The sequence below is a fragment of the Chroicocephalus ridibundus genome, chromosome 2 (assembly GCF_963924245.1).
Source record: "Chroicocephalus ridibundus chromosome 2, bChrRid1.1, whole genome shotgun sequence".
Taxonomy (NCBI): Eukaryota; Metazoa; Chordata; class Aves; order Charadriiformes; family Laridae; genus Chroicocephalus; species Chroicocephalus ridibundus.
In genome coordinates this window covers 46585864-46727988 of record NC_086285.1, presented here as the reverse complement: position 1 = coordinate 46727988, position 142125 = coordinate 46585864, and the positions used below count along the sequence as shown (strand labels likewise).

At 46.6% G+C, this 142125-nt stretch overlaps 4 protein-coding genes across 13 annotated transcripts; 3 read left to right on the top strand and 1 right to left on the bottom strand.

Annotated features, from left to right (window-relative positions):
- The first annotated feature begins 2780 nt into the window (after window positions 1-2780).
- ENTPD3 (ectonucleoside triphosphate diphosphohydrolase 3) lies at window positions 2781-27450 on the top strand. Of its 4 annotated transcripts, none has more exons than XM_063325273.1 (11): window positions 2781-3350; window positions 3867-3917; window positions 6803-6923; window positions 10897-11014; window positions 14612-14762; window positions 15536-15695; window positions 17601-17831; window positions 18247-18519; window positions 18617-18727; window positions 20348-20485; window positions 23472-27450. In XM_063325273.1, the coding sequence occupies exons 3-11, from the start codon at window positions 6804-6806 to the stop codon at window positions 23703-23705; spliced, it is 1536 nt and encodes a 511-aa protein (XP_063181343.1). In that variant the 5' UTR covers window positions 2781-3350; window positions 3867-3917; window position 6803; the 3' UTR covers window positions 23706-27450. The 4 variants fall into 4 exon arrangements, with proteins under 4 accessions (XP_063181343.1, XP_063181345.1, XP_063181346.1 ...); XM_063325275.1 differs by lacking the exon at window positions 2781-3350 and adding an exon at window positions 3374-3468; XM_063325276.1 differs by lacking the exon at window positions 2781-3350 and adding an exon at window positions 3443-3463.
- Window positions 27451-29957: 2507 nt separating this feature from the next.
- RPL14 (ribosomal protein L14) lies at window positions 29958-33392 on the top strand. Its single transcript, XM_063325278.1, has 6 exons — window positions 29958-30057; window positions 30546-30647; window positions 31291-31385; window positions 32082-32181; window positions 32554-32607; window positions 33211-33392. The coding sequence occupies exons 1-6, from the start codon at window positions 30055-30057 to the stop codon at window positions 33367-33369; spliced, it is 513 nt and encodes a 170-aa protein (XP_063181348.1). The 5' UTR covers window positions 29958-30054; the 3' UTR covers window positions 33370-33392.
- Window positions 33393-44546: 11154 nt separating this feature from the next.
- Window positions 44547-65628, top strand: GASK1A (golgi associated kinase 1A). Its single transcript, XM_063324066.1, has 6 exons — window positions 44547-44560; window positions 52499-52577; window positions 57598-58413; window positions 62004-62126; window positions 62391-62494; window positions 63064-65628. The coding sequence occupies exons 1-6, from the start codon at window positions 44547-44549 to the stop codon at window positions 63272-63274; spliced, it is 1347 nt and encodes a 448-aa protein (XP_063180136.1). The 3' UTR covers window positions 63275-65628.
- Window positions 65629-90199: 24571 nt separating this feature from the next.
- Window positions 90200-125573, bottom strand: POMGNT2 (protein O-linked mannose N-acetylglucosaminyltransferase 2 (beta 1,4-)). Of its 7 annotated transcripts, XM_063325267.1 has the most exons (5): window positions 125330-125573; window positions 122882-123011; window positions 121153-121177; window positions 99005-99192; window positions 90200-92515 (listed from the first exon to the last, which is right to left on the bottom strand). In XM_063325267.1, exon 5 carries the CDS (start codon window positions 92421-92423, stop codon window positions 90687-90689), a length of 1737 nt encoding a protein of 578 aa, XP_063181337.1. In that variant the 5' UTR covers window positions 92424-92515; window positions 99005-99192; window positions 121153-121177; window positions 122882-123011; window positions 125330-125573; the 3' UTR covers window positions 90200-90686. The 7 variants fall into 7 exon arrangements, 6 of the variants coding, with proteins under 6 accessions (XP_063181337.1, XP_063181340.1, XP_063181336.1 ...); XM_063325270.1 differs by lacking the exon at window positions 99005-99192; XM_063325266.1 differs by lacking the exon at window positions 121153-121177.
- Between the last annotated feature and the right edge of the window lie 16552 nt (window positions 125574-142125).

The window sequence follows — 142125 nt, the reverse complement described above, 5'->3', positions numbered from 1 at the left end:
TGAGGGAGACAGGATCTCGGCTGGTCCAGACATCAGCTGCCTTTAATAAGTCTGGCTTTGCTGTGCATGTACAACTAATCCTATGGTTGACTGGGCCTGTTGCTTAAGTCTGACATAAAAGACTCCAGCTGCAGGCAGGATCTCTGTCACTTAGATTTGATATTGTCTTTGGCACTCATACTTCCACCCAGGACTGACTCAAGGCACAAACCTGCCTGACTTAAGCCGTAGGGTTCGTAAAGCCATCAGCCAATGCTGAAACAGTGTGTGCGATATGCTCTTTGCAGGTCATAAATATTCAGGGCACCAAAATGGAGATAAAAGGAAAAATCACAGATGTACCAAAACTGGATGCATTTTTCACATCAGGTGTATTAGTTACCATTACTATCATGAACTGGAGAGATGGTACTGTTCTTATGACTGAAAAGGTGACTGACGATAATGAAACACAGTCAAGACTGCAGGAACATCCCAACCAACACGCACCTCACCCTCCACCAGACCCAGCTTTGCCCTCCAGTTAGCAAGAAGTTCTCTTCCCCCATACTGGATAAGAAAAACATTTTCAATCTGTCAGAATCAAAACTGTGATTTTAGTAAGTCTCTCTCTATATTTATTCAGTTGGTAAGGAAACAAGCTCTTTAGTGCAGGCTGTTTTCAAGCAGGAACTACATAAGGGTGAGTCTGCAAATTAGAAATGGTTACGATCGCTATTGCAGGCATCATTCTGCTCCTTCGTGTGCCAGTTGTTTTTCTCCCACAGGCTTCTTGTTCTGTACAACTGACTTTAATGGCTATAATTGCATTTCTGAGCCTATGAACGATCCTAAACAATTGCAGTTTAATGTTAGTGCACAGAAAGTGACAAAAAGAACTTGTTACGTTGACTCGGTGAAGCAAAGCAACAGTGAATAACAATACTGGCAGGTGGACTTGGAAAGAGTTGTAATAGAACATTGTTCATCCACAGATCTTGTACTCAAGGAGATAACCTGACCTGCATGGAATTGCAATGGAAAGGGTTTTACCTGGGAATTTGAGAGTTACTCAGCCAATTTGGTCCATTCCTAGAAGAGCACAAAAAGGTGATAGAAATGTTGCTACAAGGACTACTTCATCCTTTTTTGAAAACACAGGGGATGAATCTCTTCTCCTGAACTAGCAATTTGTCTGCAATTACTTCTGAACAAAGAAAAGTGAAACATTATTCATTTAGAGTTGTCAGCCTCACAGAAATATTCCATGTTGAGCAGTTTTTCACATAGTGATTTTTAAAGGATTAAGTCCCAAGGAGTAGTTTCTGGAATTTATCCCCATTCACTGGAGATGGTGTATTTCTTTGAGAACAACAGTAGATTTCTTGTAAGAGTATGGTAAATCTGATACTTTATCACATTGCTGTGGTCAGTCTCATGACAATGGAATATATATGTCAGGACATAACATACGTTTGCAGGCATGGCTAAAAAAAATTGAGTGAGTTTGCTGTAAAGCTCTGTGAGCTTGGCGTGCACCTTGAGAGCAGGGAGCAAGAAGGATGGGAGCAGTCACTTGTGCTCCTGCAGAGCTCCTTCCAGCAGCATAGCATGGCTGTCCCACACCCTCTCCTGCTGCAGCAGCGTGTTTGGCTTTCTAAAACTCAGACATAGCAAAACAGACAAAAGGGCTGTGTTTTTCTGCTGTCCCAGCAATCTGCTGCCCTAATTACGTGATTATTTTGCCCGTGCCTACAACTTGTCCTGGCTCATAACTATGTGATCAAGGCTGTTCCTGATTTTTTTTAATTGATTAAAGCAGCTCTTGATTCTTTGGACAAGAGATACAAGGTATAAAGCTTTAACTCTAAGGCAGGGGAATAAATAGATTAGAAAGTATTTTGTTTCAGCTTCAGAATTAAATTCTTATTTGTTTCAAGACCTCACAAGAAGATGTGGACCAGAAAGCTGTTATTATTGGATGGGAGAAGAAAAAGATGCCACAGAAACATAAAAGTCAGAAGAAGAAAGGAGTTACATGCCAGAGACAGGGAATCAGGAGGGGTGGGAGGCTTTGTCTTCATGTGCTATAAATAGCTGAAGTGATCCACCAAGATCATCGTTAAACCAGCCTTAATAATGTGTTGTCATCAAAAAGAGGAATTACCTGCAGACACAAAATGAGTAGACTATGGAAGGATGCTTACAGATGGCTCACAAGGCTGCAGCTGATTTCTTACTCTCCTGTCTTTATTCAAAAAACAGTTACTGTAATTCATCAAGATCATTATGTGAAAAGGAATCAGAGGTGCGTTTATTTTTTTACATTATGTAAATCTGAATCCTAGAACAATAAGCAAATGGTGGCAAAGTGGCTGAAGTGTTTCACTGTGATTCCAGAGCTCGTGTCTCTGGCAAACCTACCCTGCAGGCTGTAGGATGGTCCTTGGCTGCAGCTGATCTCACAGGTCAGACAGGTGATGGGAGGAGGATCTCGGTGACATTGCTTTTACCAATTTTTCTGAGTATTTGCTAGCTCCACTGAGCAGTCTAGGTTTGGCAAGAACTCCAGCAAAACTACAAAACAAGCGGTGCCAGTATGCTTGAACTTGAATGGAAACGTAGCCCTGAGACTGGAGGGCTACTAATTTCTAAGGGCTGAGAAAAGCCCTCCTGAGAAGGCACTTGTTCCTCTTAGAAGTGGCAGTGATATACCATTCTTTCACTCGCAGCGTTACCTCTTGACAGAACCCTCTTTCTGTCTTTGCTTTGGAAGGGAACGGAGGAACATAGTTTAGGGACAGCCAGCAACATCCTGCTGTACCAGCTGCAGGCAAAGCCAGATCTGCGTTTCCGGAAAGAGGAGAGCGGCTGGTGGAGGGGGAGAGGAGGCAGACACCGCCGTGTTGCGGGAATTTTTGCAGGCGGATGGTTGGTCCCAGCACCACCTGCCCCCCTCCCACCGCGCCTCCCCCGCTGGAGCCTGTCCGGCAGCGGCAGTGCAGGAGCCGGGCTGACAGGGAGGGACTGCACCGCGGGTCCCCCCTTCCCGGGCCCTCCTCCCTCCCCCGGCGGCACCCCTCGCTCGGCACAGCCTCACCCCGCACCCTCCCCTCCCCTCCACATCTCTGGGTGCGGTAACGCTTCGGATGCGCCGACTCGCCCCACTCGAATCAGTTCCTCCGGATTTTTTACCTGCAAGTTGTTTATCTATTTGGAAATACGGGGGAGCGGAGGGCGAGCAACCACCCAGTGATTCTCCGCAAACCCGCTCCGGCACCAGAGGCGCTCGCCAACCGCCACCTTCCCCGCTCCGAGGGTGCCCCCTTTCCCTTTTCTCCTCAGCCCGGGACGGAGCCGGGCTGAGGGAGGTAGGTTGGGATGCAGGGGTGCGGCGGAAGGGCCGGCGGAGCGGAGGGCCGGAGGGAGCCGGGCTGAGGCGCGGTTTTCCCGCCCAACGGCCGCCCCGCTGAGGCGACCGTTGGTGAGGTGTGCGCGCGCCGCCGCGGCCGCTGTGGGGTGGGCGGCGGGGGCGTCTCCCCGCAGTGTTTTTTCGTTTTTTTGTGGGGGGAAAACTTGGTGCTTTCTCGCAAATCACAACCGTTGTGCGAAGCTTTCTCACCCGGGGCGGTGGTGGGCTGAGGGAAAGCGGTGAGGTTCGGCCGCTAATTTTGGGTCCATGTGCTTTAGTTTTTACTGAATTCCTCCTCCGGGGGGGAAGGCCTGTGAAGCCTGCTCACGGGTTTTCATTGCGGGTTTTAAAATGCTGTGGGTGTTGCCTTTTATCGTGGCTTTTTTTTCTTTTTTTTCCCCAGCACTTGAAAAACATTCACCTGCAGACCACTTCTAAAATAAATGCTAATGTGTTTGTATCTCTTCGGTTACAGCATGAAGAAAGGTCTTTATGGTGCTCGTCCATCCACCCCGTGAACAAACAGGTTAGTACCAAAAATAAGTGGGTTTGATGTTTCAGGTAACTTGGGAAAAGGAGTTTCAACACATAATATGCACTGACATTCGTACCGCTGTGTATTTAACCTAGTTAAACTCAAAATGCTGGTGGCATGAAGAAGTTTAGTCCATTTTCCGTTGCAGGCAGGTATTCTTTTTGCTTGAAGTAAGGTGTAGAAAATGATCCTTCCAGTATACTCCTTTGTGGCCCGGTGTACTTAATTGGGTGTGGAAAATACATATTTATGCTCTTTCTTGCTTCGGATTAATGTTGTTTTAATAACAGAATGCAACTGCTTTTAGATACTTCATTGAAATTTTCTTTTATTTGTTTTGTTTTGTCCGCAAGTGCACAATGTTAGCTAGAGTTACTTATATTACAACACTGTTCATGGAGTCAGTGAACTCCTGTCTGGTATCTCTACAGATTTCAGTGAATGGGGAAGTATGACAGTATTGCCTGGTATGTGTGTGACTTAGATAAGTGTACCTAAAAGTTAATATAGCCCTGTGCTTCTGATCCAGTTATGTGAAGTCTTGCACAATTCAGATAGCAAAGATGTCAGCTGTGTGACGACTTCAAGCGGTCATGGAGTATGAGATGTCCTTTTGACACAGAGGCTATTGCTTAAATCAGGATTTACAGGTTACTCTCTGATTAAATTGTCTGATTGAAATTGGTAAAGATTGTATGAGGAATGTTTTACGAGATGCTTCCTTACCTAATATGCTCCCTGTCAAAAATGATTTTGAAAAGATAAATCATCTCTGATGAAGACAAATCCCAATACCAGGGAAGCACATGAGAAATTCAACAAACCAAGATTTTAATTTCCCCTTTACGAATGGATGCCGCAGAAAATATTTCAGCAGTCATCATGGGTGTTGTTGAGTGTTAATAGTATAATAGTGGTTATTGTTTTGCTCTTTAGTAATCCTTTAGTTTTTCAGAGTCACTTGCCCTGAGTGTTTTTTTCTTTGATAATGGCGTATTTTTTTCCAGCGCTGAACATCAGTGCTTTGATTCAGGAGTGACTGGTATGTATTAGGTTGCAAGCAAATAGGTCTCTTTCAGTCACTTCACAATCATAGATAGCTCCGTGTACAGTTGAAAGCTAAAGAAAAAGATTTTATCTACCCTTAAAGACAAGTGGTTTATCCAGATGGTTATTTGTTAATGTATAGTTAAAATCTGCCGTCTCTTTTCAAAAATTAATTTGTATAAATGCTTCTAGTTAGTATGCCCTGACATCATCCACAGGTTACAGTGAGAATTCATCTATGTTAACACCTGTGAACATATTTTCCAGTAGTAAAAATAAGATTTCATTCTATCACTTTTGCATTGTGTACATGATGTTTGAATGCCTCAGCATGGTAAAGCAATGGACAGCAGTAAGTAAATTATCAACGTGGCTGGTTGATTAAGATTATAAAGCTATTACCAAGCCAAGAAAAGAAAATACTGGAAGAGTAGATTGGTAGTAAACAAGGAGACCATATGGATTTAGAAAAGGGGGTTGGGGTTAATGAGTGTTAAAAACCATGATGTTCTGGAAGTGAGATGTATCAGTCTGAAATTAAGAGTTCCCAAAAGCCAATCTGGGTTAGATTTCACAACAGAAATCAGAAGACAAGGAAAGCATTAGGACTGGACAAAGCTTGGAGTGAAGCTAGTCCCAGAACAAAACAAATAACTGGTTTCTCTTTTGAATGTGAAGATAGACATTGAATGCGAACATGGGTGACTATACAGGCTGAAGAACCCTTGGGGTTTAGCATATGGGAACTGTGTGAAGAAGCATTTGTTCTGCTTTCTGCCTCAGCCCTCTGGCTTTGGTTAGAGCTAAGATGACGACCATGTGTTTCAGGTACAACAGGGCTGACCCAGTGTGCTGTGGCCATGGACTGTAGACTGCCTTTTAGCTCCTGTCCTCAGCACAGATTGGCACTGGCAGTTGCTGAAACAGTAGGGCAGCCCTGAACACAGGTACTGGTATACTCCACCGTAAGTGTGGAAGAATTAGGAGCTGGAAGTCAGTATAGATAGATCAGTGCCAAAATAACTGGTTTCTGAAAATGAGAAAGGCAGGGAAAGGTCTCCTTTTTGTGTTCCTCTGACACTTCTACACTTGCCATCTCCCACCAGCCACCTCTTTCCTCCTCAACCCTTGTAGAGCATAAGAATTTTTGGTATGGGGATTGTCAGTACTTGAAGGTACTGAAAGGCCTTTTAGGGTGAAGAGATGTCTGGCCAGGGAGAAGCAAAAATAAAAAATAAACAACTTGCAAGAAACGTAAAACACATCTGAATTCTAGAAAACCTTTATAGAGGTCACCTTTGGGTTTGTCTAACATAATAACACTTTAAATTTACATAGATTTAGTAACTTCTTGTGGCAGGATCTGTGAGTTAAACTTGTGTCTCTGGCAGAAACACCCAACTGTACTCAGCAGCTGCGAGCATTGTGTATACATGGTTGTGGCTGTTTCTATGCTGTAGGCAAAAATGGGATAGTTGAGTGTGCGCTAGCCTCAGCCTGCCCATTGCTCTGATTTCCTAAGACAATGGGAGATAGTGAGCATGCATCTACATGTAGGCACTGTTGGAAATGAGCAGACTGTCACCTGAGGGTGAAATCTAGCTTTCATTAGCATGACAATATAGACACACCCCTTCTAGACAATAAAAAGTTAGTGGTAGCAAAACACCAGGCAGTTCTTGAGGAGATCACAGAATCTTCGTGTAGTGTAATCTAGTTGACGAAGTGAGATTTATGAGGAGTGTCAACTGGTTTAGGGCTTCAGGCCTTAAGATAGAATCACTGAATCCTTTCACATTCCTTAAGCGTTACCCTTTTTCTTGTTTCAGGATGCTCACCAGAACCCCAGGTGTTGTTGCCCAAGTGTTCCTTCTTCTAAGCATAGTTCTTGTTATTGCTATTGCAGTGATTCAGATAAATCAGCAACAGATCCTCTCCCCAGGGCTTAAGGTAAGTCTTAATATATGTAAGGAAGGAGAACAATGTTTTGAATTGATATTTAAGAATGTTCCTTTCTCAACTAATTTTTATGGGGTGATTCAAATGAGCTTATAGCCATAAAGAAATGTTTAATCACGTCTTCGTCATGGGAAGACTGAAGCTGAGAGAAAAAGAGAATTAGTCAAGATCACAGAGTCAGTGGTAAAGCAGGAAAAGCGTTCCTTGATTCCCTGTCTGTGATGCCTATCATACAATGTCTTCTCCAAGACTGAAAGGATAAACAAGGAGAATATGTCACTGCTTTTTTTATTTTTGCCAGAGACTGGAAGTAATTTTAACATAATTTTGAAGTGGGAAATACCTGGAGTTTAAATTCTGCCCCCAAGCACAGCTAGGAAGTTTATGCTGAAATCTTTGCAAACTGCTCCCATGTATCAAAAGCATTTGGGTTGCAAGTGTGCGCTTTATGATTTACCATGTGTTGGGACTTGCTGGATATTAACAGAAGCAAAGTAGCTTCATGAGGAGGGGCAGAGCAAACTGGAAAAGACAAACTGAAATACTCTGGATTCAGGCTTTGCCTTGTGCTGCTAGAGTATGTGCGCACATTCTTCAATGAGAGATGTACGCAACTGAGGACAAAACTGTAGAAATTAGCCTTCTAGGGAAGCTGTGCAGTCTGGCATTTTGAGTTCCCTATTTTTTCCCACAATAGCTACAAACGTATAAACCTTGTCAGATCCTTCTTTGAAGTCCTTTCTACCTTTCCCTCTGCGTAGGTATTTAACTGGATAGTTCACATAGCGATAGGCTAATACCTCGTTACGCTTCATGGGATTATAAACACCTTTGTTTTTTTCTGAATCATTTGGTGGTGTATGATTCAGACAATGTGATAAAACTGTATTTTGATATCAATTTAATGTGTTTATGTGGTGTGATAGGGTGTGTGTGCTGGGATCTTGCATGGGGGGACAGTGCCTCTCTGCTTGCAGCAGCCTTAGATCCAGCTGATTTTCATGCAAGGCAAGACTGGACTGACATGCAGGCTGAGGCCACTATCTAAAAGACAACCTACACATCACTTGTGTTTGTCATTAATTCCGTTTCATGTTCAGAATGATAAAATTGTCTACCTTACTCTTTGAGCAAACACTGGACCCACCTTGACCATCTGGAGCTGGTTTACGTGGGGAGGTCTGCTTCCTGAATCACAATGGGTTCATGGCTGGTTCTGGAGGAAGACTGGCATCTCCTCTGGTTGGTGCTTTGGCTTTGAATTTTTTGGGGGGCTGTAAGCCTGCCAATTCAGAAAATCGCAGTTGATATGGAGGACCGTATGTTTGATTCCCAAGTAGTCCTCTGTGAATGACAACTACTCGCAAGAAGTAATTCTTCAGGAGCAGAGGGAGGACCTTGGTCTGCCAGTGTAAAACCCTCAAGTACTTAGTTGGTATTATGGAGCCTGGAAATGACAGTGTCCTGAAGTTAGCATTTGATTAAAATTAAATACAGCAATAACATTACAAAAACAGACTTACTCTTTGTAAATGGCCTTGTTCTTCTTCCGGCTCTTCTTCATGAAACCAAGACAGGTACTGAAGGATAACTAGAGTTTGTGTTGTCTGTGGCATAATAACTCTTTCCCAGGATGCATGTTGAGAGTGTCCAGGTTCATTCCTTTGTGGCACAAGAGATAATTTATCTGCTACGCCATTGATGTTTTAAAGTGTTGGAGGTAGACTGGCAACAGTAAACCCAAAATTAACCATTTTCCGTTAAGTAACTTTTTTCTCCTCCTTCCCTCCCTCCTTTCCTCCCTCTCTCCTTTCCCAGTGGGAAAGTTGGAGTAGAGAGGAGAGGACGGAGAAAAAGTTATTCTTTTCTTTAATAGCCCAGGATAAGGGTTTGCCTGTGCTGTGCAGTCCCACGCAGTGCATTTCAAAGCAGGAAGGCACTGCTCATCCTTAAAGGGCAGCCAAAGTTGATCTGACTTGCAACTTGGACAGAAATGTAATGTCACCAGAGAATTTTAATTCAACCAGTTTGTCTTAGGCAGCAGGCTGAGACAAGGCATGTAGAATTCTCTGACCCTCTTAAAATGCCACATCCTCTATTATTTCTGATTTTTTTAATGAAAGATTAATCTTAGTCCTAACATCTAGCATACTTCTCACTGATCACCACTTTATGAGACTGCATAGGCCAGTTCACACAGGGTGAACTCTCACAAGTTCTGAGGACCTTCAAGAGTCATCCTGAAATGGGCCCAAGTGTCCTTTTCAAAAATGGGCATCTATTTTAAAGGAAACAAGAAGCTGTATAGGAACAATAGGACGAGGAACAAAATAAAATTACCAGTCACACATTGGTTTGGAAAAGTGTACCGCTACTCTTTGAGATGGAAATCTGTTACTTTCAGGAAGGAGACTGGGAAATGCAGGGGAGGATGGATGCAGGTCAAAAAGCCCTACAGTTAGATGAGGTAAAAATACTTCCATTATCTTCCACCTCTACTTGGGCATGATAGTTAGCTCTAAAAGTAGCTAAGTTAAAAGCTTACAGTTGGCACTTCAAGCTGACCGAGACTAGATTTAATTAATAGCCCTTGAGCAGATTGACCGTTGCTGTGTTGTGTGTCTCCAGAGTGCTCATCTCTCTTTCAAGGGGGGAGAACTCACTCAAAGTATCTTTGCTGAAGTAGTTACTTGAATGAACCTGATGGTGTGGTGGTTTAGTATTATCTGTGGAGCCTTTCATCTTTTAGTTGATCACGGTAAATATCATCTTGATAAATATAAATGAAATTTTCATTATCTAGGAAACAAACTAGAACTGGTATTGCTGGTAGTGCTTCGGGGGCCAGGAGTTTGTAGGATTACAGTGGAAGCTGGGAATTAATGAGGTGTGGAAGCTGAATGGTTTGCCACATGAAGCAGTGATCTTTCTTGGTCAGCCTTGAGGCTCCCCAGGGAAGCAGTGGGATGAAATTTATCGGCCTGCTGCAGGGCCTCTTACTGCTTTGCTCTTATTTTTCAGTGTTGTCAGGCTCCTGGGTATCTTTTTTTTTTTTAAAAAAAAAAAAAAAGTTGACAGAAATTAACCCTAGACTGTGTGATTTCTACCAATTAGATGACTTTGGAAGAGGGGGGCAGCTGCACATACTTTCAGGGATCATAAAAAGGATAAGCAAAATAGCAGTTTTCTTCCCTTCATGCAGTTTTCCTTCCCAGTTGCTACAGTTTTCTACCATAAAAGACAGGAAAGGGGGCAAGACTGGTCTGGTGAGCAGTGGGATGGGATAGAGAAACTGGTCCAAGTGGCCTGGGGCAAGTGACTTAAATATTTTTCATTTATTTCATAAATAAACATGGCGTAATATTGATTTCTTTTTCCCTCTTTGTTGTCTCACACTCTGGCACAGCCTGTTTTCAGTGGCAAACTCTCAGGTGGACTGCCTAAACCACTCAAAGGGAGAAGTTTATGGGGCAATTAGAAAAGAACCAGGCTCGTTACATCATTCCCACTGTGGACTATTATGTACTTTACCTCTTTGCTTGTAGCTTTATGGATCCCTTGTGCATCCTTGAATCTAAAGCCTGTGCTTAGGTATCAAACCATTCAGTGTCCAGGCAGTGTAGCTGGGATAATGGGAACTGAACTTGCTGCAAAATCAGATCCTAACACGGTGTTATCTATGTGTTAGTGTGGATTTTGAATGTGATGTTGAAATGAGATGAGCATTCTCCATCCCCACTGAATTCATTATTGAAGATATGTAGTATGTTCTTTGTTTTGCAGCCAGATTCATTCTGTGCTTGGCTGCTGGATTCGTGCCTAAGTGCCTAACGCTAGAATTAATTTCTTGTAAATATACTGTGCGTACATTTTCTAAAGCGTTTGATGGTGCAAAGAGGTACAGATGCATATGGGCCTTTAACTGTCGCTGTTTGTATCTTGTGTATTATTTTTTTCTCCCCAGTATGGAATAGTTTTTGATGCTGGATCCTCTCGGACTACAGTCTATGTCTACGAATGGCCAGCAGAAAAAGAAAATGACACAGGAGTAGTAAGCCAAACTTTCAAGTGCAATGTCAAAGGTAAGCTCAAATGGAAGTTCCTTATTTCTTTCTAGCCTCTGAGAAGAGGTTATCCTGAAGCCTATACAGTTTTTTTTTCCACTGCGTTCCCTTTTCAGTGCTAGGGAGCAAAAATTGTTAAGACTATGTCTATATCTGTCAGCATCAGTCCTTCTCCTGCTGATACAGCAGAGTGCTCTAATCTGCAACGCAGAGAGGAAATTGTAGCTAAATTTGATTTACTCCTTTACAGTGCATGATTGGTGCAGACAGAGTTTGATCTACAGAGAATCAGACTGTATGGCTTAGTCCTTGTGCCCTGAAATAATTTCTTTTAAAAGGAAAGTATAAAATATATTTTAAAATAGCTTGGAATAAAACATTTTTCAGAAGAATGGGGATCTAGCCCTTGTTAGATGTTAGCCATTAATTTTGATGGAGGCAAAAATGGGTGTCAGCTATGCTACAGGAGTTGGACAAATTAGTTTTTGTTTTCCAGAAGTCTTAGTGGTGTTTGAAAAAAATAATCTCTGCTGTTTGAGTTAGTTAGGTTTCCTAGAGAAACAAGACTTATGCAGTTCATCTGGAATTGTTCTGTAATTACTTGGAAAGAGGCAACTGAGGGGAAATAATGAAAGGCATGCAGAAGGTGAACAGAAAGAGCTTCTCCATACTACACAACTAGGAAGTATCTAATAAAGTTATCAAGTAAAATATCTAAATTGCAGAACTGTTTCTGACAGGATGTCGTAGTTGTATCAAATATGCAGGCCTGGCCTTTGGCTCAGGAAGACCTGTAGTTGTGCACTGCTAGAAGGTGTCCCACAAGTATCACTGGCTACCTGCCTTGTCTTTTGTCTGAGGTTTTGCATTGATTCCTCTTGGAGGATGCTACTAGACTAGACTGACTTTTGCTCACACTCCAGTATGGTTAAGTATATTTTCTAGTAGCTTGTTGTGGATTACTTCATAACAGCTTTTGAATCTTTTAGCCAACTTCAGTGACATTTGACTAAGCTTTCAAAGATACCAAAATTCCACACATTTTATGAAGACAGGTGGCCAGGCAGGGGAGAGAAATCCACATTATTAAACAGTAGCTAATCCGTAAGGGATTTCTGCAGGAAGCCAAACTTCGTAAATTCTGCTACTTGGAGTTGAATGAGCTTTAGATTGTCCTCTAAGATACTGACTTCTTCAGTATTGCTTTGTTTAGTGTAGCAGTTTGGGTTTGCAATTTAGGTAAGAGGAGGAGGTGGGGCAACTCAGGAAGTCTCAGTGTAGATTTTGTTGATCTCTGATAATAATTGTGGAGTTCAAGGATAATTTTTCCCTTTCCTTCTCTCTCAGTCATGATCGTGCAAAATCCTGCATTCCTCTTTGTGTCTGGAGATGTAGCCATAGAGGTTCATGAGTATCTAGGAGATAAGTAGAAGGCAATGGTTTCTTAACAGCACCAACATTTCTGTCTTCAGTGTTAAATATATGTATGGACATTCTTAGCAATTTTAGAACAAGGAAAGGAAAGCAAGCGTAACGTGCACAGAAGTAGTGCACTGTCATGTGCCTGATGGTATGTCCTTAAGACTGCAGGAGTGGTGGCTAACCTGTTGAAGTGTGGGGGGGGTGCACTCTGCTAGCTCATGTCTTGACTCATTAGGAATGTTGCCTTTAGGATTCTGGTGTGAGAAAAATGCACAGAGAAACCATGTTATTATTCTCCTCAAAAAAATGACTGAGTACTACTTTGTGAATTTGTTTTAATGGTTTTAGATTTTGTTTTACCCGCGGGGAATACAAAAAATTGAAAAACTGAGTCCAAATTGCCCTGAATTGTTCAGGTCCAGACGGGCCTTAACAATGGTCAACCAAAGTACTCCTCATCCTCCACTGTACAAAATCACCAGGGTTCCCTGCTCCGGTCTTGGGTGACTCTGCACTGGAGGAAACAGGGCTCATGGGAGAGGTCCCCAACTAAGCTGTGGGGGACAGTGGTGAGCACATCTGTCAGTGTTTCTTTACTGACCCTCTAACCATAGCCTCAAGCACTTAAATTGGGGGATGGTTCTGGGCATACTGAGAGGCAGACTTTGACACACCTACTGAAACTGAAAGTCAAATGATGAACTACTTTGTAGGTTCCATGGTGGTTTTAATATTTAATTTCTGCCTTTATTAGGTATCTCTGCCCCTGTGTGTAGGAGCCAGCCCCAAATCAAAACCCTTTCTATACAGTGCAACTAATCTGTCCTGGTCAGGCTCTAAGCATCGGCAAAGCAGACAGTTGTCCAGAACAAAATGGTCACTGCCTTGTGACGTGCTCTGTCTGAACTCTGTGAGATGGAGGTTGCTGCCACCAAGGGAGTGTGAGGCAACAGCAGCTGCTGAGGATGTAAACCAGCAGCTGCTGCTCTGTTTTCCTCTGGTAACAGCTTTTCTTCCAGCTTCAGACCTGCCTGTGCTAGACTTACTTTTAGAAAGTCTTACTCCAAACCAGGGCTGTGAACATCTAATGATGACATGGTCATGTGTATGTTTAAGTTCAAGTTCATACAGTGGAAAAGGAAGTGGTGGAGTGTGGAGTCACTCTTTTTTTTACATATTTTTTTCTTCTGTTTTTATCAATGCAGTGTGTCTGAACATAAATGGTTTCTCATTTTAACTCTGTAAGAGCTACCTTTGGCTTATCTTGGGATCAGGTTGTGAGAGAGATAGCTGTTACAGGAGAGCTAGATGGAGTTCTGGCAGAGTTGTTCTCTGTGGGGCAATGGCTTCATGAGAATGCCTGGATTTCTCCCTGTGCAACTTCCTCACCTGGGGAATTTTAGCAAGGAATGTTTTTATTCACACCCAAGTTGAGCCTGAACAAGTTGAGGTTCTGCTGGTCCTTAAAGTGTTGAGCAAGGGAGGAAAGACTTTGATGTTAATTGTTCAAATGGTTATGCCTTATGCAGTATGATGTAACTCATTCCTGTTTTTTGAAGACTTTGGAAATTTGGAAAGCTGCTAAATACTTAGTAGCTCATGCACCAGCCTAGACTTGTGCCTCTATGACTTCAAGAGCCATTTGTGTGCATCTTGAAATTTCACCAGCAATTCTCTGCAGAAGCTTCTTTATTTTCTTTTCAGTTGAGAGCAGTGAGCTGTAGAGGTGCCATGGTGTCCACAACAGTTGTGGCAAACCAAATTAGGAAATCTTTGTCTTAGGTTGTGGAAGAAGGGATTTTCTGTACTTTAGAAGATCAGAGAAATTTTATATCTGTTGGACATGCTATTTCTATGGCATCTGCCGTGAGTTAAGCTATTTTCCTCATTAATATAGCACTGCTGTCATTGTGCTGTTATATGGTTATACTGTATGTCTTGCTCTAGGTGTGGTACTATAGGTGTATATGTATACACACAAATATAAGTGAACAGTCTGCAAATATCTTCTCTGTCTCACACAGCTGAGACAGTCACTACATTGTTTATTTTTTATGCACTCAGTTTTCAACCATCCTATCCTTATTTGCAATTACAGGAGGGAAGGGGGAAATCTCTTAACACCTGTTTGCTAATTTGGCTAATTCATAGTTGGCAAAGCAGAATGAAATCAATATACTTATTCTCTTTTAGGCCCTGGTATATCCAGCTATGAGAGTAACCCTGGAGCTCTTGCCAAACCCTTTGATGACTGTCTGAATAAAGTCAAGGAGAGAATACCAGTTCATCTGCATAAAACCACTTCCATTTATCTGGGGGCTACAGCTGGTATGAGACTACTGAGGTATGGCAGAAACTTGAACTCCTCTGCATGCATACTAGCATAGCAGTCTGTGAAAACAGAATGTGAAAAATGTACTGGACGCATATTTATCCATTGGAAATTGTCCACCTCAAAAGGAAATGGAGCCCAGCCAATTTAATTCAATTAACTTTTTTCATAGGGAAAGCGGGGCTGTATAAAAATCCTCTGTTATGCCATATTGAAAAGAAATGCTTGCTTTATTCTGGAGAAGGCAAGAGTTTAATTTTCTCTTCCATATCTATATTAAAATTCAGTGTTATGTAAAAAGATAATGTTTGTCTGTGTCCATGGGCTGCACAGGCAGACTAAAGCTAGACTCTGCAGAGTTTCCTGAATGTGAATGTGGTGCAATGTGGCTTTTGGGGTCTGTCTGTGGCTTTAGCCCTGGCACAAATTGGCTTTTTATGTTTGTTCTGTGGCTAAACAGAGTAGGAAGAGAGGCTCCAGGACTGTGTTAACCAGCAGCTGTCATATAAGCACTCAGTTGACTAAAAAGAAAAGTATATATAAGAAACAAAACACCCGTGAACTTCTGTGATAAAAGAGTGAAGTTTGTACATAGTGGGGGAGTTGCTTGCTGAAACGATGGCTGAGTACTTGACCATTCCTTATCATAAGCTTCCCTTTAGGGAAACAATGTCTAGTTTTTATTAGGTGCTTGTAGGAATTTTCTTGAATTGCTAGTCAGTGAACAATAAACATGAAATTGCCTTTCCAGATGCTCAGTGTCTCATGTTTTGTGAATTGCTTAGGTTGCAAAATGAAACAGCAGCTATTGAAGTCCTTGCAAGCATTCAAAACTACTTCAGAGCACAACCTTTTGAATTTAGGGGTGCGCAAATCATAACTGGGCCAGAGGAAGGGGTGTATGGATGGATAACAGCCAACTATTTAATGGGCAATTTCTTAGAGGTGTGTGGAAAAAACTGCATGCTTTTCTTTTCACTTTTTCTTTCTTATAAATAAGAAGTTTGAGAGGACATGCCTATTAAAACATCATACTATAACTTCCATTTTGCACTGAAATATATAACAGGGTCTTTTGGTGTCAGTAATAGAACAAAGCAAACATAAATCAAAGAATGTGATGTTACAGGAATGTGATATGGCAAAGGTAAAATTGTTGACTCCCAAAACAGGGCTCTTCCATAAATGACATTGGATGCCTTACCTAGAAACAGAAGTTGCATTGCTCTTAAATGCACCAGTATGTTACGTGTTGACCGGTGTTGATTGTCTTGACAGTGGTGCCAACTAAAGATATTTTCTCCTGCTTTTCTGTGGCTTCCTCAGATGATTGCTGTCCCTGCAGCTCTACTGCTGAAGGACCTGCACAGCTTAGGGGCCTCCAAATTGTTTGGCAGTGTTGGCTCACTTGTCTTAAGCAGTCCTTACACTGTCCTTGAACTCAGAATAGAGTGAGACAGGACCCTCATAGAAGAGAGGGAGTCAAATGTGTTGGAAGATCCCTTTTTATATATAGATATTCAGTATGATTTCATTCCCAGTAAAAGCTGTACCATGATCAGCAACTGCTCATCTGCATTTATGGCATCTGTGTGCTGCCCTTAGCATTAACTACACTTTTTTCAGATACTCCGCTAGGCTGAAAGAAGTTTCAGCCAAACCCCTGAGTATTGTTAGCTGTCCTGGTTGAACAGTTCCTGTTAGATCATAGCAATTAATAAGCAGGAATTAGTTGTTGGTGATCTGAGTGATAGCTCATGGTAAACATGATGTTGACTCTTGCAAAGTTAAGAAAAATGGTATTGGAATCCTATGTTCTGGAAGAGTTTTCCTCATTGTTTGCATTTCATGCAATGAAAATGATGTAATGAACTTCAGGGTGGTGTTGGTCTTCTACCATATGAATTTTAATAATCCAAATATCAAATTCCATATAGCAGATTCATAAGGACTACTGAAGGCACTGCAAGTTGCTGTGAAGCTGGTTTAGCATAGAGTTGTGTGAAGAACTACGTGTGGAATATCACTAGTAGGAGAGAGAAACTTTTCACCATTCTTGTGACAATGGGCTAAGAGTCAAATTCTGCTAGGGGCTGTAAATGGGAATCTTTCACTGTAGAATTTTGTTGTGAGTATATTTGCTAGCTCATTAAGTTTATTTTCTTGCGTATATGTTGATATCATCATGCTCAGTAAATAATACTACAGTACATATTGAGATATATAATCATACAAAATCCATATTCTGCACTGTTACTGGGTAGATCAGATAGAGAATTTGGCAGATGTTTTAGGTAATAGGGAAAAATGTCAGTGGAATGGATCAGATTTATTGCCACTGCAGTTTCAATGAAGGAAATGTGCAGATTAGGGATCCTGGGTTTTTTTACTTTGATGGAGCTTACATGTGACTTTTCTCTGTTTTTTTCACTTTCACTCTCTTTTTCTGTGGGATGTCATAATATTCTATTCCTTTAATAATTTTTCTTGCCTTGAAACAAACAAAGCTTTATACTGTTTCCATCCAGATTTGTTTAATGTCTCATGGGTACCTGAACTTCAATTCCCTGCCTTCTAGTACAGATATTGATCTGCTTTGATCATTGTGCTCTCCTCTGAGTTGAAAGCTGCGCTGCTTTCCTTTTTCCATCTTTCAAGATCATTTCACTCTGTGAAAGTACATCCCTCTTATGTAAAAAAAAATGTCTTCCTTAGAGCTAAGATTTTTTGGAAGGGTGCAGGACAAAGAGGGGGGACAATCTCAAAAAGCTAAGTAAAGAGTAGAAAAACTTGAAGCGAGAACAAGCAGATGATATTTCTATTTAGCCTTGTTTTTATTTTTACGTGTAGAGAAACCTTTGGAGGACATGGATCCATCCTTACAGAAAAGAGACTATGGGTGCACTGGATCTTGGAGGAGCTTCCACTCAAATTTCATTTATCCCAGAGGACTCTCAGGAGAACTTCAATAGCACCTTGCAAGTGAAGTTGTATGGTTACAGCTACAATGTCTACACTCACAGCTTCCAGTGCTACGGGAGAGATGAAGCTGAGAAAAGGCTTTTAGCGTTGCTGCTCCAGGTCTGTTTAAGACCCTTTGCTATGTCGCTTTTGCAGGTGTTCAGTAATTGTCTGAGCAGGTTCTTAGGCTTGTGTTTGGTTCCCTTTGGTGGAGTTTGTGCTTTGTTGTGGACAAATGCACTTCGGTTTCACACAAAGATCTTCATATTTGTTAAAAATTTGAGAGTTTTGTACCATTTGACAAAAAGGTCCAGTTAGTCTTGTGTTTTGGTGATCTTGCCGATGATGATTATTTCTGTTTTTTTTGAGAAAGGAGCTTCTATGATTACAATGACCAGCAATGTTGATCAGCCATGACAGAGAAAAGAACAAAAATACATACATATGTGATTTAAAAAGATTCCTGTAGTTAATGTCAAATTAGGTCTTTCTTGCTTTTGAGTAGCCTATATTATTTGGGGTTCTTGTTTTCCAGAAATCAAACACGAGTTCCAATGTGGATAATCCATGTTACCCTCAGAATTATAATACTACATTAACAATGAAATACTTCTCTGGAAGCCTTTGTACACAGTCTCTGAGACCAGCAAATTACTACCCAAACCAGCTTGTGAACTTCCATGGAACAGGAGACCCAGGTCTGTGCCGGGAGATGGTTTCTTTATTGTTTAACTTCACTGCTTGCAGAGGCAGAGAAGACTGCCCATTTAATGGAATCCATCAGGCAAAAGTTAAAGGGAATTTTGTGGTAGGTTTGCAAACACAGTGTGTGTTTTTGAACTTGCTTGCTTTAGATTTCTGTAGTTGAGAAAGTAACAAGCATGTCATCTACTCTTTTTCTATAGGCTTTCTCAGGATTCTACTATACAATTAATGCTTTGAATTTATCTGGGCACTTCTCTCTAGCTGACTTCAATTCAAGTATGTGGTTTTTCTGTTCCCAGAGCTGGGCACAGGTAAGTGGGTTGTTTGGGTTTGGTTTGGTTTTTTTTCCCTTTTGTTTCTGTAAAAGGGAGATATGAAAAGAATACGGACTGGACAAGTATTCAGAACTTTTCAGAAGGTGTGCATCAGCCTCAACATTTGTTCTCCCACAGTACTTCAATCCATGTAGTATTTCTAGCATGCTTAAAACTTGGACTACGTTTGGAAATTTCATTCCTCATGATTATAAGCTGAGTTTCTGGCCTGTATTGAAATGTGGCCAAGCAGTGCATGCATTTTCCTCTTTTTATCTTAGAGATTTGTACAGCTGAGGTGTCACAAAGATAGTAAGGGGTGTTGCAAATGAGTATATGTGGGTGCAAATTTATGCTTTTCAGAGGATTGGAGATTGTCTTCATGGAAGTTTTTAGAAGGCTGATAAAACAGTTTAAATTTTAACACAAAACTCTGCTAGAGTGACATTCATTAACAACACACTTCAATCACATGCATTATCAGCATTATCACTATATGTTCAAAGCAGTTAGCATTTATCAGTTGTATTGTACATTATCAGTGAGTTCACAGTTGCACAGAGCTGATGAGGTGGAATTAGCACGGTAGCCTGAAAAGTTTTTACTGGTGGAAGCACTGTTGCCTGAAAAATTTTTACTGGTGGAAGGCAAATTACTTTTTTTACTTTATTTATGTCCTTACAGAGCTCATCTGAGGGAAAGGTATAGTCTCATATTTTTTGCCATTACTTATACTAAGAAAAGCAAGTAAAGCATATTGTCCCTAACCGGCAATCCATGACCAAACAATTGTCACACAGCAGTTCTTGATTTTTCCAGCTTGCTTGATCTGTCTCTGTGTGTGTGGTGTGATACTCAGGTCCTGATCTTCTTGTAACCACTGGGACTCACAAGGGCACTTTTGGATCAGACTGGGAGATCAAAACACTTTGCTTGGGTCTGTGAATTCAGCTGATATTCATGATCCAAATGAGCACCCCAGGTCACAACTGACATCCAAAGAGCAGTCTTGTGGTATAACACATTCTGTGTAACTTGCAGGCATCTTTATTTAATGGAGGTTTAAGGCTGTATTTTTCTAGTCCTGTAATATTCCATATGCCCTGTTCTGATCTCAGCTCTGTTACTGTGAAGCTAGAATAAATTGACAGACCTATTTTAAATTTGCAGGAAGGTACCTCAGATCACCAAACTGGCTCCCTGTTTGCATTCACTTTGTTGCTAGCATTTCCTATTCAACTTACCATCATCATTTGACAGCTGACTGCCACGTGCAAGGCTGACTCTGTATGTGATCCTCCTGAAGAGATTTGTGGCTGTGGTTTACTACCACAGTTTTAACCACACTGTAAAGATGATGTGGAAAATTTAGGAACCATAGCATTCACAATCTTTTATGTGCAGTTTTGTGTTTATTTTCATTTTTAACCATGTAAGCTGTATCACTGTTGGAATTGTTCTTTTTCTAAATCTCCAAATCTAATTGTCCACAACTCTACTTGATGTTTCTGAAAAATGCTAATAAATTCTAATTAGAATCCAAAGTATTCTGTAGTTATAAAAAACAAAAGCATTTCGTTTTCATAATTGACATTTTTTTTAAACTTTTGCTTTCAGCTCCAGCTTATGCTGCCTAAATTTGAAGAATTATATGCTAGATCCTACTGTTTTTCAGCCAATTTCATTTATTACTTGCTTGTACATGGTTACAACTTTGATGCAGAAACTTGGCCACAGATACGTTTTCAAAAGGAGGTGAGCAATAATAACTTCCTCTTACTGTTATTTGAATCCGAAGAAGTTTAGAAGACCCCAAAGATGCAGCAGCCTGCAGAAATGTAATGATTGTAAACAGCCTTTTAAATGACTGTCAAATGTTTGGCGTAAGACAAAGCCATTTTTCAAGCCTCAGTAGCAATTTCAGCCTGGTTCCAGGGATTGCAGCATTACTTGGAGATGTTGCCTAGATTCTTTTAAAGAACTTTAAGAAAGGATAAAACAATTGTGTTTAAACCTTGACGGAGTTCGTTGAAGGTAGTGGCTTTCACTGCCTGAAACACCTCGCCAGTCAAGGTCAGTTTGAGCTAACCCTGCTGAGTTGGACAGGAGGACTCCTGCTTTTCTCTCTGCTGGCAGAGCCTTGGGGGAAGCAGCAGAGCTGGCTTGTAGGCGTGAGTGGTGATGAAGGAACCGGGGCAGTTTTCATCCTCAGCTGGCACATCCATCTGTGCCGTAATCTGTTTTTCTGGAATAAGAGTGTATATTGATGGTGTAGTGGCTTTCAGTTGGCAGAGGGAGGCATCTTACAATGTTTGTGTAATAATTGCATTTCTGTCTTTTCTGACCTCCATTTTTCTCCTAAAAAACTTGGAATGAACTTGTGTATATCTATTCTAAAGCTACTGCTAAGAAATCTCTGCTTCCAAATCAGAAGGCATGGCACTATCTAAGCTTTGGCTGTTATATCAGGAAGCATGGTCCCCACAGTGCTTTGAGACTCTATCCTTTCCTCTCTGCTACTGTACAGAGCCTTATTCTAAAACCTTGTCCCAGACTGTCTTTTAATCTCTGTACAGTTTGGAAATGCTTCAGCACTTCCATGCAAAACCAACAAAAGAACAGGTTGTAGATCTTCATGCAGTATTTTTAAATGCAGGGTATGCTGGCAAGCTGTGAATGAGAAACAATAAGCAATTTTTTTCTGAACAGTCATACTCTTATTACTGGTGTACTAAGGAATCAAGTAGGATTTTCTTGCCTTATTTTGTCCTCTGGTGGACAGCCATTAGCAGCTCTGGAGGAGTGTGCAGAATTTAGTCCTTCTACTGGGAAATCAGTGTAGAGCTTACTTTGGGATCTTAATCTGGATGTGGTGAGGGGTGAATTTGTCTTGATATTTACATATATTGTATTGTCCCCAACAGATAGGAGCAGCCAAATGCAGTAACATTTTTCTGTATTTAGCCAAGAATATTAAAAATACTGAGCAAAATGAACACCCAAAAGTTTATTTGAAATTAACACCTTTGTTACGTAGATCTTGCACTAAGGTAACTATGAAACTTCAAAAAGAAAGACTACATTCTCGTAATTAAATCTGCCCCTCAAAGAACTAAAAATAATAAGATCTAATGTAACTGACCAGGTAAGCTACCCCAGAGATAACAGCACAGTTGTCTCCAACAGTGGAAGGTGGGGTTTTTGGCTTATGCTAGAAGCATATTTTCTTTTAATTAGTGAACACAACCAGTGAAAAGAACCTTATACCAGTGCTAAGATCGGGGCGAAATCTAGAGCTAGATAATTTGTAGAAGTTCCTGTTGCTTTCTTTTTATCAGTTAAACAAAAGGTATTAGGATATACACAACTACAAAAAGGACTAAATATTTTAGGGCCTTATGGTCTTCTACAACCAGTGTCTGACTGCTTAAAACTGTTTGTTAAAGACATTAAATCATTTATTAAAGCTCATCCCTCAACTTCATCCAAGAATAACCAAAGAGGTTATTAACAAAGAGGTTCCTAAATTTAAGCAAACTACTTAAAGGGACAGTGATTCAGGCAAACTCTGTAGTAGCATAGTGGGATGACCTGTAATAAAGATGGAAGGCCAAATGAGTTTGGGAGAGCTGGTTGGTTGTAGAAGGCAGCAACTTCAGCTTTATTGTCCTGTGGTATACCCTAGAACTACCTGGAGTGATTTGAAAGTGGTGCAGACCCTTTGAAAAAAAAAAAAAGCAACCTCTGTTAGATTGTAAACCACATACATGTCTTGCAGGTGGCCCTCTGGGCTAGCCCTTGTTTAATGAGTTATACTGATTTATCTTGAAATGTTCCCCCTTATTTTTTCACTCTGTTTAACAACAGATTATTTTTTTAAGTTGTTTGATTTTTAGGAGGCAGTGATGTGTATTTATAAGTTTTATATAAATAGGCAAACCATTATTGGAGCCTGGGAATGTGAAAGGAGGACAAGGGACACTCTATGTTCTCTCTTTGATCCTGTGCTTATCAAGTGGCAGGACGATGATTTAATGAAAAAGGCAGGGGAAAATTGGTAAACTCTGCTCAAATTAGAAGTTGTGAAAGACAGCAAAACATGAGGACCATGGAGCAAATACAAACGTACCCACTTTGCTTTTATTTTACCTCTTCCTAAGTAATTTTCCACTTATGTTTATTTTTTAAATGGAAAAGCCTAGTGATGGTTCATTTGCAGGCACAAAATCAACCATGTAAAAAAAGGTGATAGAGTTCCTGCTTTGGGGACTTGACCCTGGCTTCCTCTTTGTACATGTCAGTGGGACTCTTTGTGGGGTTTTATATTTGCTTGAACTAAGTAACATCCTAGGATTTGGCTAAGGTGACAGTCTAATTCTTGGAATTAGCACAGTAGCGCTGCTGCTGATTATTATTATTTTTTTAAACTGCGTTTCTTGCACTCAAAATCCCATAACTGGCTGTCTGCATATACACCACACGTCCTTGTGGCCATCCATCTAATACCTGTGTCTCACTTCTCTAGCCCAGTGACCAATTTTATTAGCATCCTCTGGAACTACAAAAAAAATAAGAAAGGGTAATTTAAAATGGTTCTGTATCTTCTTTGTGTACTCACTAAAGTTTTCTTCTTGCTAACTTAAACGGCAGTTGCCAGCATCAGCAGTTGAGCTTTTGGAACCTCTTTTCTTTGACCGAAAAGTCCATGGGAATAGGACTGAGTCTTCTGTCTTTATTTCAGGTTGGAAACAGCAGTATAGCATGGTCACTCGGTTACATGCTAAGCCTCACAAACATGATTCCAGCAGAAGGCAAGCTGATCCAATTACCTCTGAAACCTTCTCTGTTTGCTGGGCTCCTCATCTTCCTCACAGCTACGGCATTGTTGTGTCTTCTCTTCCTTGTTTACTTGTGTATTGTATCACGTAATCAGAAGAACATCAATCATGTTGAACATGTATTTATTCCAGAATGAGTGAACTTTACTGAAGACAAAACAAAAGTTTTATAGTGCTACTAAGTTAAGTAGGACTCTATTTTTGAAAAATGGAGGGTGAAATAAAGATGGGCAAAAAGAACAGAAGCATAAATCCAGCAGAGACACAAAGCAATCTGTGATATGGTGAACTGGAGTGCTTTTGAAATATTTTGGCAGTTGTTTCTGTAAAACTACTTTGTCCAGTGTGCAGCAGAGAAAACGTGGTCAGATATGTCACTTTGCTTGGTAAGGGATTAATAGCCTTTTCATGCCAGGTACGTATTATTTTTTTGTTCACTAACTCTGTGCTAACTGGTGAATTCAAGTGGTGATGGATTTGATCATGGCGGCAGTTAAGATAAAATTAAAGAAGTCAGTAGGAATTGTGGGAGGCAGGAACACGGTAGCTGGTTTTGTGTGCAGTGCTGACACTAAGAGCCCCCAAATAATCTAATTTCTGAAACTGGAACAAGCAGTGGGTAATGACAGGAACTGAAGGGAACAGCTGGGATAGAATTGTTTTTATTGCTGTTCAAAATTGATTGATCCCCACCACATAAAGGTGTAATAAACTGCCAGCACCTCTGAGGACTTTCAAGCCTGTATTAAACCTGAGCTCTATCTTTGGGTACTATGGACGTTTCAGAAAGTCTTTGCTGTAGTACAAAAGATCTGCTTTGAAGGTGGAACAAAATGCTTTCACACTTTAGTAACTGAACCTAAATCTCAGTGTCTCGTAGTTACCTCCACAAGCCACTAGAGTTTTCAGTGTCCTTTTCTTAAACAGAAATACTTTTTGTAGGTTCTCCTACTGAAATGCTGACCTGCATTCCCCACATTTTGTTGATCTCAGACAGTTGCAGTCAGTACTGATTTGTCGTGTACATATTATTTCAGCCGTCTGAATAGAGTTTCAGACCTGGGATTGTCTGAAGCATTAACATGTTAGGCCCTTTATTTGGGGCCAAGTGGAATTGGAGCCAGTCTGCAGGCCGGCAGAACACCTTTTTTGTAGTGGGTTCGGGAACATACTGCTGGAGCTGCAGTCATGGCAGTAGTGCCTTGTTCAGTCTTTCCACCATCCTGGCCTCAGCGTTGCTTCAGCAGCACTGGGATCTACCAAGCGGATGCTTCTGTCAAACGTATTAACTCCAGAGCTTTCCTGAAGTGCTGCTGCAGAGAGCTGACTTCCTTGAAAGCCTGGGCATTCTTCAACAAACCTCTCATTCCCTTAAATCGTAAGACTACAATGTTACCCACTGCTTCGTGGTCAGTGCCCCTTTTACAGGCCTGTCTTTTGTATTGCTTTGGTTTTCTTCAGCTGCCTTCTGAAATAACCCTTGAAAAAGCCTCCTGCCGCATCATCTCCATCTCTTCCCTTTGGCCACTGTTTTGGTCAATTCCTCTTAATATTGCCTTAACATGATCTGCGAAGATACAAGGGGAATACCTCTGAATGGCCTTAGAGTTAGCAGAAAGAAGGAACCTGCAAGAGGGGAAAAGAGCATCTCAGCTTCACTCTCCTCCACTCCCTTCTACCACCTCCTTTCACCCAGATTTAGTACCTACAGGGAGCTCTGTATTTCCCCAGATGTCCTGCAAATAGCTGCTGACAATCACTTTAATACCTTCCTCCTGCTCCGTCTTCTCAGGATCGTTGCCCTCTGTGTGTAGTTTCCCTTGTTTGCATCTTTCCTCTCTGAAGGAGTGTTTACTTTTTTCATGCGGAGTTTTTCAGTGTGAGAAAGTAAAAACTAAAAGGAAGATTACCATATTTGACAAATATTGCTAATAAGCTAAAGCTGTGAGGCCACCTGAGTAGTGGTTTCCCCACAGGTGTCTTGCATATAAGAGATTTACTGGTTGATGCATACACCCAAAAGTCAAGTTAACATTGGACTATGAATTCCACTGGCACATAATGTGTTTTGTGTCCCAACTTCATGTATTCCCCGTATTGATTAGGTTGTGAGATAGAACAGTGGCCAGTATTTTTACTCATGAATAATATTTTTAATTTATGTCTTTTGTTTCTGTATCACCTTCTTACTTTCAGGTTTGGTTGTGGGGTTGGGTTTTTGTTTTCTTTTGGTTTTCACAGGCTGAGAGATGATTTGAAAGGAACTAAGCATGTTTCTAAATGCAAAAAAGGAAGAAAAAATTTAGTGATTTTCAAGAGGATCAGCAGTGAGGGCTTTGTCCCTTCTCTGTTGGTATACTACTGTGTCCTGTCAGTCTCACTGGAGTAGCAGTACTTAAAATAAGGCAGAAGGATTCACAAGATGATGAAGTGCTCTGCAGCACCGAAGTTACATCTGATAACACATAAAGTTTACTTAAGAATGCATGGACATTACAGAGTCTGGCATGAGATTTGTGTGATGGACCTGGAACTGCAGTTAAGGGTAAAAAAAAAAAAAAAAAAGGCAGTTGAATGAGAGCATTAAAATGTTTTCTTCAGTTGCCAAATTTTGTGGAAAATGGTATTCTGGAATATTTAGTTGCCTACAAAACCTTTGCTTTGCTTTGTGAATGGGAGGGCCATTGAGATGTTGTTTTGCACAAACGGAATGTGCTTGGAAGTCAGTCTCCTTAGAGTTGGCAGCTAAAGAACAAGTACATTTGTTCAAAAATCATTTGGACTTCCAGACATACTTGGATAGAGCCAGTATCTGATCAAATAATGCCTTCCTTCCGTGAATCACCTGTTTTCCCTTTTCAGTAGTTCCCTCTTCTCCCTATGTATATAATCTCCCTCCTGTATCACCAGGATACCCATCTACTCAGTCTTTTGTCTCCTGTCAGTTTCAGCTGTCAAAGCTGGAAGTATTGAACTTCCAGCCAGGCACCTGCTTCTTCCAAGCCCGCACCATGGCTGCAGTTCATTGTTACAGTAAAAAACCACAGCTCGGACAGGCAGCCAGCGTGGCTCCCCTTGTTTGGGAGCAGAGGTGATTGCTTGGGTAACCCGAGCTACATCCTCCCCCAGGTGTGAGGCAGAACCTGGTCCACGGGTGTAACATTGTCCTGTCACCTAGAACTGAACAGGCCTCTGGAAGAGCCAGTGAAGTCAACAGCATTTGGGAATGTGTACAAACTATAGGTTATTTATCTGTTTATACTTTTTACTGCCTGCTTATGAAGATTAATAAAATTAATTGGTGAAAAGCTAAGCCAAGTGATCTTATTTTTTATTTTTTTCCCAATACCACTATTTTCATCTTGGTAGACAAGGTGTTCTTATCAGAGGGATAGGAAATCTCTGAAATGCTTTTCTGGGGGATGAAAATTTGCATGCTCTGAAACTGATCCTGCAAGATTTTGGATCAGATAGTGCTCATTATCTCAAGAATCCATATTCTTAGCAAGGAAACCCTGGTGGTTAAAACCAAGCCTCTCCCCTGACTTTTTTTTCCAAATATATATACACAACACACAAACACCTGTAAACAATTTCTACATGTAAACACTGCTAACATTTCACCTGGGGACACCAGCCCTTTTCTAGCACTTCTTTCAGGTTTACCGCCATAATGTTCTGAAAGTTTATGTCCCAGAGAAGCGGCAATTCCCAGTTATCCCAGTCGATGGATACAGATTGGTTAGAAAAAGAACTGTCAGGCATTGGGAATAGCGACAGGATTGTGTAATATGAAAAACTTGTACTGTATGGCCTAATTCAGCATTGGTAAGATCAGTGAAGAGCACAGAAAAATAAACATGATTATGATAGTCAATCAGAGCCCAAACTGGGGAGTTTTTATTCCATTTTTAAATTCAGTTATTATTTCAAGAACAATGCATGTTTGCTTGGATGGCAATGGAGACTTTATTACAGAAAGTGCTCACCTATACTGAATTTATGAGTGTTTTTCTGTGTTGGAAGAGGAAGGTGGTATCCAGCTACTTGCTCAGCAGCATATGTGCAGGCCTAGAGTATGTTTTTAAAAGCGTATTCATGGGAGAAAATGTTTTTAATCTTTTAAGTCCTGAATTGTTTTCAGTGTTTGATATGAACGCACAGACCAAGTTTGGTGTTTTTGATGCCTCTTCCAGTCGTTTATGAACTTAACACATGCAGAAATGCATGCACGCAAGTTACAGTTACGTAGAACAGATGCAACCTCACATCCTCACTGAGTCATTAATGCAGTCATGAGTAACATTTTAATATCTCGTGTAAAACATGCATATGTCCTTAAAAAGGCCCAGATTTTAGGTAACCTCCCTTCCTTCCTCTTAAGTAGTACAAGTAGTACTGGAGAGTAATGTTAGGTCAAATGAAGAAAATGAAAAACACTATTTTTCCAAATCACTGCAAAATGGAAGAATCCAAAAGTCATTGCCTTCTACTCCCTTGGCCTAGAACAGGTTTAAAAATAACTGATTTAATACACGTATTAATATGTTACTATTGTAAAGCACATTGTAAAATAATATTGCTCTAATGGTATTCTGGATGGGACGTCCAGAAATACCTGATGGAGTTAAGTGCTCATTAACATTTTAATGATCCATTCCCTGGGCAGTTGCATAAAACATCTGCACTGTTTAAAATGGCTTAAGTGTATTTTTTACTTCCTCTCTTTCATTATCAAAGCAAAACTGTACAAACAATAAACACTATGCTTTAGAGAGCTAAATTGGGATGTTTCATTCCGCTGCTGAAGGTCAGACCTATTTCCCAGCACTGCTCTGCAGTATATTTTGCTTACACTTCGCTGCTCTCAAAGCTCTTCTTCTCATACCAAACGTTTTGGCTGATGTTTATGCAAGTGAAAATCCTACAAAACATGATCCGCACGCATGTCAGTATCTCAACGCGTGTCCCTCAAAGCCGTCCCAGTAAGCCGACACTTGCCCGTGCAGCTGTTCTGCCGTGCCCTGGTGTTCCGCAGGGCCCCTCGCTGCCTGCTTCTCCTTCCCTCGGCGGCACAGCTGCAAGAAGGGGAGCTCCACGTAGAGTACTGGGCTGGGCTCCTGCAGCGCTGGGAGGATGCTCTTTGGCTGGTCGTCCCATGCGACGTCTCTTCCATAGGATGTCTCTCCAGCCAGCACGCTGTCTCTGCCACTCTGCTCCAGGCTGGAAAGGTCCCCGCGCTGTGCCCTCGCTCTCTAGGAAATGCCATTCGTGTGGCAACAGGCACCCAGCAATGAAACCAGAGCTGCCCTGCACGTGCCTCTGGAGATGGGAGAGAACGCGGTCATCTGGCAGCGTGCCTGCGCTTCCGTGGTGGCAGCACTGGTGGAAGTCAAGGCCAGGCACCTGACTTCTGCCTATGGCGCGTTGCTCCCCCACTGCGGAGACAATTCATGTTTCTCTTCCTTAGATTAGATATCAGGAAGAAATTTTTTCCTGTTGAGGGTGGTGAGGCACTGGAACAGGTTGCCCAGGGAAGCTGTGGACGCCCCATCCCTGGAGGTGTTCAAGGCCAGGCTGGATGGGGCTTTGAGCAGCCTGGTCTAGTGGGAGGTGTCCCTGCCCATGGCAGGGGGTTGGAGCTAGGTGATCTTTAACGTCCCTTCCAACCGAACCATTCTATGATTGTTTGTTTTCAAACCACAAGCTTTTCACCATCAGGTGGCATCACCTAATAAACTGAATTATAATGCTGGGTTTACGCTCTTTAGGAGTTTGTTCTGAACGTGTGCCACTCCTGCCTCCTTCACAAGCCCATTTTGCTTGCTCCGTTGTACCCACAGCCTGTCGCCACACTGCTTTCAACTCCGGGGCCAGTTCTGCCCTGTGATGTGAAAAAACGCGCGGTCTTGGGGTGTTTTTTCACTCATCCCCTCATCAAAACGTTCTGCCTTTCGAACAGCAGAGCAATCTTAGCACATTGCCTCGCAGCGCGCCGGTCGAGAGCTTTCTCCTGCGCTCACGCATGACCAGCCCGCCACCCTTCCCTCGGCACGGACGCGGCCTGCGCACCCGCCCTCCTCTCCGCCACCCGGGTCCCTCCCTCGCGGCGGCTGCAACCCAAACCGCTGCCTTGCCCGCCTCAGGAGCACCGAGACTGTCCTTAGCCCCCCAACTCCCCGAGCTCGGGGAGGAACGGCAGCTCCCGGACCGCAGCGAGCGGCGCAGCACCGCCTGCCCTCACCCACCGCCCACCCGCCACTGCGCATGCGCGTACAAACGCCCGTCCGCCGCCTCCACGCGCGTCCCCCCCCCCCCCGCGGAGCGCGTGCGTACCGGCGGCGCCCTGCGCATGCGCACCCCCGCCCGGCGTCAGGCGCGCCCCGCCTCCGCGCATGCGCAGTGACGGCGCGGGGCGGGGGGGGGGAAGCCGGTTTCCGGGCGCCGGCGGGGCCGCCCTTCCCTTTCTGCTCGCGGGCGGCCATCATGGTACGTGCGGGCTGCGGGGTCTCCCCGCCACGGCGGTCTCCCCCCGCCTCCGGCCCGGCTCTGGCGGTGGGGGGGGGAGCCGGGAGGCAGGGAGGGGGCGGCGGGGGCGGGCGTGGGGGGGAAAGGCCGCGGCCGCCTCAGGCGCGCTGGGCCTGGAGCGGGCCCCTCATGCGGCCTTTGGGCGGGCCCGGGTAGGGCCGGAGCCGGCGTGGCCGCTCCTGGCTCTTTGCGGCCCGCGGGGCTCGGAGCTTCTTCCTGACGTGTGACCGCGGCCTTCACGCGGGGACGGGGAAAAGTAGTTGTGGGCCTCCCCGTGGGCCCGGCCTCCCCGTGGGCCCGGCCTCCCCCTTGGCCCTTTGCTCAAGCCGCGGGGATTCCGTGCAGTCGGTAAGCTTGGTAACCCGCTTCAAAGGCATCGAGAGCCTTGAAGCTAGCAACGGCCTCGGGTGTATTTTCGCCTAATTCCTGTCGACTCTGTCCGCTCCCAGGTGTTCAAGCGCTTCGTCGAGATTGGCAGAGTTGCCTTCATTTCTTTCGGGCCGCATGCTGGCAAGCTGGTGGCCATCGTGGATGTTATCGACCAAAACAGGGTAAGCGAAGAGCGCTGTGCTCTTTGTTTTCATTCCGTCTTTGTAGAAGCTTGTACGCTAAGTGTGTAGATTTTAAAGGAGACTTACTGTGAAAAGATTTTTCAATGAAATAAGCGATTGACAAAAATGATATTTAACAGCTGTTGTGTTTGAACCTTGCAGTAGCAAGCTTTTTTCACTGACAAGTGATATGTTCCCCTCTCTGCTGTGTTTCCTAGGAGTAGAAGTGGACAAGTGATGTCCGTTGGAGTCTAAAAGTTATGAATGGAATGGCATTAATGTATGTTTTAAGAAAATCTTTGGGCTAGGGGACTCTTTTTCCCTTAATTTTCCTGAAAAAGTTAGGAAAAAGTGATAAAGTATGTCATCTTAGTTTGGTGTGCCTTTTTTAAAGTTCGGTTTGTTGTGTTTGGTTTTTTTTTTTTTTTCCCCAAAGACAAAGATGGGACTTTAAAATTCTTTCTGTAAAGCATGTGTTGCGTATGCAAGACTTGAAATACTGGGTTTTGTCTGCATAACATTTATTTCAGTTTTGGACCATTGTTGTCAAGATACTGTTCATACCTTATTAGGAAGCTGCTGTCTAAATCAAGTATGATGGGAAAACTGCTACAAAACCTCCATGTTTGTTTTCCTTTTTCAGGCACTAGTTGATGGCCCCTGCAGTGGTGTCAGAAGGCAGGCTATGCCGTTCAAGTGCATGCAGCTGACTGACTTTGTTCTCAAGTTCCCACACAGGTGAGTTGCTTGCATTTTTTTTGACCTGTGTAAAAAAAACACGTGCTGTCACTTGATGCCTGAATTATGTGATCTGATGCTTACTAAATCTAGAAAGTTCATACAACATTAAATCAATGGATTAACATGTGTGCCCAACAAAAGTTTGGCAGGCTGCATTATCACAGTTAAATACATACAAGTTTTCGTTACCAGTATTGGCTGACGGCTGCTCTTCAGGAGCAAAGGAAATAGCAGACTGTCTCAGACAGCTTGCAGGTAGTTGTGGAGTGGATGGTGTGGGGGAAACAGTTGCAGTTAATACTGTGCAGTTTTGCTTTTGTTATTGCTTAGGTCGCCTTCAGACAGATGCTTACAGAACTACACTGGAATTGCGGGAGAACTCAGTCTGTTCTCTTTGGCTTAGTTACTATATGAGTTTCTGTAATTTAGAAACAAAAATAGCTGACTTTCTGATTCTGAAGCAGTGTTAGGAATAGTGCTTGGGTATGCCTCTTGGGAGTCACTCCGTTCTGTCCTACCAAAGCATTTGCACAACAAAGTGTTAATTAGGCCATAGTGATGTATGTGGCGTTGACTTAAGTAAGTTCTGAAGTAATGTAGATCTTTCCTTTTATGAAACGTGGTGGGCCAGCATCAGAGAGAACCATTTTTTATAAAGACTGTGGATATAATTTTGTGACTGTTCTAATGCAGTGCTCGTCAGAAGTGTGTGCGACTTGCCTGGGAGAAGGAAAATATAAATGAAAAATGGGCAGCCACAAGATGGGCAAAGAAGATTGAAGCCCGAGAAAAGGTAACAGTTTTTCAGTGGATGAGTAACACACATTGTACTGCTTCTGCTTATTAAAATTAGGTGCAATCTAATAAGCTATGTATTTTCAATTGTGGGCTAAGATAAAAATAGGCAAGGCATGGATTAAAAGTTCCTACCTATCAGCTTCAACTTCTTTTATTTTAACATTAAAGATGGCTTTGTTCAGTCATTTTTATAACCACCTGCACCAACACTTCCTGGCAAAGGCCTTAAATAGTGAACTAGTTCCAGATGTGCAGCTAAGCCCAATTTGGAGATGATCAGAGTTACTTGCAGAATGCTTTGAAACGCTGACTTTTACTACTTGCATATGTATGTATCAGAGCTTCATGACTGATTCTTTTCAAACAGAAAGCCAAAATGACTGACTTCGACCGCTACAAGGTTATGAAAGCAAAGAAAATGGTAAGTGTTTGAGTGTCGCTTCTTTTGGGGGTTAGTGCTTGTACCTTTCACTTTAGAGTCACATACAGATGTTAGTAGTTTATAGCTGGCTTGGGTTATGGAGCGACAATGTATGTGAATGTCTTGAATTTTTCATGCTTCTTTGGCCACTGCTTTCTTTTCAGTAGTTGATCAAACTTGAACCTACATGCTCTGTGTGTCAGTCCTCCAAGTTATAGCTGAGGAAGGAACTCCCTGCTGATGAAATCAGATATTCTTGACGTGTCGCTGTTAGTATTTCATTCTGTAATGAAAGTCATTACACATGAAATACTGGAGTGACCAAGTTGCCAGCCAGAACGATCTTCTCCACTTGGTAGATCAGAACAGTTTTAGGTAGAATTTGGCATTTTAAATGTAATATGTGGTAAATCTTTTGACTATATAATATAAATGTAATGGGTTAGCAAAGGGTGATTATCAAAAGGGACAGAATCTGAAAGCTTAGAATTGAAATTAATAACATTTCATAAATATTCATACTATTTATGAAATATTTCAGGATATTTAGGAGCTGTTGCTGTTTTCATTCTGATGAATAGTAAACATTTTCCTCTTTTACAGAGAAACAGGATCATCAAGCACGAAATGAAGAAGCTCCAGAGGCTGGCTTCTAAAAAAGGCAAGAAGCCAGAGAAACCAGAGAAGTCAGAGAAATCAGAGAAGCCAGAGAAGGCACAGAAGTCAGCGAAGGTGCAGAAGGCCCAGAAGGTGCAGAAATAAAATGAACTTCTAGTTATGTATGACTTTGTGTCCTTGTTCTGGTTCTTTAACAAATGGTTAAACATCTGATCTGAGTTGTAATCATAAGTTCACTCTGCTTCTGACAAAGAATTGTTGTCCGTGTCGTTTATTAATGTCCAAGTGTTGGGTTCTTGTGTTTCCCTGGAACACACCGATGTGTTTTTTGTCACGTTCTGTGAAGTTGACCGTACAGACTGCGCAGTACTCTATACACCGTTCCACTTGAAATATTTGCATACCCAGTTACTGCAATTAGGTAGGATCCTGACATTTTTAAAGCAGTCTGCTATTGAAATAGTTGGGAATGAACAAAATTATTTGCACGGTCTTGGGTGTGAAAGATTAGAAATAATCAATTACACTAACTTTATAAATTAAGGCATAAACTGAAAGTATGTGTTCTGGTTAGACTGTAAGTGTGTTGGTGTTTGAAAGACTGGCAAATTGCTGTTCAAGGGCTTTACATTAATCCATATTTTCCAAAAAAAGTGTCTAACAACCAGTTGTCCTGTATGCACAGTTACAAGATAGAAATTGGTGACTTGTGTTTAACATGCTCACTTTTCAGAATGTTTAAAGTTAAGAGTTTATATTGAAACCTGAGCCTAATGGCAGTTCCTTAAACTATGCAGCATATAATTCCTGCTTTTTAAACAAAACTATTAAGTAAAAGGGGACATGACCTAAAAATTATTGCTCGATCCATCTGAAACGCTGAAGTGCTTGATTTGGTGTTTGCACTATAAAATAATGTTTACATATCTCTGAGTGTCAGCATCCATGTTTTCCTGTTTTCTCCTGTGTAGTTTGTTGGCAGGGGATATATTTTCTTCATGTTGAATGAAGAAATTGCAGAAGTCTGAGATGTCTTATAATTGAAAAGGAAATTATTTTTACAGTCAAATATAAAGTGGAGGAGGGAGAATATATATTTTAAAAAACAAAGGTTGTAAGACCTTTAAATGTATTGTCATATACATTGATAAGCATGTGCTTTTACAAATCTGTGCTTTTAAGTAGTTACGTGGTTATTGTTGTTTATTTTAGCCAGAATTAGGCCTCTGTATGCTCAAACACTTTAAAAACTAAACAGTGTTGTTGAGCTATTTATACGCCTTTGGAAATTGAGTTCAAGCACATGGTTTATATGGATGGATATAACAACTAAGGGGAAAAAAATAATCAGAAATTATGCAAATTGGGATTAAAACCCCCATGTTCAAGCACCTGGAGATCTTGATTTTAAAGTGATTAAATCCACCTACTCTGCAACTCTTTAACTTGAAAGTGACTTGAAAGGTATATCAACCTGCAGGTCCTTTAAGGTGAAAGAGTTTTTCCTTAGGGTTCTTTGAGGCTTTTTATGGACTACTGTGAAGCTCAGTTATGTAAGACAGGAGAAAACTTGGTAAAAGTGCCTGTAGAGGAAATAGATGTGCCTTCAATCGTAATGAGCTCCCAGATGCTTTTTCTACATTTGCTCGTTTGTAAAGGTACTTGCTTCTAGGGAATAACTTTGGCTATGACTGCAGCAACTTGTCCAGTGTTTTCATTCCCACCGATACCGCTCAGCAGCTACGGAGGTATCTGAAATGTTTGGATGACAGAAGTGTGCTGTAACCTGCCAAGCTGCCTGGCAGCTGTTGGTTGCCTTAACCAGGAACCTTATAACGTGCTGAGAGGGAGGGAGGCAGGGCTGCCTGCCTGTGGGCTGCTTGTGTCACCGTGCCATCGAAAGGGATGTGCTGGCGGAGAGGGCCATTGGGGATTAAGACACTGAGAGGGTGAGAGAGGACGAGAGAGCGTTATGTGCCTTAGGAGAAAACTTGGGTTTATAACACTGTGTCTGCCATCAGCTGCTTCTGTGAAAATACCGTTTTTTTTAGAATTTGGAGGGAAGTAGAGGAGAGAAATAATGGAATATACTGGTCTTCGGTACCTGCGCTGTCTTTCTGGCAGTGTGTTCCGTGTGAGCAGCATCTGGTGCTCCTTTCTGCAACTCGTGAAACCTCTCCGAAACCTGCAGCTCTGTGTCATGTCCATAGTCCACCTTCCTTTCAATCCACGATCCTTGTGCTGTCTCTGCTGGTTTGTCCTGTTTCTGGGATACAGAAAAGTACAGTTTTGTTTCTGAAGGTTACCACACGATGGCAACGTTAGTTCTTTACAAGATTGTTCCTAAGGCTCACCCAAACCAGACATCCGTGCTGCCTCTCCGAGCAAGGAACAGCGCCAGACAAAGGGCATGGCACAAACGTTTAAGAACAATGGACATGCTTATCCAATTCTTTATTTTGCCTTTATTGTTGACTAAGATGCACTTTGCTGGACTAAGGATATAGTTCTTAAATTTACTTTGTGGAGCTGAGTGTGAAGAAATAGGATCTGCTCTTTAGAAAAAGCTTAAAGTCCCAGTGTTTTATTTTCTCGTTTCATGCAGAAGATGTAGGGGGCTGGCTGGGGGCGGAGAGGGGAATGCACCATGTCCATATCACTCCTCAGATCAGCAGATATCGCCGTAATTCCTAAATTGATAGCAATAGTAGGGACACCCGGACCTAATCTCTGTGCTGCAAAGTCTGGGAGACACAAGCAGTTACAGGAATAGGATTGGACCCCTTAGTATAATCTGTAGCTGAAAGGTGTAAAATCTGTTCCTGTGAACCAGCTGCAGTTCTGGCCCAAGTGATTTGCTGTTGATGTATATTTCTTTTTTTTTAAAAAAAAAAAAGAAAGAAGGCTAAATTTAAGTGCTCTTGGTTCTTGTCTAAACATGTGTGATCCTGTGTTTGGCATCTGAATGTGCTTCAATTTTTTTTTGAGATATAATAGACCTGGAAGAGGAATATCTGGATTTACTGATCTTCCTGGTTTTCAAATACCAGTACTCAAACTGTCCTTCAGTCGAGGTTTGCTTGGTGAGGACCATGACGTTTTCAAATCCTTTGGTCTTGTAGTTACCTGTGTGGTAATCGTAGACAATCCCGTCTGTTTTGAACTACTTCTGCGCCACTGATGCTGACCAGGGGCTTGGGGCAAGTCAGAGCTGTTTTACAGCTGGATTCCCTCCGTTTATTTTGTCTCCCTTCACTTGTAGTGCCTGTTAAATGTTTCCAGCCCTGCGCGTTTCTCTCCTTTCCCCCTACCCACCTTCATAACGTGTCTCTGAGAATTCCACGTGCCTTTCATCGAGATGAAAAGGTGCCAATTTCTATTCACAGCATTATTGGTATATGAGTAACTACAGTTCATGAGCAAGAAGTGGTAAGTGGAGCAAATTATGGGGATGGCTGGGGCTCTCCTCATTTCAGGTCTTCGGCTTTTGGTTCTTCCTTTGTATAATTTCTGTTGTTTTTTTTCTTTAAATTCAGAAATAGTTTTTAGTGTTGTTTTGAGCTTGAAGTCGGATATGCTGTTGTCGCAACTCATGTACTTTCGAGTTTGTACTGGGATTTCCTTCTCTGAAGCAGAAAGATCTGCTTTTATGTGGTTAAGCGCTGCATCCCTGGTTGTGCTGAAGTTCCTAAACCGGGCATTGGCCCTGTGGATACTGGTCCATACCCCCATCTGGTTTTCCCTGAACTCCTAACAGGCTTCATTCTTGGATGCTGTGCAACTTCCAGTTCATTGTGTCCTTGAGCGGGAATTTGGCCCAGCCTTCAGTTTGTGCCGCTGTGTCATACTCTTGTTTTAAATAAGCGAAGAGTGGGTCAGTTTCCCCTCGCCACACTTCCAGCGATCATAAACCACTCTGAGCGGTCTCCAGGTAAGTCTTCGCGGCAAACTCTCCCTCCTCCCCCAGAGGCTTTCAAACCACTATGTGCATCCCAATTAGAGAAGTCTTCCACCTGCAGTCAGCTCTTTGTGCTGATTACCGGCCTAGAAATTATGCCGTTGCCACCAGCGCAGAGCCACTTCCTCCTGCAGGAGATGCGTTGACCTAGTTGTTATTGCAGAGGAAGTGCGCTTTAACATTTCCCCAGTGGTTTCCTGGTACGAGGGTATTTTTCAGGATATTTTGTTCTGCAGCTGTTTGGGGACAGGGCTCCTTGCACACGGTGGGGACAGGCTCTGGCCACCTCATCGTGGCTCTCAGCAGAGCTGAGCTCCTCCCTCCCGTCCGCTTTTTGGTGCGCTTGCGGAGCGCGGGCGGTGTTTTGGGGCACTGTGCCGCTGATAAAGGTTTCTATGGCAGGATCTCCCCAGGAGGCTCTGCTTTGATGGAAATGGTAGGTGCTTTGAAAAAGTAACAGAGTTCACATTTAAATTGCATGAAAGAATGTTTTCTTTGAGATCAGCTGGAGCTTTACCTGAGGACACCCAGTGGGAGGGCACAACATCTGAATATTTTTCACAATAATAACTCAGCAGCCGAGACTTTTCAGAGCCACTCTTCGAACCTCCTATTTAGAAAAGCCATCAAACAAAAGAAGGGGCCATTGCTAGCTGTGTTGTTGCAGTCAGATGCTGTACAAAGGTGATCTGAAGAAAGGATGGGAAATAGGCTTGTGGGCTTTTTCCTTTCCTTCTTCCTTCTCTTCCTCCCTGGAGACCCTGGATAACTTTAAAGGGATTTTTTTTTTTTCATTTTTCTTTTTTTTTTCTGGTTGTTTATCTTTTATTTTTATTTCTACCGCTTGTCTCATTCGCATTGCACATGTGAGTCTTAGCTCATCCTGGAAGTCTCTGTGGATAATGGAAAAAAAATAAATCAGAGAGTTTACGGCATAATGAAGTAAATTAAGTCTGACTAGCTGAAAGTGGCATCATTTTTGCTCTGGTTGCTTAGAGCATTTTTCAAGGTCCAGGGGGAGGCTGTCAAGCTGCTGCTGTTGGCGATGCATGCAGGTCCCCATCCCAGATGTGAACGGGCTGCCCCAACTCCCAGCCACCTCAATGTGACCTTGGAAGCAAATACGTGCATGCAGTGGATATGCCCGACCTCTGCTGGTCGTGCCACGGTTCTGCTTGAGAGGCAGGCGTCAGGACATAAGGGATACAAACGGGGAGATGTGGGGATTGATGTGCTGCTCCAACCCATAGCTTCACAAGAAGTGGGGCACAGTCCCTGCCATGGCACAGCGGTGTGGTCTTCTGGATGCCTTTGCTCTCCCCGGTCCGCCCCGCTCACCACGTGGTTTTGGGTTTTGGATTGCTCTTCAGAAGGCAAAGGCGTGCATAAATGAGTCGACAGGTAGGAACAGCCGCTTGGTTGTGGCTGCACTGAGCTTTCTCATTGGCACTGAACTGCGCTAGAATCACAGAATGGTAGGGTTGGAAGGGACCTCTGGAGATCATCTAGTCCAGCCCCCCTGCCAGAGCAGGGTCACCTAGAGCAGGTTGCACAGGAACGTGTTCAAGCGGGTTTTGAAAGTCTCCAGAGATGGAGACTAGGTTTGCTGGCAGCCCCGTTGGGAGCATAAGCCATGCTCTGCTGGGTCCATCTAACCCTAGCCTGGGTCTCTGACACTGCTGATGGGAGACGCTGTGTAGGGAAAGAATACGAGTTTGGTCCCTCCCCTTGCAGTTCCCCAGCATCTACAATAGCAGGATTAGGGGTGCAAGATGATACACCTCTGCATGTTCCCCTTAGCGTCCCTCTTAGATCTACTTTCCATTAATTCTTTCAGTCTTTTGAGTCTGCTTACACTACCTCCCTCCACAGTTTCATGGTAACATACTCTAGAAATTCACTGCCGCTGTGTAGAAAACTGCTGTTTAGGGTTTTAAACCAGTCTCCTACTGTGAGGATGAACCAGCGTTTGAGACGGGAGCTACTATCCAGCCCCATCACGCCGCGTGGCAGGCATCCGTGCCAGCTATAAGCTCGGGGATGAAGGTGAGAAAATGTTACTTCACACAGGAGCCCATGGAAAGGAGGTGAGTTGCGACATGTCCTCATTCAGAGTGCCATGACTTGGTATTTGGAGGACCATCAGAGTCGCCATTAAATGTCAAAGTGGGCAATTGTGTCATAGGACAGTTATTCCACTGGGAGACTTAAAAGCATCCACACACTGCACGGTGCCAAACGCTCTCCAGCATCCTATAGCAAGTTTGAGATTGTGAGCAGCAGAAAAGTCCCAATGCCGTGCCGCAGGATGAGAGCGCCCAGGGCCACAGGCACTGCCGACAGCCCTGGGTCACTGTGCACGCAGGAGATTTGGTGTCCTTATGGTCCTTGGAACGGGACCTACAGCCTGGAGCAGGGTAGCCCCTGACAATCTGGCCTTTCTTTCTGACCATCTGGGGCTTGCTTCTACTCGAAGCCTACGAGGAGCTTGACTCCAGGGCTATTGTTTTGTATCATTAAGAGATGATAGAAAGCAATTCCTGGGGGTGCGGACAGGATGAATGCTCCAAGCCTTCAGGATTCCCCCTCTCCTCTCCTACGCTGCTCCACAGGGGTGCGACAGAGGTTCCCAGCCCACTCCTTCTCCTGTCTGAAAGTTCCCAGAACTTAATTCCTCTGATTATGAGAAACTTTTTAATTGTCAACCTAAATTTATTCATGACCAATTTATAAGCAGGAGGCTCCACTTCTCGCTTCTGTCAGGAAAGATTCATGAGCCCATATGTTTGGTCAGGCCCTATTTTCAGCAGCCACAATTCAAAGCTTTCGGATTAAATACTGCCTGATTGCTCCATGTGTTAATGCATACATTTTCTTCTGTTCTACCATCAGAGTGACAGAGGACTTTCCCTAATGCAAAGGTATATAAACAGCCAATACAGTGTCTTTGTGGACCCAACTCAAGCATATGCCAATAACTACTTCCAGGAAAAGAAACAGATTGCTTCTGTCTTGTTTTCTCTCTCTTTTTTTTGCGGGGAAAATGTTCTGTGCGTTAGCTTGTGTTAATTTTTGCCTTGTTTCTATCCGATCCCGCAGGTTAGAGCTGGAGGTTTGCTGAGATGCTCAGAGGGAAACAAAGTCGTATTTTAGTTTGATGCCCCCCGAGCTTGGGACACCGGCGCATCCGCAGTGAATCCAGGAGGGCAGGCTCTGTTCCCATGCAGAGGTAGGAAGCGAGTTTTCTCTCTGTGGAAAGGTCTCGGAGAGAGCCGCAGTGACGCTCTGCAGCACCCGTGCAAACCACACCAGTTGCGTTCTGACGTCAATCGCAGGCAGCCCTGCTCCGTCCTCCAGCCCGGCACCATCCGCGCTCCCTTTCCGGCTTCCTAAAAGTCATCCGTCTGCAGTTTGAAGCCATGCACGGAGCTGTGGATGGTGCAGGAAAACCTGCGTTGGCCCCGTCCCTGCCTGGGAGGCGCGAGAGCAGGCGGGGAGGAGCTGGGCTGTTCCCCGCGGAGCCCCACCGCGTCTCCTCGCCTCTCCCAAGGCACCCCCCGAGTAAGATGAGCTTGGACAACTCCCGCTCAAGAAGCCAAGGGAATGAGCCGAGCAGCTCTCTGAACCACCAGTGCTAATTCTTAGCCCCCTCTCAGCCCAAATAATTTGAGCAGCAATTTTGCAACTGTGCAGGATTTATTTTTTTGGTTGTGATGCTACGCAGTTTCCAGTGGCGTTTTCCCAGGCTTGTCTGTAGCTTTTCCTTCTGTGAATGCGGTAGCACGGGTGGATGCCTAAACGAAGTCTTTGTCAGGAAGGAGCGAGGAGCGAAGAGTGTAAGGATTGCCAGCTAACGTGGTTTCATGGTCAGAGAAACTTGTTACCTTCCCGAGGAGACGGCGGCATCTGTGCTGGCAGGGGACATTTGGGTGTCTCCAAGGCAACGGGTGCAGCACCATATGCCATTTTGGTTTCGCAAATGGTATCATTTAGGGGGACTGCTTTACATATTAGATGAGAAACTGTCTCAACAACAGACCTCGAAATGAGACATCGGTGCTAAAGCTTTTTTACACTGGGGGGTGGAATTGTTCTGCATCCAACATCCACTATTTTAAAACAACGATCAAGTTAAGGATACACAGATGCACGCACGCATTTATTTGCTAGTAAAGTTTGCAGATGGTGCAGGATTAGGGGGATAGTAAATAATAAAGAGACATCTGAATCCCTCGGTTTACGTGGTCATGGTCCAAGAAAATGGTGTTTCTGATTCATCCGAGTGCTGGGCTTTGTATCTAGAAGGCAGAAAGAGTGGAAGAAAAATTAAGGCTTGTATGGAGAGAGGTTGGGGTCTCCGCCTCAAGAAGGATGGACTCTGAAGAGGACAGAGGTGTCTAGGATGAGATATGGGTAGAAACTCAGTGTTCAAGTTCAGGGTGCTATGGCAGCTGCTGGGACCGAGGGAACCCAGGGGGACGGGTGTCCTATGGGGCACCTGTGTCGCACCGCCCCGGCGGGTTTGGCTTCTCCCGTGGGCTTGGGTTGTCACAACATAGGCGGGTTCTCAGCGACTGTCTGCTCTCACATGAGACTGAAGTTCAGTCATTTCCAAAAGTTGGTGGAGGACAGAGGCCGACAGACCATTGGTGATGCGGAGCAATCACGAAAGCTGCCTTTTCTTGGTGGAGCAGGCTAGGAAACGGTTGCTTCTCTAATAACACAGTAAATGTCTTGGACATGGGTGGTAAGAACTATTTCTGGCTGAAGATGGGAGAGCTTTAAAAATAGCCCCGAGAAGTTAAAAAATGAAAAGAAAACCCTAACTCATTTGAATCATCGCAGTTCATGTCCTGCAAAAACAATGCTGTGGTCTGACAAGCGGTCCAGAGTTTCTAGCACTTACGTAAAATGTAAGCCGGAGGAATGAGTAATCACCTGTGAAGGACTTAATAACTCTTTGTCCCTTCCTCCGTATACTTGCATTTGAGTCACGATAGCAAGGAGGATACAATAGGTATTTGTGGGAGGCATAAAGCCCGTGTGCTCAGGGAACGTGTGGTTCCTCTGCAGATGTTACTGTTTTCTCTGGCATCTTAAACACTGCTTATAAAGGATTTGTCTCCTTTCAGGATTTGACCCCCTGCCTTTTGTCTCGAGTCAGAAAAACGATGACAAAAGCAGCCCGGGCAGCATTAATTTACTCTAGTTATCATCGGATTGGGGGTGTGCAGCTTCTTCAGTGTGTTTATGGAAATTCAGTGTGTTCCAAAAGTGGCCTGGGTGGGCTTATTTCCATGTGTGGACATATTCCATACGTAAACAATGAAGAAAACCTGAGATGCAAGAGTCTGTTCCCACACACACAACGCAATGAAAGAAATCACCCATATCCAGCATTTTCTTTATGTTAGGAACTCGGGGCTTGTCTCCTTTAGGGACACTGGCTGGGGAAGAGGGGCACAGGTATGTGTCTACGCTCCGAAACCAGATGCAAAGCTCAATTTTGCAGCTTATCTGCTTCTCAGCATCTTCTGGGTCCCAGTGCCAGACCCAGACCCACAGCGCTGAGCGGGAGCCCAGCTCTCTCCCCATCCAGCTCGATCCCTACAGCCTTAATTTCCCATCTTTTTCACAGCGGCTGCAAGGGAAGGCTGAAGTATCAGGGTCTCCTCTATAGCTGCTCGTTACTAAAGAGGCCCATTACCAACAGATATAAGAGATAGTGGGGGGGGGGGGAGGGAGAAGAGAAATTTGAAGGCTCTCTGAGCAGCTCATTTCTAATCAGTAGCTGATAGGCAGTAATTTATCTGGGTAGGGTTTGGGTCTCAGAAATCCATTCAAGCTTATAATTATCTTGGCATATGTGGAAAGTCATATTCATAGTCCCTCAAACCTATTAGAGCCTCACACTTTTCTAAAAAGGAGAATAAAACGCTTCGACTTTACTTTCTTAGAGGCGGAACAGCTTTCGGTTCCTTGTCAGCTCTTGCAATCTGTCCCCTCTCCGCTGCCCGTCTTTAGCTCCCAAGGGAGAAATGAATGCAGGTCCACTGGGACAGAAAGGGAAAGAAAAAAATATTTACAGGGAACAAAAAATAAATCGGCCTATTTCCATCCTTCCGCGACAGGTATTTCTTTGTGAGGACAAGCAGGGGAAAGGTGGGCTGGTCTAGGAAATGGAGGCAGGGTTATACCTGAAGCTTTTGCTGATGTCTACAGCGGTGGCATTTTGTGCTGTTGTGGATACACCAGCGCCTGTGGCCGCCTTTGCTCTCCATCGTTTCCTTGGGCTCTGCCCTGCTACCGCTTTTCCCTCAGGGAAAGGTCCCAGCTCTCCTGTTTCACTTGCTCCTGGCTAAGCTGGATCTGCGTGGTGATACCAGCAAATGGAGAAATATCTCTACGGTCTCGAGTGAGCCTCGGGGCAGCCCCTTGCTGCCGCCCCGTGCCTTGCAGCTCTTCTTCTTGCCTAAGTGCAGGTGAGAGGGAGCAGGCTCGGGACATCTTTGGTATTGGAAATCATAGGTCATCTGGCCTGAGACCCTAAGACGAGACCTGGCTGTTTTGGAGGCTTGTATTTTGCCTGTAAGCTGGGGGCAGTCCCACCTCCCTGCTCCCCTCTGTCTCCCTGTGCTGCCTATGCCGCATGGGAGTTTCTTGGAGCGGGGACCATCCCTCGTCCTGCAGAGGTGGCATGGGTCCAACTGAAGGACCAGCCCCAGCTAAAATTGGGGAAACCTTAGGGAAATCTGCGTGTGGGCGAGCGAGCTCCATTTCGAGCTGTAGGCACGGCTGTGAGAATGTGACAGAGATGGCCAGGGGACAGAAAAGAAAAAAGAAAGAGAGGAAAAGCAGTTTCCACTCTTCAGGTAGTCACTGATTTTCCAGAATGAAGTAGCAGGGATGCTACCGATGGGGGCCAGGGCTACGCCGACGGGCTCGGGTCTGCCCAGCTGGCGTACACGCAGGCATGGCCCTGTGGATGCAGGGGGACATCCTGAGCATCCTCTGTAAAAGGGTTCACAATGCACTTCATTCCCCGGTCTTGCTGCCTTTTTAATCTGATTTTTGCACCGTGAACATCATTAAAAAACTTCTCCGGGGAAGGCGGGGCGGGGGGAAGGGGGTAAAATTGAAATTTCCAAACGCCGAGATCGGAGAGTTTGTTTCGAGGCTCGATGGATTTATCGTGACGGTTTGGCCACTGATCCCTTAAGTCTGCCTCCCACAGCAGCCGTCCACGCCTGTTTCTGATGGCAAATTCCTCAAATGTCAGGCATGCATTTTAAATGGTTATTTGTATGGAGAGGCAATCCGGAGAGACCAGCCGGAGCGCTTGGCCTGTCAGTCAAGGCTCGCGATGCCGCTGCACCGGTAGGAATCATTTTGACAGAAAATTGCATATAAATTGAATCATTTCAAAATTAAGAAAGGGAGATGAAAGCAAATGCTTCCGAAATGAGGTGCCACCGTCGAGTCGAGACGCGCAGGGTTGAGCCTCAGTAGCCCTGCGGATAGATCCCTCCTCCGGCACTCGGCTGTGGTGTGCCCGTGTCTGCGCCGAGGCTAATACTAGCTTATTGCTAATTTCCTAATATTACTAATTATATTAGAAATATTACGTTATTAGCTGCCCCGGGGGACTGGCCTCAAGGAAACTGTTGTAAGCTGTCAGTCCAACACTGAGTGCCCGGGACAGCTGGGGGGTCGGTGAGCTTGGCGGCAGCAATGGGGGGATGCAGGGCTTGGTCTCCATGCCCGTTTCTCCCAGCCAAGGCTGGTGCAGAGGTGGGGGTGTGCTGCAGACGAAATCAGACTCACTGCTTTTGTGTGTAACCCTCCATCAACTTCTTTTCTTAGCTATAGTTTTGAGTAGCAGCAACAGGCGCTGTGAGACATACCATATTAAAAATAATATGCACTCGGTGAACCAAGGGGGTGTGAAGGCACTGGGGCTAGCAGAAGCTGGGCAGAGCATCGTGTTGCCATCATTGCTTACACCCAACGCTTCGCACGGCCCTGTGAAATGTCACTGTGGGACTGTGCAGGGTCATAGAATCATAGAATGGTTCGGGTTGGATGGGACCTTAAAGATTATGCAGTTCCAACCCCCCTGCCATGGGCAGGGACACCTCCCACTAGACCAGGCTGCTCAAAGCCCCATCCAGCCTGGCCTTGAACACTTCCAGGGATGGGGCATCCACAGCTTCCCTGGGCAACCTGTTCCAGTGCCTCACCACCCTCACAGTAAAGAATTTCTTCCTGATAACTAATCTAAATCTAACTTTTTTCCAGTTTAAAACTGTTACCTCTCATCCTATCACTATACTCCCTGATGAAGAATCCCTCCCCATCTCTCCTGTAGGCCCCCTTTAGGTACTGGAAGGCCGCTATAAGGTCTCCCAGGAGTCTTCTCTTCTCCAGGCTGAACAACCCCAACTCTCTCAGCCTGTCTCCATAGGAGGGGTGCTCCAGCCCTCTCATCATCTTCATGGCCCTCCTCTGGACCCACTCCAACAGGCCCCCCTGCAATGCGGAGTCGGTGTCAGTGAGGTAGAGTGGGACTCAGAGATGCAGGAGCCCTTTTCTGGCCTCTGCCACTGCCCTCCTGTGCTACCTTGGTCAAGTCACTTGTCCTAGTTTCCCTCAGCCTCATCCTCTTCACTTTTTAGACCATCATGTCTTCAGTGTCTCTCACAACGGTTTCTACCATGCCTTTGTTTGACTTAGAAAAATGTAAAGATCGGTAAAGAATAATGCTGACCAGCCCCATCTGAGTTACAGTTTCCTGGACGAGGTCATTGCACAGGTTGGAGAGCTGAACCCGCTCCCGATGCCTGAGACGGGGAGGGGGTTTCCTGCTGTCCCCAAGCCAGGCTGCCAGGGGCTGGAGCCAGCACGGGGCTGGGGCAGGTGATGGCATCTCCTGACACGCTGGGGGACCGATGGGTTTTGCTTGGCCATAGCCCAGGGCTGGAAGCGGAAAGTTTTATGAAGGAGAAAAAGAATGCTCTGCAGCCTGGCAGCTGCCTGTGTGCCCTGCTTGGCCATGGAGGGCTGGTGAAACCTGTTGCTTTCCAAAGCAATGCCTCCAGCCTCCTCCTCCCATAGGCCTGGAGAAATGGCCTTTAGGATGCACCCTACCACCAGGCAACGGGCAGAGCTGCGTTGGCCGGGCACCGCAGGGCTCCCCGTGCCACAGACCTGCCGTGAGGTGCTGGTGGGTGCCAGGGTCTCCTTCCCCTGGCACTCCGGAGTCACCCCTCTCCTGGGTGCATCAGAAAAGCAGGCGCCCGAAGCAGCACCCTAAAAATGGTGTTAACCCATTAATGCCTTTTAAACAGGTAAGAAATCTCCCAGTGCTGCATCCGCTCCAGGCATGGCACTGATGTGGAACAGCTCTGTGCTGGGCTGTTTCTAAAAGGCAAAGAAATGTTAATAAAAATCTGCAAAGGGCATTTTCTCAGGCATCTGTGAGCATACCTGGGATTTGCTTTCCCTGCTCCGTAGCTGACACAGTCCCTGGGGCTCTGCCTGTCCCTCTGCTTGTCCAGCAGCAGGGGAACTGGGAGCAAATGGGCTTGGGAAGAGCATGTGTGTCTTCAGCCTCCTTTACCTCTGCCTCCTGGCTCAGACTGGCCCTTGGTATTAAAAAAAAAAAAAAAAAGAAAAAAAAAGAAAAAAAAGCGGCAAGAAGGGCTTTTATTGTGAAAAAGAGACTCTTCAAATGCCTGTTCCCCCCTTCCCAGCCTCTCCGCTCCCCTCCCCACAGGGAGGTGGGTCTGGGATGAGGCAGAGTTTGAAAACTCGCAGATGAAGTTTGAAGGGTGTCCTCCCTCCTGGGGGAAAACCAGAGGCACCCTCCGGAGTGTCGTGGCAGGGACCCGGCAGCCCCCCCCGGCAATGCAGAGTCAGCTGGCAGGGATTGCGGAGAGCCTGGAGGGGCACCCCTGGGTGACAGCCCCCGGCTGTGACTAGTTGCTGGAGGATTTTTTTTTTTTTTATCATTGCAATTTTTTAAATTTTTGTATTTTGTGTGGGTTCCTGGTGTTTGTATGGAAGTGCCGCAGGCGGCTGGCACCCGGCTCAGGAGGTGACCCCGTGCCACATCGCTCGCGGGTGGTGAAGCACACGAGGAGGAGCGCGGCGGCCAGCACTGCAAGACATGGTAGGATTTGAAGGTCTCCTTGCCGAGCTGGCGACGGGAAGCGACACCGGGTCTGCTCAGGGACACCAACCCCATGGGACAAGGTGTGAGGCTGTGTCCCGGCTGTCTCCATCCTGGGGGCGAGTCCAGTGGGACCCCTGGAAGAATTGGGGCATGGGGAAGGCAAGCAAGGCACAGACCCGCTCCGGCACATGTCTGTCCTCAGTAGTACCAGGGGTGGACAAAGCAGATTGTAAGGACGCCCGTAACGGCAGTGCCTGCGGCTGCGGTAGCTAAAAGCACTGCTGTCAGCCAAGGGAGGGGATTACGCTTCCTCAGCCAAAAATCTACCTTTTTTTTAAGAGCCTGGGTGGCTTCAGGCAGGCGAAGAGCTTGGGGCAAAGGCAGCAAAGTGCCTTGGAGAGCACAAAGAGCCCCTCCTTTCTGTTTGGTTCTCCCAAAGCGCAGCACTTTCAGCAAAAAGTCACAAAACGGCCGGTTTGGCAAGGGAAGATGCCTCCCTTGGGGGAAACAGCGTGTTTCCCTGCAATAGCAAATTTCCCCACATCCAAAGCACATTTCAAACCTTGGGGTGATTTTTCATGTCATCAAGTTTTAGTGATCGAGTTTGGGACATCCCTTGGCAACCAGCTTCCATCGAAGCAAGCACGGGCCAGCTGAGCTGGGACGGGTTCCCCACCGCTCCCTGTCATCGCTGTCCCACCGGGGGACAGCCGGGGCGTCACGCCGGGGGATTCGCAGCAGGGGAGTGGGGGGGGTCGGTCTCTGCCTCACCACCTCAGCCCTTGCAAAGCTCATGTTGGGCAGGGATTGCAAACACACGTGATGGATGAGCTGAGGAGGCGCCTGGTGCTGCTGCCAGAAACTGGTGCTTTGGTGTCACTTGTGTTGCTGAAATGGTTTTATGTCCTCGAGAGCGTGGTTATGACTCAAAGCAACTCTGGGAGCAGTAGGACCGTGACAGCCTTCACCAGAGTGTGTGTGTGTGTCTTTACGGGGGACACTGATGTCGTGGTTTATAGTTTCCATCCTACAATTTGCACAGGCTGTTTTGAGTTTCTTAATTCATGAACTTCAGCAGCAGGAAAAAGACTGGGACTTTTGTCACCCATTGTGGGGCTGGGAATAATTCCTCCCTGTCAAATCAAAAAAGCAGGGCTGCTCTCCCCGCACCAGCCTTTTGTCCACAGTAATGCTTTCCCGTACGAGCCTTCACTATGAAGCCTTTCAAAGACTATCTAGCCTGTGCCAGGTACCTGGTGTGGTCTCCACTGCAAGAGAGGGGTATTCAGTTTTTGCCAGGACTTCAACGTTGCCTTGGCAAGGGGAGGTCTGGTTCTGCAGCCCTTTCCCCTTTGTGAGCTCCCGTATTGATTGCTTTGATTTCACCCGTAATCCGGGTTTGCTCTGGGCACCGGTCACCTGCAGGCAGGGCAGTGACGGTTGAGAGGACCAAATTCAGGCTGTGCCCTAAGCTGATCATCCTGTTGCTTCATTTGCAGCAAAACCCTAAGCGAAATAGTCAAGCCCATTTTTGACTTCTTCCAAAACCACCGGGAGGGTGACCACTTGCAGAAAGCCGGAGAGATCCCAGCTGTGAGTTTCGCTGTCAGCACGGAGCGCTCGCCTGCAGCCGGCTGCCTGTCGGATCGGGCCGCTGTGCGTGCCCGACCTGCCGGAGCAGTGAGGGCTGGGGGGGTGACCGCATTACAGAAACATCCTCTTTCTTCTGGTTTCAAAATCTGCCAGCGAGTCATTTCCAACTGCTCCGTCGCTCGCCTAGTATGAGGCAGTCTAAATAAGAGGGACTGATTACACTTTGTTAATCCGCTGGCATAGATGCCAAATACCTTAATTACCCCTTCTGGTTGAAATACTCAATAACTCCTGTCCGCCTGCAGCTATTTCTCTTACCCTGAAGGAAAAGCTCTTTTTCTAAGAGCCGGGTCGCACCGGTGCTCTTGCCATGTATATTCTGCCCGCTCGCCCTGTGGGGTTCGCTTGGAGAAGGAGAAGCGGGAGGCTGCCGGCAGGCTTTGCCTAGGATGGGATCCGCGGGACACAGGCAGCACTCAGAGCCAAGCAGCGAGCAGCTTTCTTCCCCTTTTTTTTTTTCTTTAAAAAGGGATGGCTCAAGCGGAGGAAAAAGGGGTTACCTCTCTGCAACTGAGGCCAGGGCTTGTATGAACAATTCCGTTTTGAAGAAAGCCCGCAGGGCTGAAAGGCCCCGCTGTCCTCCTCCTCCCTCCCCTTTGGAATCCCACGAATGCGTTTTCCTGCTCTCCAGGAAGGGAAAAAAACCTGACAGCCAGCTCGGGGAAACCCAACCGGCCGACTTGGGCAACCTCCGCTGAAGTGCCAACAAGGGAATGTGGCACTGGCCCCTGCCACCGCCCCTGACGCGAGTTTTGCAAGTCCTTGTTGGGCACCGAGCAAGCGCTCCTCTTCCCCGGTGCTGGTCCACCCGTTAGAAGTGAAAATTGAAAATAACTGGATCAAAATTCCTCCCTCCCCCTCCCCCCCAAATATTGATAAAATGTGACCCCCAGTAAAATAAATAAAATGGGACTGAGTGCCAAAATATGTAAGAAAGTTTTAGTAGCTTTTCAGGCACTCGTCAGCAGATTGGTAAACTTCATCAAGAGTGAGAAAGTAATAAAATTTGTTCTTATTTTAATGTGTTCCTCCCCATATTAAATGCAGCCCAGAACAAATAAGATGTGGCTTTCTAACACTTCTGCTCTTCGCTGCTGCTGCGCGTAGAGGAGCTGAAGCAGTGCAGCCCTGCTGGGGCTGCCAAGTCAGAGCTGCTGAGTGGCCCAGAGGCCACTGTTTGAGGTGAGGGGGGTGGTGAGGAAGGGCATCAACCGTGGCTTCCAGGTTCCTGCTTTTACTTCCCCCGGGTTTGGGAATCCCCCAGGAATCCTTAGCGTGAGCCACTTGCCGCCGCTGGAACCGAAGCACTGAGGAGCAGAACCGTCAATTCCCGAACGCCGCAGGGAACGAAGCGTATTGTTTTTCACCAGAAGAAACCAAGGCGTTTCAAGGCAGTTTGTGCGTGGGACTCGAAGGGAAGGAGCCCAGCCCGTGGGCCGCGGGCTGCTGCCCTCCTCCAAAGCATCCCCTGCACAACCCCTCACAAACAAAGGCAGGACTGTTCCAAACGAACGGGAGCAGGAGGCACAGATGTTGCACAAAGGCGAGCCACATCTGTTTCGCCGGGGAAGGGGCCCCCTTCTTGCTGTTTCAGCAGGCAGATGGGAAAACCGCTCTGAAAACCTCTGGAGCTGAGTGCAACAGGCTGGCCGGGAAACTGGGACGAATGGGAGGAGGAAAAGGGAAACCTGGCAGGATCCTGCGCGGTGGCGGGGGGAGCGACGGTCGCCCAAAACTGCTGCTCTCCTCTCCCTCCTGGATGTCCCTGCCAGGATTTCTAGGTTGTGCTGCTCTCACGTAGGTGCGAGGGTTAGAGGAACGAGCCGAGCCGGCAGAGAGGAGGGAAAATGCGGAGGACTTCCCTCGTCCCGTGATGCTGGCAGGGCAGTGGTGCATCCAGGGCTGCCCAGATCCTCGCTGCCTCCTGTGAACACGAGGTGCTGTTTCGGGCCCGCAGTGACCCCAGTGGCTTGGGTGCAGATTGATATTGCGTAGTGCAAGGCTTTTCGTGGTGAAAAGTAATGAAGATGTTTGCCCATGTAAATGGCAGCAGACCCGGGCGTCTCGGTGATATGTCCTGGAAAACAACCAGCGATCTCTTTGGAGATGTGTCTCCAAGAAGCAGAAGACCCATCTAAGCGCAGGAGTCCGCAGTAAAAACCCTGACTCTGAACTTAAGCAGGAGAAGGCTGAGGCATCCGAAAGCTCTTAGTTTGCTTACTTTAAGCAAAAGAAGTATGGCATCCTGGAGAATGTTTATTTTTGTGGTGCTTTGTGTTGACTTCTGGGATTAAACTGGAGGGGTCCTGAGCTGCACTGGTCATAGTGTTGGGATTAAAAGCATCCTGTCCATCCCTCACCGAGCTGAATATTAACTTCCTGCAAGCCAAAAGATTTACACAGTGGGAGCGAGAAGAATTATGAATCTTTCCTTTTTCTCAGTGAAAATCACACATATTAGGGGTAAGGACAGTGTCATCACAGGAAGAGCAAGTCCCTGCCGGTACCCTGCAGGGCTTTAGTCCATCCCAGGTGCAGGATGCAGCGTGTGTCCTCTCTGGGTCCCCCCAGGTGGCAGCCCTGCCCTCGACTGCATCAGCTGTACCCTGTAGTGTCGTGTCCTCCACCCAGGTGATGGCCGTCCATCTCCTCCATGGTGTTCTCCATTGCCTGCCCCAGGTCCTCCGTAAAGATGCTGAACAGGTTGTTTGGGATTTTGGGAGCCTTGCTGCTCTTGTAGGCTGCCTCTGGGGGTTTTACAAGCTGGGGTTTCAGCTGTACTTGTTTGGTCTGTATATCAACTGGGACCAGCCAGTGCAACGGGAATGGCACCGTTACGTACAAGCGCTGGGATTTTCTTATGGCGCAGGGCAGAGTTTCCAGCACTGACTGAAGATTTGTTCAAAATGGTCTTTTGGATGATGGGGTGCGTGAGTAGAGCCAGTTATTACTAGAGAGAGGCTGTGGAGCTGGAGGGTTTCAAGGTTTTTACAGTTTGCTGCCCCAACACTGTAGCAATAACTGGGAAGAAATGTGAAGGCAACGTTATTTTAGAAGTTAAAGGAAGCATGTTGGAGCCATCGCTTTAAAGTCAGTGCTCAGAGTGAACGGTATCAACACCATTTCACCCCTTTGTGCTGCTGCTGGAGTGTTGTCCCATGCTACTGCAAAGCACGCTTGTCTCGCAATTAGACTACAAATTATCCCCTTGAGACAGAAGCTTTGCAGGCTGTCCAAAATTTAGCAAAATACAGCATGCTTTAAAGTCTCGCCCCAGGCAACTTGACTTGGTTATTTTCTGGTTTGGTTTTGGACACGCTGGTGGGAAGGCTTGTCTGCCAGCTACGAGGACTTTGCTGACACTGCAGGGAAAGACCCAGTACCATGTGGCGATGTATCAGGTTCCCGGGCTTCAGCTGACCCAGCATTTGCTGTAAATCCCTTGCACACGGATTGTGGGAGTACGGTCCCCCTTCCCACCTCTGCAGTGCCTGGCTTCAGCTTCCCAAGCCACTCGTGAGGAGCAACACATGGAAGCGGGTCTGCAGGGGCATCTTGAGCCAGCAGGTAGTGCGAGCTGCTCACAAACCCCTCACAAACAAAGGCAAGACTGTTCGGAATGAACAGGAGCATGAGTGGCCTTGCAGTATCTGAAGGGGGCCTACAAGAAAGCTGGAGGGGGACTTTTTACAAGGGCATGTAGTGATAGGACAAGGGGTAATGGCTTCAAACTGGAAGAGGGGAGATTTAGATTAGATATGAGGAAAATTTTTTCACTGTGCAGGTGGTGAGGCACTGTGACAGGTTGCGCAGGGAATCTGTGGCTGCCCCATCCCTGGAAGTGTTCAAGGCCAGGCTGGATGGGGCTTTGAGCAGCCTGGTCTAGTGGGAGGTGTCCCTGCCCATGGCAGTGGGGTGGGAACTAGATGATTTCTAAAGTCCCTTCTAACCTAAACCGTTCTATGATTCTATGATCCGTGCCCTGGCACCAAGCAGGGTGGCCTTCAGGGTGTCCACAGGGTGCCGAAATGCTGTGGGGTCATGGTCCTACCCCCTTGAAGGGCATTTTGGAAGAAAAAACCTTCATCCCTGGTGGAAACAACCCCTGAGACACAGCTGGTGCAGGTCTGCTAGGAGTTATGGACACTTTGATGGATCATAAGGCCACGTGAAGGGCTGTCCTTTCTTTGCGCCCCGTGGTGGTGCAGGTGCAGGTGGGTGTTGGTGGGACCCATGTGTGGGGGGAACATAATGGCCCGCCTTGGGGCCGTCTGTGCAGGGTGAGCTCAGCCAGAGCTACCTTTGAGGCTGGTGGTCATAATTTAATAGCTGTCTTTAGTAAATTCCCGCTCTGCAAGCTATCTGTCTTCCCCGAGCAGGATGATATAGGAAGGCACTTAAGCACTTGAATGATGGGCAACGGACACTGCCAAGGATTTCCTTCTGCTCAGGCTTGCCCAGAGTCACTCTGGGGATAGAGCAGCTTTGTGTCCTTCCATGTCCTCAGCACGGTTATGGGTCCCCAGCAGCGAGCTTAGCCCACGTGCCATCCACTTGCAAGCCAAAAACCTCCTGGTTTTGATCAAAACGGGCTGTTCCCCTCCTGGATCTGGCTGACGTACCTGCTCTCAGCCTCTCTCCCCGACACGCCGGGAGCTGCCGTGAGCACCACGTGTTGGGCGCAAGGCTCTGGAGACGTTCCAGGAGGCGGTGGGCAGCCAGAGGAGGTTTCCCGGTTGCTTTTCAAGCAGTCTTTGTTAAAACTGGTCACGGCGGGCTGCGTCTCCTGCTGCCCAGGAGGTTTTGCGGTTCATCAGCCGGGCAGCGAGCACAGTGCTGGGAGGGTAAGTACAGCTCTGTGTCTCGCACCGCCCCCCCTGCAAAATACACCCTGCACAGTGTGCATCCCGATAGATGGATATACCTGCCTTTAATCTGCTCACTGGACAAAATCCTCTGAGCTCGGGAGCCTCGGGCAGGCAGGCAGACGAGAGGGACATGGCCACAGCTGAGCCATCCCGGCTCCCGTGGGCACCTCTTTGGGATGAGGGGTTTTGCTGCTGGAGGGGTCTGGTGATGGCAGTGCAGGGGCAGGAGCACTCTACTGGATGCCAGAGGAAAACAGGGATGAAACCCACTTTTATAGGCCACGTAGTTCCAGGGCATCTCTCTAGTTTTAGGGCTGTTTCTTACATTCTTGGATAATGAAGTTTGGGGTTTGTTTTTCTTTTCTTTCAAGCTCAACAAAGCCAATTTGATGCACTTTGAAAAGAAATTGAAAACAGGCTTCTCTGCTTCAAATTCTGCCAAGGTTCAAGCGTCCCGGGAATACCATGTCAAGGATAAAACCCTCCCAACCACACTTAAAAAGCTTTATCCCTAAGCGGCCAAGGCTGCACAGGATCTCCACCGTGCCTTCGGGAGCCCGGGCCGTGCTGTACGTCCCCCTGATGAGCGAGGGTATATATTTTTTACTTATTGACATCCTGGAACAAGCAGTACCTCTCTTAAGCCTTTTTATGGGTTTTGCCTGTAGCTTGTCCCCTGGGATATGGACCTAATTTCTGGAGAAGACGTGCTGTACTGTCACCATGTCAGGCTGGCAAAGCAGAGCTCTACGTATGGTTTGCATTTCAGGCTGAATCGAAGCCATACCTTACACTGCAGCATTTTTTTTTTACAGCATGGGCTCAGAGAAAGTCTCTTTGGAAAAGTATTTAACCTGGCCTTCTAAATACAGTATTATTTCTGCAATGTTATTATTGAATTTGCAATACCGACTGCCAGAAGTTACGCTGAGACCGTGCTTGCACTGTTTTCTTTTCTTTTTGTTGTTGATGTGGCAGGGAAGCCCCAAGCGGGGCTGGGGAAGGGAGCCCGCGGTGGCTCTCGCCCAGCTTCACAGCGCAGGATTTCCAGCTCGGGGTGGGAAAGAAACGAAGCTCTAACTTGCAGTGCCCAAACCCGAGCTCGCTGACAGAGAAGACGAAGTGGGTTTGGACAGTAACGACGCTTTGACCACTTGGTCTGTAAACTGACTTGACATTAAAAACCAGCAATCCTTGCCATCCATTTGGCATCCACGGCTCTCCAGCTGTGGATTAAAAAGGATTTTTCCTGCAGTATTTCCAAGGTTCTCCAAATGGCTCCCTCATGCACTCCCCTGCCCCAGGATACTTGGATTTTTGGCAGCCCACGGGTGGTGTAAGCGACCAAAGGGTTATTATCAGGGTGATAACAAAAAAGATGCCCCTGTAAATCCTCCGTGCAGAAGAGGGTTATACGGAGGGTTTTGGGTGGGCTGTGTCCAGGGAGGGTAGGATGGGGGAGATGCTGGGAAAAGTTGCCCAGGAAGGCGCGGATTGGGAAGGGAACTCGGCTGGATGCAGATGGGAGTACTGAGATTTACAGTTAATCCTGTCCATCGGGATTAACTCCATAGATGTCATTGCAGTTAAGACTTCGAAGTTGGAGGGACAGACAGTGATGCACTTACAGTGATGACTGGAAAGGAGCATGGATATCGGGATATCAGGATCTGGCCTTTTTGCGCCACAGCATTATTTTACGATGGTTAAACTATGATTTAGACATTGAACTCGCTCTCTGAACGGTTTCACCCTGGACGAGCTCCTTTTCACTCTTGAGCTTTTAAGGAAGAGCGAAAACGAGAGGTACCCCGGCAGGTCCCGCACCAGGCAACCCTGGTTCCCACAGAGGACGATGTAAGCCATATGTGAGCAAAGAATTTGGCCCAGCAGGTACATTTTGCTGCACTACATTGTATTTCTAGGAGAGAAACAATTAAATGAGAGCTATAAAGCTGAATCACTCGAAATGCATCATCACTACCTCTTAATAAAGCTGCATTAAGTCCGCTCAGTCCTTGAGAGGGAGACCTCGAAGGGAAACCCCCACGGCTGCTGCCAGCGAGGTGGTGGCTTTGCAGCTCTTCTCGTCTGCCTTGGTTGATGTAGTGTCTTTGGGAGAGAGGTGGCTCCTCACCATGGGGCCGTCTGAAGCAACGTCCGCGCAGTGAGGGCACAAAGCCTGATGGATTTTAGGATAGTGTTGGATCAGCTTATGAAAGGGTTCATGCATTGGGGTGGCCTGGGGCAGCTCCTCTTGGTTTGTGAGTTGTGCTGGTGGTGGATCCCTGCAGCCGGCGGGAGCCTGCGGTCCTAAAAGCCCTGTGGCTGGAAATGTTTCTGCTCGCCCAGCTGCCTTCTGGAAGTCATTCTGGCTGCTGGCTCTCACCCCCCTTCCCCAGCTTTTTAGCTTTTTTTTTTTCCAAGTTTTTCCTCTGATAAACAATCTCTTATCCCTCCTTTGGCACTATATTGTCCTGCTGTGTCTGCCACGGATGTACTTTTGCTTCCAAAACAAATAATTGCAAAAAAAAAACCCCTGTATCTACTTGAATATTGCCTCGACTTCCAACGTGGGTTCGAGCCGCTTGGAAATGCCTGTTGTGAAGCAGAGAAGCAACGCCAAGGTGACTTTTGCTGCTCCAGCCCCTGGAAGCGCATTAGACCGCCCGATCCTGGGTGAACAAGGCATGGGTGCAGCGTGGCCCGGGGATGGGGACCCCCCCTCAGTCCCTCGACAGGGAAGGTGCTGTGCTCAGGGCAGAGCTGGCACCGTACGCGTGGGATTGCGTTGGGCCAAAGCGGAGATACGTTGGCTTGGCAATATGGGGAGACTTGCACAGTATTTGCTCGTAACTGCCTTTCCAGCCTATATAATTTTTATAAGTCCCTTCAGAGTAGAAAGTATGACTAAAAGGAGGAAAAAAATCACATGTCTGTACAAAGATATATACATGAAAACTTGGTATTACCCATCTAAAGGCAGTTTCTTAGTGCTGGGAGTCAGAATATTTTAGGCTTCAGATACAGCAGTTTGCATCCTTATTAAATACAGGCTGCCACAGCCCCCGACAGACACTTGGAGCTGCCTTGCTTTTGCCGGATGCAGTGGTGGGCAGAGCTCCAAAGGCTGTGTCTCAGCACACATTGAGATGCCCTCTGAACAAGGGCACGGGGATCCGGGTTATGGGTTGGGCGTGCAACCAGGCTAGGAGCCACTGAGAATGTCCAGAGTAAGGTTTGAAGACAAAAACCTCTTAGGAAATGGAAAGCATTTGCCTCCAGCCAGGAATTTGCTCTGCTTTGTTCTAGTTCTTTATTTTTTTATTTATTTCTTGAGTCTTTAAAGCAAAATATTTGAGCATGAAGAATTCATCTCCCATAAGGTGATCCTGTACACCAGTGCTGCGGATGTGGCCACATTGATGGTGGGTCAGCCCTTGCTCTGACCTGCTTCTGAAGGGACTGTGGCTAATTTCTGGCACAAACCGTGCCACCAGCGGTAACTCTCCTGCTACAGGGCTGCGGAGGCAGCGAGCGCTTGGGGAACACCTTTCCCAGGGATCACACAAGCAGATGTGGGGCTGCTCCTCCAAAGGAAATCTCTTTAAGGTTATTGAGAGCTCTGCCTGGGGAGGTGGGCACACGGGTCTGGGGGATCCCCAGCCATAGCACCCCATGGGGACCCCCAGTAATGCTCTCCCTTTCTCTCCCCGCAGGCCCAGCGACCGTGGCGAAGGACGAGACTGAAGACCCCCGTCCCGGCAGCCCTTGGGGTGTTGCTGGCCCTGGCCTTGCTGGCCCTGGCCCGCCTGCCCCCATCGCCGGATCGGTCCCCCCACCTGCCACCAGCATCGTCCCCCCCAGTCCCCCGGCAGGAGGCAGCTGTCCCCCTGTCTGGGGGACGAGCCCCTGGCAAAAGGCCCCCTGCACCCCCTGCATGCTTGCAGAGGGACCAGCAACTGGTCCAGGGCAGGAGGCGGCGACGAGGGGTGGCAGGGGATGCTCCCCCATGGCTGTCCAGCGATGACATCCAGAAGATGCAGCTGCTGGCTAGCGGGCAGGTTGTCTCCAAAACCCGCATCCCGGCCCACGGACAAGTCCTGCGAGTGGGGCTGCGGGCTGTGGGGGATGCCGAGGGGGACGCCTCGCGAGCCAGCCCAGAGGAGGACTGCCGGGATGGGCGCTGTGGGCTCATCAAGCGCCCCGGGGACCTCTACGAGGTGCTGGCCTTCCACCTGGACAGGGTGCTGGGACTGAACCGCAGCCTGCCCGCCGTGGCCCGGCGCTTCACCAGCCATCTCCTGCCCTACAGCTACACGGACGGCTCCCTGCGACCCATCATCTGGTGGGCACCCGACCTCCAGCACCTGGAGGATGCTAACAACGACCAGAACTCCTGTGCCCTAGGGTGGCTGCAATACCAGGAGATGCTGCGGCCCCACAGACCGACGCTGGCAGCTGGGGACGGTCCCTGCTCCAGCATCCCACGTGGCGAGTGGAGCCGTCTGGCCCTCTTTGACTTTCTCCTCCAGGTAGGGCTGGGGTGATGGAGACCACTTGTCCCACCAGCTGTGCCACCCTGGTCCTCCTGTGCCTTCCTTGTCTGACCTTGGCCTCTTCCTCCTCTTCAGGGTTGCATAGGCTGCGGGTAATTGGGATGTATTTTCCCTCATTAGCTAGCGGGGAGCAGGGGAGCTTTGTGCAGAAGTGGTTTGGCCCAAGCACAGTCTGTTCTTGGGACTTGCAGGGAAATGCAGGCAGATTTCGGATGTGGCGAGTCCGCTCTCAGGTGGGCGAGCTTCCCCCAGGCACGGCTCTGTCGGCTCCGCTTTGCACAGATGCCGGCAGCCGCTCGAGATGGGGCATCCGTAGGGACAAGCAGCGTGTTCTGCATCAGCCCCATCAGATCCAACTCCAGGGATGTGCTGCTGATTCTGGAAATCAGGAGCCCTGCCCCTTCCTACAGCACTGCGTTCCTCCTCCTCCTCGGGATCCTACCCTGCTGCTACGAGGGATTACGACAGTGTCCCAGAGAGTTATCATTTTTTAGAGAGCAGCTGTGAGGAGGCAAAAGTGTTTTCTATGGAAAAAAGCCTGTCTAGGCACCTTGGGGCTGGAGCTTTGGTTATCAGACAACGGGAAACAGCCTGAAAGGGCAAGTATTAAAATAAAAAAAGAAAGAAGCAAAGAAAGGGGGGAAAAAAAAAGGAGACTATTAAAATATGTGTTCTCATTATTCTCTCTCTTTTTTTGGCAAAGCCTGACCATTAATCTTTATAACCTCAGACTACGGCTGGCAGAGGCGGAGCAGCCTTGGCTGGGCTTGGAAATATTTTAGCTTGAAACAGCCAGAGAAATGCGAAAATTAACCAACCCCCTCCCCTTCCCCAGGCCAAAAGGCAGTCGAGTGCAATGGAAAGGTTGAGTCTCCAGGAGAATGTATCTAGTTTTAAGCAGACTTTCCCTCAGAGGGCCAAAGCAGCGCAATGATAAATCCAAGGGCACTCCACAGGTTTTCCTGAATGACTCCAATGGGATCCTCCCATGCGGAAAAGCCAAGTAAAGGTAAAGAAGGCACCAAGTCAGCAGGATGTTATAGAAGTGAAATAGCATCCTTCAGAAATGGCTTCAGCCTCTCACAGCCCTTGCTGGGGAAGGGGAAGCTGTGAGCTTTGAGCCCTGCTGTACGCTGGCATTGAAATCTTGGTTGCTTTCTTCAATTAGCTTTAAAATTGGGCTGCTTCTGTATTGATTTCTCTGGGTGTTTGCCATAAAGGAAGATCCCTCTAGGTGCAAAGCTTTACCGGGGGCAAAACGTCGAGCCTGGTGGAAAGGCAGCAGCTGCTGATGGCTTTGTCCTATGCTTTATAAAGGGCCAAAAATACATCAACTCCAAAGCCCTGAAGCTGCGTCCCTACACTACACCACCCCCTTCCCAGCCAGGGGGGAGAGTAAGGCATTTTTCCCTGGGGGAAGCCATCCCAGGATGAGTCGTGTCTGGAAAGCCGTGTCGGACCCAAGGGCACACTCTGGGGTGGCCGAGCTTTGTGTGGGACCAAAGAGGGGCTGAAGGGGAGCTTCTCATGGGGCTTCAACTTGGATGGGAGAAGGTGTGATTCGCATACTTGTGTTCCAGCAGTAAGACCCAGTGTCCTGTTCATTACAGCCATTTATGCTCTGGTGAGGAGAAATTAATATAAATGACCCAGAGAGGGCCAGGGGGAGGGAGGGTTCATCAACATGTCAGGGGCGCTCTCAGCATCTCCACAACTGGCTGGTCCACCTTCTGGGGCTCCACCTGGACACCAGGTCCATACTCCACCTCTAACCTCTGTAGGTCCAGCATCGATACCCCTCAGTTTCTTAGGTGCTTGCATGAATGGAGGCCTTGAGCGCATTTAATGTCTCTGTAAGTCATCTCAGGTTGTCTTCACCTTCTGTGCAGCCTGGAAAATAATGCAGCAGGTGAGGGAAACTGGTGTGGTGAGTTTTCCAGCAGGTAGACCAAGGAAGTGCATGGAGGAAATGGGATGTTTTCTTTCATTTCAACACATTTTGTGTCAAAAGACACTTTATCACGTTTAACTGGTGAGTGTCCCGGTGGAGAACTGCTGAACTGAATCCTTCATTAAACATCAGGAAAGAGAGGGATTTGTTAAGGAGCTCCGCTGTGGGACTAATCTTGCTTCTCAAAGGGTTTTTAATATAATGGCCATGGAAACCAAACTTTGTGTTTCTTGCAACATCTTCTCCAGCGCTTGGTTAGTGTTTGAGTTCAGACTGAACTCCCTCTTGAGGCACAGCCTATAATTGATAAATTTTCCTAATCGGGCTGTCGTTGAATAGGCAGCTTCCGTGGGTCACTTGGTTTCCAGCCAGTCCTGTAGGTCTCCCTGGGTTTACCTGAGACCTGCTCCAGCCCTCCCGGCAGCTCCAGCAGCCTCTCTGCACCCTGAACCCTGACTCCTGGGTCAGCACCAGCAACTCCAAGCAAGCAAGCAAGTCAGATATCTTCATCACATGCAATTCACGTGTCGAAAAATATATTTATTTTATATATATTTATATATATATTTAAAGGAGATTTTAATATATGTGTGTATATATATATATATGAGGTTTTTTTCTGCTGTAATGTTGTAAATGGGCCTGCAGAACTGGAGGCAGTGTGGCAGCCCCCCCCTGCACAGCCTTGGGGAGGGCTGTTGACAACCAGCGAGGTCCCATCTGCCCCACAGGCCACCGCAGAGGATGCTCTGGCTTCTGACAAAGCTGAGGAAGCTTTGTGAATTTTTATCTTTTAAAAGATCTGTGATTTTTATCTTTTAAAAGTCCCTCGTTGCTCTGAGGGTGTGGGTGAAACACTGGAAGCTGCCAAGGAGCACCAAGGGTTTTCTGCAGGGATTTGGGGTGGGAAGGGAGGGGGGAGCTTGACAGCCTTGACAACGCAGAGCCTTAGCAGTGCCTGCAAATAATTAAACACAAATCTAGTTAAAACTAGTCACCATGGCCTAACTTAAATGTCAGGCATGCTCTGTATAATGCACAGATTGCTTTTTCCCTTGCCAATCTTTTTCCATTCATCTTCTTCCCATTGAGAGCTGCTCAGGTTGCCAGTAGGGATGGATGAAAGGGCGTATATGAGCTGGGAGCCAGATGAAACCATCATCCAGCGCACCAAGACTCAGCCCAAGAAAAGAAAAAAAATAATCTCTTTCTGATGTTTCAAAACCTAGGTTTCCTTGGGTGCTTTTGTGTTTTGTTTTGGTTTTTTTTTTATTTATTTTACATTCATCACTTTGCACATTTTCCCTTGTTTTCAGCTGGAAGCACGACCTGTTTGCTCTGTTCAGCTACAGGGTGTGGAGGTACCAGGCACAGAAAGCCTGTCACCATCACCTTTGTCAGTCTCTTCTCCAAGCCAAGGGGGTTTTGCAAGTCATCTCAGCTTTTGGAAGTTCCCTGCCTCTCTCTCACTCATTGGTGTATGCAGCTTTTCCATTTCATGTCTACTGAGGATCCTTAGAAACTTGTTGTTTTCCACTGAGCAAGAAAAGTTCGCAACCGGACCACCCCGTCCCTGGTGCCTGACCCTGCTGAGGTCCCCAAATGTCTCCCACAGGTTCATGACCGCCTGGACCGTTACTGCTGTGGGTTTCAGCCTGATCCCTCTGAGCCCTGTGTGGAGGAGAGGCTCCATGAGAAGTGCCGAAACCCGGCGGAGCTCGTCCTCGTTCACATCCTGGTATGTCCCCCTGCTGCCCAGGGGCTGGCTGCTTTGGGGTTAAGATGAAGGTGCCTGGGGAGACCTTGCAAGAGGGAAGTAGGTACCATGATGATGCTGGATCTGTGGTGGGAGGTGCTCCTCAGCCTGAAAGAACCTGGGTTTTGGCAGCTGCTAGGCCCCAGATGCTCTCAGAATTTCTCAATGCATTAAAAAAACAGCCTAAACCGCCAAACTGGTGACTCCCCACAGTAAGTGAACTTCTCCTTCCCATCCTGCTGACAGGTCCGAAGGAGCTCACCGTCCCACCTGGTGTTCATCGACAACGCAGGCAGGCCACAACACCCCGAGGAGAAGCTCAACTTCAGGCTCCTGCAAGGCATAGACAGGTAGGAAGGGGATGTGCACCTTCCTGGGGATGTTCCTGGGTGAGGGCTGAGCTTGCACTCATGGGATGGACAGCAGTCCTATCTGCACACCCTTGTGCCACTCCTGCCCTCCCCAGTTGGGGACCCCTGTGAAGCGAGGCCACCTCTTACCCAGCACAGGACAGGTGCGTGGGCTCACAAACCCATCACATGTGCCCTTGCCCTGAAACTGGCTCTTCATCCTGCTCTGGGTGGTTCATGGCCATCTCCAAAGCCTATTTTCCCCTCTCTAACTGGCAGCTGCATTTCAACATTTCTTGCATCATTGCCCATCAAGCGTTTGGCACATTATCGGTCTCTTGATTTGAAGCTCGTTTGGATCCGTTTCTGATGGAGCTGTCCTGCATGCTCGCTGTGAGCAGAGTTTTAAGCAGGAGGCTCCTCATCCCCTGTTCCTCTGGGTGGACGTGCATTTCTTCTTGAAGAACCGGGGTGGCCTTTGCTCGGCTGCCCTGCTGCTCCCCTCCTCCCTGCTCAGCCTTCCCTGGGTAACCCCTTCCCTCCCTCTCTCCTCTGCTCCTCCGCTGCAGCTTCCCGGCGGCGGCGGTGGCCACGCTGCGGTCGGGCAGGTTGCAGAGCCTGATGCTGGAGTCTCTGCGCATGGACCGGGACCTCTGGGAGAGCCAGGGCGGCGCCGAGGGCCTGAAACCCCTGCTTCGGACCATCGACAGGAGGGCACACGTCCTGCTGAGGTACATCCAGGAGCACAACCTGACGGTGTTCGAGGACTCACCGCGCTGAACCGAACTCTGGCCGGCACGGAGCGCCTGCCTTGCAAATCCCAGCGGCGATGGATGTACCTCACCCCCTCAGGGTGGGCCATGTGAGACTGTGTGTGGGTGCTTGGCTCTCCAAAAGGTGTTCCCACCCCCTTGTAGGATGTCCTGGAGAAGGAGACGGGATCATGGGGAGTAGAAAAGAGGGGGAGGAGATGTCTCCTGAAACAATCCCCAACTGCTTGAGAAAGGCAACAGTCATCAAGTAATGGTCTCAGCATGGACCTTTACTAGTCCACGGTGCCTTCACCACCCCACTACTGCAGCAACTTTGAAAACTGGAGGCTTGGACAGGTTGAACAGCCTCCAGAGACCCTGGGAAGGGTTAAAGAATTGGTGAGAGGCACTGCTCAGAGCTGTGTGAAGTCACTGGGAGCCTTTCCATGGCTTCCACTGGGCTTTTTGATGATGCCTTCGCTGTTGCCAAAACATCACAGGCAGAGAGGCTGGAGCAGCATGGGGGAAAGCAGAGGGGAGCTTTCTAAGTGGATTAAGCAGGGACAAGTCGCCCAAGCAGCGCTCTGTCTCCCCCCCTGCGGAGGAGGTGATGGGTGCCTGGGAGCGAGTGTAAACCGCTGCCCGGAGCTGGGGCCAGGTGGGACCCTGGACCTGGCAGCAGCTGCCATCACGGACCCTGTGGTGCCGTCCCCGTGTGCCATGTGCCATCCCTCGGCAGGCCAGGGCTGCTGCCAAGGAGCATTTTGAATGTGGGATTTGAAGGTTTCAATCTCTCGCTCGCTCTTTCCTTTCACTGTCAGGGGGTTAAAACTCCAACCTACCCCGAGCTCCGCCGCTTGTGAAAAGCGCTCCCGCCTGCTCTCTTAGGCACGGCTGTGCAAAACTCTTTCCAAGACTTGCAAAAATGTCTTCTAACAAAAATGCCAGGCTATTTCAGCAGAAGGCAACTGAGTGCAAAATGCTTTCTGAGCGTGCTGGCACCTCCAGTGGAACCCAGCCTGCTCCTGTCACCTCCATATGCTCTTGCCCAGCAGCCCACTGTGATGGGGCACAGCAGCAGCCCAGCCAGGCAGGTCCTCAACCGTCAGGGCTGAGAGATAATTCAAAAGCAAAATGAACAGGTGGAAAAAAGATCCAGGTATGGGCTCTGTCAGAGCCTCTCGCTCTCCGCAGTGTCTTTCGCAGCTGAGGCATGCAGTTAGTGTTTGCTTGCCAGGAGCAGCTGGTTCCTGGCCTGTGGGCTGATCATTTGCCACCGGGGGAAGGCTTTTTAAAGGGGCTTCAGGGAGAAACCCTTCGTTTCTCCAGTGCTCCAGCCGAAGCTTCCATGCCTGAGGCACCCCCAAGTCACTTCTGCCTTTGGAAAGTCTTAGTGAGACCAGCGTGGCCATTCGCACGATGCTGCTCTCCCATTGCCTTAGCTTTGGAGAACACGACCACCCATGCAGTGGGAGAGGCAGAAAAGACAGGCATTGATGCCTTCCCTGCTCCCTCCATCCTTCTGCAGTTTTAGAGCCTGCAAGGGGATACTTTAACACCCATGCTGATAAGCACAAGCAATTACCTTTTTTTCCCTTTTTCTTCTTGCTTAAGAGAAGACGAAGTGAGATTTGGGTGACACGAGTCAACAAGAGCAAGTGCTCTCAGAGAGCATCGTCACTCGACATCGTGGGCATATCGGCATCCAGAGCGCTGGCAGCATCTTCCTGGAGTCCTGCCCTCCAGCTAGCCAGGGAAAGCCTTTCCCCCAGCACTCTCTCCACCCCATGAGTTATCACCCCGTTTGCCGTGCCACGGGGTGGATGGCTGTTGGGGAAGCCACGCTAAAGCCCAGCTCCTGGGGATTCATTATCGGGAGGTGAGTTAGGCTGTAAGCACGGAGGAGAATGAAATAACTGATCCTGGGTCCTGTGAAAAGCAATGCACAGGCATAGCCTTATATACAAAGGAGACTATAAAGGCCTATATAAAGGAGACTAAATGTAACATAATTAAGTCCAGAAAATATGCTGTGAAAAACTACCTGGTAACAGGAGCATTAGTTAGGATGTGTGGCATCAGTCATAGTCTTGTTTTTCTCATTAAAATGAGAAATTTCATTAAAAGAGAGGTTGTCATCCCACGTAAGCCAAGTTCTCAGCGAGAAGTGAGAGGAAGGTAGGGCACTGCGTGGTGGCCAAAGGTGTTGACTTGGCCGTGCTGGAACAGCAGCTTTTGCCTTGCCCCGGGTTGCATCTCTTGCCTCCGGTTGCATCTGCTTGACCTTAACGCTGCACAAGGTAGTGGGGATTTTTCTAGGGCATTTTGCATTTCCTTGGTGTAACATGTAAGTTTGCTGGCTAAACACGTGCGGGAACATCTGTAAACACTTATGCATGTGAATAAAAATCACTCTTGAATTAACAAGGAGCCTTGTATGGATAAATGAGAGAAGCAAAAGCCGTGATGTTGCTGAGACTGATCATTAATCTCCTCTAATTAGTCATTTTTTCCATGGGCTTGTCTACGTAGCCAGCAAAGTGCACAGGCTCTGAACTGTGGTCACAGCCATTCCGAGAAATCCCATGGACTGCTCTCCCCGAATCAGCCTTTACAACGGAGTGTCAGGTTCAGCTTGCTCCAGCTATGAATGTGTCATATTTCCCATGATAAACTTATTTTTAGGGGTTTATAACATAGTTATAAAAATTCCCTCGGAGCCGTGCTTGACAAACAAGATCTCATCTAAGGCGTGACCTGCTTTAATCAAATTTCACTGAGTGTCATCACGGATCCTGTTGGGGTGGGGGAACAAAAGAAGGACACGGAACAAGCTGGCTGCGGAGCTGGGGCAGGACGGCTTTGCCTTTAAGAAGGCAGCAGCAGCTAAGCAAGGGAAAAAAACGTGGTGAAACAAGTTAAGGCACCCTCCTGGAGCTTGCAAGAGCTGAAGAGCAGGTGGCTCCCAGTGTGGGCAATTAAAAGCAACCCCCATCCTACCAAGGATGCTCTTGCCAGCACCACTGGTGACAGGATGGAGGAGAGCAGCAGCAAGGAGCCAAGACCATTGGGAAAGTGAAGCCGCCTGCGTGCGAGTGCCCCAGCATCCCAGCAGCATGGGCATGAAGCGCTGCCTGCTCCACACATCACCCAAAAGACCCAGGGTGAAAGCCCGATGCAGCCGTCCTCCGCCTTGTCCTTCCCTTGGTCACTTCAAGAGCTGCCAGAAAAGCCTGTAAGGTTTTCCCCAAGGTGTTGGCAGTGCCGTTGCTGGGGATCCTTGCAGGAGGGCATCCCTGCGGAACCCTCGTGTCCACCCTTGGCACCGTGGGAACGTGCCGCTGGCTGCCCAGCGCTCAGGGAACAGCATTTGAGAGCGTGGGCCACCACCCTCACCGGGCTTCGCACGGAGGAAACTGCTTCTTTCCACAGTGACCCAAGTGGCACAATCCGTGTTTCACAGAGCCGTGGCTGCGCGCCCCCCCCCCTTCAGCCGGCAGAAAAAAAGGGCTGGGGGGAAGGAAGGCAGGGGACAACTCGGCTCCGAACAACTGAACACAGGCACACACGTGCACGCTTGCCAACACACGGACACCACGCCACACGTGTGCACCCACCCACCGCCGTGCCAGCATGCACCCACGCATGCATGCCCATCCCCCGTGCGTGCCCCTGCATTGCCCCCATGCACACAGACACCCACCCAGACCGCCCCCCCTCCCCCCCGAGGCACACTATTCCTCTTCAGCCTGTTCTTAGCCCCACCGAAGTTGGTGACCCCCGAGCACCCCCCAACAGCCTGCTCCAGTGCTTTGCACCCTCCGTAAAATACATGCCTTTTTGCTGCATTTAAGGGCCACTTCTTGAGCCGCCCGTGGCGGCCACAGGACACCAAATAGCCTTTGCAGCAGCCCTGTACAGATGTGGCAGAGCAGCCCGAGCACCCGCTGGAGACATCCACTGGCCGGAGCTGACACCAGTGGGGTGGCACTCAGGGCCGGCACTCGGAGACCCCACAAGATGCTTGGCAAAACCTACCCAAGCATCCCTCTGCATGCAGGGGGTGCATGGGCTGGCTGCTGCCTGAAAGGTAAGAGCTAGCAAGTAAATCCAAATTTATTGTTAAATCGCTGGATATAAAAATAAGCTGGCTTTTAGAAAGCAATTTATTTGTGCTTTCAGTACTCGCTTAAATATTTACATGGAAAAGGAGAAAAAAATCTACTCAGACATAGCACTATCATTGTAGCAACGGCCTTTAGGATTAATGGAAGTAAATTAGCCTGATGTTTTATTTACATCCAGGAAAGCAATAGATAAACTCTCCTTGTGATGGATTTTCTTCATTAGTTGGGCGAACGCCTAAGGTACAGCTTTTGACGTTGTTTCTTCCGAGCGGTTAGACAAACAGTTTATCAAAAGAGTATAAAATTGTCAGGAAACGAAGCAGATTAATGACCAGTAAAGGGAAGAATCACTGAATTTATGATGTAAGTAGCAGTATCACTGGAGCTTAAGAAATGGCTTATCAGATAACCGACATGTACACGCACGCAGAAGTGCTGAGCCCCCCCCAAATCCACTGCCCCAGCAGCGGCTGCTCCCCAAATTGTCCCTTCATGGGGGGTCCCTGCACTGAGGCTTTACCTCCCTCCTCCTTCCCATCCCTTAGGTCTGGATTTATTCTGTAAGTCTCTCATTAGAGCTTGTGAACATATTACTTCCTGCCAATTAAAAACCTCTTAGACTGTAACGGGCTTCAGGAAATATAACCTTGTCTTTGTGTCTGCACAGCAATAATGGTTTCCTCAACCTAATTTGGCGATTTTGGCTGCTATTACAGCAGTGATAATCATACCAATAACAACAACAATAATATATAGGACTTCTCCGGTCTTTTGATTCTTCGGAAAAATCCCCCAGCGTTAGCGGTTTATGGATCCCATATGGCTCCTCCAGCAGTTACCTCTGGAATGATAATTAGCTGTCAGATAAGGCAAATGGGGGAAAGGAGACGGGGAACCTAGGGGGAAGGAAACCTTCCCTGCCATGGCAGAGGGGCTGAACCTGTGGGTGTCCGAGATCCCTGCCTCCCCCCGGCATGGGCTCAGGTTTTCAAGCTGCATAGGAGAGAATTTGGGTGCAAGGATGACTAAGAAACACCGGTTTAACGGGTGGTGAATCTCAGTCTCCAAGTGCTGTCTCCAGCAGGTGGCATTGGCTCGACAGGCTGTCTTTTCCCCGCGCCTGCCAACAGCATCTTAAAAGTTTCATCTCCGCATCGGCAAATTTCGAGCTGCTGGAGCGTCAGTAATTCCCTGATTCCCTTGCAGCCTAATCCGCTCAGCTGCCCTTTATATCCCACCACCACCACCTTTTTCCCTCTGTTACCGTCTCTTTCCAATTAAAATCCAGATTTGCGGGAGTCGCCACAGCTCCAGGCCAGGAGCGTTGGGAAGCGGGATGGAGCAGGATGGCCGCTTGGAGGGTGACACACGGCAGCAGACGGGGCTCTGCCCGCCAAAGCGTGGACCCAGGCTCTCGGTAGCAGTAAGAGAAAGCAACCTTTCCTCCCTGCATGGTGTTTAAAATGTACTGTATCAACTGCGCAGACGTGAAGGAATGGCTCTTATCATTAAAAACCCCATCCCAGCGACAACCGTGGCGACCAGTCCAGAAGTCCTGAAGTTTAGGAGTTCTCAGGAATGCTGATGGTCCTACCAGAATAGCAGGCTTCCAAATATATCCAAATATTACTCAAAATAGCTCTGGAGGATGAGGTCTCTTAAACTTGACCATCATGCCTATTCATACATGGTGTGCCTCTTCCTCCTGCAGCACAGAGCGCTTAATCGTACAGATCCTCTGCCCTCATTTAGTATTTTTGTTACTGATATGTGAAATTACTATTTGATTTTACAGGCAGACGTGGTGCTGAGGGACATGGGTTAGTGGTGGTTTTGGCAGCGTTGGGTTGATGGTTGGACTCGATGATCTTGAAGGTCCCTTCCAACCTAGATGATTCTGTTCTATTCCATGGGGGATTTAGTCCCTCCAAGCTTGTAAATGAAATGTAAGGACAATCCCCCAAACCGGCACCATTAATGAAGAGATGGAGGTAAAACAGGCTTTAACAGGGTGGACCGCATCTGGGTGTGGACGAGCCTTTCTCTGCGGGGGCACCTAGCCGTTTGTTTTTTCTCTGGTTGATCAGCCGTAGCGGATCTATGCTGGCCCACCTCTCTGCTCTCTGCAAGGGGCATCTTCATGGCTCTTTCTGGATTGAAGACCTCAAATGGTGTGAAGGTCAAATTTCCAAGAACTTGTGCCCTTAGAGCTGTTTTGGACACCTGCTGTTTCGATAGGATTATCTCTGTTCCCAAGAACTCATAAACTTCAGGACTTTTCAAATAGACCCTGTGGCTGTCCCCAGGGTGGATTTTTAAACGATACAGCTCTTGGATCCATGTGCTGCCAAGGAGCAGATAAAGTAGTGCTCTGCTTTGGGGCTTTGAAATCCACTGGTTTGTAAACCAGGCAAGGCAAAGACAGGAGCATCCTCTCCCAAATAGGAGGAGTTTTCTCTCCCCAAACTGCCTCCACGTGGTCCTTGGGGATTTCCCTCTTTATTTCGCTCCTGACTGAAGGATCAGCCTCAGTTATTCTCCTTTTCTAAGATGAACCAAACTTTATTCCCCTGGGCCATGCCCAGCCCCACCAATCCAAGAGATGATGTGGGTGCAAAGTTGTTTCTCAGGTCTAGGACACTGGGGACCCCCTGGCTGGGGACGCCCAGCTGCCAGCCCCTGGGCAGGGTGCTGCTCATGGCCCCATGCATGGAGCGGCCGGGCGGTGCCTGTGCCTCCAGCTCCTGTCTGGTGCTTGGGTTTGGATGCCATGTGAGATTTTTTGCCCTCCCCTGGTCCCTGCCCAAGTTCCAGTTCAGGCAATTGGACTCACCATTTCACCTCCTTTGGGGACAGGAGGCTGTGATTTGTGACGCCTGTGCATGGCCAGGCAGAAGAGGGACTCATGGCATCCCTCGTGTTCTTGCCACGACCTTCAGCAGCAGAGGCAAGGAGGAGGAAGGGTAGAGACATCAGGCCTTTTCTTTAAATCCATGAGTTTTCTTGACTAATACCTGGAACTAATATTTCGTTCTGCAGGAGTGTTAACTCAGCAGATGGGCTGCCTGACCTGTCCCGGGCTGACTGGAGGTGGCAGCATGTGGTGATGCCTTCAGGAAGCACCCAAAAGTGGTGAAGATTTTTCCCACTAGATAAGGAAAACACTCCAGGGATGGTTCAATCCCGTTCCCCCCAGTCCAGCCACATGAATATAGGGAGTTTTGAACTAGGTATAGTGAAGAGCCCAAGGAAAATATGAGTCCTGGCTCTGCGTGGAAACAGGATGGGATGTGCCCACACAGAGGGTATATCCTTGAGGGGGTGAGCATGGCTCGACAGTGCTGCTGGCCAAGCTCTCTGCTCAAGCAGGCGCGGCATCACCTTGTCCAGTCCTTCTTTTCGGGTAAGTTTTGCTCCACTGGATTTCATTTTTGGCCATATCCGAGCAGAGATGGAGTTTTTATTGCAGGATGAGGCTAGCGGGCCACATTTTTGCAGGTGTTTGATTTTAATTGCCCGTTCTGGCTGCATCAGAAAAGGCGGAGTAAGAAAAGCATGTTACATCCCGTGACTGTTTATCTACATAAACAATACGGGGTTTGTTGTCTTAACGTTTTCTGAAACAAGTTCTTAGCTCCTCTGAGTTAAATCCAAGAAAAAAAGGGGATCTATTAAGCGGAGCGACAGATCTGGGCTTCTAGGAAGTGCGTTTAGGTGCTGACAGGACACCGGGAGGCTGAGATTTGCCACAGTTGGGACAAATCTTTAATGGTTTTTGTTCAGTTCACCAGGGTCTCCCAGTTCTGCTCCTTGCCTACAGTGAATAGTCTGGGAGCAGGTCATTTTATTTGATTTAAGGTGATTCAGCCTAGTTTTCCTTGATTTGGGGTTGAGGGGGAGAGGTGGCACAAAAAATGTATGCACAGAATGGTCAGGCTAGGTCAGATCTTTCTCATTTTGTCTTTTGAGCGTGAAAGCTGGTGTGGCATGCAAAGACACATAGTAATGTGTACAGAAAGTGTTCATCCTGGCCATTCGAGGTGAAGTTGAAAGCTAAGGGTGCAGAGATCAGAGGTCTCTCTCTTCCCTCTCTGCTTCCACTGAAGACCAGACCAATTTGATGAGGAACTGCTCAGATTGTGGTTGCCACACCTGGCTGGTGACCTCTGCCTGATGCTACCAGGTCCCCGCCCAGCTCACAACCCTTCTGCACACCCCGAGTGCTCTTCCCTTCTCCATCCCTTCACCAGCTCTGCCCCCATCCCTTTGTCCTTGCCATCCTCAGCTGTAGGGCAAGAGGGGTGAGAGGTTGGCGTTGTGTCGCCCAAATGGCTGGGGTCCAGCTGGAGGGTTAAGATGGGGTAGCTTGCACTGCTGTTTCCTCACCTCAGATAAAAGCCACGAAGGTCTCCAGGACCTTTAGCAACCCTAACTAGTCTCAAAAATGTTAAGCATGCAGACATGTGCCCACAGCATATGGGGAGAGGAGCCGCAGAAGTCTGCTCTCCTCTCCTGGTAAAGCCGCCCGCGTTGGCGCAGGTGAGCTGTTCTCTGCCACGGGCAGCTGGGAGGCTTTGCAGGGCGCTGCAGCTCATTGCAAAGTGCGAGCGGCCCTCTCCATCTCCACCCCACCGTGGAGGCCTGATAAAGGACCTTCCCTGCAGACGTAAGGTTGCAAATTCATTTTTTTCCCCCTACACTGAGAAACTATACGGTGGGGTCACCCCACACCAAGGACTCCTGATATGCCTTCAGCCCCTCTTAGTGAGTCCCCGTCATTAAGAAAAGCGGTTTCTGTGGTGGGGCTGAGCAAAAGCCCACACACCAAACGAAATCCAGCTGGTTCTTTATTTGCAGAGCAAACAGCGGAAGTGAAGCCAGCGTTTGCTGTCCCCATCCAGCCACTGGGCACTGCAAGACCTGGTCTGGAGAGCGTTCAGGGCTGATTTCAACCTTCAACTGCGCTTCCCACCGAACGGCTGGTTTCAGGGCAGAGCTGGTGGCTGAAGTGAGGATGAAGCGGAAGGGCTGATGCAGGTCAACCAGGGAGGCTTTGCCTATGGAAAAGTGCTGGGAAGTGGTCTTGGCATCTCACGTAGGCATCTTGCCTCTCCCGTGCCAGAAACAGCCAGAAAACCATTGCTCCTACAGCACAACTGAGCTCCAGCGCTGAGCTGAGAGGGGACTTTGGGGCAGGTCGGGGCAGGATGCCTTGGTGGCAGGAGACCAGCATACCTGCCCAGCCACTTTGCTGCGGTCCCGAGGCTTAGGAGGCAGCTTTAGGAAACCCTTTGGCTGCCATTCCACAGCTCTGTTGCTATCCGTGGCCAAATATAATCGAACACCGATGTTTCTGAGCAAACAGCGTTTAAAACTTCAGAGACTGGGGCTCAGGGCAGCTGAGAGAGAATATCGATGGAGGAATGCAGCCTCCCTCCTCGGCCTCTACTCAGCTGGAAATTTAGGCCGAGGCAGGCAACGACTGTGGAGGGGCCAAATCAGCTGATGTGGCCTTGCCCAGGGTTTTCCTGGGAGAGGAGGTATCTCATGGGGGAGATGAGGTCCACCCTGCCCATCGAGCTACCCTCCAACCACAGGCGATGCTGGGGTCAGCCCTGTTTTGCAAGGGTGGTTTGGGGAACACAGTGCCACCAGCCCCCTCATCACCAAAGTCCCCCGTAGGCTCCGTGGAGATGCCGGCACCACCTGGGAGACATGTACTTTGCCTGAGCTCAAATAAGCCTTTTGATAGCAGCGATGAGGCGATATTTGTCCTGCTTTCTGCCTCCACAAAGGGAGGATTAGGACATCAGAAAGTCCTGCTGCTTAATCTTCCTTTGAAGGGACTTGGAAAAAGACAGAAAAGAAGGAAAGGGAAAGAACAGAGCGCCAAGAGCGGGCAGCCTGGTGAGCAGATGCGTAAGAAGAAAGTATTAGGGCAACATGTCTGAGCTTATAATTTGTGATCTTGAGGTGTCCTCAGAGACTCAGCCTTCCCTGGTGAAAGCTGGTGTTTTTAGCACAAGGGGAGAAACCTGAGTCGAAGGCCTCTGCTGTGGTCCCTGCAGCGATGAGAACCCCCCCCATCGCCAGGCAAACCCCAGGCTGCTGCCCCGTCCCTGTGCGAGGGCTCTTTTTTAATTCCTGGCTGCTGTAGCGCACGGCGAGCGAGCGTTTTGCGTGTGCTGGGGAGGTTTGGAGGCAGCTGGGAAGAGCTGGATGATATTTCGGGAGCGCTGTGCCGGCACGCAATATCCACTGCAGTCTCTTCCCTGCCTTTGTTTCGTAGAATCGTCTGGGTTGGGAGGGACCTTTAAAATCAGTGAGGCCAACCATTAACACTGCCAAAACCACCACTAAACCATGTCCCTCAGCACCCCATCTACCCATGTTTTAAATACCTCCAGGGATGGTGACTCAACCACTTCCCTGGGCAGCCTGTTCCAATGCTTGACAACCTTTTTGGTGAAGAAATTTTTCCTAATAGCCATCCTAAACCTCCCTTGGCATAACTTGAGGCCGTTTCCTCTTGTCCTACCACTTGTTACTTGGGAGAAGAGACCGATCCCCATCTCTCTACAACCTCCTTTCAGTTAGTTGCAGAGAGCGATAAGGTGTCTGTCCCCTCAGCCTCCTGTTCTCCAGGCTAAACCACCCCAGTTCCTTCAGCTGCTCCTCGTAAGACTTGTGCTCTAGACCCCAGTTTCTCCTCCTCTTCTAGAAATGGGAAACAAGCGACACGTGGGAAGCTGTCTCAGCTGGGCAGGGACTTTTCAAGACAAATCTCAGTTCAAGAGGAGCAAGAAAATGTGCAAAGCCCCCAAAACACGTGTGCTTCTGTGCCGGTGGCTTGGCTTTGCTCTCGGGTGCTCTGTGGGGAGGGAGGCAGGGAAGCATGGAGCAGCCTCTCCCACCCGGTGATGCTTTCACACGTGCCCTTCAAAAAAAAAATCTCATCTTCCTCAGGCGTTTTGATGGCTCTCGGTAGAGACTGCCTTTTTCATGTCTGCAGCCTTATCTGTGTGCCTCTGTGTGCCGGAGCACGGTCTGCAAAGCAGCCAGGCACTGCCGCTTTCTCCCACCCCTTTGCCTGCCCTCGGAGCACGGCGGCAGGTTGGCGAGGGGATGTGGGGCAGTGGAAGGGCTGGGAAATAGAGACCATTTGGCTGTCGAGAGGCAGAGACAGCGTGGAAAGCAGGTACCTGCCGGGCTGGCGTATTCAAGCCCTGGTGCGGTGGGACCAAAGACGTCAATACAAGCACCTGCAGGGACGTGGGCAATAAATTAATTTCTCTGTCTTTGCAGAGCTACGGCCTTGAAATTTGCCTCTTTTATTCCATAGGGACCACTGACTGCAAAAAACAGATGCCATCTGTCCAGCATACCTTGTAAATCAGATTTTAATCGTCTCGGGGAGAGGGCTGTCTCCTGCCGTGTGCTGCAAACCAGGTCTGCGGGAGTTACTCCGCAAAATTTACATTTCTGAGATGGGTTAGCGATTAGGGCTCCAGCTTCCTACTGAAGAGGCTGAAATTCAATTTCTCCCCCTCTCACAGCTTTCCTGGCTGATGGTGGGAAGTGGCTTAGGCCATGCTCGTGTTAATCAGGTCAGTGCAGACCTGGTTTTCACCTCCCGGCTGATGTCCCTCCCCACCACGCTCGCACCGCAGCACTTCTGCATCCAGTACGGGCAGGGGGACTCCCGTGACGAAGGACACCTTCGAGCCGGGACAAACAGAGGCACCTCCGAGATCCGGTTTTTCTCCGTGAGAACCAAAGCAACAGATCGCAGAGATGCTGAGATGCTGGTGTCGGTGTTGCCGCCTCCCCCGGCGCTGTCAGCAGGGTGATTCGCACCAGCTACGGGCTGGCTCAGAGGATAACGCGTTTCTTGTTTCAAGGCCTGCTGGATGCTGCGGTAGGCTACAGTGGCCAGGAAGAGAAATGGCACAAGGGCAGACTTCGTCTGATCTCGTACAGCCCTCACACAATTCTATAAGGCAAACGGTGTATTCCCATAATAATAAAATGGGCTGCCGAGGATGCTCAAAAGTACGGTGAACTGTCCTTATCCCTTTTTTTTTTCAGTCATTATATATTGAAAAATCATTGCCAATATTACAGGGAGGCTGCAAAGCTGCCTCTTTGTGAGTAAAGAATCAATAATTTGTTTTTTTCTTTCCTGTATGAAAACAATACCATTAAATCATATTGGTTTATTAAAAAGGCAGTACCTGCTCTGCACACAAATGACAAGGCTGATCGCAGCCTGCCCGGGGGGAGATACAGCTCTCTTATCCACTATGGACTTATTTATCAAAAAAGAGCTAAGCGTGGTTATTTATAAACATCATTTTATTATTTAAAATCATGGTTATTTATTAGTTGGCATGGCCAAGTTTTCACCCCTACAGAGGTACCCGTGGGGGCAGAGCAGATACAGCCCAGCATTACCTGCTGGAGGCTTTGCTCCAACCAACAAACCTCTGCTCCTTCTCCTCCGTCCTGGCCCCGGGGATTTGCCAGGTGGGATGGCTCCCTGCAGCCGTCCCGCGGCTCGGTCACCTCTGCCACCTCACGTGAAAGAAATGCATCCTTCCAGATCGAGTATCATGAAGTCACGAGAGGGTGGTTAGCTCGGGTGTATCCTAGGACAAGTCAAGTCCTGCCCGCTCATCAAAACCCAAAACTCTAGCAAGGAAGAAAATGATGCATGAGACAGGAAGAAAAAAAGTCTGAGAAAGATCTAATGGTTACAATAATCCAATCCACTAATTTTTTTTTTAGTCTGGCGACATGAGAGTTTAAGCTTTTGAAAGGGTACAGGAGAAGAAAGGTGGATCACGTTAGCATCTTCTGACACGCTGCAGAAGCAAACCTTTGGTTCACACGGGTGGGGGCAGCCACCATTCATTTTGCATGACAACTTTTTCCTCCCCCTCTGCAGCGCAGCACCGGTTGCAGCTCGGACAAATGTTAATTAACCAGATGGGGTGGAGGGCACAAAGGCAGTGTGGCTTGTATGGAAGCCATACAATGGGGAATCACTTTAAGAAATGCCTCCTCCCCTCCACCATACACCCCCCAGAGCGTTGTTCTGCAGGACATCTCCATGGAGGTGCTTGTGATGGAGCTCCCCAAAGGTTTGGGCAGGGCTCACCAGGCTGGTACAAGGTGTCTGATGAGCAACTTCTGGAACTAAGGGCATCCAAGCAAGTCTGTAAAAATGTGCTAATGAGGGGCCGTGCGTTACACAGCTAACGGGGAGAGCCCAGCCTCTGCTGGTTCGTGGACTGCCCTGACCGCGCAAGGCCTCCACAGCACCGGGATGCATCTTAATCAGCACTTGGATGTTGGACAGGAAAATAAAATATTCCCCTTCTTTTTCCATAAAGATTCGATCGGTTACTCCACCAACGCCCTGGCGAGGCACCCTTACCCACAGATGTGTCATGAATAATTATTTTCCAAATCATTAACTTAACCTACATGTTAAGAAAACCCCACCACCTCTGTGGTACAGCTAGTGGTTGTGGAGCTGATGAAAGGAAAAAAGCCTTCATCTCGGCTCAGGACACTCTCTGTGATACCTGTCAAAAATGATTACTGTTAGCTCCTGGCAGTTTTGCACCAGGTTCACCCTAAAAAAAAACCTCAAAAAGGCCTTAACTAGAGCCAGTAGTGATGTAAGGAAGAAGGCAAGAGCTGCAGGCAGGCAGGAGTTTGCAGTTCGGGCCTGCCGCCATTACCTCGGGTCCTGTTTCTGCATTTTTATCCCCATTTTGAGGATGCAGCTCAGGCCTCTTTCTGTACAGGGTTTCGGTGCCCCCGGTTTGGGTAAAGGGGGCAGCAGGAGGTGCAGTGCCCATAGTGGGGCAAGAGAGGAGAGAGGGTGGCGAAGGCAGGACAGGGGAGAGGGGGAGAAGATGGGACACCCCCTTTTCAGAGGACCGAAGGAGACCGCGGATTAAACCCATTATTGCGCTGGTTTCTAATGAGCCTGCTACAGCTTTGCCAGGTGGATCAAAGAAATTAAAATCCTGGGGCACAATAAACATTTCCATTCAAGCCCTATTAGTCTTCCTTCCCCCACCATCCTTATCCCTGACCCACATGCTCAGTTACGAGGATGCCGGGACTGAGGTGTCGCACCCATTTCCAGGTGAGACTATGCGGTGTATGGAGGACGTTGGGGCCATCAGACAGCCACCCCTGGGGGTGTCCCATGAGCGTTGGTGTTAGGACCCATCCAGCACCTCGGATGCAGCTCGTGGGGTGCAGGGGGATGTTGTGCTCCCCCAGCAGCACTACGCAACGGGTGAGCAAGGTCCCGGAGCTCAGCCTCCCTTCGGAGGCGCAGGGGTCCCACCACCATGCCATGGGTTATCTGTCAGGGCAGCCTCACGCTTCTCTCGGCGTGGGGACAGCAGTCCTTGCCTGGCCTTGTGGCTGTCCCCGAGCTCTCCTGGACCCCAGGCTCCAACCAGGTTCCCCATGGGCTGGCAGAAGACCTCGGAGCTGGTGACGATGCTTCGGAGGGAGACAACCAGCACCAACCAGCCCCTGCGCAGCCTCTCCTTCTCAGCTAGCATGGGTGAAGGGGCTGCTGGGTCAAGAGCAGAGGAGGGGGCAAAGCTGGTGGCCTGAGGTTGGAAGCCAGAAGGACTTCACAGGGTTTGCTGAGGAGTTGAACAGAGGTAGGGTTTTGTTTCCGAGCTCTGATCTCCAGCTGTAGCTGAAAGCCCAGAGCAATCCTGCAGCAAAGGAGCCAGCCAGAGTGACCCCAGCACTACCTTACCAGAACCCGGGGAGCCACCACCGAGGCGGGCTTTGTCCTACACCCCTCCATGAGATCCTTCACTCGTGGCCCTTCTCGCAAGCACCGTCATTTCTCCCTTCTTTCTCCCTCTGCAAAGGAAGAGAATTTAAAGATTAAACCCTGCTGAGAAATAAAAAAAGTCATAGGTCCCTTGAGACACAAAGTACAGCTACAACCAACTGCACGAGTGGGGAAACAGCTTTTCTACACGTTGGGGGAGGTTTGGCAGGTAGGAAAATATTTCTCAGCAGAACACTCTCCCTCTGGTTTGGATTAATAGCTTGGCTCCAGCTCCACCCCTCCCATAACAAATAAATTTTAAAACATAACTAGCCTGAGAGAAGAAGTATCTGCTGGATGCCTTTTTAATGCTGATTTTTTTTTCCCCTCTGTAAAGCATTCCTCTTTTAAAAGCTCTCTGGCTCTTCACAGCTCGTTTTCCTTGGATTTTATGGAGGTGCCTGTGCTGAGCACATGAGGACAAGTAAGTTCTCGTGTTGCTTTTAATGTGGCGACATGCCCAAGGTACATGTGATAAAAAGAACAAGGCGAGCTGTTGCCAGCAAACAATTTATTTCTGCTTGTGAATTATCCATGAGGAGACCTAGACACGGGGTTTTCTTACCTAGCCGGCTATTAGGCAAAATTATGTGCCGCTCCGCATGATCCTATTTCACCCTGCTGCTGGTCGCCCTGCGAGGCAACCCCCCCCTCCACCTGCCTCCGCAGCTCCTCTGCCACAGGTTTCTCCTGCCCATCGACCTTGCCCAGGGAGATGGAGGTTTGCAGGGGTTTTGTCTGAGCACGTTCCCGTGGTTTTAGGACCCTCTCCTGCTCCGGAGAGGACCCTGTGCTGGGATTAAGCCGCCACTGCGCTGGAGCACGGAGGGAAGTTATTAAACAGGAACTCAATATATCCTTTGTACTTCTCTTAAACTAATAAACAATAGATGTTCTCTTCAAGGGTAAAGGAACAGCTAATAAAATACTCACAAGCTCTGCCTTTCAACCCCAATAACATCTCAGCAACATGACACAAAAGTGATCCTTAAATCCAAGCATTGAACGAGATAAAGAAACGCCAGTCCCCGAATGTGAGAATACCACCGCTGTTTTCCCAATTTTTGTGGGAAGAGCTGGGGTTTGGTGGGCTTGGTCTTTCCCTTTTGCCTTCAGGTGGATCAAAATGCTTCACCTAAAACCTGCTAGTTGAAAATCAGGTCTTTGATGTCCTGCAGGGAAGTCACCGAGCAGTTCTCCGCTCCAGGTGCGGCATGGGTTTGGACAAACTTTATCTACATTTTAGCAATATAGGGGCAAAACACAGTGTCTGCTCCACCATTTCTTTTACAGTCCCCACAAGCGAAACCCTTTGGCGGGTGCCCTTTGCTATTCATCGAGTGGTCTCTGAAGACAGGAGGAAAGAAAGATGGATAATAGAGGGGGACATATGTGGCTTCTCTGAGACAACCCTCTCATGTGGCAGAGGTCCTCTCTCTGGCCGGAGAGCCTAAAACTCACGCCTCGAGGAGGAAATGACTCTGATAAATGGCGGGGAGCGAGGCCAGCACACCCATGGGACATGCTTGTGGTGCTCCACAGCGTTTCGACTTGACCAACAACCAGTGGGAGAAGACAGGGAAGCTGCCACCAAATGCAGAGAAACTTCTGATACCAAGAGCAAACTTGAATCCCATTTTTGAGGTGGAGGGTGACGCACACGTCCCAGTCTGGGCTGGGAAAGCCTGGCCTTGCACTGTGGTGGGCTCCTGGTGTGCAGCCGGGCTGTGCAAAGTGGTTAGCCCAGGACTCACAGTTCCAGGTGGTCTCAAAGTGGGCTCAGAGGGGTGGTGGAAGGGCGTTACATGCTGTGCTCAGCTGTGGCACAAGTGACAATTCACACAGCAGAAAGGACAGCATGCACGTTGTCTGACCACACACCACTGTGAATTCATGGTTTCTTGGTTCTCCTCTGCTCAGGCCAACAGCCAGCTTGCTTGGTGTGGTCAAAGGAGGAGGAAGCAGAGGAGCAGACCACGGAGAAGCTGCTTGGCAGAAGCCCAGTCCCAAAGCATCATGTTTTCCAGCAATGGGTGGAGCGTGCCGCTCTCCCTGGCTGCTTGGGCATCTGAAACAAAAAACCTGGGGACTGGCCTCCTGGAGATCTCCAAGGCCATCTCTCTCAGAGCCTGTTCCCCAGAGTGACTCTCCTTTTTTACCTTTATCTCCTGGCAGCCCCCTTGGTCACAGAATCACAGAATGGTAGGGGTTGGAAGGGACTTCTGGAGATCATCTAGTCCAACCCCCTGCCACAGCAGGGTCACCTAGAGCAGGTTGCACAGGAACACGTCCAGGTGGGTTTTGAATGTCTCCAGAGACGGAGACTCCACCACCTCTCTGGGCAGCCTGTTCCAGTGCTCTGCCACCCTCAAAGTAAAGAAGTTCCTCATGTTTAGGTGGAACCTCTTATGTTCAAGCTTGTGCCCATTACATCTTGTCCTGTCACTGGGCACCACTGAGAAGAGCCTGGCCCCATCCTCCTGACACCCACCCTTTAAGTATTTATAAGTGTTGATAAGATCCCCCCTCAGTCATCTTTTTTCCAGACTGAAGAGACCCAAATCCCTCAGCCTTTCTTCATAAGAGAGGTTTTCCCGTCCCCTAATCATCTTCGTAGCCCTTTGCTGTACCTTCTCCAGCAGTCCTCTGTCCTTCTTGAACTGGGGAGCCCAGAACTGGACACAGTACTCCAAGGGTCCTTCCCCCTGCTTGCTGCTGCTCCGCTGGCACTGGGGGGGTGGCGGCTGACGAGAGCTGGCAGGAGCCTGGGCACAAGTCTGAAAGCCAGAGAGAAATGGGAAAGACACGGCGTTAATTACGATGGCTTGGGACCAGCTGGAACTGTCACGCCGAGTTAACCAAGGAGAAAACAGCTCAGGGCTCAGGGACGAGGCGGCCTGGGGGGCTGGAGGGGGAATGCCAGATGAAAACCCCCACCACGTGCCCGTCACGGCCCTGGAGCATCGCCACGGAGGCAGCTGAGATAACGGGAAAACAGCAAGCCCACCAGCAGCGGCTTTTTCTTTTGAAGCCCTGCCGTCACACTTGGCCTCCCAGACTGGCAGGGCTTAAGCTGCCTTCTTAGCTAAATTGGGAAATTAATTACCCTGAGCCGCACCTCCGAGTGAACGACGGGCAGCTCGCTCTCCGCGATGCCTGGTCTCCAGCGACCAAATGCAGCTCAGCGAAGCAGCCCGGCGCCTCGGCGCTTGGCGGGCTGCAAGACCAGGGCTTTCAGCAGGCAGGGCGTGAAGGGAAGCGCCGTACATTGAGGTCCAAAAATACCTGGAGCTCCCGGTAGCTGGAGTGCTGGGCTGGCTGGGCTGCACAGCAGGTGGGCGCCTCCGCTAGAGGCCCCGGTGTGGTTATTCAAACTCTTTAAAAGGAAACGGACAGAAGCTATTAAAATAGATGGCACTGGTTTTACGCTTCTTGTTGCCTCTGCTTCAAGCTGCCGATTTACGGTTAGTTCGCATTTATGGCTAGTTTGCATTTTCAGAGAGCTTCTTTGCAAAGTTGTAAAAGGTGAGGCTAAAAAAAAACCCCGCATTTTGAGTGTTTTGATTCTGTGGCAATGGACTCCCGTGAGTCAGGGAGCTTCAGAGTTAAGGAATAAATGGGTCCGGTCCCTTTTATAGCCAGTTACAGAATCCCTTCTCTGCTGTAAATCTGTGTAAGGATAAATGCGCTCCCAGGGCAGCCCAGGTGGCAGGAGCCCCCTCCCCCCCACCCTCCCCCACCTTTCCCAGCCCTGGCAAACCTGGCTGTGCCCGCCCCACCGTACACATATTTCATGGCGCTCTGCTTTGGTCTTTTTCCTGGTAAGCAATTGCATCCAAGGGCCTGGTTTTGGTTTACTTCTCTGCAACCCGCATGGGTTGCGCAGACGAAGGCAAAGGGTATGAAAAAAGCTATCAAAGCAGAACGGGGGGGGGGGCGGGGGCGAAAGGGAAAAACTCCCTGGAGCTGCAGTTGGATGCACTGACTGCACCTGGCTGGGGTTTAGGCATGTTCGCTTGCTCCTGAAACTGTTGATCGCCTGATGGTAGTAATGTTTTCCTAAAGATTACGTGGGATTGGCTTTAAGGGGTTCTTTTTATTTCTACCAAGCAGAGAGCACTTCCAGGTAAATGGCTTACCTGGCCTGGAGCAGGAGAAACCGAGGGGCACTACTGCTTTGTCTGAGTAATTTTGGTTGTGGTTTGGTGTTTTTTTTTTTTTTTTCCCCCCACCCTGAAATGTTACTGCTATGCAAGAGAGCCGAGAGCCAAAATCCTTGGGTGGCTTGTTCACGTGCGGCGCTTAACCAGTTTAAGGAATTAGAAATAGCTGAGCTACTGGTGAGGACGCATCAAACCAGCCACCGATAACGCTCTGCTCTCGCTTTTTATGAGACAAGGATAAGCTCAGCAGGAGCAGGGTAAGACCAGAGGCGCTTGCTCTGGGAAAAACCCCGCAGGCAGCTGCGTCCATCAATATCCTGGTATTATACACTTGCTACCCCCACCTACACCACTGCTCTAGTAACCATAACCCGCTGGCTAGAGACCTGCCTAGCCCGGGCCCTGAGAAATCCTGTCTTTTTGGACAGGAACACGCTTAAATTAGGTCTTTGCTCTGGAAGGTGCCAGCACCTGGAATGGGAACGCACACTATAGAGAATGAAGCCAACTGCTCTTCGGTAGTTTTCTTTCTGCCCACATGCGCGCACCCAAGCTTTGCAGCACTTTTTTTTTGGGGGGGGGAAAGGCTGCCCTGAGATTTCCACCAAAAAGTCTGCAATGCTGGCAGGGACTCTCACGTCAGCCCCAGCGGGTTCTTAGTCCTTCCTCTAGCCTGGGAAAAGGAAAACGGTCTACATAAACCACTATTTAGTCAGAAACCACCCTCTAACCCCTAAGGAATCGTTGAAAATTGTTTCGAAACTAGTTTTGAATGGGAACCGAGCACTGGAATTTAGATTTTTCAATTAAAAAGTGTTTGTCTCCTTAATAGAGCTTTTTCACGGTGGGAAGAAAAATTGCCAAAGAAACAAAGCGTTCCTCTCAGAAGCAGCTGGGATGTGCCACTGCAGTGTCTGGCCCCTTGTTGCTGCAGCAGTGACGTCTCCTTGTCCCCCTTCTCCAAGGAGACAGCATCATCCAGGCAGCACCACAAACCAGAGGATGTCTTGCAGAGTCACCCCCTGGCCAAAATTTAGCGACAGGAGGTGGGAAAAGAACAAGCATCCAAAGCACCTGCAAACCCTCTCTCCCAGGCAACGTTCCCAAACTGAATCCCGTTCTCCCCCTCAAGCAAACTACGCTTCAAATTGCTCCTCTGAAGCACCATCATAATCCTGGGGGAGGAACTTGGAGGAAGACGAAGGAAGGAAAGAGATTTTTCACGACTCTCTGGCTCTGAAACGGAAAGGTATTCATGCGTGGAGGAAAGCACCTTCCTCTGTCAGAAGAAAACAGATGAAATAAAAAGACGTTTATGAAATATGGAGGCCTGCACTTCTTCCATCAGGCTGCATAAGAGATGCTGTCAGGGGCTCCCTGGCCATGGCTGAAGGCATCTCGGTGTTTTCCCATGGAACTTTGGCCCCTGCTTCCTCCTGCCCAAAGTCCATCTCAAATTTTCCATCTTCCAATGGCAAAACAGAAGATGGAGTCTACAGAAGGGGGAGTAAAAAGAACAAAGTAAGGGAGAAGGTGGTATAAAGCCTTGAAATGGAGGAGCAGGATGGGAAGAGGGCTTGTACAAACAGCAAATTTTGGGATCCAAAGCTAAAACCTACTGGCTTGGACCCACAGTCCTCCATTGGCCTCTCACCCTGAAAAACAGGAGACTTGCCAGTAACTCATTCCAGATGGCAGTGCCCCACATGCTACCTCCCTCTCCTCCATGCTTCTTGCAGTGAGAATCCCATAAAACCCCAGGCACTTTTCATGAAAGCATTGACCAGGTGGCCACCAGTCCCCCTGCCCTGCTAGTCAGCTTGAACAGTGGCCTGAGCCTCTGCTTCCTAACTCTAGACGCGTAGCTGGGTAAATAAATCAAGCATTAAAGCTTTGTCCAACGAGGAGAAATGGGCATCGCCCACCAAAAGGTGGGGTTGAAGGAGGTGAAGAAGCTGCCCAAGCCAACCTGCCACAGCTCCACGCCATGCCCGTACGGTGGTAGCTATGTCAAGAAAAGCAAAACACAGGGAGAGATGACTCCAGCCAGCCTAAACCTGGTTACAACTCAGTGAGACGGAGACGTAGGGTTCTGCGGGGTGGGCAGCCACCAGCCCCCTCTCCTCTCTGCCCCCAGGCAGGTCCCCTGCGGCTGGGCTGAAGGAGCCACCGGGCACAGCTTTGTGCTTACCCTAGCCTGTGACTTGCATCTGCTCCAAGGGACTGCCACCATCCAAGGATCCCATGGGGACACTCCTGCCATAAACAGTCCCCGAATACAAGCAGACTTGCCCCCCTGGGGCTGAATGGTAGCAAAAGGCCAGTATTCAGCTCTGTTTTTTCAATATTGGTGATATCCCCCCAAAACAAGAGATCTATCAGGGTCCGTGCAGCAGCTGCCGTCTCAGTACCCATCCGTGGATGGGAACAGGGACCTGGCAGGTTTTTGCCAGGCGGATCGAAGATGCAGGAGGAACTGACTCATCACAGAAATGTCACACTGATAGAGATGTCCACAGGAAAACACCGTGGTAAATCCACACCCAGTGAGAAAAAGACATTGCTGCCGGCGATGGTGTGACTACAGGCTGTCCCACCTCTGTCCACCTTACCCCAACGCTGGCCGAGATGGAGGGGGCGACCGCTATAACCAGAAGAACATCAAAGTAAGGAAGAACAAAAGAACCGGGAGTTTCTAGGAGAGAGGAGTGCGAGGCTGAGCTGGGTAGGTAGGTCTGTAGATGCTACATTATGCATACGGGGACACGGCTAACCCAGAAGGTAAATCAGGCAATTCGAGCGAGCTGTTTGAATAAACACCGAACAAAGGGAAACTCAATTAAATTTTAAAGGCAACACATTTTCAAATGGCGGGACTAAGCAGCATTTAAAGGAGATGATTGCTGCCAAGTTATTTCGAGCAAGCAGGAGGCTATTCGGCTTATCTGTTTGAACGTGCCAACAATTAATTTAGTAATCAGCGTGTTCAGAAGGGACAATTTTGAGAGGGTGACAAGGCGGGCCAGGCCCTCAGTCGGTGTAAATTCGCACCGGCTTGCTGTGTGGCAGCCAGCCCCGCGCCAGTGGAGGGTTTGGCTGAAGCCCCCCCTGGGTGGGGGGACATGCCGGGGGAGGTGACACCTCTTACATAAGGACGGTGATGTGCCTCACACACATGCAGATGGTGATGCTTCTCATACCACCCACGGCACAGATGGACCGTCAGTCATCACATTGAAAGCCATTCCAAGAGTGCGCCTACCCCGAGTCCAGCAGGGAAAAAATTAAGTGCTCTTCTATCCACCAAACCTACCCCTGCCTTACACCGCACAGACACCAGAAGCAAAAATATTGTAGAAATAAGCCTGCTATTTATATAGCTCAGCAGATGAGATCCAGCAATAGAGATGCTGAAGTCACCCTTTTGTTTAATGTAAATTCAATGATGTTTTGCTTACAGGCTCCCTTTCACCCAGGGACCCTGGAGAACCACCACCTCCTTGCTGTGCAGATGGACCAGCTTCTGTCCTAAAGAGGTTAAAGGCTCAGGTCGCGGCCCTTGCCAGCCCCCCTGCAGTGAATGCGTCTCTGCTGCCAAGCCATCTACGCCAACAGCGTGCGGGGTCCTAAAATAAATCCTTTCCTAAGTGTCTTAATTTAATTTGGGTCCCGTGAGGCGCCGGTGTCTCAGGAAGGGCCATGCACACATCCTGGAGCGGTCGGTGCGCAGAGCCTTAGAGACAGGGGCAAAAAGGTGGCCTGAAATGGAAGAAAAAAAAAAATATAAAAAAAATTCGTAGACAGCTTTGAAAAATATTCCTGTCATAGGCTTACCTTGAGTAACATAGTTGTTAAAGACTGAGGTGATGAAGCCCAAAAAGGCAATCTGCATTATTTCTCACAGAAATCTTCTAAGAAATGGTCTGTATTTCCTAAGCTTTCTTTTAAAGGGCTTGTTTTTCCTTTTTATTTTCCTTCCCTCCACAGTAACTCTTGAAAGTCACAAATTATTGCCATTAAGAATTATTACTTCTTCAAGAAAAGGATATGCCCAAAAGAATCAGGGGAGGGGAGAGAGAGGAGACAGAAAGAAATCTCAGTTTGAACTCTGCAAACCCAAGTATTTTGATTAGATATTTCCAGTCACTTTCTGGGGGCGTAAAACCCGCGCCAGGTGACCAGGCTGGACTGCAGCTAGAGTGTCACAGCCTGCCCCTACCACCCACAGGCCGCCTGTCAGAAGGAAGAAGTCAAAAGCTGGAGAAATCCATAGGGCCAGTAAAAAAAAAGTGCAATAATTTTGCAAAGCAAAAAAAGCTAGCCAGTAATAATTTATGGAAGGCATGGTTTTTTCTGGATGAGGTTTAGGATTCTGCGTGCTTGTCCAGAGCTAAGCACACCGTGTAAGCACTGGAGCATCTCCGGCTGGTGAGAGGAGGATCAGCTGGTGGCCACCACCTCTGTCCCCTGCTCCAGTGTCCCACCAAGGCGCCCCACTGGCTGCGCAGAGGGAGATCAGGAGGAGCTGAATTGCAGCCACACGAGAACACGGCTCACAGGGGACCAGCACCCTCACTGCTTCTTGCCTGGCCAGTAGCTCAGTGATGTCTTCATGCTGCACCCAGCTGAGGGAGCAAGCTCAGGACACCCACCTCTAAGCCACTCTCCATCATGCAGAGGACAATTCCTGCCTGGAATAAGGGTTTCAAAGCCACGCAGTGGATGCTCGATAATCTCTTGGCAGGACGTGGGCTATCTCAAAAGGACTATTATAAGATACATATAAAACAAAAGAAAAAAAAACAGGATTTCATTATTATTTCCCAGTGTGCTAGGTTCCTGAGAAGCTGGCAAACAAGTGCTCTAGAAACTTTCCGATGTGAGCTCCCACAGGTGATGATGCGGAATGCCACCTGCCAGGCTGCGTGGAACAAGTCCCTCCACCACTCGTCAGCCCTGGTTTCTCTAGAAACAGCCTGGCTCAGTCCATTTTGAGCCCTCAACTTGTGCTACTCTACCCTGCTCCCTGCTCTTCCAGGCCAACTGGTCTTCCACCATGTTGAGCAAGGGATGGTCTATTTAAGACAAGTGCCATCTGTAAGTCTCAACTCTCCACAGCCCTGGTGGCAGCATGTCCTTCTTGAGAAACACACCCAAGCCATATCGGAGTTGAGCCTCTTCAGGAATGTTCTTGGATATGGTTTTTAAGGGTGAGTTTGCGCTGTAAGCAATGGAAAATAACAGTAGCGTGAATTGCTCTGGCTCTACTAAAGTCACTATCACACTTGAGAAGTCCCATCCCCTAGGGAACTGTATTATCATACAACCCACACCTCCTGCTCCAACACCTCACGCGTGACAAGCTGCTAAATGCTCCATTCGGTCCTTCATCCTCGCACGCACCAGTTAAGGAGCCCTCCCACCACAGCTGGCTGCTCCTTGCTCTTTGGCTAATTAAAATGAGATATGAAACTGCATCCAGAGGAAATCCTCCTAGATGATCCATCTCCGTGAGCACGGCCAAGCCTGGCAGCAGCGAGTTGGAGACCAGCTCCCTGTTAGCATCCTCCACTGCCCCCAGAGGGTTTGGAGTTTAATCCCAGCTATTTCTCTTCTTCCAGGTCAGTGGAGCCAGAGGAACGAGCTGGTTTGGAAAGACAGTAACCCAGCTCCAGTGAGAGACGCAGCCCCAGCCCCAGCCCCAGCGCACAGTGAGCCTGCATTCGTTAGAGGATTAAATTTTAAGCAATGCCAAGCAAACTTTCCTCCTGATCAGTTGACATCGACAGAGAAAAGTCCTGCCGGGCTTCCTTGAAACGTGAAGGCTGGAGGCTGCGTGAGAGGACATTCGTGTGAAGCAAGGGAAACATCCCCCCAGTGGGACAGGGGAGGATGAGGGGGGGGGGGCGGAAATTGGAATGGGCCTGCAGAACTCTGATGGCAAAGTTATTAAAAGGAAAGAAAATTAACTCTGGGAATATGTTAGCGCTCCAGCACAGTTCTTGAGGTAGGAACTCAGCATAACGTTACTGTGCCCAATTTGGCACAGCCACAGGCTGGGCCACATAGTCTCAGTGCTGTGTGCTCCGGAGAGGAGGAATTTGGGTGTAGCAGTGAGAACAGACCTTCTCATACCGGGCAGGCGTTGTAGGCAAATGGCCACATCACCATCACAATTCCAGCGTTCAGCTCTCTCGGAATTTGAAGAGGAAAAATCCTTTAATGTTGTTTCCACCTCGTAAAGTACTTCTAGCACTGATGAGGAAGACAGAACCTGAATGCACATTTTTGGAAAGCGCATTTGATTATCTTCTGGAAAAAAGGGAGTCTCATGAATGCAAGAGAACATCTCATACATTAAGAGCATGGAAACCCATGAATATGACACCTCATTGCCCTGTAGCCAATTTTGTTGATCAGAATCATTAGGATATGAGAAGAAAATAGTTAAGGTGCTGTAACCAATCTGCAAATGTTAGAAAATCTACAATCATACAAAACTAATTTTAAGTTAAATGGGATGGTCTACAAATTACGGGCAAAGGATTGCTGCAAAAGGCACTAAGAAAGGCCGGCAGACTTTGATATTGTTGTTCTGTTCTTTTTCCCCCCCTTTACATCATAAACATGTTTGAAAACAAAGACAGATATAATGAAAATGAAAATAAAGAATTAGCACTTGCCCGAAGGTCCAATGTTGTACTGTGGTGGTTCACTCATTTTTCATCCCTCCTGTTTCTTGTCAGATTTGTACAGCAATGTTTTTCTCCCCCTCTCTCTAGGACTCGTATTATAATCCTGCCTTGAGATGCTCATCTATCAGCCCATCACTCATAAAACACGCCATTTATCCTACAGTTCAAACATCCATCCAGACCTCGGGAGGACGGTGGGGACCAAGGAGGGAGAGGAGGAGAAAGCACTTTTCCTGTTGCTTTAAGGCTGGTTATAAACTATGGAGGATGCTAACATCTACCAGGGAAACATCTCACACTCCTGACTCTTTTTTCCTCCCTTCCCCAAGAGCTGTACTTTTCACACAGAGCTGTTTTTCAGAAACAGCGTCATTTAGGGTCTCCACCTAAAGGAGACCTGTGCAGGATGAGGATTAAGTAGTCAGCTTGTTACCCCTGCGATGAAGCCAGATTCTGATCTCAGGGAAAATGAGCCTAAGTCTAGAATAAACTAGTCCCTTCACTGCAGCAACAGAGGTGCGAGTGTCATCAGCCTGACCCCTGCCACATGATCTGCCCAGCCCCAGGCCATGGCACCCACCTACCCGTCCCCTGCCTGACTCTGCTCCTCCCACCAACATTCAGGAAAACCTGTGCCCAGAAAGCTTCCCTTTGCGACCACCTGCCTATTACTTAGCGAAGCACGTACCTGTTAGCAGCTATTATCGACAGATTATTCGGATCAAACACCACAAAAAAGGATTTTCTTGAGCAGATTGCCGTAAACACAATCTCTCCCCCACGATCTCTTCCAAACCATCCCCTTCCTTTCCCACAGACCTATACGTAACTCACAAAATGAAAACATCTTAAACCACAGTAAATTATTTTCTCTACTCCATCCCACCTGTCTCCCATCTGCTATTCCAGCCTTTCACTATCGGGTGCAGTAAAATCTGATTTTAACACGAAGCTGACACGGTAGTCTCATTCTCTTCAGCCAAAACATGAAAAATAAAAAGCTACCCATATACACATTTTATCACGGCAATAGATAAATCTATCACAATAAGAATTTTGACAGATAATAAAAAGCAAAAAAATACTGAGGAGGTTTACAGCAGTTTAATGAAGGCTCTTGTACCAAATCTTGAACTCAAAGTTACAGTCAGAATTATTGAAAAAAATAACTTACAGTGAAAAAGCTGATGAGAATCGCCCACCTAGCCGTGGAATTAACTGCGGTTTAACGCTGTGCTTAAATACTCAAATACTCACCACACAATAGAAACAAATTTAAATCACGACCAAGGTACACATAATTCACTTCCATTCTGTTTTCAATTACATGTATTCAGCATGTAATTTAGCCTCTGGAAGTTACTCTGAAGACCACAGAAGTTTCTTTTTTTTTTTTTTTTAAATACTCACTGGAAATAAATACCATTTAAAGAACACACGTGGAGTGCAATAAAATAGACACTTAGGCACTGGTACAGTCTAGTCCTCTTCAGCCCTCTACAAACTACAAGACAAGAAGTTTTAAACCACAGATGGAGTGGAGAGCGGGGCAGAGCTGTACAGGTAGCGCAACAGGTTATGTACTACACAAGAGAACATCTGCAAACGGTCCCAGGAGATTTTTGTTGAAGATGCAGCGTATCCACACCAGATATATTGTGAAGGGCTTAATGTTTTCTGAGAAGGTGTGATTCTGATGGGACAATATATAAGGCATGTAAGTGTTTTCCCCTTGCTCTTGTATCCACACTTCATATTTCACTTCTCTGACCTTGAGATACTTCAGGTTCCAGGGGATCTGCCAGGACACGGCAAGTTTAGCTTCGCTGGTCCCCTGGACAGAGGCTTGACACTTGGCATCCCTCACTTTGCCAGGGTAGAGGCTACCGGACCACTTCTGCCTCCTGGATCCAGGCTTAGACTTCACAGTCTGCCTGATGACCTGGATGAGAGAAGGGATGTTCACCTTCGTGTCCTGGTAGGCACGGAACAGCCACTCGGGGTTGCGGCAGCAGAGGTGCCGCGGCACCTCTGTGCTCTTAATGATGCGCTCTTGCTCAGCTTTGTCCAGATGAGCAATCCCGCCCTGATCCCAAGGTCTGTCTGGGTAGGTGACGGTGTCTTCCTGGTCGGTGTTCTGCCAGGCAATGTACTGCAGGTCCATGCCAGGAAGGGTTGCCAGGGTTTTGTAAGGAGTATAGTGTTCAGGGTTGATAGCATAAGGAAAGAGCTCCACCACTGTGGCACCTCTTGGCAGGAAGAGAGACATGACTAATTGGGCCCCATGCATGCTGACCAGCATGGACGCATTGCTGATCAACCGGACGATGTCAGAAAATGAATGCTCCTCCAGAGAGACAGTAATGGTTTTCATCTGAAACTCCTGAGCGAGAGCCAGGATTAGTTCTGCCTCATTTAGGATAAGTCTGTTGATTGTTCGACTGAACACTACGATGTACTCCTCACTGGAGCTTTCCTCCAAGCTGACGTTCAGCTTCTGCATCATGAATTTGGTGAACTGCCTGATCTCATTACCAGAAACCAAGATGTTAGCCTTTGGCCCTTGTGGTTGGACAAATCCGTACTGGTACCAGGTGGTGATTTTGGACAGTCCCACATACGATTTGGTAAAGCAGAGGAGCCTGCCCAGGGTTTTAAGTTGCTCCCTGAGGAGTGGCTGCTTGTTACTCAGTAACTTGTAGAGGTCAAAATGAACACCTTCACTCCACCCTTCCATGAAGAAGAGCCGTGCCTCCAGATCTAAATCAGAGAACTGCTGCATGGTATAATAAATAGGGAGGAGGTCGTCATGAAAGACGTGCATCAGGTTGTCTGGGTTGAACCTGTTAGCGATCAGCGCCACATCAGGCACGAAGACCGGCTTTGGCATAAATTTCAGTGCAGCAGCTGGCAGCTCCACAAAGTTGAAGTACTGGGTGTTGTGATCTTCCACTGAGGAGAGGTCAAGCAGAGCCGGCTGGAACCTCCGGGAGCCCAGGTTGGGCAGCATGACCGAGGAGTTGCTGTGAAAGTAGACAAACTCCTCAGCCTCAGTAGAGTAGCAGAGGGACTCAAAGCGGCAGACACGATCAGTGTGCATCCTGCCGGTGCACACCATCCTGGTACCGTCCTCCACCAGTGCCTGGAGAGCTGCATGGTAGTCAATCTGAACCTGAGAGAGTTCCTGAGACTGACGGGTGAGGACCAACTCCTCTTCAACCATGAAGACATGCTCTCGCAGTTTGATGTATTTCCACAGCACAGCAGCAAGGACAGACACGAGCAGGGCATTAAACACGGCTGCTATGTTCATTCTGTAGTTAGATCCTAGCAAGATGACAGGTGGGGAACGCAATGGAGAGGGAACACATCATTAACACTCCTTGACATGGTGAGGGCAAAGACCTGTGGAAAATAAACCAAGAGGAACCATTTAAACATCAGGTTTACAGCTCCACCATAAATCATATTTTATAGACTAATCAAGAGAGTTTAGGCTTTTTTCAGCAATTTTTCCCCCTCCCAGAGCATGAGGGAAAAGAAGAAAAAGAGTGCCAAAGCACTACCCAAAACTGTAAAAAAACCAAATAAAGCAAACAAAACTGGGAGCTGCTCTACAGGAAGGCTTCCTCTCTCATTTTCATTTCTACCCTTTTGGAGAAGCAAAGTAAAAGAGTTTGAGGATGAGTTCCATGAAGCTTTGTCAGAAAAAAATGGCAGGTTCCCTGGGACTTTGGCTCACTCTGCTTTTTGCAGACCAGTCCAACAGCGAGAAGGAAGACAGCGCTACAATCACTGGGCCGCTCACAGAGGGCTTGAGAGACCCAGCTCCTTCTCTTGATCTGCCATAGGCTTTTCGCATGGCTGTGAGGACCCAACTTTGCCTCTCGCCTTTACTGTGCAGATAACAATGGTACAAGGAGTATTGCCAAATATAGATTTTGCTACACTACATTCCAATATTAAACGCGAACTGGTGAACGTGACATTCAATTTAATTTTATTAGGGGGTGGGGGAAGGACTTTCAGGTCTACAGACTGCCCTGTGGGAGACTCCCAAGTCACTCAGTTGTTTCTTTGCCTGCAATCCGGGATCAAAGGCTAGGAGCTGCCATCATTTTCCAAAAGAAATATTGGCATGGGAGAAAGGAGAGCTCCGCTCCTTATGCAAGGAACTGAATTTTCATTAAAACAATCAAACCTTCATTTAGCGAGAGTCTGACTTGTACCAGCACGGCCAACCCTTACACAAATGGGAAGGTAATACATTTGAAGTGTTTCCAGTGTTGGTGTTTCCCTGTTCCAACCTGAGAATCTCTTCTGTGCTGCTCCAAGGCTTCCCTGTTTCTTTTTCCGTTATGGGAAAGATCCTGCCAATGTTTTCTTTCTATGTAGAAACACTACTGGCTTATATCAAAGTATTGATTATATTTTCAACTGTGAACTTCAATTGAGATATTGATTCAACTACAGTATTTATGGGCTCCAATTTTCATTATGCATCAAGGTTCACTGCTAGTCAGGCTGTAAATAATTGCAGCCATGACTCATGGGGAACTATAGGAAGGGAAATTTCTGATTGGTATATACCTGATTAGACTGTTTCTAACTGCAGTTTTTAAAAGTAGCAATTTAAACTCCCTTTGATGCAAGTTTGGAGGGAGGGAAAAAAGCAACATCTCAAGCACGTGTTCTGACATCCCAAGCAATAGTTCCTTAGGCATTTTAACCCGGAGATGCTTGTTCTTATATGCCGGAGTGGAGGAAGACAGCGAGGCATATTTAGGACCAATGCAAACACCACCTCTACTGTCAAGGGAGTTCTTTCAAAAAGAGAGATTGCAGCCTAAAAGTTTGATCCTGCAATCTAGTTCTTGCAGCTTGGAAATGAACGGAGAATCATTCATGGAATTCAATGAAGCCAGAAAGGATCCCAACAGCCTGCGGGATCCCTGTCTTAGAAAAAAACTGAAGGTACGTGGGAGACTGTATAATGCTAAAGAAATGAGTGCTAGCTGTAAGCCGCACAGATTCAAGAGATGGTCTCTGGGGATCTGAGCAACAAATTCATTTCAATTTCAGAGCAGCTCTAGCTACTCAAATGGAACAGAAATGAAGTTCAGCTCCTTTGGCAAGTGGTTTGAAAAACTGCCTCATTTAGCAACTCTCTAAAAGCAAGCAGCAAATTAAAAAGGTGTTGTTTTGATGTCAACCATGGAAAAGGGAATGGGAAGGGCCCCAGAGCGGTCATCTAATTACCAGGGCAGGATCAGCTCTCCCTAAACCACTCCCCCAAAATGCTTATTTTATTCATCTCTTCAGCCAGTCTCTAGCAATTAAGGCATGAAGGACTACAATAAGCTCTTTCCTAACACTCAGCCTTTGTTTACACCACAGCAATTTAAACCTGGTCTTGTCGCATGTGGCACAGATATCCTGCACAGATGAACAATGGCTGTCACATCACCTCTCAGTCTTTCCTCCTCTATAACAGGGAGGGACTGCTGCTCCTGATGGCTTTGCAACGGTGGCTGTTCCACGGACAACCTTGAATAGAAACCTTCTGGGGACAGTGGTACATCACGTGGTTAGGCTTTGCTAATGTAACCAAACCAGTTTTCAGGAAAAGAAATTTTTGATGGGGACAGATCTAAGATTTTCAAAGCTTCATTTTACTTCTTCACTATCTTTGAAAGATGTCTAACGATATCATCCAACTCTTCACATAACCTCTCCACTACAGACCTCTCATCTTGTGAGCACTGCTTTAAATGACTTCAGCAGCAGCACTAAGGAGAAGACCAAGCCCAAGCAGCCACATGCAAAGCCCACTGGCCAGTATGTGAAGGAGACCTTTAAAAATCAAGTCCTCTGCCACAAGCACACACTTCAAATAAAGGCCAGTGGAAGGCCTTGTGGAAGCTAACTACTGCAGGTCAGAAGAACAAATCACCTACAAGTTCAATGGAGTCAACACAAGTTGCAAGAACTCGGCAGAGGGGGAAAACCACATGGCCCCTTTATTATTCCAGTATGGTGGGGAGAGTGTGTATGTGTGGGTGTTTCAAAGGCATCAGAAGCCAGCAGTCCATAAAAACACCACTGATACAATCTGCATTTCATGGGCATTTCAGTGGTGGAGAGATCTGCCGACCATTACAAACCCCTTGAGCTGAACAGGCCTCCTTGGAAACAGCCTGTTCTAATGTTTCACCCCTGACTGATTTGTTTTCTCCACTCTAGCCCCAAGGGAAGGGCATAAGAGGCACTTCAGAGATGCTGATAGATGTGGCCAGTGTTGGGAGGTTAGCAGTTTTTATTTCAGACTCTGCTACAGCAATAGCCAATAAATGGCTACAAATGAACAACTCAGCTTTTTAATAAAAATCACCTGCAAGGCCCTCCTCCATCTCTTCCCCCACTCCAGTTCTTTCATTTCCCTGCACTTAGCTGAAGTGAGTGCATGTGCTTTAGCCAACCAGGTGTCAGGAATGAATGTTAAAAGCTAGCAATGCTAAAGGAATCCATCTTCATTCCTTCATGCCAGTTCATAAATCCTGGTTCATGCTGCTTGGCTGAAAGCTGCTTTTGATAGAAAGCAGGGGATGTGGACAGGAAAGGGTGTTGCAGGCAGAACTGAAAGGAGAATTTCACAGGTACACAGGGAACAGTCTTGATTCCTTGCCTGTTTTCCCACATTTTATCATTCACCTTTTTTTTTAATTTGACATTTTCAGTGAACACAGACCTCAAAGAACTAAAATCTTTGGTCCTTCAAGGAGTGACAGAACATAAATAGTAACAAACCGTCCTGTTGTTTGGTTTTACAGACCCAGGAAAGGTTGCACTAAGGGGCTAAAGGCAAGCAATCACTCTCCAGGGCTCCTGGTTCCTCAGTCCCCCAAGCTGAGGTCAGTCGTTAAGTGCTGTCAGCAGCAGTAGTCCTGGCATGGGAAGCTATTCCAGAAGGCAGCAGGTAACTCTGAAATAGGTGAAAGCATTTAGTCTTCCACCTGAAGAGAGATGCTTTGCAATAAAGTAAATTTTCGTTACTAAATCTCCCTCACAAAATGGGTCTTAGAGCTGCCACTCCCCTCCCACGGTGTCATCAGAGAACATCTTAAGAACTAAAAAGCACTTGCAGAAGTGGGAGGCCAGATACACTGCTACTTTCTTTTAGAGCAGTCCTCTGTGCTGTTTCTTTCTACATATAGGTCAGCATCTAGGCTGTTCACAGCCCTAATTGCCCAAAGACTAACCACCCCCCGCCCAATTCCTACCACACTCATCCACCCTCTCCACTTCCCAGTGACACTGGGATAACCATGACTTTGCTTCATGTGAGAAACATGCCCCAGTTACCAAGGAAATCGCATGGACTGACATTTTTTTACTCTATGCTTTGAAATGCTAAAGCACCATCCTTCAGCAAGAGAAGACGCGACAGCTGATACACAAGAGCCTAGCCAGAAGAGATGTGCACGTAAAAGCAGCACAGGCTTCTCGTTGCCAAGTTGGCAGAAGACAACGATGCCCCATGGGAGGGGACGGGTTGTGCCCTTGAGGAATCCCAACAGGAGCAGGCTGCAGGGGAGGAGCAGGAGTGAGAGAGGGAGACAGAAGTGGCAGATTTCCCTGGAACGGATGCTGAAAAGGCAGTGGGGCAGCTGACTTAAGAGCGCCGCACGGTCAAAGATGGGGAGCTCAAACAACACACTTGCATAGGGGAAGCTCAAGACTTTGCAAGGGAAAGAAGTTCATGCCCTGAGGTTTGCAGCTCAGCCACAACAGATGCTGCTCCAGAGGCTAAGAGCCTGTGGGAGGGGCTCTATTTTTGGTCAGCTTATTTTTCCTCTTTTTCCAAAAGAGACCTTACCCCATTCTCTTCCTCCACCCTCACTAACTTAGCAAAAGGGTCACAGATTCATCCTCTCAGCCCGGATACCGCTGCTCTAACTATCACTGATTACTAGCGAGCAGGTAAAGACTTCAGAAGCATGCCATCTGGTGTGTTCAGCAAGCAATTCTGGTAGAGACCTTGAGAATCTTTGCAGGGCCATAGTACTCTCATGGAAGTTTGGACACAGTAGCACCTTCCCCCTGTTAGCTGCTGATCATCCGATATTTTAAACATCCTCAGGAAGTGGGAAAGTAACAGGAAGCATAGGTGGAGAAGCTGTTCTTCATCTCTTGTTAACATGTCGAGGAGATCAGAGTGGGTGGGATGAGAGAGATGAATTTCTACTAACAGGCAGTTGGCATAAATGAATCCAGACAGTCCTTTAAGAGATGAATTCTGCTATTCTTTTTTCAATTGTGAAGCTAGGGTAGGATGAATCACTACTTTAAAGCTATTAATTTGATGGACAATGTTTTAAATCCCTTATCCACTTAAAAAAATTACAATCTAGGTAAGAAATTGGGAGAAAAGCTACGAAGTCCACACAACAAAAACCCAAACAAACAAAAAGACACAAACATGCACTACTAAGAATCTCAGAGGAACAAAACGTGAGTTTGATTAGGGAGAATAACGGTCACCAGGGTGAACAGCACATCTAAAGGGGACCACCTACTCCTGCAGGTATTAACAAAATGAGAAATGCTGGTTTTGTCTCCTTAGACTTTGACAAGCTTTTGTTACCAACTGCCCAAGCACTTTCCAAGCCAATGCTCAGTTTTCCAGAGCTACAGCAGGCTAAAAAACCCCTCACAAAATGGAAAAAAGCATGAAGGGGACACGTTTCCAGAAAGCATCACCACTCTGTGTACAGAGCAAATTGCCTTTACTGGGTTTGGCCCAACTGACCAGCTCCTCACAGAGCCTATCAGTCATGGCAGCAGTGTCCAAGCAGAACCATCTCCGCAGTTCCCAGAAATGCGGCACAATTGGAAGTAGACTGGGGCTGCTCTTGCAACAGGACAGGGAAAGAGCTGGGGCAGAGCTGCTTGGGCAGGGGACCCTGACCCTTCGTGTTACAGCAACACAGTGGGAGGGCTGGGAGCTGATATTCCTTCCTCAAGGACATTTTCCCCATTAGCACTCCCTACCCTCATATCCATCTCTTGCTAGGCTGGCTTTCCAGGACCGGCACAGGAAAAGTAAAGCGTGCAAACATGGCATTTCACACTCCCCCTGCAAAATGTCTTCTGTTCTTTCTCCCATGCCTGATGCAAGAGGCTTAGCTAAAGATGCAGTATATGTAATACATGCTGTTTTAAATATCTACTTCATTCATGCTCAAAGCAGAAGTTGCTAGAAGGCAACTTTCCCAATTGGAAGGAGGGGGAGTTAGGATTCAGCAGCCAAGAACTGGCTTTTATTCTCATCTCTGTCACAGATTCCCCCAGAACTACAAGCAAGTCAATCCCCAGTTATTCACTGTATTTGTTTAATGAGATACTTATATCTTTCCCAGTACATATCACATTAAAGAAAGGATGGTACACTGAATGATTGATATACTGGAACATTTTCTCTGTAAAAACCAGCCAAGTGTAGAAGTGCTGACTTTTTAAACAGGAAAAGAGCAGATTCTCAAAGGGAGCAAACCCAGCAGTTTAAAATACAAATATCATTAATGAAGCCTGATATAAAAAGGGGATATGAAAAATAAGAATACCTTAACTCTGCAGCTTCAAGTGGAATTTTAAATATAGAACTTTATTCAGAAAAAATAAAATCAAAACATAATTTTTTTTTTTTTTTAGAAAAAACAACTGTTTTTTTTTTTAGATTGTTTAGGTATCTATAGACAGTTGTACTCAAAATATCTTCAGTTTTTTGTGGTTTAGCATAAGACAGGAACAGAAAGCAAAACAGTAAGTCTTTCTATAGAAGCGCGCAACCAAGGAGACTGAGGCTCTGTGCAATGGTCCCTACCGCAAACATACCTTCAATATGAACAGGAGAATATTGGTAGCTACCGGACACCTTCCACTTGTGCTTAGGGATGGAAAATCTAAGTTTTCTTCCATTTAATTTCAGAGGCTGAGAGAGCTGGGATAGGAAGAGATCCAGCCTGACTTTCAGGTTGACTAGCAGCCATTGATTTAATATTTGTTGATACTGCTGTCTTGATCTACAAAAAAGAGGTAAAAAAAAAATACCAATACTAAGCAGTCAATGCATATAAGCAAACCATGAAACCGAGCTGTAAGTATGAAACTAAATTCTTGGGCTTTTAAGGTCCACATTTCCAAATCTCTTCTCCATCCAGAATGACATGTTGTATGAAATTCTTGCCATAAACTAACCCTGATCTCCAGAAAATTCACCTAAGAAAGATGCATTTCTGATAAACAATCTTGAGGTGGGAGATGAAAGAAAACTGAGCTAGAAAAGGGAAAAAAAAAAAAAAGTACGTGTCTCAGCCCTCAAGCCTTCACCTTCTGACAGTCCCAAGCCTGAAGATGAAAACTGACAGCACTCCAAACAACCGTGGCTAGACAGAGGGGCAAGCTTAACAGACAGAGCTCATTCCAGCTGATCTTTGTTCACCCGAGTATCCCATCGAAACCTATCAGGTTATATTGGCATTAACAGCACTGTCATATGAGTAAAAAAACACTCCGTTTTGCCTGGTCTCTTGCTTTTAGTCTGTAAGCGAGATATCTTTGTCAGAAACAAAAACGTGCCAGAGAGCAGCAGGTTTATCTTACTTCAGTGGTCTACCTAAAGCAAAGACAGTGAGGGGGGCTGAAGGGAAAATTTACTAACGCTGCAAAAGTGAATTTAAAAGAATACGATGCAAAATCCCAAAGTACTGAACAAGATGAGCTTCAGCCACTCCAACTATGCCTTTGGGCTTTAGCTGCCATTTGTTATTCTCTGTATGTTATCTATCCTTTCTTTCTTTATTCTCTGACAGGAAGAGTACCCGTGTTATTTGCATACTGGGACTGGTGCTTAGCAGCATTTACAGCCTGAGCTCTCCTTACTTCCCATCAGCATGGTGCCCGAGACCGCTCCTGTGTGCTGCAAATTCTAAGCAGGAGCCAAAATTGTTCGGAGCACAGTGCAGCCAATAAGAACAGCGAAAATCCCTCCTTGGTTACCACAAGCTCTACATTAGCATGTTTTTAGGGGAGGGTAAAAAAAGGAAAAAAAAAAAAAAGTCATTCCAAAGCAGCACCTGTCCAGTAAGAAATACATTTCTGAAAACCCACAGAATTTAGTCCAGATCAAAGATGTTTTCCCCATGAGACTTTTGTTTAAAAATGATAAAGCAAACCACCAGCCAAACAAAGACGGACTACAAAAACCTGGGATTACAAATGAACTACTGACCTCCTTCCCACACATGCACAGCCACAGAGGAGAGATTCAGTGTGAAGTTGGGGGGGGGGGGGGGGGGCAAGGAGACAGCATCAAAAAACATGCTACCCTCCCACCCCTGAAGTACACTGCAGCCAGGAATGCCAACAAAAACCGAATTCAGAGCTATATGTGATCAGCACAGCAAGCAGAGCACAGTTACAATAACACCCAGAAAAGAAACAGTAATTCAGAGCATCTGCAACCTTTTTAATCTTGGAACTACTATCACTGGTAGATTAGTGTTTCAGCACATGCATGCATACCTGGTGTCGCTAAATAAACGGAAAAGCTATCCGGTGCCTCTCTTTCACAGGAGAAAGAAAAAAAGAAGACACCTTAAAGCTACGTTTTGCAGGGGAAAACACTCTCCAGTCCTCTTCTTTCCCCACCACCATAAAGAAAAGAAAAAATCCTATCTAACAGCTCTGAGCACAGTAACCCGTGCACCATCTGCAGACCGAACTACCTTTCTCCCCCAGGTCTGAGCATGCTCTGTCTGTCGGCAGTGTCCTATCGCTCCAGCTGGCTCACCTCAATTTGTTAGCCTCCCAGAGGTCAGCCTTGCATGCAGGATGATTTGCTGCAGTATTCCTGCAAATCCCCAAAGGGCGGCCACACTGAAACAAACACTATCATGCCATTTCACAAAGCTGAGCATGTCTTGGGAGACAGACAGAAAACTGGTTGGGGGGGGGGGGATGCATTTTAGAAATCCTGCTTCTAGATATTATTAACGCCACTACTACTCCAAACACTTCACACAAAAGAACAAAACAATAGAAGAGAAAGAAAAAAAAATGCCCCTTGCTAGAGGATGTGAAAGCCATTCGGCGTGCTTTCTAGCAATTCTCTTGGCATCAGGGAAGTGGTTTCCCAGCTGCGATGGTCAGCAAATGGCTTAGTATTGAACAAGGTTGTGAGTGCCTTCCTTCAGAGATCCAGGCAACCGTATTTTTGAAATCAAATTCTCTTTTTATGGTGGAAACAGTAATTCCTAAATACAAAGGCACAAAAATGAGACAGTGCTTATAAGAGTCTCTTACTGCATCCAAGCTGAAGGTCATGGAGGCAAAAGTGTCTTACACCAATCTTCTCAGGAGAGCTTGAACCTGTGGGGACTGAGCAGCTTCTTGAAGATGGCAAACCAGGCAGTACCAACTAGGAACACTTCAAGTCCTAATGCCACAACTGGATCTACATGCAGGATCAGAAAAGCAGCCCAGTTCTGCCCATGGCACTCCCCAAACGGCTCGTGGCAGAAGTCACACCACTGAACACAGTTATTAGGAGTGAGATCCCAGCCCTATAGGGACACACTCGCAGAAAGATCACAAGGAAACATACGAGGCTTTCTGCAAATGTGTTGTCCATATATTTGCAGGATACTTTTTGTTGATTATCTGGGAGGCTTTTTCCCTTTAAGTGAGATCTAACAGGTGAATTAAGAATGATGAAAAGGAGAAAAGTTCTTTAACACCCACGTGTACACATCTATATAGATACTCTCAGACAAAGAGCAACCGTTTTACATAAAGAAAACCAGGAGAGCATCCCTAGGCTTACATTATGTCAGGAATTATCCTCACTATCAAAATGAAGAAGTTTAAATGGTTCTGTATTAAAAAAAATGCAATTAGGTAAGATATAGGGTACTCAAAATTCTTAACTAGGAGAGTCTGGCAGCTACATGGGTTAGCATGTTACCTAAACTCTCACTCTAAACATGCATCACAGACAAGCTGGTGTCTCCAGCTTCTTACCCTCCCCAAATCATGCTGGAAGTGATCTGAGGGAGGGGATAAATGGATTTACAGCATCTGTGGTATTTCACTGCACTATAGAGTCATGCTACCTGGGCTAGTTACTTTTGACAAAGTCTGCGACCACCTCTGTCCATGGGACATAGACATGTTTGGGACACGTCTGGGACCACCTCTGTTCGTAGGACCCCAGCCCCGAGAAACCTTCTGTTTTCATGCAAGAAGGCAAAGCAGCCCTGCCAAATTAATCTGAGGTAAGTGGCAGGCTGAAGCATTTGCAGGGCAGTTAGGGGTTATACACTTTCAATCACAGTAGCAATAGAGCCCAATATCAAGTACTGCAATACCCTGCAACTTTAGGGGTGAGGATCCACCAGTGTTTCAAGTTATTACAGGTGACAGGTCGCTCATTCACCACCAAGTACCCTGAATTTACTGAAGCCAGGACTTCCCCCTGGGGAAGGCCACTGCATGGGGACAACCTGCAATCTAGGGTTGTACTTGGGTATCTCCTCCTCCCTCCCAGGACACTGATCCGCTGCCTCAAAATAAGCATGTCCCTCATCCAGCTTCTCCTGCCTGCTGTAGCAGAGGCAGTGCTTTCTCTGACAGAAAATGAAAACAGGGTAGTCCTGAGGCAGAGATCTAGCAGAACTGGGAGGCATAAAGCAGCCCCAAGAAAATTATGACTTGTCCCATGCAGGACCCAAGACCGCTAGCCTGAATATAGCCACCATCAGAGCTGAGAAATGCAGGTCTCATTCAGCATCACACATGCTTAGAAATGCAGCAATACCATGGTATTTATAACCTTGCATTTCTGAGTACGAGTTAAAAGCCAAATACAGAAGAAAAATAAGCTGAAAGAAACAAAGAATAAACCCAAATAACGTTCTGCAAAATCAACAACAGGTTCTTGACAAAGCTATACCTTCAAAAATGAGCCTGCCAGCATGATGAATAAACACAACTGTTGTATCTATTAAATTAGGGCATCACAGAAGTAAGAGAGACATTTTCTCATCTCCTGCTCTGGAGTGCCGCTTTTACACCTTTGCCTTCTTTCCCACCTGGAAACACTAAAAACCACTAGGATTGACAGGACAAGGTGCCATCCACTTCAGTACTCTCCCTCCAGGTCTGTGCCACCTATTCCACAAACAAAAGGTAAGTTTTGAACAACAGCATAAGCCTATGCCTCTCCTGTCCTGAGAGGATCCCAAAGAGACACTGGTCAATCACAGCTGCTTGGGGGAAATAAATAAATAATAAAAAAAGAGGAAATAGAAGAAATCCCCTTTTTGGCAGGCCCACCCAGTGTCCCCAGCCTATCCTGTTGTGACTAAGGATATCCACAGTCACCTTTCTCTTTTTAGCTCATGTCATTGCCCTCTGGTCCCTCTGAATGCAAAGGTGCTGTCTCAGGTGGAAAAAGATAGATGTTTTTCCTCGGAATTTTGAAAGTTGAGGAGTAGAGTTAGATTTGTAGTTGACTTCGGTTGAGAAAACACATCTTGACTTTGTGTTTTCCGCACTCCAGAAAGCTCCACTGCATGACCTAGCTTCCACTGATGCTAACGGGAGCCTTTCCACCAACTCCACAGATCTTCACCTCCACTTAGGGACTTAAATGGTGGGACCTCTGATAACCCAAAGGTACTGTGCTGGGATCCTTATCTTAGTCAAGCTTTGATTTTAATGGAGAAGAAAGTACAACATTTACAGTCTGGTCTTCTATTTATGAATAAGCTTCTTCACTACACCTGGAATGGCGTATATGCATAGATTTCAAAGGTACAATTTATCACATCACATGGAGTTGGATAGTTTAATCCTAGTCTTGAAGAGTGTACTATTGTCAATCTGCCACACCACAAACTTAAAAAAATACATCATTAAAGGGGAGAAAAAACCCCATAATTAAATAAATCCAACAGCTCTGAAATAATAACTGTCTATTACCACCGCTGCACCATAAGGCACTATGTGTGGCAGCCCCAAGCTCTTCTCAAATAGTCAGCACCAGTAGCACACTGCAAGTCTGTGAGGTTTGAATAGGTTTTCTTGGCTCAGACCTTAAGAGTTTGATAAATATTTAATACCCCTCATAAAGTTGCAGCCTCCAAAAACAATGCCACAAAAGAAAAATGGTTAACATTTTTGGAACTCCTAAAAAACAGTACAGCACAAACAATACTCAGCAAGCCAGCAAAGAAGCCTGAATAGATCCCTCTTGGTTTAGGACTGACAAAGAGCAGGTAAATCATTATTTACTGAATCTTTGCCTCACACGTACATGTTGCAGGGGTGCCTGCGTCACTCCGAGTAACAGCATTTATTATTTATAGTCCCAGAAGCACGCTCTATAAGAAATTGTTCTTCCTGCAGTGCTTTTCAACCAAAGGTGCATCTCAATTTTAGAGCACAAAAAAATTTCATGCCTGAACTGACAAAAGAAGAGTCCTTGTATTGATAAACACACAAGGAGACAAAGGAAGTGTTGGGTTTCTGGACACCAAGATTGCAATACCACCCACAGAGGATGGCATTTTGATTCTGCAGAACCTAACATTAAAACTGATGTCAAAAGGACCAGGACTTCATCCAAATATTGAAAATTCCTAAGCCAGAATATGCTTTGTCAGGGAAAAAGGTATTTTTGAAGAGTATCTCAATGGCTAAGCCCCACTTTGCTCAACTGCTGCAAGCATGACATACTCCCAGGCTTAAGAGATGTAGGATTCAAGTTTTACATAAATAGTAGGTTTACAAAGGTGTAAGTACGATCAAACACATTTCACACACACGCTTAGGTTACGTGTCTCTACATCAACCTGACAAATTCATAGCTATTTATTCTCCTCTACAGATATGTGCATATTTTATACATATAAAATATATACCTGCTATGGAAAAGCACACTAGCTAAACTATTCACTCTAACAATCCCTCCATCCCCATTAGGAACCATCCTAGCAGCACCGCAGGAACATACTGGCCTGTTCCTGCAGCTATATGCAATGTGTGTTCAGATGAATGGCATGGGAGAGTCACCTGCTAGCTACCAAGGTAGGACACAGCTTCAGTAGCTGTTCTGACCCAAGCTGGGTGTCACTTGGGCTCTTTCAGGTTCACATTTTGTCATCAGTAATGCCAGGTCAGCAGGGTGACACAGATAAACCAATTCCCTCTCCTATAGCTATGCCAACTGCGTATCTGCAAATGTAATTAGTGCCAATGCGTCTGTAAAGGAAGCAGAGATAATTCATGCTCATAAGAGCAGCTCGGTAAGTAAATGATGTTCACCTAGACTGACATGAAAAACCAAGGGTAGATCACTACCTGCGAGAGCCCTAGGTATTGCTCATGGCCTCACCATGGTGCCTCCCATAGCCCACTACTTGTTAACTCTTTTCGTTTAGGTGGCAGTAAGATCATCTGCCCTCGCTCAGACAACACTGTAATATTAGGCCTTTATCACCACAACATCACCTGAAGAAACACACGTCCCATTTTACAGATGAAAAGATTGAAACTGTCAAAGGGATCTGGGTAGGACATGCCACACCAGCAGCCTCAAATATGGTAGCAACTTCCCATGAAAAACCTACCAACAATCAAACCCTCCTGTGTACCTGAAGGTTGTATTCATCTCCATGGGTTCCAGGGCTGAAGACAGGAGTGAGAGCCTCCAAGACCACAGGTGATAGTTTAAATATGATAAAGGACATAGAGGATTACGTTATCAGCTCTGTCACTGTTGCTCTGAAAGAGCTGCTGGCAGAGCAGCCATAAGCCTGACATGCTCTGCTCCCAGCACACCTTCTTCCCAACTTCTATCCCCACCCACATTTGCCATGCAGAGGGCCACAGGGCCTCCTGCATGCCTCGGAGACCCTCTGCAGCTACAAGTTGGCTGAAGTTGGAGGCCCTGTCAGCATGAACTTGTTCTGAGAAGGGTGGTGGAAGAGTCCCTTTTTCCTGTCTGTTGAGACAAACAGAGTAGTCATAACCAGCAAGTCTCATAGACATCTTAGGAAATTAGGATGCTAATACAACAGCAAAATACAGTTGTTGAAAGGAAAAACATCCTTGAATGTGAACAATCCTAGGGGCGCCAAGGTACATAAAAGAAGAAAAATAACTGCAATATAAAACTTGCATTTTAGGCTAAACAACGGAACTGTCCGGCACTTTGATGGATCTGCAACAAGTAAGCAACAAGTGTGCAGAAGTATCCAAAGGACAGGGCTTAAGATGTCCAAGCATTTCACTGCCTTCACTAGATTATGCACCTGTTTGCAAGTGGGCTGCAGTTGTTCCAGAACTGATGAGAACATCTCAGTTCACAAGCAGGATTACTGCAGGACTGTTCCCCGCAGCTGCCTTTACCCTAAGCTTCCACTTTGTGCTTTCCTAAAAGCCCTGGAGAACAAAAACCTACAAACCAAAGCCCTAGTACTTCATGGAAGGAACTCCACAAGGAGGCAGCAGCAGCGTCTACAATCTTGATCAAAACAGCAGTTTCGATCCAAGCCGGAGCGTGTGCTTCAATTAGCCAGTCTCTGACAAATGCCTGGAGGTGCCTAGCACAGCAGCATGACAGGAATGTAGTTCAGAGCCAAGGTAAAGAAGAATTTAAATCAAATTAGGGGAAATAAAAAGGTTTACTGCCATTTTGAGTCCCAAAATTGCAAACAGACTGTTTTACCTCCAACAGCCCCTGCAGCCACACCTGGACACCATAGCCTCACAGCTTAAAGGGATGCAGCCAGCATATAACCCAACCCTATTCATATGATAGTAGTGTAATATTAACAACTGATAGAACTGAAGCACAGTATTATGCATATAATATATACACATCCCAGAATACTGAAGGAATTGGCTGACGTAGTTTCCAAGCCACTCTCCATGACATCCCTGGTGAAAAGGGTAGAAAGGAGGACCCTGTGAACTACTGACTTGTCAGCCTCACCTCTGAGCCTGGGAAGTTCATGGAACAGATCCTCCTAGAAGCTATGCTAAGGGGCATGGAGGACAGGGAGGTGATTCGAGACAGCCAGCATTGATTCACCAAGGGCAAGTCCTGCCCAACCAATCTAGTGGCCTTTGATGATGGAGTGACTACATCAGTGGACAAAGAAAGAGCTACGGATGTCAATCTGGACTTCTGTAAGGCCCTTGACACAGTCCCCCACAACATTTTACTCTCCAAATTGGAGAGGATGGGTGGACTGTTCAGTGGATGAGGAATTGGTTGGATGGTTGCATCCAGAGGGTAGCGGTCAACGGCTCAATGTCCAGATGGAGATCAGTGACAAGTGGCGTCCCTCAGAGTTCCCCTCAGGGCTCAGTTTTGGGGCCAGTCTTGTTCAATATCTTTACTGATGATCTAGACAAGGGGATTGAATGCACCCTCAGTAAGTTTGCGGATGACACCAAACTAGGTGGGAGTGTTGATCTGCTTGAGGGTAAGAAGGCTCTACAGAGGGATCTAGACAGGTTGGATCAATGGGCCAAGGCCAATGGGATGAGGTTTAATAAGGCCAAGTGCTGGGTCCTGCATTTTGGTCACAACAACCCCGGGCAACGCTACAGGCTTGGGGAAGAGTGGCTGGAAAGCTGCCCGGCAGAAAAGGACCTGCGAGTGTTAGTGGACAGCCGGCTTAACATGAGCCAGCAGTGTGCCCAGGTGGCCAAGAAGGCCAATAGCATCCTGGTTTGTATCAGGAATAGCGTGGCCAGCAGGAGTAGAGAAGTCATCGTGTCTCTGTACTCGGCACTGGTGAGGCCTCACCTCGAGTACTGTGCTCAGTTTTGGGCCCCTCACTACAGGAAAGACATTGAAGTGCTGGAGCGTGTCCAGAGGAGAGCCACCAAGCTGGTTAGGGGTCTGGAGAACAAGTCCTATGAGGTGAGGCTGAGGGAACTGGGCATGTTTAGTTTGGAGAAGAGGAGGCTGAGGGGAGACCTCATTGCCCTCTACAACTACCTGAAAGGAAACTGTAGAGAGGCAGGGGTTGGCCTCTTCTCCCAAGGGAATAACGACAGGACCAGAGGAAATGGTATGAAGCTGCGGCAAGGGAGATTTAGATTAGATATTAGGAAGAATTACTTTACTGACAGAGTGGTCAGGCACTGGAACAACCTGCCCAGGGAGGTGGTGGAGTCACCATCCCTGGAGGTATTTAAGAAACGTGTAGACATGGCTCTTCAGGGCATGCTCTAGTGCCCAAGATTATTGGTTTGTGGTGGGGTGTTGTGTGTGGGGTTGTGGATGTGGAGTTTAGTTGGTGGGTGCTTTTTTTTTTGTGTGTGTGTGTTTTTTTGTTTTTTTTTTTTTTTTTTTTTAATGTGGTTGGACTCGATGATCTCAAAGGTCCCTTCCAACCCCTAAGATTCTGTGATTCTGTGAGTTCCATACTGGGACCAGTACTGTTTAATATCTTCACCAATGACACAGACAGTGGGATCGAGTGCACTCTCAGCAAGTTTGTGGACAACACCAGGCTGAGTGCTGCAATCGACATGCCTGAGGGACAGGATGCCATCCAGAGGGACCTGGACAAGCTCGAGAAGTGGGCCAATGTGAACCTCATGAAGTTCTACAAGGCCAAGTGCAAGGTCCTGCACCTGGGTTGGGGCAACCCCTGGTATCAATACAGGCTGGGGGATGAAGGGATTGAGAGCAGGCCTGCTGAGAAGGACTTGGGGGCACTGGTGGATGAAAAGCTGGACACAAGCTGACAATGTGCGCTCACAGCCCAGAAGGCCAACTGTATCCTGGGCAGCATCAAAAGAAGTGTGGCCAGCAGGTGAAGGGAAGTGATTCTGCCCCTCTACTCCGTTCTGGTGAGACCCCACCTGGAGTACTGTGTCCAACTCCGCAGCCCTCAGCACAAAGACATGGACCTGTTGGAGCAGGTCCAGACGAGGGCCACAAAAACGATCAGAGGAATGGAGCACCTCTCCTATGAAGAAAGGCTGAGAGGGCGGGGGTTGTTCAGCCCGGAGAAGAGAAGGCTTCGGGAAGACCTTATTGTGGCCTATCAGCACTCAAAGGGGGCTTATAAGAAAGATGGGGACAAGCTTTTCAGCAGGGCCTGTTGCAATAGGACAAGGGGTAATGGCTTTAAACTAAAAGAGGGAAGACTTAGACTAGATATAAGGAAGAATTTTTTTATGATGAGGGTGGTGAGACACTGGAATAGGTTGCCCAGAGAGGTGCCCCATCCCTGGAAACATTCAAGGCCTGTTTGGACAGGGCTCTGAGCAACCTGATCTAGTTGATGGTGTCCTTGCGCATTGCAGAGGGGTGGGCCTAGACGATCTTTAAAGGTCCTTTCCAAGCCAAACTATTCTATGATTCCTGGATACTCCCTGCCTCTAGTGTAACCACTTACACTGATGCTAAGGGAGCACAAAACATCTATATTCTGGGTTGGCAGCATACCACAGGGGTGCTAATATTCATGTGAAAATTCAGAACAGACTGTAAGGTCTCATGAATCATCTAAAATAACTTATACTGGAGCAGAAAAAAGGGTGTTTCCTGACAGCATAGGCCACAGGACTGAAAAATGTCTGCTGGCCAATTTAAACATTTCCTTAGAATTGTTTTTCAATCAGTACTTAAATACCCTCGTCTGACTGTCCCCATGGAAAAGAACAATTCTTATCTTGTCTCTCATCTGATTACAGTATCATCAGAGGGCCCAGCATAGCAGTAGTAACACAAGGCTGTGGGCCAGGCATTTACTGTTTCAAATGTTGCTCTGAGGGCTACCGCTGCTACTGACAGGGGGAAGAGAAGAAAGCAATATGAATCATCTTTCTCAGCTTCAACGTGAACCACTGCACGCAACAGGGAAAGTGTGATGAATACACTGAGTTACTTGTACAAAACCATTCCAACTCCTCCAGGTGTCATATGCAACAATTTACAGTTCAATAGCTAGGACAACTTCTTCATGCCCTTGTCAGCTTGAAAATTCAGGGAAGGACTTTTGAATCTAGGCATATTTATCAAGGGCACAGCAGCAAGATGAAGAGGTTCAAGTCTGATTTAATTTTTTTTTTTTATAAGACTGGCTGTTGTATTTATTTGAATAGTAATAAAAAATAAGGTGGTTAATTTTTGCCCCATAAATCCCACCAATAAATCAATGCATTATTTCCCTACAGCCCTCCTTCTCACACCACCTCTGTGGAGGTTACAACAGCCCCATAAACAGCTGATATGACATTTAATACACACAAGAGGGTGAAAGTTTCAGAGGAAAAGCAGAAAGTATCCGTTGGGAAGGGAACATCTGCAAACCTACTGACATAGTTGCTATTCACTGGTGGCCCTTTGACGATGGGAGATTCCTTACCCAACCCTGCCACAGCAGCTCATTTCTGTTCCCTTCCTTTCCACTGGCAAGATCTGCTGCCTCTGTCGAGTCAAATGCTGAGTCAAGTATTTGGCAATGAGAATCTCTTCAAATAACTGAAGTGTAACCCAGCTGTCACTGAGAGATCGATATCAGTATCAGCTCGATAAACCAACTGCTGTTTAAAACAGCTGCACCTAACAGCATCTGCCCCGTTCATTATGTACAGCTCTGGATCCATGTGCAGATATTTGCAAAGCCAAGAAGAGTGGTCTTTCAGCTACTTTACATAGTATTTCAAAACATGAAGGGCACTGCAGCCAGCACCCTACATCAAGATTTGCGTCCCCACCTCTAGGCTTCTGCTAGCTTTGCTGCTGATGCAGCCATTCTCCACAGAACCAATCTAGCCATTATGAAAGCCCTGCAGCATTATTCAAGCACCGGGAGGAATGAAGCAGGTCTGAACCCTCTCATTTGGCAAAGAATTCCCAAGATGAGCCCCAGTAAAAACGTACGTGCTGTGACACCCATCATCCTCAAAGAGGAAGTTTCTTGTGACCTTGGAGGAAAGACAAGACTAAAATATACATATATATTGGCCATAGGCAGTGAGACCCATCCCAAGTCTGGAGGGGTCAGAGGTGGAAGACATGCATCATCCCAGGCAGAACCTTCCTGCCTCGGCTCATCCAACTCCACCTTCTCCATGGCAGAACAATGTACTCATAGTCTGTCCTGGAGGCTGACAGGAACAGCCTGCTGAGGTAACCAACCTTTCTTCCCAGACAAAAGGATTAAAGCTACAGCCACAGAAAGCTCCTCTTGCAACTACGAAGACTCAAATCTGCACCTGTATTAATGCAGCAAGTATCTGAAAAGAGAAAGCACCTAAGGAAGAGGTTGAGGACTGACTAGAAAACAGCCATCTTGCTGAGTGATTTAAGGTTAAACAAAATAACCACCATTTCTTTACCACCAAGGTGATGAAATACACTCAAATAAAAACTAAAATATACTAAAATGAAACCCCTCTTCTCTAATTTATTTGAATATATTCAACGCTTAAAGACAAGCATGTACCTAAGAGCCCCGTGTTCCAATGGGACAAAGACATGCACATAAATTAAGCAAGGACTAGAGCACTTTTTGAATAATAACGTGGCTTTGTGACCCCTGTGCTAAATATATATATATAGGTATATAATACGTATGTATGAGTACTACAAAATTCATATAAAATATTATAATTAATATATAGACTATATATCGCTCTTAAGTTTATACCTGCATTAAAAGATGATTAATCAGTGGCTTTATAAATTTAAAGAAATTAATTTCAACAAGGTCCTGGCTTCCCAGCTTTAGTTTTATACCTCTGACACAATCGTAACACAGTCAGAAAATGAGAAGCTGCAAAGCCTTATATAAATGTGTGTGAATGTGTCCCAGATAACCTTACAGGAGAAGGGAAGGGGAGTGCAACTCCAGTCTTTTGTTTTCTATTAACTCTCAGGTCTCTGCATGAACATGAGTAATAACCTAAGTAGTAAAGAACGAACAGCCAGAAGCAAGGAGCAGGGGTAAGAAAAAATCATTAAAAAGTGATAAGAACCAAGGGCCCTAACTTAGCTAAAGGCGGTAAAAATGCATACACACAGGAAACCACCTCATGTCTCCTCAAAATTAATCTGGTCATATAGTTTTAGTGCTGAGTAAGTGACTGCCTCAGCACACCACCAGAGTGTCTGTTAGAAAGGACAGTATTTCATCTATGTGCTTAAAGCTCTGATAACCTATTTTCCCAGGTGTGTCTCTCCCTCCTTCTAAAAGAGGAAATTACACAGCAAATTAATCTTTGTGCACCTTTTTATTTTCCACCCCTCCTCCCCTTCCCTCCCTCCACTCCTCCCATCCACTGTGAAAGGTAAGTGGGAAAATATGTATGGTTCACAACAAAACTGAAATAAATTCAAAACAGCAGGAACAGCCTGAGTATGGTTTGGCTCACACAAGTGAGCTTAGGATATGGGGAGTCAGTGCAAAAAAAAAAAAAGAGGTCATGAAACTGTTGTGACACACCTTTCTGGAGAGGGCTTTTTGTCCACAGGGGTATGTGTGAAAGGCTCATCTGCCTGGCGAGAAAACACTGGAAACTAATCTTGCCAGTGCAAAGGGATTGCAATTTGCAAACCATCAATACCCCACTCAATTTACATTACAGGTGGGAGAGGGGAAAATGAACAGCAAACTAAGACACAAAGCAATTCATGGTGAACTCATCTGCAGTGCATCAAAGGCCCATCAGTGACTGCACCATGCAATGGACTGTGGTCATCCTGTAACCACATTTGATTGTCTACCTGACAGAAGCAAATGCAAATCCCATCGCATCCAGGACACCATTGACTATATACAGCACCCCTCTTCAGAAGAGGCAACCCCTACTCCCAAATTAAGGAGGGTTTTTTCTGGGACAAAAGAAGGGAAAGAGACAGATGGTTTCAAATTCCTTCAAGGCATATTTTACACAGGCTGTGCTTGAATGTTTCATTGGCCACCAGTTGTCCAAAATTCACATACAGCTTAAAAATACACATGGGTTTCTGAGCTTAAAGAAATCAGGGTCTAAACTCTCAGTTGGCTACCACGCTCAGAATAAAACACATTCACACTAGTACACCACTGAAGGGAACCAAACTGTCAAGAATAAGTGTTATTCAGAGAACAGTATGCAAAAGTGGGTCCTAAAACATAATGGGTGAAATTTTAGCTCCAAAAGCAATGAAAAAGTCACAGCATAGCTTTGAGAAGAATGTAGCAGAACCATCCCAAACAGCCTGGTTCTGAAGACTCTAGAAGGGAAGCTCTGAGAAAGGAGAGCAAAGCTTATTTCTCAGTGCCAGTCAAAGACTTCATAAAGCAATCTTTGAAAAACTATCTACATGCTCTACTGATTCCTATATCAGAGACCATAACTAGATGAATAAGAAAGATCTGTGTGGAAGCTCACTTCATACAAGAGGTACATAGAGCATGACTAGGAAACTCATAATTCCTTGGCTCCATGCAAGCATGGTCCTAGCATTGACACAGCTCTAGTAGTAAAGAAAGAGATGGGTCTCTGAAACAGAAGTAGCCTATGCCAAATTTACACAAGGACTTCCAATCAAGGACCCAAATCCCAGAATTCAGCTCCTCTTTGCTCCACGAACAACAAAGATGATCAGACTTTAGAGACATCTTTCCCTGCTATTTACCTGACAACAGTTTAAAACAGAGACTGTATCACACCCACTGTCTCTCAAGGGCAAAAATACATGTGTAATCAAATTGTTAAGGTAAACCAATAAAAAGATGGAAAGGAAACTAATGCCATATACAAAGAAAACTTTGCAACCAAAAAATGAAACCATTTTTATTGAGAATTGCATTTTCTCAGTTGAACTTTAGCAAATAAGCTGGATGGTACAAAAACCACTTTTTCAGAAATACAAAAAAACCTTCTGTTATCAAATAAACTCTTATTCCCTCTCATCTTTAATCCCAATCTACACATATGCCATCTCCACACAAGAATCGAGCAATCCTTGTTTAATATCAAAACACCCCTTGGCCCCATTTCACATGTGTGGTCTTCAGAACATCTAGCAGCTGAAGGAGGAGTTCCCGGATGCAACTGTGCAGAGGAGACCAGCTGTCAATAATTACCGAGATCTCTGTTTCAATTTTACAAGGCAAAGTCAAAGGCCAGGAGAGAGGAGGACACTCACATGTGTGTTTTGAAAGGAAAAGGCACAATATTTTACAATGGAAAAGGGAAACATCAGTTGGTTCAGATATAAGTATTGTGCAGCACAGCCTCTTGTAGGTATGCCAAAGCAAGCTTTGGTGCATAAGACAGTCAAATGGCAATGAAAGGTGCAGGCAGGATGGGAAAAGTTAGTGAAACTTTTAAGCTGTTGGTGGAAAAAGCTTTAAGAGCTGAAGGGGCAAATTATTGACCCCTTCGCTTACAAAGTATTTCTTAAGAAAACTTCAAAGTTAAGTCCAAATAGACAACTATACTTAAACTCAGGTGCATCTCTTCTCAAACGTAAACAAAGCAAAATAAAAGAATATATAAGACATAGGATTGAAATAAAAAGAAAGAAAGAAGAAAATAAACAAGTAGGAAGGGAACAGAGAACAAAAAGAAGACACACTTGGGCAAAGTACATGCAGCAGAAGAATGAGCAACCTTCAAAGACTGCTCCAGAGAAAAAAAAAAGACCTGACTGGGAGATTATCTTTTTGATCTGTGCTTATCAATAAAGCACCATGGAATTTCCAATCATGAGTCTGAGACCTCATTGCGCTGTATGAAGTAAACAAAATCACTTTAAACACAAGAGATGGATGTGAGAATTGCAGTGCCAGCTGCAATGCTGTGGGACCAGTTGGAGGTAAATCAGTGAAAATGCTATAAATCAGGAAAACTCAGCTCCTGTCTCTCTTTTAGAGTCTCAAGGACACAAGAGGGATGACATCTAATTCAGCACCAAAAACCCCATTAAAAACAGTTCCATTTGTACACACAAATGATGTCTCCCCTCCCAGTTAGAATGCAAACTCAAATCCAACAGGAAGGGGATAGATAACTTCACACCACCAGGAGCACACACACAGCACCCAGAGCAGAGAATACACTACTTTCTTGGAAAGTACATATGCCATTGAATTCAAAGGAGCAAGCAAACTGGCATGAAAATGAACTAAAGTGGAGGAGAGAAAACAGAGCCAAAAAGAGTGCTTCTGCTAAAGGACAACTAGTGTAAGGACCAGATGAAGAAAAGATCTAGACCTACTGCACACTGCCATCAGCAAGCAGAAAAAAAACCTCCAGTCCTCCTTTAGACGCTTTTCCAAGAGGTTTCTCTCTCAAGTTGGCGGAAAGCAAGCCAGCGTACAGAGCTTCAGTCCAAAGGCTTTTACACTGGGCAGGAGGGAAAGGGGTTCAACTGTAAATTATTGAAAATTTATACATGTTTCCCTGTTTGCAAAGGAGGAAAAGTTACACACTCCCTAGTAACATCTTCAGCCTCTTCTAATGCTTCAGCCCTTCCAGGCAGAGGCATCACACTACCATACCACCTACTACAGACAAGGTGTTCTGCTCATGGTTAGCAGACATGGGCAGAGTGTGAAAAGTGTGTAGGGGAACTGGATAGATGCACTGCAAGGTAGAAAATGCCAAACCATTAGGGTTTCTGTCTACATCAGTTCACACTGTAGAGTCAAGGACAGTAATGCAGAAGAGCAACACCCACACTGCTCACAGACCACTCTTCCAAGTGACTGGACAAGGCTCATTTCCTTTTCCTACTTCAAGTCACTAAAACAAATCAACCCTCCTTTCATAGCAAAAGCTTTCCTTACCTCACACAGCATGGTGCCAGGCAGACAGACCCAGTGGAAGCAATGCTTGTGCTTAGATTTAAGCACATGCTTAACGCCTGGCTGGATCAGCACATGCAATCACACATCCTTGTGGGCCATGGATTTGCATTCTTACACATCTTTAAACTTTCCAGGACGTGTAATTTATCAATCTGCTGTGATAAAGGATGGAAATACCCTGCTCATTCTAGCTGTCATTACACTGCAGAAAACAAAAATAAAGATTTCTCAACAGCAAGGCAGAAGACAGCAATATCCCTTTTCCCTCTCTGATAATTTAGCTATAGCATATCCTTGAATCAGAAAAAGGGAAAAAAAAGATTCAAAGGGAGAAGGAAAAAAAGTGGGGGAAAAAGATACTTACTGCAACAGAGACAATGAAACAAAAAATTCATTTGTAGATCACATATGAAAAGAACATCTACATTAAATATGAACTCAGAAGAACAGACTAGGATAAATCCATATGCGGTTCCAGGTATTTCAGCCTAAATATGGAAAATACACAATAGTCTGAGTTTATGAAGGGCTTAGTTTTATCACTACTATTTATACACACTTTGTTGGTTCACTTTAGACATATCACATACACTGTACACATACTATAAATACAAAATGCATAGCAGCACATTTATGTGTCACAGAAACAAGACTTTAAACCAACAGACTTGAGTGCTCACCGACTTTAAAAGACAACAGCCCCCTATTTTTTAACACATTTCTAAATTATATATGGGCTGTGTATCCCTCCAGACAAACGAACACTGATAAATTACATTCTGTCTCTAGCCAGGCACTTCAAGTAATCTCCACCCTCCCACCTCCTCGTCGCATGAAATAAAGATGAAGCACAGCACAACGTCAATCACATTGCAGATCCATTCAACAGCTGCCTCTGCCTGAAACAACAGAATAGATGGGTCAAGATCTTCATCAGACTCCGCCACCAGAAGCTGAAATTTTGGCTGCAATGGACTCAGGCAATCCCATAGCACCTGAGGGTGCTGGCTAGTACGTACCCTACGCAGCCAGACTGCGTCCAGCTCCTCTCATAAGTTTCTCCCAATGGGATTGCTCTCCTTCCTAACTGACTTTATCTTTTATGCCTGGACAAGTGGTTTCAGCTACATCTGTGAACTGCGATATGTTTAATGAACAGCACAGTGTGCTCCGTGACCTGGCTGCTCCCCAGCCATGCGCCTGCAGGAAGAGTATTAAGCCCACTGCATGTGCTTGAGAACACACACCCTGTTTCCAACCAGCTTCATTACCCTTTTCCCAGCAAGCTCGCCCAGAGTTAATTTAATGCGTTTAAGGACTGAAGACCAGCCTCGCCTTCCCTGCAGTGCTATCAAACATGTTACAGGCAGAGAATTTGGCCATATTCCATCTATGGGGTTTCCTCCAAAGTCCACTTCTTCTGACAATACCTGAGCTGATGCTTGATCAGTACAAGAACAGTGTTCTATGCAACACAACCTACCACCACTGCGGAGAGCTGCTGTACCCTCACACTGACCCTTGCAAACCCCAATCCCTCCCCTACAACAGCACAGGAGCTGGATCATTTCCAGGTCTCCTTATCTGACACTCACAAAGCATGGAACTGCCGAAGATCCGAGTGTAAAACAGTGGTTACTTTTTTCCAGGCTCTACTGGCCTGGTCAGCTTAACACAACATCTTTCTACAGCTACAGAAGGGCACTCGCAGTCCCCACGCCACAAAGTACCACCGGGGACACACAGGAGTAAGTAGAGGCAAGTAAATGCTTTCCAGCTTCTTCCTTAGCGACCTGCAACAAGAGCCTCCTGAGCTTGGGGACTGCCATCTTCAGCTTCAAACTCCCATGGAAGAAAGTTTTTTTCCTTTCCAAGGATGACTTCCAACTTCATCAACATTTAGTCAGGATTTAATTAGCAGGAGGCCCAGTATAACGGCCATGGCTTTGAGAGGGAGAATGGGGACACTCTGCGCTCAGGACCATACCTGAACGTGCCTTTGCAGTGTAATCCCATCTCTGTTTACAGACAGGCTTCCTTCCAACCCATTCATAAGCACCTGTACTATGCTTTCTACCAGTACTATATAAATTAAGAACCTTTAAAGTTCAAACACAAATCACTTCCTTTACTGATCTGGCCAATTAAAAAATGAAGAATGATAACAAGTTGTGAAATTTATCTCGTCACTAGCCTAATTGCTACTCTGGGCTTCAAATTATCCAGAAAAAAAACGAGGGACAAAACTGAACTCTTTACAACTTGTTTGGATTCTGGTTTATAAAGTACACCATTATCGTTGTCAATGTGTGAGGAAATGCAATTGCACTGTGGACCTCTACATCAAAAAACCCTGCTTTAATTAATTATTAGAGTATTAAACCAGCAAGAAAAGAATTACTGTAGTTATTTCAGAGTTGCTTGTTGCTTTCATACATGGAATCTGTCTGCAAAGGTTAGAACTAATTTGCTAAAAATCTTAGTTCATTTTACTACAGAGTTATTAGGATATTAGGATTTAGGATTAGGATACCGGGATACTATGATTATTAGGATACCTAGTGGTATACTAATAAAACTAGAAGCATTTTGAGATCTGCTTTCTAAGGAGGGACTGAGGAAAGATTGAGGAGTAAAGGAGGAAATAAAGACTGTAATTTAAATAAGTGTGAAAGTGTCTACAGATGGAGAGTTAAGGACAGAGAAAGATTAAGTGAGGAACCCAGTGTCAAAGAGGAAAAAACAAAACAACACAAAACTAGGAGTGGACTAGAAACCTTCCAAGTTTAATTATAGTACCTTAGGTGCACTTAAACACACTTGGTTTAAAGTTCACTTATTCACATTTCTTTACTGAAAAAGCCAGCAACAGGTACCAGAAATGAAACCCCACCAATCAAGAGCAATCAAGGTTACATTTCTAAGGCTAACTCTGTTCCCCTTTTCTTTCCCCCAAGCTTCCAACTTCCCATCTCAGGGCTGTCAGTAGTTGTCAGCACATCATATGAGAAACTCATCTGAACATACAATATAACTTGACAGGCAATACATCAGAAAACCTAGATGTGACAACGGCAAATTCCACCAGATGGTCCTGGATCATATCCATCCATTAAAAAAAAAAAAAATGGAAAGGAAAGAAAAAAAAAACACAGAAAACCAGAATTTTTGAAGAGAAGAAAAAAAAAATTGCTATATGCACTGTTTCACCCTTTGTCCTGTCCATGCCAGAAAAGGAGACACACAATAGATCCACCTCTTGTCCTCACCAGCATGTCCTTAATATCGATATGTGTATTTCATCCTCTTACCCTAGGAAAAGGCTTCTAAATAAAGATGCCACTCCACTAAAAGGCAGTATGTTCTAGTAATAACAGTGCTTTCCAACTGAGAAAACTCTTAATGACTCTGGTGCCTGGTCCTGCTCCAGCATCAACATGATCTCCAGGTACACCAAGCCCAAGCTGTTAGCCCTGGGAGTAGCTGTGAACTTGGAGCACTTTCGAGACTCCTTGTTTGCCACCCTCCCCAACTCCCTGTTGCTCTTGTAGGTGGCACAGATTCTGTTTGGGTTCAGGCCGCTGACAAACCTCATCAACTTTTGCAATGGCCCTTTTGGGAGAGACCTCAGATTGCCTCGTCCGCTGTCAGCCACACAATCCTGGGAAGGCAGCTGAGACTTGCAGGTCAAACACTGTCCAGGCCTAACCTCAATGCAGGTAAAATTGCCTTTGATACACACGAAGCTCAAACCACCTCCAGCAGGTATGGAGCACAACCTGCTCCTGATTCTGGCCTCAAGCCCACACAAAACACAGTGCTAAGGCAGGCATGGCATCAGGTCAGGACTCTGTGCTACCGTCTGGGAGGTCAGCACAGTTCCCATGGCACAAAGCACCAGGCTGAGAGGCAGCTCTGGGGTTAATTTACTGCCAGGAAAACGCTGAAGCTGTCACTGTTCTTCAGATGAACATCACCAGCTTGGCCACAGCAGCAGCTCGGCTGGGACAAAAGTGACAGGCCTATGAAACATAAATCAAACCTGCGCAGGCTGTCGCTGCTCAAGCGAGACCTTCAGGGACACCATTCCTTGCTCCTGTTCTGCCCCTGCCTTCAATAGCTGTTTTGCTCTGTGAAAAGTAATTGTGTGTAACTGGGAAAAAATACCGTGTATCCTTGTACTCCCAATTACACATGCTTTGAAGTAAAAGGCATTTAGTTAAATGTATTTTAAATCAGTAAAGGAAGTAGATGTGAATGTGAATGCACAGACAGAACAAAGATAGTGAATAACACAGTGTTATTTTACCAAACATTTAACAGGACAGGATAGTGCTTCAAAGTTATTAAAAAACCTGAAAGCTTCTTTGAATACAAAGTTGTGACTGTGCTGGAAAGCAGATCTACTCTCTGCCAGTGCACAAGCTGCACTCCACAGCTCAGGACTGAAGAAATCTCTCTTTGGGTCACTGTGGCAAAATCACTTTCCACCAAGAAAGTAGACTCAGACTTTAACAAAGGACTATTTCTGTAGATTATAAATAACTATTTTCCTTCCCCTAAGGAAAGCTCCTTCCATTATAAAGCCTCCTTTGCTGTTCAATCAAGTGCACCCATTCCTGAGTGAGAAACACCTGTGAGGGGGAATACTCCAGAGCACTGGACTGGTGGGGAACTGGGCGACAGTCATGCTTCAGAAACTGCAAGTGAGTGGACTGGGCTCCAGAGATTACTAATGAAAAGAGCTTTTTTAGCAATGGCTGATGGCTACTCACAGAATTCTGCAGAAGCAGTTTGTTATCATTGTCACCTTTAGCACAGAGAGGAAGCTACTTTTACATCAGGGACCTGAGAACAAAAGGCTTGCAAAAAGGTCAATTCTCCCCTCCACCTCAAACTTCAACAACAAATACCCCCCCCCCTTTTTTTTTTTTTATACTCTGCCTTTGTCATTTTAACATCAAAGAAAAAGTCAGTGACATTTTCAAGTTTTGCTGTTGCGTACCAGTGGGGTTTCAAATATTAAAATGGACACCACCTCTTTAGTGGAGCGCCTTTTGTCATCTAAATGTTTTTCTATATATACTGGACTTCATACTAGACAAAACATCAACTTTCTACAAGACAGAAAAATAAACAACTTACTATTTAGTTGTTCTTAGCAGAAATACTGTAAAACAGAAGGCAGAAGAACAATATGCATTTATTAAAATTGGTAAAATGTCATCTCCTATTTTGATATTTATATCTCATTAGAAAAGCAAAAATACTGCAAATCAAAGTCTAAGAATCAGCTGTTTACTTTATTTATTTATAGGCATTTATATAGCACTCATCACCATAGCAACCAGGAACCTTTTTTTCTTCTTGTTCAAAGGAAAAGTTGTAATTTTGAAATGTGATCCTTTGATGTTACAGTGCAAATAGGTACTTACATCCTATGCTGCAAACATTTAGGCAGGTGCTTAAAGTACATGAATAGATCTAAGTCAAAGGCGTGGTTAAAGAGACAGAAACAGAGAAAGGAATAAGGAAAGGAACTGAGAAGCAAGAGGGAAAGAGTAAACGCTTTACTATGAAAATTCACAGCGCACTGGCTCCTACAATAAGCCATGACCTCCCCAGTGCTTTTTTCCTGTAATAGTATGTGACTGGTTCATGCGGCACAGTTCAATTAATCAAGAATGATCAACAAGTTCCCAATTTATGCCGAGGACACCTGTGAATATTCTTCAGCAGGGATTTCTGAGAGGATCATAGATTACAAATGGGGCTGCAGAGGGCTGCCTCTCTTTTGAGAGCAGTCAAGTCAGTAGCCTCACTTTGTCTGCTACTCTCTTCCAATCCCCCAGCAATCAGATATTATCAAATTCCCACATAATTAATAGACCTTTTTAAAAATGCCATCTGCTCAGAAAACATCAAAGAAATGAGTAAATTAGAACATTGCTCCTGCACACACCATTATAAAATAAATTAGTAGGTACGTCATGCAATTGCAGTTTCCCTGTGATACTCCTGGTGTGCACAAGCACACAACTACTTTTCAGACCCTCAATAACAGACTGAAATTGCTTTTATATTATTTCATCTGGTTGCTTTCCACCACCCTATGAAAATATACACACACAAAGTAGTACTTCAGATCCTTTTAAAAGCTAACGAACTTCTAATTGGGACTGAAAGATAAAAAGAAGAGATCTTTGGTCTGTTGTCATTTTGTTATATGAGGAAATTTTTATCATAAGGTCTCTCAAGACACAGGTATATTACCTTCAACTCTGCATTTACCTTGATCCTATACTCTTCATAAACCAATACTGTCTAGAGCAGAGTGTTCAGTAGTTCCTAAAGCAAACACATAAATCTTTACAGAAGACTGGTGGTTACTTTGTAGTCTTTTTTTAAGCTGTATTCTAAATAGGGCAGAAGCTGCATGTATGACAGGAGAAAAAGTGACAAGTTCCTTATCTGGAAAAGCACCAGCAGGCACTGTTATCAGAGCAGACCAGCTCTTTTAAAGTGGACTGATGAAGCTATTTTTAAAAACACCTAATAACATCACAGAAGAGAATCTGATCTCTGCAAAGGTGAGCCGCACAGCTCGATACCCCTGGGAGGCAGCTAATGAAACTGAAGCTTGTCAGACACAGACTGCGTCCAGTAATTGGCTTTGAAAACTCACAGTTTAAATTCCACCACGCTGAGTTCAACGCCCCCCTCACAGCTTGCTCCAAGCGCAGGCAGAGTCAAGGGCCGTGTAGCACGAGCAAATGTGAGTGGCTGCCTTTCCACTGCCTGCACCGCCAGGCCTAGTCTGCAAGATCAGAGGGCAAAGAAAGAAACCCGTTTTCCTCCAGCACCTCACACCTACCGGTTCACTGCCAGGACAGGGAGAGACAGCGGCGGGGGTAAGAAGGCAGAACGGTGTCAGAGCAGGTGGCGTGCTGATGGCAGAGGAGGGAACACATCCTACCACAGAAGGTGAAGGAAAGGGTGCAGACCTAAAAAGAGAAGGGAGAGAGTCCCATGTCATGCATTCAGCCACCAGAACCACCAACCAATGCTAACCCTCAGGCAGTGCTCTGTGACGATTGTGCAATCCCCTTAGGCACAGCCACTGGCTTCACCAGGAAGGTGACCAGCAAAACAGGGGAAGTGTCACCCATTTTCCCAAAAATCTTCCTAGCCCACTCCTTCACAAACTTTACGGACCCACAGACCCATTCTACCCCTTGATCTGAACCACAAAACTGAATTCCGCGACCATCTTGGATAATAAACAAAGAAATTATTGTCCGACGGTGTGAGAACGCAAAATTTTGTTGGCACAGCTAAGAACATTTGATCTGGTTCTAGCTCTGTGGTTTAATGCTCTCCTTTGAGCCACCTTCTTTTTCACGATTCTTCCTGCCTCCCACTACTTCCTAGAAAAATCCATTCCTTCACAGCCTAGATATGCTCCAGTTGGAAAAGCCATTTTAAATAGAAATCAGGTCTTCTGCTAAGAGAAGTCATCTATGGCTCTGTTTATTTGAATAAAATGACAGTTGTACTAGCAGAGGATCTTTAAGCCTCTATGTTTTAAAATACCTCCTAAAGACTTTGCTGTGCTAGCGCATAGGCCAGTTATAAAACTCTTTAAAACTCTGGGGAACAGTAACTAAATGTGGGGTACTGTCATAGGGAACTGTTTAAACCAACAGGGCTTACAGAAGACTTTAAAGCAACAATTTTTAAGAGAAGGGTGTGAGAATAAGGGGAATGAGACTAACCAATTTTCAGATGATTGAAGCAAACCTCAGTAAGTTCACAGTGAGATGCGACTCAGGAGATTAGAAATTTAACTGGAAAAAGATTTCCATATAGTCCATCCATTTTGTACATTGCTTAATAGAGAAAGGGTTCCAAGTAATTAGTCCCAAAACATTAACCAGGTACCTAAAAGTGCATGTTCATGGAATGCTTCACAAGTGTTGGAGGCTGAACTCCAGCTCTGATGACAGCTAATTAAAACACAAAAGTGAGACTCCAAGTAAAACTGCCACCTTGCAATCATAAACTGTTCAAAACGCGCTCTTGCAGAAAAGTAGACTGCAAAGCCGGTTTCTTGTATCTAGTTCATGCATTTGGTATGTACCACGTTTTTGAAAATGACATTGCAAAATAAACACCCTGTCTTAGAGATGATGTGTTTAGCATACATTAGATTTATTTCGGGGAGAAGGTCGTCCCAGAGAATAAGAGCTCTTCTGGTTCTCAGCTAAGTCAAGGCTTGAGCTAACAAGCCGATCTATCAGTTCAAGCATTTTGAGATCGCTATTAAAGGGAGCCGTTACTGTTTTATTACCAAAGTCAATATATTTGCCTGAATCAGCAGTCACCGTTTAAAAGTCAGCATTTGTCAATAGTTATACAACTATGATACTGGTGTGAAAACACCAATATGTTCCCTTGCCTTTACCAGTTGTTCAGATACAGTCATTATTCTCTTCACCAGAGAGAAGCATGCCTCTTCACTTTTTTTTTTTCTTTTTTAAAGCAGCAGCCATTATCTTAATAACTCATTTAAACACTGGGTTAATTGAGAGGGGCTGGAAGGAAGCAATGGGACACAAGCGGACCGGTAAGTCTGACCTCAGAACATGGATGTGCAACGCGCCCAGAGCTGACCTATACAAGAGAAACTTTTCCACCATGCTTAGTCAGCACACAGTAATTAAAAGGGGCAAGATGCGATAAATTCCGCATCCGTATCCACTGGGGCCAGATTCACAAGGACTGCTAAGCTTTCAAGGGCCGAAGACAGGTGTTTAGGGGGTTTCCCAAGGCGCTCAGCCATCAAGGAAAATTGTCAGGAGAACACAACCACATCTTTACTTGCCCTGGTAGGCTTGAAACCTGCAGCGTCTTTGACCTCTAGGGAGGTTATTAGAGTTGTAATTGAACCGCCTTTCTGTGGTGCAGGTTAGCTGCCTACAAGAACTAACCCTCACTGACGGCGCACCGGGCCGGACTGCTTTCTCTGCCCGCCTTTGGAGAAGAAAGGTTTCCACCTCCAAGGTGCCAGCCCCGCTCTGTGCAACCCCGGAGGGGTCCCGTGGACCACTCCCACGCCTCGCCCCGTCCCCTCCCCACCGCGAAGCCGCCGCCGACCACGACAGACATCGCCTCCCGGTGCCCCCCGCCTCCCCTTCACCCCCTTTCCCCTCAGAAAAGAGGCGGCCGCAACTGCCGGCTGCCGCCAACAGCCCCCTGCGGCTGCCGTGCCCAGCCCGGGCCGCCGCCGCCGCCGCCCCACGGCCGCCCCGCGCCGCCTCACCTGCCGCCCGCGGCGCCAACGGCAGCAACCACCCCCTCGGCCCGGCTCGGCCCGGCCCCGCCGCCCCTACCGCCTCCTCACGGCCTCCCCGCCCACCTCCGCCTGGCAGGCGGGCGCCGTCCGCTGAGGGGCCGTGGCGGCGGCGGGGCGGGGCAGCACCGCCTCCCCCACGCTCCCGGCGGCGGCGGGGAAGGGGCGGACGGCCCCTCGCCCGCCGTGCTGGGGGAGCGGCGGCGGCTGCGCATGCTCACTGCCGGGCGCCGCGAAGGGCATTGTGGGGGGTGTAGTTTGCGGGGAGCTGGGGCGGCAACGTTCTCTCAGGGTGGGCTGAGGTGACTCCCCGTCCGCTCCCGGTCACCCCTGCTTCCCCCTCAGCCCTGCTCCGCCCTCAGCCGTTTCCCCCTCACAGCTTTCTCCACAGGCCTTGCCTCCCCGTCCAGTCAATGGCCTTAACCCCTCTGCTTCTCCCAATCTCCTGCGTTCCTCACCCCCCTGCCTCTCATCCCCAAGTCTCCTTCAACCTCCACTTCACCCTTCTGCTGTCCTCCCAACACCTTCCCCTGCCCCTCAGGGTTCCTCCCTGGCCCTCAGCTCTTGTCTGCCCGAGAGCCTCCATACTCGCTGCTCGCAGTCCCCGGCCTCTCAATTTCTTCCACTTGGAACATAACACACTGAAGCGGGGGGCAACCATCCTCGTTATAAGCACACGCCTTCAAACCCACTAGGGAAACCTGACAGACAGCAGGTGTCTTCACTGGGGGAAGGTTCTTCCCACCAGGGAAAGTGCAACAGCAGCACCAGGTCACGTTCACCTCCACGGGATGGAGGCCCGCTAAGGTTAGACCTCACCAGAGAAACCCCAAGATTATTCCATCTTGAATAAACCACCGAGGACGTCCCGAGCCCAACACGAGAGGTCGAATCAGCCAAGGATGTGGAGACGCATGCGTACGGCACCTCTGCTTGACCCGGCCTCTCCCAACGTCAGCGGGGCTTTTCTCATTGACTTCGCTGAGGCTTTCGATTTCTCATGGGAGCTTTCCATTTCCACACCCACGCAGGGCTCTCTGACAATGAGAAGGACAATTAATGGTTTGGCCGCATCTTTCACATTAACCGGTGTTTGTGTGCATAATTAAATGCTCCCGGAGTGACAGGATTGCTAAGCATGCATGCAGGAAATTAATGTAAAACTTTGACTGTTGTAATGTTTGCCCCTGAAAAGCAGATAGTCATTTGGGGGAAATCAAATTTAATAGCTTAGTACTCCTTCCTCCAGCCTCTTTTTCTGTCTTGCAGATTTTGTAGCTAATGATCCGGAGAACTAACTTGCGTTGTAAGAGATACACAGGAGAACTGAGGGTTTTTGGAAACGCTCTTTGCTACACTAAATTTAATTTCATTACGATCTCTGTGAATTTTAGTGTTTAGTTCTCATGGACTGATAAGGCAAATGTCAGGCTTCTGAGATTAGTTTTCCAGAGTTTGTTCAAGAACTATTACACTAATGAAATCCATTGCCAGAGATCCCATCTACTCCATTTCTCATTAGGTTTGTGAGTTATACTCCAGTCTCAGAGAGACTTCAGAATGCTGGACCCGCATGCTTATAACTAGAGCAACAGTGCAAAATAATCATCGTCATCACCATTTTCATTAACATTTGTTGGAATAAAAAGTCACTATTTATTTCAACAATGTTTAGAGATCTCTATTAGTTTTCCCAAAGCATTTATAAGTAGAAATCTTGACTAAGATTTCATGAATACCTGTTTGCATATTCACATAAATGTCATCTGCAATGCTACTTTTCCTCCTTGTTATGAAATATTTAATGAACCAGTCAAAAAGCCAGACATTACAGTAATTTGAATTAAGTGGCCAGTCACGTATCACAGACGATGAATGGCCAAAGACACAGACATAATCATTCAAGAAAAAAAAGAACACCCATAAGCTGAAATGTGTTTCTATGAAATATTCATAGGATTGCGGTGATTTATTGTCATGTCTGCTTCAGAATAACCTGCGACGGGAAAAGAGCATAATCTGATAAACTTTTCATGCAAAATAGTTCATTCGTTATTCCTGGAGTAACAAGTTTGTAGACCCACATCTGTTTGAGTCTACTGCCTGTAAGGGGTAGGGAAGTGTTTTCCTTAATACAAAGTTTTACAGGGCATACCTAGTGAAAGCAGTGTGAAGATGCTAGTGGTGGAGACAGTCACTTCAGTTGCTCAGACACAGGTGGCTAGTGCCATTTAAGATAGTTTAGGTTGCACAAGACGTTTGCACAAGGCTGGTAGACATGACATGGGACCTATAAGACAGTCTCAACTGGTGTAATGGCAGCTAGAGTTGAGTTTCAACTTGGTATACCACACACTTACATTGCCTGAATCACTTCTGATGTGGCTGTTTAGGGTCTAAATCAGCTTTTAGAGGCATGGGCAGAGGATGGGCTCACAATTAGGTGCTAGAACTGTTGAGCCACCTTTTACAGTCCAATAGACAGAGATCCAACCTCAAGCAAACATTGAAATGTTTCCACCTCATACATCCCCACCTCACCTTCGGCACTTGGGTTATAGTATGTATTTGTACGTGCAACCTCTTTGAATGAGAAAATATCAGAGGGGCTCGATCCTGGAAGCTGTCCCAATCCAGCAGAGCTGCTGATGTTCCTGCTCATGAACATCGACGTGCTGGACCGCAGCACTCCAAGCCTGGCTTGGAGTCAATTAGGTCTTCAGTCAACCGAAGTCAACTAAATCCACCAGCTTCTTTGTGGTATGTTTCTGTGCGACGTAACCTCAGCTTTTTTGTCTGTTTACCTAATGCCTCTGCTCTCCTTTGGTTTTCACTATGCCCATGTGTGCTGCACAAATGAATATTTGGTGGGCACCGTCAACCTTTCTACACCAGGAGAGACAGAAGCATCCATGCAAGTTGTCGGCAGGATCTTGCTGGGATTGAGCCACCCAGATTTTTTTAAACGTCGGCTTTGCAAATTGTATTAGGTGGGGACAGGGGGATGTTCAAGCCCAAGGGATGTGGCAGTCTGCCTCTGGTGTAGTCACAGCTCAGCAGAGCTTGTGGCTGACCAGCCAGTATGCGGAACTGGATGAGCACCAGTGATTCAAGTCTTGTAAAAGGTAATAAGCGACATCCATGGAGCGTGCTGCTGTCTGATCATCCAGCCAAACAGCACCATTTCAGCCAAAAAATGTCAGTGAAGCCATTTGGGATTAAAGGCAGCATGTAACCCTCTGCACATTGTCTCGGCATATTCTAAATGCGGTCAGCAGAGAGAGCTGAAGGAGGGATTTTGAAAGGGCTACATGCCTCAAACCTCTTTTACAAATTAATGTAATTCACTAAAGAAATTATACGTATTCATATCATTCTACCTCAGGTATATGAATTTGTTTGGAGGGGATAGACACTTTGTTGCCTCTGAAGAGCAAGATTTCATTAAACTCTCATTTGGAAAATGCAAGCAGTGCCCCCACTCCCTGGAGTACCTGGCAGCCAGTAATAGCTGTTATCAAGATCAGGACCTACCCCCTGGTATCAATTTTTTGCATGCTGATGTCGAACACATGCAAGACTAAAAAAAGCAATAAAAAATATCTGCTGCTGAGCAACGCTGCCGCTGAAGTGACTTGCGTCTACGAGGCGGTGAGGGCACTTGGCGTTCTGAAAGTGCAGCTCTCATCCCGGCATTCCGCTCCTCCAGCCCAAGGGCTGGGTAATTGCTGGTGTTGCCAAGGAAGGTTAAGGCTTGGTTTCTCTTGTTGCAGGTAAAACGAGGTGAAATAAGCACATGTGCTGTCACACAGGTCAGCCAACATGACTATTCTATAGAAAGAGATATTGAAAAAACTTTTAAGAATGTCAATTAAAGCTATCCAGTAGTGTCATGCTGGTATTAAGAGAACAAAAAGAGCTGCCAGTCCCACAACCAGGGCACCGACCCCTGCTTTCTGCCACTAGCAATCGGAGCCCACTGACCGCAGAAGTGAGAAGCACGTGGCAATGAGTGCTGCAGAGACGGCAAAGCGACAAGAGAGGGTAGCTCTTTTCTAGCTCCTCGTGGAGTGGCGACAGCTTCTGCTTGGTTTTGGAGTGGTCTGCTTAGTTTGGAAGGTGGGACAGTTAGATAAGCAAGCACCTTATTTATTTAGCCATTCATTTATTTAGCGACATGGTACAGGCAAGGTATTGAGGGACTTGAGAAATAAGGAATTTTCTCTTGTAACAGGATTGTAGAGAGATTTATATATGGACTTTAAGTAGGTGTTCGTCTTAAATACAGAAAAAGACTTGCACTAATCTAATACCGTGACTAAATACAAACCTCCACAACACAAAGGAGGAATAGGTAGTTACTAGTGACAATGAATAAAAACGACAGGCAAATGGAGCATTTCAGTGACAGTCAGCATCAATAGATGTGCCAAAAGCTAGTGAAAGCTCCCTTGTATGATAAAGTGACTGTCTCATGAAATATTAGCAACTATCCAGAATTGGAAAGTGTGAAAATCTTTTTGCTGTATAAATTATCTGAGACACTCCTGCCAATTATAGGCTCGCTGTGAGGAATAGAGACGTTGGTAATCATGACAGCAACTGTGTTCGAGTGTCATGTGAATATTCTTGGGCAATTATTCAAATCAATCATTTCTTGTCCGGGTAGGAAAGATTCATCACTCTTAGTACCTCGTGTCATTCAGTGACTGAATTGATGATGGTCTGCTATTCCTGGTGTTCTGTAGTCTGCCCCTTTGAGATGACAATGTCATCACGCATTTAACTGCTGAGGTGGAGAACTGTCCGGTAGAAAACAGGAGAACATGGGCCTGGACCCCATGAGAAGCATTACACAGGTCCTAAGAGACAAGTTCCCTTCTACACTGAGCAATGTCCGACCCAGAGGTGGTTTTGGAAGTGGAAGGAACGATGCTGGCCATTGCCACTGGTGGGACATGAGAGGGGGGGATCACTTGAACGCAGGGAGAATGCGATACATTTAATCACTTTTCTTCCATGCGGGATGGATATGAGACCTGCTAATCATGTCTTGTCATTACAAGCCCTCCAACTTCAGTGCCTGGTGTCACTGTCATTGAGAATGACCCCCATATCTGGTGGTGTTCCTGCCTCTCGGTTGTCTGGCTTAGTTTCCCCAGCCCTGTGTGCCTCGACCTACCTTCTCACATCTGCCGCTCTCCATAAATACAGGCTCCTATCACCACGTTTTCTTCCATCCTCCCATCCTTGCTAGCAGGAATTCCTCTAACATGGAACGGTGCCCTGTTTCCATGAGAATTACAGTTGGTAAGAGACATTAACTAAAAATGTACAATGTATCTGCCTATTCACCAGGCTGTTGCAACCTGAACTGTGACTACATAAATTTGGACCTTTGATTTGGCCTGATACAACTGGTCTTGCCTTCTTATTTATTTATCATGAAGTATGATGTTTATCAACTAACTTTTTTTTTTTTTTTTTAATAATATGCCCCATCTGTTCCTTCTGCCTCTTCCTATGCGTGTGTAAAGGCTGATTCCAGTCTGTAGTCACAAGGGGATGGATTAAGGCTGCAGATCTGCCTTTGCCAAACTGTAAGCACCTGACTATGTAAACTAAATAAACTGCCACTTACACGTTACTGATAAAAGTACCAGGGTTATGTATCAGCTGGGTTTCAGTACCACAGGGCTTCCTGCTCCTGTTCGAGAAACAAAGCTAACATCAGCAAGTGGTAACTTGAAATGGATTTGTTCTTTAGTAAAATAACAAAACAAAGCCTTCACAGAGGAGTTGTTTCCTTTTTTTCTACATGTAACAAAATAAAAGAGCGGTTAACTCTTCAGACTGGTGATAACAAATAAAGATGTGGTTCACCTCGCCTTTCACACGCTCCGTCTCTCTTTCCAAACAGCTTCTTTCCCTTATTCATGAGCTCTTCGGGGACAGGATTTTTAACAGTTCTTTCTGCCAACTTGTGGTTAGCAGAATATTTGCTTTCCCTTTTGTTTTTTAGCCTGTGTTGTGGCTTCCAAATATCCATCTATACCTCTCAGGAAAATATCTGGTAGCTTGTGGCTAGAATATATTTTAGGATGCATAATTTGAGCAGGTGACCATGCCACTGGTTAGCTCAGATGCTGAAGTTTAACCTGCTGACATCTGAAATTCACTGAGATGAGCAGTCCTTTGGAGAGTCTCTCTTCAGTCATCTCTTCCAGGTCACCCATCTGAAATCCTGAGTGATTATTAACATTGGTACTGAGCCATCACACAGGAGAGAATTTTGATTTTTTCTTTTAAGAGTATTTATCCTGCAGGCCATGCTTACACTCTGAATCCCTTCTGCATCTCTAACGAGCTATGATGCTCTTAATTCACGTATGGTTTTCGGGGTGCGTATCTTATTTTTTGGAAGTGGTTTTAGAGGTAAGGAAAACAGTTTTATGTCTTACACCTCCATAGCAAAGGTGTGAGGTCTGGACATGGAAGATAACCATTCCTGCTTCACTTGATGGTCGAGCTGTGACAGCAGTCCAGCCAGTTGCTCTTTGTACCTGCTTTTCGTATGATGTGAGCTTTGTCCCGGTGTACAAGGCATAGCCTAACTTTCGTTCCCTTTCTTTAATGACACATGGCTATGAAAGTGAGGAGGTGTTATACGCCCTTCCAAGACTGCAGCTTTCCACCGGCTGCAGCCGAGACCTGTGTCCATCCTGAAAAGCAATGGGAAACATCAAACCCAATACTAAAAACCTCCTTGCTTTTCACCTCAGCTTTCCTTCAGACAGATTACTTTAATTTTCAGAAATTTGTTAGTTGTTCTCAAACATTCTACAAACACATGTTCTACAAACATTGTGTTTCCCAAAACTGAGCGAGAGTGAGTTATGGCTGATTCCTCTGCTCAGTGGTCCTCTCTGCCCACCTCCTGGGGAAGTGCTGGTAGATCCACCATTTCCCACCACTCCTCCAGCAGGTCTCATCCGTGGAGGAGGCTGGTCTGTCTGCCTCCAGCTTGAAAGGGTTCAGATCTTTCTTCTCAGGTGCCCAAAGTGACCATGAAGCAAATGTTCTTTCTGTCTCCTCTTCTGAAAGCTGGATTGTGACTGGGAAGGGAAACCGGCTGTCCAGCTTTTCTAGATGATCCTGATCCAGGCCAGCTGGAAGGCAAACATGTCCACTGCCAATGCTGGTGGAGCATTGCTTTGAAGTGGGAATATTTGTCCCCTGTGAACTTGCACACAACTTACTAGAACTGTGCCCTCCTCGGTAGCATCCCTAGGGATTGCAGAAGTCAGAGAAAATAGTGAATTGGGAGGGCTACAGCCAGCTAGCACCTGTTTTGTTATTAAAGCTGGCTCCTCTTGTTGGAGTCTGCCTGCCTCTGGAAATATGTTGCTAGGAGCTCAATTTTTAACTAACACAGCAAAATAAATGAAAACTGGCAAAGAATAAGGCTCTGCTCTGCTGGGAACAAAGGACCTCAAGCTTGCAACATGAATTCAGCACTTCTCTACCAGAGAATTTACACATAGGATCATAGAATCATAGAATAGTTTGGGTTGGAAGGGACCTTTAAAGGTCATCTAGTCCAGGCCCCTGCAATGAGAAGGGACATCTTCAACTAGATCGTCAGAGCCCCATCCACCCTGACCTTGAATATTTCCAGGGATGGGGCATCTACCACCTCTCTGGGCAACCTGTGCCAGTGTCTCACCACCCTCATCATAAAAAATTTCCTCCTCATATCTAGTCTAAATCTACCCTCTTTTAGTTTAAAACCATTACCCCTTGTCCTAGGATGGATGGGGAGCCTCCAGGGCAACAGCAACCTGCCCGCTCTTTTTCTTTTCTTTTTTCCTCCCTTTAAAAAAAATTTTTCTTTTATTTTATCTTCTTTTTCTTATTTTATTTATTTTTTCTTTATTTTTTTTTTCTTGTAGCCAAAACCATATAACATTTGTCTGTATTTTGGGCAGGGAATTTGGCTCCTTGCATTCATCTCACAGAAAGGCAGACCGTCTCTCAGACAGCATCATTTCCCTCCCCTTGCGAAGCATCGCTGTCTGTGAGCGTGCCCTGGCTCTCCCCTCCTGTGCTTTGTACCGACAGAAAAACCATCTCCAGCTGAAGCCACTCTGTCTCCCCGCAGCTACATCCCCTGTGAGCTGCGGATGCCTTCCCCCTGCTCCCTCACTTACATATGACACATCCCATCTCATTTATGTTATTAAAATGATTTCCGTGGGGTCACCTTCTGCTTCACACCCGAAATGATATAGAAAATTAAACTGTTCCTTTTGTGCCGTTTGGATTTAAATTGTAGATTTTAAACCTGTCCTCTCTCCTCGATCTTTTTATTTTCCACAGGCAGCACCGCTGCAGTGGCAACTCCTAGTGATTGCATTAGATGTTCAAAAAAAAAAGAAATCACAGGCGCATCGACTCACATGGTGCTATGATGAGTGAGGTGGATAATAACAAACACGCAGTACTTCAGGCACCCACTGGGTCTCTTTCCATTTTCTTCACAGAAAACCTAAACAGCCCGCTGTGTGGGGTATAAAAAAGGTCGTATCAAAAGAACATCTGCACATTAGCGCTGCGATTAGCTTATGGAAGAGCACCCAGTGGTGAAAGAGCTTTAATCTTCTTTTCCATGTGCAAAACTGATGCGTCACGTGAAGGGATGCTTACACTGCAGTCAGACCTGGTGGCTGTCGTGACTTCTCAAACATTTCATCAAGAATAGTTCCTTGCAGGTGAGCTTGACAAAAGGCATTTGGGTTATTTAAGGTAAAGTGCTGGACTTCTTTAGGAAGTGTAATTGGAATTACTGTGCTTCACAGGCAAGAATGCTGCCAGGAATGAGTAAATCTGGGTATGGGATACATGCAATACAGTAAACAGGCAAACCAATACTTTGGAAATTGCTTCTTTCGCTTGAGCTTGATTTAAATGTGTGAATTGTTTGCAGCTTTCTAGTATTCCCAGTCTTTACCATTGGCTTGCTTTATTATCAGTCTGAAAGAAACCACTGCCATATGGAGAGCTGGAACAGCTGAGAGTCACGTTCACCAGCAACGTCGCATTTAGAAGCTGCCAGCCCTCATGGTCCTGGACCAAAGCTAACCTTTGTAGCAGCATCATTAGGGTTTTTTTACTTCTTTTTCCAAGTCAGATGGCGTTGGTCTCTTTCTTGGGAAAAGCACCAGATGAGAAGGCCTGAGGGGTTACTCCTGATGGCAATTCCCATGCTGCTGTAGATGAGGCTGGTGTCGCCAGCTACGTTCCAGTGTAAGGAACAGCATAATCCTCTGCACTTCTTCCACTGTGTGCGGTGCAGACCTGACAGGTCTCACCTGAGCACTGCAGCAGGGATGGAGGAACGGAGGAGTCTCTGCTCCTTCTTGGAGCGAATGACTGACTTATTCCATAGAGAAGGCTATACGATAAAAATAATTCCAGGTCTTTCATAGTGGCTAAATACACAACTGTTTAAAGAAGCACTGGGCCATCTGTCAGCCTTCCTTGCAGCATATCCTTCTACCCACAGCAGACCCCAGAATATGGCTGGGGAGTGAGATGAGACAGAGACTCTGGAAAGATGAAAGCTATTGGATTAGCATTTTTGTCCCGGGGCTATAATAGAAATCTTTAGTAAGTAAAGCCCAGGCGTGAAAATCACATTTTAGCTTGAAGATGAAGTCCAATTTTAAGCTGAAACTCACCCTCTCTTAGTGGTCTCAAGGCCAAAATATGCAAAAAGACTCTGTAAGTCCTATTTTCAGGGTGTTAGCGGCACATAGATCCCTCTGCTAGTTCCTCTGTACGGGAATGAATTGGATCCAGAGCACAAGCACAAGCGCATGTCAGAGCACTGCTGTAGGTCATGTTCCACGATGACTTTATTAGTTCCAAAGTCAAAGACTAGTGAAAGAAAATCTGATCAGAGGAGAGACACTGAGCGCTGACACACTGTGAAATTTTGGAGGTGAACGGGATCTGGGCTCTTTTAAAAATCTGAGCGTTATAAAAGTAAAGTTGCAAAATACCACTCTTCTTCATGGAAACCTGGAGACATGTTCCCATCTTTGCATCTGACTTGCAGTAGACCATATTCCTCTTTTTTATTCCTTCTTATGACACACAGTGATGTTTAACACAGCAAAGAAGGTGCACGGAAAACTCATCTGAGCTATAAACATCCGTTTCCGCTGATGGGATTACTATAGATAAATTTATGCTACAGATCATTTCTTCAAATAGACAGTGAGTATGATAGTTATGGTCCCAGCCTCTCAGCTGTGGCTTTGGTACGAGGATTATTAACTCCTGGTAGGATTACCCACCAAAGTGAGTTTAGCTCTCCAGTCACCACACAATCTGTTCACGGACACAGTCTTCATTAGAATAAAATAAGGAATCACAGGCAGCTCTCTGAGACTAGGCAGCCACAGACAATAATGCCCCCTACTGATGTTTGAACGATTCAAGGGGAAAGCGATGTCTCAAATAGCCGGCAAAGGTAATGAGGCCGATACAAGCAGCAAGAACCTATGTGAGGAGCACAGACAGGCAGCTTAATGCTCCAGACAACTAAATGACTGGGTAGCGCAGAGGAAAATAACTGCTCAGAAGAATTCAGATTTTGAGAAAAGGCTGGTTCCAAGCCCTTGTTTTTTAGGGTGAAGGAGCCCCAGTAGCTGAAAGTTAAACTTTCAGCTGCCCCAGAAGCCCATGGATTCTCCCGTCCAGGCCAAGGGAATTGTGTGCACGGGCTGCGTGGGAGCTGCAGGGGCACCACGCAGCACAGCTCACACCGAAACCCTCACAGATGCAAGCCACGGTAGATATTACAGACCCTGGTCACCTTACTTAAAGGGAAATTGAGCCGAGACAGCAGTGTGACACAACTAAGGTGTAATCATGTACGGATAGGCAAATGACTCCTTTTCTAATTAGGGTTTATGTAATGCCTGAGTCCTATTACCAGCCCAGCAGTTATAATCCTTTACAGCCAAATGCTGCCAGTAAATTCATTGCCTACAAACCACTACTTGTAAGAGGTTTACTGAAATTCGGCATCTGAAACTCGGGTTGGTCTGTGTTATGATGAATTACTATTTACAGAAAATGTGTTTCCAGGGCTTCCAAGAAAAACTGTTTTACCTTTTATACTGTGTATCCCTAGCTTAGGAATTACAAACCTGCATTTTGAAAACAAAAAGGAAGTTCAGATTTTTGAGCAAAAAGGCTGCTGTTTGGTTTCCTCCTTTTCCCAGAAACAAGGCCAGCTAGCCGGTTGCATCTGCTGAGAGCCAGACGCATCTCAGAAGAGCACTCCTGTGAGATGAGACGCAATCGATGCTGTGGCTCAGTGGAAGCTGCCGCACCTCCGTCCATGCACTTTAGCAAGCCTTAAATTGTAGTTAGGAACCACATCTGGGCAAAAAGTACGTGTATGAGCGTGTAATTTGCTTTTCCCGTGTGTATCCATGCTTGAGGAGGGAGGAACAGCCTCCTCACTGCCACAAAAATGCTGCTTGCTCTCCAGTGACCTCCAGACAAGGAAGGTGGGTCAATACAGTCCTGTGGACTGGGAGCCTCAGGGCAAGAGATAGGACCCGGCTCTGGTCCTCCCCTTAGGTGAGTTATTTCCTACTGTAGACACAGCCTTTGGTTCCAGACAGCTTCTTCCTGCCTATAGACTTGCTTACAGAGTCAAGATACTGCCCGCTAAGTCTGCTGTGTCAACCCTTCAGTGTCAGACGAAGATAGCATTTGGAAAAATAGCAAATCACTTTAGAAGTCTGAAAAGTGAGGTTAGATTTTACTACCACTCGACCCTAAACCCATGCCTGCGTATCAGTGTGCCCTTGGGAATGCATTCAGACAGAGAAATCCAGTTTCCTTATCATGTGCAGTAAACACTGTGATGTTAAAACCCTCCGTGGTTTCTTACGCTTTTATCACCAGGATTTATGTCAGCAAAATAGCATGGAAAGTGTATTCAAGTGGTTATTATGCACCCATCATTTCCACTCTGATCGGGCCACATGGGTTTGTATCTGGCACCTTGTATGCAAAGGAAATCTGCTTTTGATGGAAACTAACGTATGGTTAATTTGCTACATTAGCATGTGATAATTAGTACACTGGGTTTATGATGTATTACAACTCCATCTTAGTACACACGCACACAAATACACGCATAATACATCCGTATGTTAAATGCAGGCATCTCTAGGACAGAAGGTGATATAAACAAATCTAAGCAGAAGTTTTGGACACGGAACGAAAACTGCATAATAAGTGCCTCAATTTGCGGTCCAATAACATCATATCCATTCCTCCCCACACCCCATACAGTGTGCATGTATTGAAAATCTCTTCTCTAATCTGACTACTTTTATATCCCTGAATATATTAGGCCTTTCTGGGGTTCTTTATTTTAAATTGCATAATCCAGGGTCAATTAAATAGTTGCATCTCGAAGATGCACACTGTGGTCGTGGCAGAGCAGGACATCTCATCGCTCTCAGTTTTGTGCATCTGTAACCATGGCGACTTTGTGGCTGCAGCTTTCTCCAGACTTCGCGTAACCTGGGGTGGGTAAAGGCATGCTTCTCCGTCTGGTGCGGATGTCACGTAGAGGATCTCTTAGGATACATTTTTAATTACTATGTTCTCTTAATTACTCCTTTTGATTTCCCCGGTGAATTGACTTCCTCGAGTTTCAGTGACTCATTGTGAAGCCAAGTGAAATCTGCAGCGTCTTCAGTCAGTGTTCAGGAAAATTCATCCCAGACCTCTGCACCTTCTCAAGGGCAACACCCGCCTGAAAAGCGACACATCCCGGTGCTTTGTGCTTGTGGCTCCGGACCAAATGAGGTGTTTTACAAGTGCAGATTTCCTTCCCTTGGCTGCTGGCCTTGCCAGCCTGTGCTGGAGAGCATGGCCGTGCTGTCTGAAGAGGCCTCCAAGGGCAGACCTGCTTTGGCTGCAGGAAAGGTGCTCGCAAGGTGGACTCCTCTGTAGCATCGCATCATGGGGAGGTGAAAGGAATGCATGTCGGTGACTCCAGCAGCAGTGCAAAGGTGACACATGTTGGGGGGCAAGAGAAATGGAGGCTCTCGTTGCCCTCTTGGCCAGCTGACCCCCTCCATGGCTGTCATGCACTTGCAGAGATAGGCTCGGGACACGGTGCCAGAGAGAAGGTGTATCGGATGTGCTCCATGGGCAGCTGTGGGTGCCCGGAACACGCATCCCGCTTGCTGGGGGTTGCAGGCAGCAATCTGTAAGTCCGCAGTGTGTAAATCTCACCAGCCTGTGCCGAGAGGTGAATTAGCCAGGTAGCATCCCCTGTAAAGACACTCTCTTTTGATTGCTCTTAAGAGACTATGCCATAGTGTGCTGGGACCAAACAGCTCCGGATTTAGCCATTTATTTGATAGCTGCGTTGCTGAGAGATGTAATTTATCCCTTTAAAGCCAATCACTTCTCCTGGTGTGTTAAACCCATCCCTGGGCAGACGTCCAGACGGAACAAGCCCTGTGCCCCGGGCAGGTGGGACACAACCACCGTAGAGATGTTTTACAGCCACGCTGCATGGGACCGAGCTACACCAGCTGGGGGAACTGGGCCAGACTGGCTGGGGGGGGGTTTGTCTTTCTCCCAGTATAGGTGGGGGGCTTGCCCTCAACTTCATGAGACGAGAAGTTATCCTGCACACTAGGTTAATCAGCATCTAAAAGAGCACCCATGTATTCTTCCACTTAAACCGCACCAAACAGCAGCGCTACAGCACTATTTCTTTCTTTTTTTTTTTTAACCTGGACAGTAATATGTCTTCTTTTCATTAAGTCATCCTTAGGTTAGCCGTCACCGTAAACAGCTGAGCAGCTGAGGTGTGTTATTAACCACCGTCAGATGCTTAGCACACGAAGTAGCACAGAGGAAAGCAATTGGATCGCCTCCTCGCCTTTATGAGCGGGCTCGGATGTGATGAGGGGGATTTATGGTTAAAAGCAGCCCCACGGAAAGAACACATAGTACTTGTTAATTAAGGACAAGCAATTTAAGACCAGTACTGCTGCATTTCTGACAGAGGGCAGCATTGAGTTTTTTATCGTACCAAAAAAAAAAAAAAATAAAATACACACTTCCTGGCTCTCAGGTGATTATGCAGTTCAGAATGAAGATGAAGGGAAAATGAGGCTTTCGGTCATGACAGAAGCAACAATTATATTGCTATTTGCTACTAGTGATGCTCCAAGTGTTCTAGGTGTAGACAACTGCAGGGCTGCCACCACAGTCAGAGAAGGGGAAGTATTTACATACAAAGCACGAGTCAACCGACATTGCTTAGTTGCAAAAACGTGCTTTCTGCCAAAACTTGGCAACCTCTTGCTGTTTGACTCTCAGCCTCACGACGTTAATATGCGGCCTGGTTTGCAAGAGAGCGAGCATCTCCTGCCCGTGCTCCTGCGCTCCCCCGGCTCCTGCAGCCTCCTCTTCCTCTGCTCGCAGCCACGAGAGTAAGACGCATTTACACTCGCAGCCGGCCTCGCGCTTAGAGCAGATGTGGCGGCAGCAAGCGTTTGGATGAGAGAAGCGGCACAACCGGCTGGCAGGAGCATCTGTGCGCGCTGCCGCCCTGGCAGACCCTCCTCCATCCTTCCCGGGGCTCCATTGCTGGCCCTCCCTCCCCCAGCAGCCCTTTTACCCCACTTTTTACAGCATTCTGACCCCTTCCCCCAGCCACTGGCAAGCTTTTGTGCTGTGCTTCACGGCTCCTAACATTTTTCCCCCCTCCCGGTCCCAGCCCTCCTTCCCCATCGCATCCTCAAACCCTACATGCAGATGGTACCCATGTCCCTGCCTGCTGCATACGTAGTGTTGCCAGAACGGGATGTGCTGTACCACCGCTTCTGTCCCTTGTGACCCACGGTGGCTGTCGGGAGGAGGCTGTGCAGAGTTTTGGGGTGATGAGCTCTTGCAGAGCCCTCCAGGGTGTCCCCATCAGAAAGGCCTGTTTTCGGCATCAGAGATTTCCATGGGAAATGGAAGAAATGCATTTCTTCAAATGGGAAGAAATGCCCATTGCAAGAAATGCTCGCGATACTTGCAAAATGTTTACTCTACTGCAAGCGATTTCTTTGCGTCGAAAAGCCTAGCATTCACATTTTTCAAAAACTGTGTTATCAGCTATCTTTTAACTAAAATTTACTTCTAAAGCTGGCTATTTTTTGCGAATATTTTGGCAGGGGAAGGGCAGGGTTGGATTTCTTTGCTCACAGCTTCCCGGAAAATTCTGCTTTCTGTTCTGCCCTTCACCAGGGCCGTGCCACTCCTCCTTCACCAAGGCCATGAAAGCCTCCAGAGCTGGGTCCTACCTGGGCAACCTTGTAAGGGAAACGTGTCCTGTCACTCCCAGCTGTTGTTCCCATGTTTTGGGGGACTACAGAAAGGAGGGGGGCCAGGAGGGACAGAGGAAGTATCTGGGGAGCCATCAGCTCCTCCTGTGGACACCAGTCCCATGCCCCAGTTTTGGGCTTGACTCCCTGTCTCACTAAAACACTCGGTTCCCTCCTGGTTTTTAATGAAACTGGTGAGTTGTGAGGGCATCCCCGCAGCTGCAGAGGAGGGGATGCTGCCAAAAGGCACCCTGGGCAAATGGCTGGGCTCACATGGAGGGCAAGCAGAAAGTTTTGAAGGGAGGATTTAGCTGGTGCAGAGTTTATGATGGGACAGACACTTTCTCTCCCTCCCTGTCTCTGTCCTCCCTTAGAAACGCATCTCTCGTTCTTTTCCCTGCCAGCAAGGAATCAATTCCTTTAATACCCGAGTAATGCATTTTATAATTAGAAACAGTCCTTGATTTGGCAGCTCACAGCAAAGCCTGGGTCTGACTTAGTAGTGTTCCCAGCCTGTTGCAGCCCTCTCTTTGTACCAGAGAGGAGGCAATCGCTGTATAAAATCGCTAAAAGAGTGTGCACACCCTGAACTTGAATGGACATTTAGAAACTTGCCCCCATAGAAATATTTTTCAGTAAATGTGGATCCAAAAATGGGGTGTGTGTGTATATGTGTGTGTGTGTGTTATCTGCTGCAATGCCACCTCCCTGTAGGCATTTTCCTTATAACTTTGAGAAAGAACTGCTGCGTATTCCATCTTTGCCCTATCTCATTGATATTCATTCATTCTCTACTGGGCTTAATGCTGCTGTCTGCACAGGGGGAAAAAATTAAAATAACAAGACAAGGAAATAATAGGAGGAGGAGGTGATTCTTTTTAAACCTTTCTTGGGAGTTAAGACAAGAATACTTTTGTCCTGAGCCTTTGTGCGGGGAGCCCTCGGCACAGCAGCCATCGGAGCAGGTAGCAGGAACGAGGCAGCTGGCTGGAAATATTCAAATACCTTGAAATACATCTATAAATCATGTCACCACTTTTCTCTGCAGGGGCTGAAGAGGAGGAGGGAAGGGGGATCAGAACAACGAACGGATCAAACAAGCAACCTTCAGAGGAGGCATCAGCCCCACGCTGATCTTTGGCGTGATGTGAGCATCTTTGAGGGTCCCTGTAGGTAGTTTTATTTGTCTAAAATAGGGCTGACCGTACCCAAATATTTATGTGCCTCTTGTGTGGCTTTAAAAATATTTAAAGGCCTTCACTAATGCGGAGTAAAAGTTTTCAAAGGAGCTCAGGCCATGTTGACTTGCAAGACGATATGAGCACCTATGTCACCCGG

Coding starts and splice junctions, on each gene's coding strand:
- ENTPD3 (XM_063325273.1), top strand. CDS start 6,804: ATGCTCACCAGAACCCCAGGTGTTGTTGCCCAAGTGTTCCTTCTTCTA. Junction 11,015..14,611: donor TTTCAAGTGCAATGTCAAAG/GTAAGCTCAAAT, acceptor ATTCTCTTTTAG/GCCCTGGTATATCCAGCTAT. Junction 17,832..18,246: donor TTTTAGCGTTGCTGCTCCAG/GTCTGTTTAAGA, acceptor CTTGTTTTCCAG/AAATCAAACACGAGTTCCAA.
- RPL14 (XM_063325278.1), top strand. Junction 30,648..31,290: donor ATGTTATCGACCAAAACAGG/GTAAGCGAAGAG, acceptor TTCCTTTTTCAG/GCACTAGTTGATGGCCCCTG. Junction 31,386..32,081: donor GTTCTCAAGTTCCCACACAG/GTGAGTTGCTTG, acceptor GTTCTAATGCAG/TGCTCGTCAGAAGTGTGTGC.
- GASK1A (XM_063324066.1), top strand. Junction 52,578..57,597: donor GGGGCATCTTGAGCCAGCAG/GTAGTGCGAGCT, acceptor CTCTCCCCGCAG/GCCCAGCGACCGTGGCGAAG. Junction 58,414..62,003: donor TCTTTGACTTTCTCCTCCAG/GTAGGGCTGGGG, acceptor TGTCTCCCACAG/GTTCATGACCGCCTGGACCG.
- POMGNT2 (XM_063325267.1), bottom strand. CDS start 92,423: ATGAACATAGCAGCCGTGTTTAATGCCCTGCTCGTGTCTGTCCTTGCT.